The sequence below is a fragment of the Pezoporus occidentalis genome, unplaced genomic scaffold (genome assembly GCF_034315485.1).
Source record: "Pezoporus occidentalis ecotype Australia unplaced genomic scaffold, CSIRO_AGI_Poc_V1 ctg170, whole genome shotgun sequence".
NCBI classification, from domain to species: Eukaryota; Metazoa; Chordata; class Aves; order Psittaciformes; family Psittacidae; genus Pezoporus; species Pezoporus occidentalis.
This window is the reverse complement of record NW_026913532.1, coordinates 382,356-526,534: the sequence shown is the minus strand read 5'-3', so window position 1 is coordinate 526,534 and position 144,179 is coordinate 382,356. Positions and strand designations below refer to the sequence as shown.

The following is a 144,179-nucleotide window of genomic DNA, read 5'->3' as shown; positions in this document are numbered from 1 at the left end:
TTTTTGTCAATAGTTAGCATTTAAGTGCACACCTTTTTAAATTTATTTAGCATTTCTGTTAAAAACACTGCTTAAATGTTGAAATAATATCTGGAATGATGGGAATATTTTTGTACTTAATGTGGCATTCTCATGCAATAACTTTTTAACCCTTCTTGCAACAAACACCCAGTTATATATGTGTATTGCCATGTCTTGCAGGGCTTGTTTTACACATATTTAACAGTACAGCAGGAGGAGAGAATGTATTGCATGAGAGTAAAGATAAATCTTGTGTCACATTGTTCTGCACAAAACAAAATTAATGGTGGGACGGTAGATACAGCTGTAATAAACAGAGTTTGTGCACCAGTCACAGTTCACTGTGTTCACTGTTAGCTTATGTAACTATTTAATGCACAGATGAAATGAAACTAATGGGAATAAAATGGTTTAATCTTTTTAGAATGCAGCTACTGAATGTTCAGTGAAGGCTATATCCTAGAATCCTACCTCAGTCGCAGCAGAGGAAAACATCAGAGTTTACTACAGAGCTGACTACATTGTAAATACTTGACTGATGTTTTACAGGAGACCTCAGTATTGTAGATCAATTTCTTGCATGTTACCTAGTGATAACTACGCAGCGTCCCAAACTTCTGAAATGAGCTAAAGGGTTTTTCTACACCTTATCTGAGCTATAATCTGTTCCATATTTTAGACAAAAGTAACTGTAACTGCCTTGTAACTGTAAGTGCATCTTGTGCATATTTTAATCCACATGCAATATTTATCACTCACAAAGAGGGTGGTATGGTATTCGGGCAGAAGAGTAGTAATCAAAGTCCATACACATAAAACAACTTGGCAGGACCCTACAACTGCTTTCACTGAAACTGGTGACAAAACTCCAAGAGAGCTCATTAGTACAGGAGCAGTTTTCTAAAAAATCTTACTGTAATACAAACAGAAATACTAATACTAATACTAATACTAACTAATACTAATACTACTACTAATGGAGAAGAGTAAACAATTGGAAAAATACACCGTTTCATGGCCCATGCAGAAGAAATTAATGTTTTTCTGAAGTTTTCATAATAACTTTTTGTTTTTCATTGCAGCTGATAACTATCTCTATGATGTTTTGTGCAAGAGTGATTTTATATTGGCGTTGATGCCAGTTTTAACCCAAGCATACCTTGCCTGAAGTTGGAATCTGCGGCTGTTTTATAACATCTATCATGTTTTTACATGTTTAGCAGCAGTGCTAATGAAGGTATGATACGTAGAGGGTGTGCTATTTTTATGTTTAGCTAAAACATGTATAATGCTTAGGTTTGAAAATGAAGGTGGTAACACTGAGATTAATGAGGTCTGATAAATGGTTGCTAACAGATTAAGTTATAATGTTCAACATACACGTTTTACTCTGAAAACAAAATTGCATTGTGTTGTCTAACTGTTAAAGAAATTTCTTAGCCTGGAAAGAATATGCTGAAAAAAGAGCCGATAATGTATAGTTATTATCTCTTAAATTACTTTAGATTTGGGCAGCAGTTTATTTATCAGTACAGTGGCTAACAATCTTCTAGTCATGAATCATGGCAGAGTATTTGAGATACCTCTGTGGACAAAACTGTAAATCTTTACTTGTTGTGGCACAATTTACAAAATATTTTTGCTTACTGTGTATTAGGAAATTACTTAAATAATGCACCAAATGCCCATTTAGCATGTGGCTTGATTCATCGCTTATACAATAGGAAGACATAAACACCTGAAGTGTGGATTTAACATTTTAGTGGCTCTCTAAAATCTGTATTTATATCCTACTAATGATACAGGTCTGAACCACAGAGTAAAGGATGCCAGGTAGTGACTGCAAAATCCTCTGTATGGCAGACCTTAGATAAGGTAAGTAAGGTCAACCTTTTTGTCACTACTTCATAACCTGTCTGTGAACACTGCCAGGGATGAAGCAGCCACAACTTCTCTGAGCAGCCTGTGCCAGCACCTCACCACCCTCACAGGGAAGAACTTCTGCCTAAGAGCTCATCTCAGTCTCCCCTCTGTCACATTAAAGCCATTCCCCTTTGTCCTGTCCCTACAGGCACATGTCAAAAGCCCCTCTCCAGGTTTCTTGTAGCCCCTTTAGGCACTGGAAGCTGCTCTAATGTCTCCTGGAGCCTTCTCTTCTCAAGGCTGAACAAACCCAGCTCTCTCAGCCTCTCTCCAGAGCAGAGCATCTCTGTGAGCTCCTCTGGACTTGCTCCAACAGCTCTGTATCCCTCTTCTGAAGCTCTTGGGAGCTTCAAAGCTGAACACGGGGCTGCAGAGGGAAGTCTTGCAGGAGCACACTATTAAGGTGTAGCTCTTGGCAAGTAAGTTTTTTTACCATTTAGAACATTTCAGTAGGTGACATCTGTCAAAAGATTTTATTCTGGATCCTGGCTTTGCTACTGGTGGCTTAGGGTTACACGGTGGGAGTACTTGGTTCCTCTGATCAGCAATTAGGGGACAAATGTTGATTCAAGTGCAGAGCAATTTCAGGGTCTTTCTGCACCTCAGTTGCTCAGATACATGGTATGACTGAGAAATGCTGGATTGGTCTTGAGACAGTTTCTCTCTGCTAAAAAAATAGCATTGCAGTCTACACATGATCAGAAGGGTAACGTGCTAGTCAGAGGTCTGATGCGGATGACCTCTGCAGTTGACTTCAGGGGGTGCAGAATTGCTCTTTGCAGGAGGAAAATATGATGCAGTATGAACAAGGACTGTATTGCCAAGAGTGTGAATCTCCTGTGGTAGAACCAGTCCATGCTATTCAACACAAGGTAGCACAGCAGGATCTGTTCTTCAGCTAAGGTGGAATGAACATGGTTCTCCCCTGGAGCAGTCTGGAAAATGTTATTTCAGAGTAGTGCACAATGACTGTTTTCACATAGCTCTGTGTGCTAATGTAGCTTCCACAAACTGTAGCAGGAGCTACACTGCAATACAGAGATAAATGGCTTGATGCTTGAGAATCACTCTCAGTCTTTTTTGCCTGTACATTTTTTGAAGGATACTGTGGTGCTGTCAGAGTATATTAAATGTATCCCAAAATTGAAAGTGTTGTGACTGATGATGAAAAAGATTAAATTTCTCATCTACGAGCTGAGTTTGGTAATACAAGGATAGGGAACTCAGCTAGGAAGCAAGTTTAATATTTTGTTTGTGTTATAAAAATGCACTGACAGTTTACAGTGTCCAGAGACTGCTCACAAAAGTCCCGTGAGAACTAACCTGTTCTCCACAGCCTGGCAAGCAGTCATCATTGGTCTTCATCACCATTCACCACCACCCTGCCCAACCTTAACATTATTTACTTTCCTGTGGTAGTAAAAAAGTGTATCCTGTCTGTTTTGTATACCAGCAGTTAGATGTAGCAAAGATGTAAGAAGTATTTCTCCAAAGTATAAGTACACACATCAGCGTAGGAAAGGAATTTTTTTTTTCATAAACAGAATTAAACTGATTGATCTGATTAGTACTAGGAAGTGTGTTAATTATATGATTATGCAGCTATTACATAGTGGCATGCCTGTATTTGTAACTATTCTGTGCCGCCACTATAATTTCTGTAGAGTATTTTGTGTGTCCTTCATGTTTTCTCTTTTGGGAGGGAAAATGGTTACTGTTACTCTGTTAAGTCTACATACCAGTATTTTTAGCTGGGGAGGATAAATGGCTCATCAGACTGGCATAGCTTCACACAAGTATTCTAAAAATGTATGTGTTGCAATCTGGGAGGGAATAATACAAGCATGGATGGCTGTAGCCAGTGTCAAAGCAGCAGAACACTTGGTTGTACAATCTAAGTTGTATTCCCTCTGAAAAAAATTAGCTGAGCAGGGTGTAATAGTTCTGGAAGTTGAAGAGGAAGAAGTGAAACCAAAGCAGAGCTAGTGCTGCTGTATTTTTAAAACAGGGTGTGTGAGAGATTTGAAAAAAGATACTTTTTTTTTTTTTTTTTCCCCTGGAGAAAGAAGAAAAAAGTTAAATGAATTCCTGTAAGATTTTTTGAAAAGGCAGGAGTTAGAACTTCTGCTCCTTTTCATTGAAAGAAATGTCTTATTGATATGTTGGAAGGTTTTTTCTTGCGATGAAGCATTCCTGAGGCACTCTGGATCACCTCCCCTGATCCCCCAAAATTTTTTTGTGGGTTTATGCAAGAGCCATGGCAGTACCAGAAAAGTGGTTCCTGATTTTAGGCCCTGCTACTAAAGCCTTCATGCGTTTGTGGGTTACAGGAGTCATGAGGGGATAATCAGTGAGTGCTTCAGAGGTTGGGTATGACAGAACAGCTTCCAAAATGGCAGCAGGATTGCTCCCTCCCAGCTCAGGTCATAGCAACACCCTTCTGGTCTCATCACAAAGCTCTGGTGCTTGAACAGCAAATAAAGTCACAGGATGGTTCTCTCTTGTATTACCCAGCATCTTCATCTTCATTTCGATATAGAGGGTTTCAAGCCAGCCCTTTCCGGTGATTACAAAACTCCTCATCTCCCATCCCTGGTCTTTGCCTGTGTGCATCCCTTTGAGCCTCTGCTCTCTAAACTCTGCTGGTGTATTCTGTCCCTTCTATATCTATTCCCAGTCCAGGCCTAATGCACTCACTTCATGTGAACTGGTAATCCTGAGTATTAGACCACCTATTTCATCAATATTTATGTTACTAAAAGTTTATCGTAAGTGGTATGGTATGGATAGTAACTTCCTGTGACTGACATGCACATTTCCTGCTGACACAAGTGTGTTCAATTGGTAATAACTCCTCCAGTCTTCTGGCTGAAGTTTTCCAGGCCAATTGTCCACATCCAACTTAGGCATGTAAACAAACATGCTTATATTTTGGAGTTAGGTGGTCGTATAGTGTTTTTCACAGGTACTTGCCCCATGTCAGTGTCCAGGGTAATCTGCTTGTACATGAACCATCACTTGGAAGAATGTTTTCTGTAGGACTTCTAACTCATTTGGCCTCGAAAGCAGGAGGTATTTGGCTGTTATTAAGTCAGGATACTGCTAACATAGAAAGGATCCTGTAATGGTTAAAACCATTGAATGCTACTCTGGTAAATCCCATGACAAGACTCTGGCTCTGTCATGGGATTCATATGTGACATGAAGCAAGTCATTAAACCAAATTTATCATAGGTGGCCACTGTCTGTGCCCTCCTCTTTCTAGCTTTCCTTCCTGGAGACTCTTCAAACTTAATTTGTGAAAACTGTGATTGTTCAGGGTTGCAAACAAAATGAGGGCGGACTGTCTTTGGCATATATAAGTTTTCTGAAACAAAAAATAAATAAAAAAAAAGTCCTAGCCAGGATATTGACAGATATCTCCATTTTTCCTCTATGCACCACAGTTCTCTTCTATAAAATGGTGTACAGTCATAGAAAGTACTGCCCATCTCACACAGAACAGGGAAGATTCCTCTGATGAAGTGGAATGTTTAAAAGACACCCCAAAAGCATTTATTAACTCAGTCTTCCAAACAGGGCTTAAATTCAGTACAGTAAATAAAACCTGCAACAACTAGAGAATGAGGAAAAGCATAAAAAATGTATAGCTGCTCATTAAAAGAACATAATCTATGCTCTGCTCTGAAAAGGTGGACAGGTACTATACAATTCAGTCACTAATTACTATACCAGAACACTGATCTGGAAGGCAGACAAAGTAAAGCTTAATTCTGTATTTTGTGACTTTTGAGTACTTAACTTTGCAAGTCTAATAATATTTTAACATATTCTTCTGTGTGCAGTATGTACAAATGCTGATAGTATTGCTAATACAGCGTTGCTCTTCAGAGGGCCACTTTAGTAGTGGGAGAGTATCTTAAAGTTCTGGATGAATCCCCATTTTATGAAACCAAAGAAATAATAAACATAAAAGTACCCAAAGAAATAAGCCTGTATATATATTTTAATCCCTCAGCAGGCTTCATAAAATACTAAAGGGCACTTCTTAATGAGGCAAACACAACCAAAATTGAAGCAAAGATTCCAGAGAAAAGTTCAGCCAAAAAAACCCCACAACCCAACAACCCAAAAACCCAAACCAAAAAGAATTTTCAGCTTGTCTTCAAAATAACGCAATTCAGTATCTTATTTTATACATTTTACAAAAATAGCATAAAAAAACTTATTTGGAAGGGTGTAACATTTTAGGGGAAGTTGTTTTATTACACAGAATCTAAAAAGGGCAAAGGGAAAAAATGCTTAAAACTGTGTTTATATCAGAAAGCAAATTTTTACTTTGCTACTCTAGCTATTGCAACCTGTTAACACAAGATCAGGATAGATATGAACACAGAGATAATGCAAAGGTGGTAAGGCTGTTTTTCGTTCATATAGTGGGTTTTGGAAAGAGAGATGTCGTGATTTCATGTTTGATTTAAAACTGTAGCTTTTAACAAGGAATTATGTTTTAATTGAATAATAACTGTACAGTAACACTGAGCTCTGTGGCAAAAGTCTTAAGGTTTCTAAATACACTGGTAGCTGTTGAGGAGTATAATACATACCTAGTGCTCTGAGTGCTGACATACAAGCTGTCAGCAAACATTTTAGGTAACCAAAATAACCCAGGCTGGAAAGGACCTCAGGAGGTTTTCAGTCCTACCTTCTGCCCAAAGCAGGGTGAGTTATGAGATCAGACCCAGTTACTCAGCACTTTGATCAGTTGGGTCTTGAAAGCCTCAAAGGCTGGAGATGGGAGACAACCTTGACTGTACTCATGATGTTTTCTCCCCATATCTAAGCCAGAACTTCTCTCATATCAGCCTGCATTGTTATAAAGCATATTTTAATTGGATTGCAGATGTTATACCTGACTCCTCATCAACAGCATTTTAAATAAATAGATAATTTCAGCTGTTGCTGAAAGTGGTTGATATTAAAAGTTATTTTAGTATGGAATAGTAACTTTGTATGATTAGAACGCTCCAAATTCCAACCAAAATTGTAACATTGAAGTAGAAGATTCACTGGGTGATAAAATATGTTTGTTAGCATCATAAATGTAAGTGATGCATAATGCAGGTATTCCCCAATAAGAGTACCACTCAGCAAAATGAATCTAAATACAAAACTAGACAAGCTCCAATTTTACAGACTTGTCCTGCACACACCTTCAAGAAATATTATATACTGCTGTGATCAAAAGGATCATCTGCAGTTTCCATATGATACCATCATTTTATGACTGGCATTTAGTGTTATAGCTCATGGATACAAACTCTGAAGAAAATTAACAATATCCCATCTAATGACCCTGTCTTCATTACCTTCTCTGCCTCAGCATGTCTACTCAGTGAGAGGTTTTCTTTCAAACAAGCTTTTCTCTTTACCATTCAAAAGGTTTGTGATGTTATTAGTTGACACTGACAGAAGGCATACCTGGAACTGAAGTGCTGAGTAAATAAATCAAGAAAAAAGGGCACAGGACTACTCGGAAGGTGGCGTCCCATCATAGTTCCAAACTATTCTTAATCATCCATCCCATTAGGCAGCGGGTCAGGGATATAGTAAAGAACACATAGGACGGAAAGTTTCCCTTTATGAACTACATGCTTTTTGCAACATGCATTTATCTGAGTAAAATCTGAGTCAGAACATTCCAGTGTTTCAGGCTACTTCTTTATAAAGCTGCAGGGCAAATGATGTCTAAAATGTGTAGTAAGTTTTGATCACCTACAACCAGCTGCTATACATCCTATAGACTTAAAAAGACTACATACAAACATTATAGGACAAAAGGATCTATACTTACAGGACAGATACATGTTTCAAAAGTAAGACCAAGTGCCAACAGAGTCATGACGTTTATGCTAAGCATTGCACTGTAACCACATGCACTGGAATGAATTATTGAGCTTCTTAAATGGTCATGCTGACGTTTTTACTTATGAGTTCTTACCTGTAGAGGTATGGTCTCATAATTACTGTAATTACAAGGCTTATGAGTCTCATCACTCAAATCACCTTGCTCCCTCAAGACATTCTCAAAATTGCTATCTGTCTGATTCTCACACAGTAAAAAAGGTAATTTTGGAGTAAAGTTTCTACCCTGAAAAAAACCCAGCCAAACAGTCAGTGGAAAGAAATATGCAGCGATGTCATTCAATCCCCTATAGACACCCTAAAATTATGACGTGTCATCTCCACCATCCAGAGGTGACACAATGACCCCTGGGCTTCAGTCAGACACACCACGGCATGTACAGTTAGCTTCTGATGATGACCACAGGTAGTGTAGATCGCACAAATTATGTAGCGAAAACTGCTGACTAGTGTTTGTGAGTGAATGTCAGATGAGGTGGTGATGAAGAAATATTTATCTGTAGTGCCACTCTTGATGTTTCTAATAGCATCAGCTACAATTCTGAGAGCTGCACAAAGGCATGCACTGGCAAGTATACTCAACATTAAGGCTGTTGAATATTTACTGAGTTTGTTTTTTGCCTTTAAAACTAGCATCGTGGCGTGGTTTGGGTTGGAAAAGACATACAGTCCAGCCCCTTGCCATGGGCAAGGACATCTTCCACTAGACCATGTTGCTCCAAGCCCCATCCAACATGGCCTTGAGCACTGCCAGGGATGGGGCAGCCACAGCTTCTCTGGGCAACCTGTGCCAGGGCCTCACCATCCTCACAGAGAAGAACTTGTCCCTAAGATCTCATTTCAATCTCCCCTCTGTCAGGTTAAAGCCATTCCCCTTGTCCTGTCCCTGCAGGCCTTTGTCACTACCTCACTTTTGTCACTACTTCATAACCTGTCTGTGAACACTGCCAGGGATGGGGCAGCCATAACTTCTCTGAGCAGCCTGTGCCAGGGCCTCACCACCCTCACAGGGAAGAGCTGCCTGACAGCTCATCTCAGTCTCCCCTTTGTCAGGTTAAAACCATTCCCCTTGGCCTGTCCCTACAGGCCCTTGTCCAAAGCCCCTCTCCAGGTTTCTTGTAGCCCCTTTAGGCACTGAAAGCTGCTCTAAGGTCTCCCCTTAAGGAGCCTCCTCTTCTCCAGGCTGAACCAGCCCAGCTCTCTCAGCCTGTCTCCAGAGCAGAGCTGTTTCAGCCCTCACAGCATTTCAGTGGCCTCCTCTGGACTCCTTCCAACAGCTCCACATCCCTCTTGTGTTGCTGTCCCAGAGCTGGATGCAGGACTGCAGGGTCATCTCCCCAGAGTGGAGTAGAGGGAGAGAATCCCCTCCCTTGACCTGCTGTTTATGCTCTGGGGATGCAGCCCAGCACACAGGGGGGTTCTGGTCTTCGAGCACACACTGAAGCTGGGTCATGGGGAGCTTCTTGTCAACAAACACCCCCAAGTCTTTCTCCTCATGCCTGCTGCATCCAGTCTGACCCAGCCTGTGTTTGTGCTGGGGATAAGGGCCAAGAAGACCTTGCACTTGGCCTTGTTGAACTTCGTGAGGTTCACATGGTCCCACCTTTCCAGCCTCCACAAGTCCCTCTGGATCCCATCCCTTCCCTCCAGTATGTCAAACACACCACACAGCTTGGTGTCAGTAAATTTGCTAAGGGCACATCAATCCCACTGTCCATGTAACTGAAGATAATAGTATTGATCCCAGTAGAGACCCTAGAGGGACACCACTCATTACTGGTTTCCACTTGGACCCGAGCCATTGACTGTAACTCTGGACACAGCCATCCAGACAGTTCCATGTCCATTGAACAGTCCATTCTTCAAGCCCATCTCTCTCAGCAGAGAAGTCTGAGTCTAGTTAAGCATCCCATAGAGCTAAGTAGTTCCCCTGGCTATCAAGGCAGAAATTATTTAGAATGCAAAAGAAATCTATCCTACAGGGAATGGCTGTGTGCTTAATTTTGAAAGTTCAGAACTGCCTTATGGCTAAATACATGCATGTGTGAAATCTGACATTTGTGGCAATGGGACTGCTTAGCCCCAAAATACATAAAAGAAAAACAGGAAGAAATGTAAAAGAGTAACATTTAGAAATGTGTCCTCTTTCACAGACCCAAAGAACTATAAAAAAGCATCTTTTGAAAGAATACTGGGTAAATTTTGAATCTAAATTCAGTTATTAAAGATATCTTAATTCTGCTTTAAGGGCCTAATTACCGCCTCATTGAAATTAATGGAAGGGCATCCAATGAAGACAGAGCATGCTATAAACAGAAATCCCAACTTAGAGGGCTGCTACTGCAATGTTCATGTGTAATTCAAACAACCGGATAAATTAAAGAAAGTTCAATGAATTAAGTGTAGGGTAATAAAACTTTCACTTTCCTAGTGTTACATCTCATGTATGTCTAACTGTACATCATGAACGGTACAGGCACAGCTAAATCTGATTTGTGGCAACCCAAGATTTATAAATGTCATCCCTTTAGCCTTTTCTGGATTAAGTTCTAGATACCCCATTTCATGAAGTACTAAATATCCTCTGAAAAAAGAACATTCGTTACAGAAATAACATTGGCTTCTCAGGAGAAGTTAGGTGCCATGGGGACAACTGTGAGTTAGTTTGGACCTTTCATCTCTTGAAAATCCATATATGGTACTTTAAAAAGTCTCACAATATTAATAAACTGATGTTGTCTCCAGTAGATCTTTATCTGACAGTGTAACCAATAATAATAAAACAGGAGGGACCTAAATTGGGTCATACCTTGTCAATGTTTTATCCAATGGGACTGTGAACACAGTTAAAGGATTGTGCCCTTAAAACACTATTTTACAACTTCCTATTTCCAATCATACTGTGACATCTGTTTCACATACTGAAAAGAAAAATAAAAATAAATCATGAAGGAAATGAAGACTTTTTTTTTTTTTTTTCTAGGAAAACCCTCCCTAAGCTCAATTAAGTGTTCTGCTTTCTACTTATTTAATACCATGTCTCAAAATCCTTCACTTCCAGTGGTCTCATTATCTCATCATCCTACCTTCAATTCCCTTTTACTCTAAACAATAATGTACATTTTCATAATAATTATACTTTGATTTTCTATACACCCATGTTTTCACTTGTGTGTCTGAAAAGGCCTGAAGTACCATTGAGTTAATCTTCAAAACACCTATTACATTATGATCCTCATTCCGCAGGTAGATGGAAATAACAGCAAGAAGCAAGTAACCCGACAAAGGTAAAAAGGAGTGGTGGTGGCAGAGATGGATGCAGATGTGAGCTGGAAATCGATGACACCACCCTCATAATTAACCACCAGTAATCCTCCAGTTGATAAGAAAAGGACACAGCAGCTGTTTCTCAACTTCTGGATGCCTGCAAAGAGTTGTCTTCTCCCAAGGTGATAACCACAGCTTTTAAATGAGACAACACTTGTAAGTGCTAATTTACACTTGAAAATGTACATGAAATTGTTCTTTACATAAACAAAATACATCCATCCTTAAAGCCATGCCATTTGACTGTGAGAGAGTGAGGGGACAGGAAAAGTTACAGACTGTTGGTATAGAAGGGATTAAACAGAAAGTGACATGGGTTTGTGTACGCCTTTGGGATGGAAGGCAAAAGGAACAGGGCTGGGAAAACACAGCACTCCTCTTGTGCTGGGTGGGTCTCATTTGAATTGGTGCTTGGGGGCATGTTCCAGTATTGTTATGTAGGAAACTTCTACCTCTGAATTACAAATCACATAATAAGATGTATATATTGTACATCAGGGATCCACAATTTAAATTTACATCTTATTTTGCCTTTGCTTCTTGAATTTGGCTGGTTTAGTGAAAATTTCTACAAAAAGAAATCTCTTAAAAATGATTTAGTTTGAATCGTATTCAGTTAACTCTCCATTACTTGTGGACAATATGTGCCAGATGTGGCCCATTTTGGTATAGAGCTATATGTAATCTAAATGCTTATAAGCTGTATTTTAGCGATATATCAGCAATAAACCAACTATGAATTCATGCCAGCTCTGTGCAGATCCAGCCACAATGTCTCAGCATTGTCCTGCAGCTACAAGGACCATGGGGGTGAGTTGCTTTTCTGACTCTGCATGGACCTGTCTGGCTGGTGCTGAAATGGAGCAGTAAAACTGGTAGGAGGGGACCTGATTCTTCCACTTTTCCACTGTGCTGCTCTGTGCTCAGGGAGGACGTACCAGCTCTGGAATGTGCACTTGGCCTGCAGCATCTTGGAGGACTGTACATAGATACCTGAGAAGCTCAGTTCATCTCCCATTCTGGGCCTGCGCTGGCTATGCTGGATCTCAGTTATTTCCAAGCTGTGTGCCTCAGTAGCTGTTTTATCCAGGTTTGTCTACTGCCAGGTGTTGCAGCCCCACCATTACTCCACATTATGGAGAGTAGTTGCCAGACTAAATTAGTTCTGACATGCCTTCATCAACATCAGCAGAGTTACGCTAGATGCAAATTTGGACCATGGAAATGTGGGCCCTCTCCAGAAGGAAACAGGAGACCTGGTTACCTGGGACACAGAGAAGGCCAAGGCATTCAATGACTTTTTTAAATTGGTCTTTGCCAGCAGGAGCTCCAGCCACACTGCCCAAGTCACAGAAGGCAAAGGCAGTGACTTGGAGAATGCAGAACCGCTGCTGTAGAAGATCAGGTTCAAGATCATCTGAGGAATCTGAAGGTGCACAAGTCCATGAGACCTGACGAGATGCATATCTGGGTCCTGAGGGAACTGGGGGATGACCTGGCAGTGAGTGCTTGAGCTTAGAACCCTGCCATGTGCTGGGCTGCATCCCCAGGGCGTGAGCAGCAGGCCGAAGGAGGGGATTCTCCCACTCTGCTGCACTCTGGGGAGACCTCCCTGCAGTCCTGTGTCCAGCTCTGAGGCAATAAAACAAGAGGGACATGGAGCTGTTAAAGAGATTCCAGAGGAGGCCACGGAGATGCTGCTAGGGCTGGAGCAGCTCTGCTCTGGAGACAGGCTGAGAGAGCTGGGCTGCTTCAGCCTGGGGAAGAGAAGGCTCCTCAAGGGGAGACCTTAGAGCAGCTGCCAGTGCCTGAAGGGGCTACAAGAAAGCTGGAGAGGGGTTTTGGACAAGGGCCTGTAGGGACAGGACAAGAGGGAATGGCTTTAACCTTACAGAGGGGAGACTGAGATGAGGCCTTACGCAGAAGTTCTTCCCTGTGAAGATGGTGAGGCCTTGGCACAGGTTGACCAGAGAAGTTGTGGCTGCCCCATCCCTGACAGTGCGCAAGGACAATTTAGATAGGGCTTGGAGCAATGTGGTCTAGTGGAAGGTGTTCCTGCCCGTGGCAGGGGACTGGAACTGTATGGGCTTTAAGGTCTCTTCCAACCCAAATCATTCTGTGATTGTATGATTTCACTGTTATGTTAAGAAGCTCCATCAGTGTCAGTGCTGCATACAGATTAGGGGAATTGACACTGATGAGCTGATGAAGCTAAAGCATGCTAGGTCATAGTCATATTAAATAAACCATTCCAGTTTCATTAACAGTCTGCTCTTCATCTTCTTGTCTTCCTGAGTTTGACTCTTGTATTATTTACCTTGCACAAATGCTGCATGACTGAAGTAGAATGGCTGAAGCTCAGGACTGGCAGTGGTCTGGGAAACCTCTACACCTAGCCTGTGTGAAATATTCCAGTGCAGTGTAACTGTGTTGTAGGTAAATGTCCATGAATGAAGTGGAGCTACAGCCTCTTATGCCAGGGTAAATTTAGTCAACTGGGTCAGTGCGTTTTGGAATCACAGAGAAGTAAAAGATGACAAGTGAGTAGTAGGAGGGAAAGGAGTAATGACACTGCAAAATAGCTTATTTTGAAATTCTGCTTACAGTGGTTTGGAGGACTGGACCCCTTCAAATCCTTTTTTGCACTCACCTCTGTAGTGGCAATTATCAGTGGGTAAAGGGTCAGGAGAGTATTCCTCCTGTTCAAAGGATCATCTTACTTGATACAAGCAATGATTTTATACAGCCATGCTGCAAGTTTAACTCCATCTGAATAAATGTATGTTTTTTTTTCTGGGGGAAAAGAATTACAATTGGATAATATATCAGTAACTTAGCAGCTGATTTTAATTTTGAAGATCTGGGTAATTTCTGGACTATATCAAAAAAAGCCTGTGGCCTGGACCAAATAAGGATGAACAAAAACTGAGTGTCATATATTAACTTATGCTAGTTAACAGAATTTTGGGCAGTCTAGTATAAGGACAATATTTTAGCATGTGCTAACCTGTCAATTTTAAATGGCAGGTCCTTCTTTAGTGTAAAGAAAAATATTACATTACTAGTTCACTGTCAATTGAATGGTCAGTTCCTCACTGCTCACTTCATTTTACCAGGACAGCTTCTGATTTTCTTCCAGTCTGGCAGGTGACATGTATAATGTTCAGGCAACAAGTATGTTCTTTGCTAGTCCAAATTGATAAGGAAACAAACTAGGCAGATTTACTCCTGAAGTCTCTATTATTTGATGCAATGTTCTTCCACTGGGCTTCTACAAATTTCATTTGCATACCCTCATGAAAACAGCTGACATGCTGTTCTTGTCTTGCATTCTGAAGCACTCAGTACATTCTTAATGTTGGTAGTAAGTCTGGAAAACAAGACTCATGACAACAGAAGATGAAGTGTTAGGAATCAACCTTATTCTCAATTTGCAGTACATGCTGTATGATGAAATGTAATTTTAGGAAGGATTGTAACTGTCTCACCATGCTGAGGCTCTTTACTTGCTAGATTTCTCACAAATGGGATAAAGAGGTATACTAAAAATGTTAAGTTAGAGGACGTGATCTTATGTTGATGAAGACAATAAACTAGGGGGCTTTTTTCCAGTGCTTTACATCAAGCTGGACAAATACTCTTTCTCACATTTCTGTGGCAGGAACTTCCAAGTATGAATAGGTGGCTATGCCATTTGGAATGATGAACAAGTAAACAGTCCAGCATTCAGGAAATGAGAGCAAATGTTAGATGCTGTGTTTGAGAAACAACACTGAGTGAGGAACAGAAGAGGTGGATTTGGCAGCTATGAAAGGGAACTGGCAACAGAAAGTGAAAACTGAAGTGACAGCCTGGTTGGTGAGGCCCAGGGCCTACAAAGCTGACTAGCCCACCTCTGGAAACAGCAGCTGGAGAGGCCATTTCAGGACCAGAAGTTAGCCTTGCCTTTTCTTTGGTCCGCTCCTTGGCAGACACAATTGTATTAGGAACACTAGAGAGCAATAGAATGCAAAAATGCCTTTAGTTTGTGAGGAGAGGCCTGAAGGAGAACTGTGCAGTGACCAAGTATATCAGCAGCTGCTCTCACCAAGTGCCAAATACATGGTTGTTCATGCAAGGGCTGTGTAAGTGCAAATGCCTCCTGCTTCCGCTCCTTGCTGTGAACAGCTCCACAGGGTCTGGGAATCCTGTGAACTGGATGTTTCAGCCTTGGCCTGGGAAGAGGCCAATACACTTGAACCTCTGCGTGAACCCCTGTAACACATGTGAGAAGAAGCATTGAGAAGGGCAGACAAGGGGTATACCAGATGGCAAAACCAATTCTCCCTCTATCTGGTTGCAATTTTATTTGTTGCTTTCTCTGTTGCATATTAAGGTGGAGTTCTGTGCTTTAGGTTGATTTGTTTCTGACCCAGTTAGCTTACATTTTAAAAAGTGGCTTTGAACTGGTAGCAGAAAGATCATCACCAGGCTATGCACCAGCAGCTGAAAGATATTTAATAACGTTTCTTCAGAGTAAACTTGTAAATTTCTTACAGAAGTATCTCAAATTTGCACTTCCTGACACCACAAATAAGTTTAATTTCACTATTGTAGGCCCATGTCCACAGCCAAATGAATCTTTTTTAGGGTACAGTAGTCCACAGCCATACCTACTGCTTTTACCTAGCTGGCATCAGAAGTTATTTTCACAGCACCAGCCAGTCATATGCACACTCCAGTTCCAATAAACCACTGCTAGCTGGGGAACATTTTTCTCCTGGGACCTGTGCAGTTAGAAAAGGATTCCATGGTCTTTAATAAGAGAAACTGATTGTTGCTAAAATATAACAGGGAGCTGTATTATTCTGTGGGTAACAAGATTATTGGGAAGGACCTAATTTTGCCTATGAGCTAAAGCACTCATGTTCATTACTTCAGTGTCACAGGTTTTGCCATATTTACTTTACTGGTGTTCAAAACACTGTCCTTATCCATCAAGCCTTTACTGAGATAGAGCACATCACTCTTCTGGCTTGTGTAAGTCTTTAAGCACAACCCTGGGGCATCTTCTCTCCCTTAGTATCTCTAGACATGTCCAGGAGCTATCGCAGCTACAAAAGCATTGGTCTCTGAAAACCATTTATTTCCCACTGCAGGAAAAACAAGGGTTTACAAAGCAAAATGAAATTCAATAAACAATCTAATTCCTGGAAAGACACCCATGATGATCAGATTGTTACCTGATCCCCAAAGACATCAAAAACCAAAAAAGTGGAAGAAATATTATGACCCCCAGAAATCAAATGTATAGCACACATACATCTCTAGTGTGCAGGACATTGTGTGCATACAATGATGTAGCATGAATAACACATACTAAGTCAAATGGGCTGGGATCCAAAATGTACTGAACTATATACATAAAGACTTTTTAACAGGCATACCTCTGCTCTGCTCTGGGGAAACCCCCCCTGCAGTCCTTCGTCTAGCTCTGGAGTCCCCAGTACAGGAAAGACATGGGCCTGTTGGAGAGAGTCCAGAGAGCTGCTGTTATCTTTTATATTAATGACTTGAGTATTTCATATAGTAGCCTGTCTCAAATTGATTTCAGTTTTTCTAATAGGAAATAAAACCAAAACAAACCAAAACCCCAAGACATCAGTAACCCCAACCATCAGTAACAGCAGCAGAAAGAGAACACAAAACAATGAAAAAAATCTGAAAGAAGTATTAAACTTTTAGATAAAAGAAGTAAAAAGAAGTAGGAAAAACTGCCAAAACCAGAATGTGGCAACAATTGCTGCATTGTGCTGTTACTTTTTTTCCAGTGCTGGTTGGTAGCCGCCGGAGTGGAATAAAAATACTCATGAAAAATGTATGCTGTTTGTATACCTCTCAGTTTGTTTCCTTTTGAACTTTCTCTCAGCGCAATCAAAGGGCCCAAGAGCAAGTATGTGCAAGACACAGACCATGCGTCTACAAAACTGAGCTCTGTTCACTAGCCTAACAATTTCCACACCTTGTACAACTTACTTAATTCCTATTTTTCTGCCAGCAAAAGGAAAATATCACTACTAGTCTACTTTGTAAGAGCACTGTGGTATTGTGCTCTTGCATGATTACTGGGAAGTGATTATTGGAAAATAAGCTCTCAATCTACCAAGCTCTTAACAGGAATTTCAACTACAAAGTCTCCCAAAAGAACAAAGCAAAATAATAGAGAGTAGCTTACTTTTAATTCTTATTATTCATTATTGGTGCAGAATCTCCATAAGCACTGTTTATCTAATGACAGACAATGAAGATATTTAAATTCAGCAGTCACACATGGTGTATGACTGCTAATATTAACTGGAATGAGGTCCAGCATTTTGGTTTTGCAGACGTTGCCTGTATATGTAGTTCTTCCTACACTGTAGATAGGGAGCATTTCCTCCTGTGACCATACTAGTACATCAAATTAAGAAATTATTTGTTGCAGCACAAATGATATGCTGGGTTTAAATGTGCTGTCCAATAGCCTCATGAGATATCTTCACAAGCATTTTGCTTTGGTGATACCATTATTTCTCACTTGGGTTACCTGGCAATATTCTTTTATTATAAAACTTCGCAACCCAGGTCCTGCCAGGCACTGGTAATAACAGATTGTGATCTCTTTCGCCTTAGCAACATTGCTCAGCATTGGAAAGTACAGGTAATCAAAAACCAAAAAGTAGAAGAAATAGCATTAGAATTACTGTGGATCTGAACCATACTAAAGAGGATTTGTGAAACTGAATGTACATGATGTTAAGCCTATCAGAGCTGTAATGTTCCCTGTTTTCTTTGGGGAGTTGAACTGCTTGACTCATCAATGGACTCTGGGACCAAATTACAGGATGAAGAGATGAAAAAGACCTTTTAGAGATCAACCAGTTCACAGCCTGGCTGATGAAGGATTGCTGTCTAAGCTCTTAGTCTAGTTCTAAAAATCTCAGCCAACAAAGTTCCTACAACAACCGCAGTTTACTCGTAAAAATTATCAATATGTGATAATTCATTAATCATAGAATCACAGACTGGTTTGGGTTGGAAGGGACCTTAAAGCTCACCCAGCTCCAACCCTCTGCCACAGGCAGGGACACCTTCCACTAGACCAGGTTGCTCCAAGCCCTGTCCAACCTGGCCTTGAGCACTGCCAGGGATGGGCAGCCACAGCTTCTCTGGGCAACCTGTGCCAGGGCCTCAGCACCCTCACAGGGAAGAACTTCTTCCTAAGACCTTCATCACAATCTCTCCTCTGTCAGGTTAAAGCCGTTCCCCTTGTTCTGTCCTGTCCTGGGTTCAGCAGTAGCAGTCATGTTTCTCCTTTGTGGTAGCTGGTGCAGTGCTGTGTTTTGACTTCCAGCCTGGGAACAGTGTTGGTGATACTGATGTTTTCGGTTGTTGCTAAGTAATGTTTACCCTGACCAAGGACTTTGTGAGGCTCATGCTCTGCCAGGGAGGAGGGGAAGCCGTGAGAAAGCAGAGACGGGGCGCCTGACCCGGGCTAGCCAGGGAGGTATTCCATACCACAGCATGTCATGCTAAGGGTGGGGGGTAACTGGGAGTTACCCGGAAGGACACGGCCTTCCGGGTGGGACTCGTTTCTTGGCCGGTGGTATCGTATTCTCTTCCCTTGTTATTTTCTCTTATCACTGTTGGTACTAGCGGTGGTGATTTGTGTTGTACATTGGTTGCTGGACTGTCCTTGTCTCAACCCGTAGGAGTTGCACCCTTTCGATCCTCCTCCCAGTTCCTCCAGGAGCAGGGAAGAGGAGAGCCCGGGGGGGGGGGGGGTGTGGGGTGGTGGGGCCCTTGACTGATCTCAGTCTGGCACCACTCACTGGGAGTGAGTGAGCAAGCTGTCTGGCTAGGGTTTAAACCACGACATGTCCCTACAAGCCCTTGTCAGAAGCCCCTCTCCAGCTTTCTTCGTGCTTGTGATTGCCCTGACACGTGCAGGACATTGCACTTGGCCTTTGTTGCTGATGTTCAGATGCTCCCTTGCTGACCTGTGATCAGTCTACAGGCTCTGGGCACCTACTGGCACCAGAACCAAACTGGTCTGATGACTTATTATGCATTTGCTTGAAGTATATAAAATCTCAGTAGCGACTCAAGGAACAGGACTATTAAAACCTTTGTATGCAGAGATGAGATGGAAACCTGAGGCACTGATTCAGAGTACAGGCAAAAGAAGGAAGAGAAAGGAGAGAAACCCGTGTTGGGAGTTCTTGTCAAGTAATTTTAGAACTACAGCAAATGCATTTCCTTTGATAAACTGGCACTCACTGCAACTTCCTGAAACACCCTGGCAACAATACTGGAGATGACCAAGCTGATACCAGATGCTGTAAGAATATTCCATGAATCTGATCTGCTCTGCAGACAGACAAAAAGGGAAACAGACAAAAAAACCTGAAACAGCCCAAATTTGTCAATAGCAGAGCCAGGATTAGAACCCATCTATAATAAGTAGAGTATACTGTCTATATAGAGAGATGGAATTTCTGTTAGCAGTAACATATGGATACTAACAGTTTTTCAAAGCTAAGTGCTTCAGACCTTAACTTTCATAACACAAGTCAGTTAGGCTCACCAGCAAGTACTGGAAGGAGATACTCAGGTAAACTGTTCATTATTTTTAACAACACATAATTACTAAATTACAATTTAAGGCCCATAAATAATATTTGTGATGCTCCGATGGTATGGCTAAAGCCTATACTCTTTAAAAAAGACCACTAGTGTTGAAATCCGAGTTGCTGCATGTTCTTGATTTTTATAGCAACTGCATGCTCACAATTTTAAATAAAGTAAATGAATCAGAGTAGACAGATCTGAATATATGGAAACTATGGCTTAGCTTCCTAAAAGATGCCAGTCATGGTGACTCCTTTGCTAACTTCAGCGCAAAATTAGGGCCCTATCATGCACTTTTAAAATGAGCCATGCCCTAAACTTGATGATTCTTCCCTAAGAAAATCCAGAGAGACAGTAACAAAGCTAAAATTAGAAATCAGGAGCTGTAGCTTCCAAGGCAATACACACTGCTTGACATTTTTTCAATACCACAGGCATTTTCTGCTAGCAAAAAAATGGTTTAAGGAATAGAATCCCACAATGTAAAAACCTTCCTTTAAAACTCAGGGTTGGATGACAACAGAGTGTTTACTTACCAAATTTCATAAGCCCAAACATTTAAAAGAATCAGTGAATAACAATATAAATAATTAATTCTGATGATTAAATAATGACTACAGCATCACAACTTGTGGTTGTAATAGCATAACCCAAGCTGTGTAGCTGCTTTCAAAAATAATATATGTAGTCAAAATAGCAATCTGTGGAAGTACTATGATCCATTCAAAGCACATCATACAATCATTCTCCAGAATAATTTCACAAAACAAAACTTTGCTGACCTATACCTAATGCTGAATATTACAGACTTGGATAGAACTTTTCGCTGCTCACAAACAGTTGTGAAAATTATCTTTAAATATGACTCACAGTGCATATTTGAAGAACTCTAACTAACAGCCACAATCCAGTAAATGGAATTTTAAGTACAAAGAAAAATGGTTTACCTCAGGAATATTCCAACAAAATGCCTTGGGCCTTGTGAGCTCTCCACACCCAGCAAATTACAATCAAATTGGGAGCTCCATGGTTGCAGAGTGTCACATTACCACCAACAGCAAAACACCGCTTGCCTGTGGAGGTTCTCCATTGCAGTATGGTCTCCAAAGCTCACGGGGTAGCTCATTTACTCTAAATGCAAATCACAAAACTCTTTAAAATGGCAGTTTCCTGCTAAATAGGTAAACCCCACATTTTAAAGCAACATTTTAAAGCACTGGAACAGGCTGCCCAGAGAAGTTACCATCCCTGGGGGTAATTAAAAAACCATGTAGATATGGTCCTTAGTGACATGGTTTAGTGGTGGACTTGGGAATGTTACGTTAACAGTTGGATTTGAGGATCTTAAGGGCTTTTTCCAAGTATTCTCTGATTTTGGGTTCCATTCATCCATCCAGATATATTACTATATACTATATACTGTAAACCACAGTTTGGATATTTGGATTTCTGCACATACTACAGTTTGGATGACTTAGTCATGCCAGACAAGACCTTACCACTAAAAGATGCATGGCTTAATAGACTTGTAAATTTTAAAAATAAGTATTTTAACATTTGTGTAGCAAAACAGCTTCTGTGCACTTGGCAAATTTTCACACCTAAAAGCAATTATACTGTCAACACAGCTGGGTAACAAAGTAAAACAACACCCATCAGGCATCTTGTGGAAGTAGCTCAGGATTAGTATTTTGGTGAGACCGTTAATTTTTTCTTGTTTTCACCCAGACAGCTGCCTAACCACAGAATCAGAATCCCAGACAGGTTTGGTTTAGAAGGAACCTTAAAGCTCATCCAGTTCCAACCCCCTGCCATGGGCAGGGACACCTTCCACTAGACCAGGTTGCTCCAAGCCCCGTCCAGCCTGGCCTTGAGCACTGCCAGGGATGGGGCAGCCACAGCTTCTCTGGGCAACCCATGCCAGGGCCTCAGCACCCTCAGACAGAAAAACTTCTTCCTTGTATCCAATCTAAATCTTCCATTTAAGTTTGAAGCCATTCCCCCTTGTCCTATCACTAGGGTCCCAGATGAAGAGTCCCTTGCTTCATCATGGATAACCACACTGGATACTCCTTCACTCATCCACCATGTTACATTCCAAGACAGTGCAGAAATGAGCTGGCCACTTCAATTCTGCGTTTCCCCCTCCTCACTAGGGGGAACTAGTAACATTTTGTATTTATCTTGTAAGGAGAGAACGGCGGTGAAGCCAGCGAAACCGATTAGGCACACGCAGATGCGTCATTGCTGAGCTCTTGGAGCGAGGCAGCGAGTCTGAATTAACCCGGGGCTAGTACGGTTGACGGTGGCGGAGGGAGCGGACAATGGAACTGGGCAAGAGTTCCGGTGCCCCGGCAGCTAGCCGGGAGCGCTCCCGAGCCATCACCTCACACGGGCAGCGCCCACGAACACCCACGGAGACTAAACCCCACCCCCCTTGTACCTCGCGGCCGAGACCAGCACCTTCAGCCGCGCATGCGCTACCGCGCCCTCCCTCCCGCCGGCCGCGGTCCGCCGCACGGCGCGCGTGCGCGGAGGGCAGGCTGGGAGCGTGGCGCTGGCGGGAGGCGGAGGTACGGTACGGTACGTGGAGGGCGGTATGGCGGAGCAGCTATCCCCCACTCCCCGCTTCCTCGCCTCAGTTCGCCTCACCTCAGGCGGGACGGTCTGCCCATGGCTCCCCCCGGGGCCCGCCGCCTGCCTGTCCCTCCAGTAGCCCCTCCACCACCACCCGGCGGAGGGCCTGAGGGGCTCCACATGGCGGGGCGGGCAGGGAGGAGAGGGGCCGGCCTGGCCGGGGCTTGCCTTGTCCCTGCTGCCTGGGGGGCCCTGAACAGGCGCGGCTGGCTAACTCGGCTTTGCTCGTCGCTGTTAAGTCTTTTCGGGTTATTGTAGGGAAGAAAAGTGTGCTGCGCGAGTGCCAGCAGCCTGGTGTCACTTCACAGCTGTTAATGTTCCAAAGCATATACCACTTGTCCAAGACAGCGGATTGAGCTAAATGATCTTAAGATCCTTTCCAACCTTTTCACCATTCCGTGATTCTGTGATCTCTGCTTAAAACGTGTGTGAGAGCTGTACTTCCCTTTACATTGGACGCAGTTGTGCGGTCCATCATCTGAACTGGGAAATTTGAGAACTGCAGAAGCCTTTACCCTGCCTGTTTTCCACATTTCCTCTTTCTTGGCATCCGGGTGTCACAGGGTAAGGGGGGCTTGAGTTAGCTACCATTGAAAATGAGGTGTTTTCAAGTGCGAGACTAATCATTAGGTCATGAGTGGACAGGGTGACACTGTGATTGTGGGCCAGATCCTGAAAAATATGAACATAACATGAGGTGCTGTGTCCTCTGTGTTTTTTTTTTTTTTTTGTTAAGAAAAACCATGTAATAGTTAACTGAGTATTTGAGTTTGGTGCTGCAGTGATGCCTGATGTCTGTAAACTGGCTGTGTTTATGAGAAATCCTCTTTGAAAGAGGGTAAAAAAAGTAAAATTGGAAAGATCCTCTGGAAGCTTTTATGTTACCTTTAAGACCCTGGAGGGAAGCATAAGAGGGAAAGGGAAGGTGCTCATTCGAAGCATGTTGGGACCCCCTGAAGCACATTGTTGGGCCATTGAGAGCTGTGATGCTGACATGAGCAGGAGCAATTGCTTCTTCGGGGCTCTGATGGCCATTGTGGAGGTTCTGGATCTGCAAACACTTTGTTAAGGTGTTGTGGAGCCATTCAGTTCCCCAAGAAAAAGGTGGTAAGCCTATGGAAGTAGTCCTCTTCCATGCAGTACAGTCACTGGCTGTGCAATGCTGCTAAGGAAATGTATGTCAAAACATCCAGCTTTGGTCTCTCCAGTACAAGAAAGACAGTGCCATACTGGAGCAAATCCAGTGAGGGGCCACAAAGATGATTAGGAATGGCTGACATACAAGGCAGGGCTGAGGAATTGGGACTTACCAGCCTGGAGATGAGAAATGTCAGTTTGAAATACTGATGGGAGAGAATAAGGAAGAGGGAGCCAGGCTTTTTGTGCTCTATGTTGTGAATGCACAAGAGGCGTTGATCACCAACAGATACATAGTTTTTTTCATTTAAACAGCAAACTGTTTACTGCTGTGGTAATTAAACACTGGAACAGATTTTCTGGAGAGGTTGTGGCATCTCCAGCCTTTGAGATCATCAAAACCCAACTGGAAATGGTCCTGAGCAACCTACTCTAGTTGATTCTTCTGTGAACAGGGGGATTGGACTAGATTATCTCCAGAGGTCCATACCAACTTCAGCCATTTTGTGTGTCTGATTTTCTAATGTATTTGAAGAAATTTGTCTTCATTTTAAAGAACCTGTTTTTTCTCCTCCTGCCCTTCCCAATGCTTTGTTGTTTTTAATTGCTAGAAACGAGTGAAAGTTTTTAGTGTTCACTTTATGTGCCAGTACTAACATCTAGTTTGCTCTGCAGATGTCCTGTAGGACATCAGGTGAAGAGGACTTCCTTTTGGAAGAAGAGAGATTCAAGCAGTACTGTGAAGAATTTATTAAACATTCACAGCGGATAGGAGATGGTTGGGAGTGGAGAACTAGCAAGGTAAAATAATCATGTTAATTTTTAGATACCCTTTCTGTCATTTTTGAAGTGTTGACAACCGCCACAAGCTGGAACATCCTTTTTGAGGGCAGTTTATTTCAACATATGAAATAAATGGTATTTTGCACAGCTTGTCCAAGAACAAAATAGTGTATAGATGGTTTACATGAGGATATAGGCCTGTTATCTGTGTTGAATAGGGTTCGTGAATCCAAAAACTACTGCACTTTGTGGTGTAACTTTGAAGGGTTACCCAAGATGATTTCTGTTTTGGTCTGAAAATGTCTTTTAAAGTATTAGGCAGTCTTTGTTTTCAGAATTCCCAGTGTTAGAAAAACAGTCACAGCTTTCAAGAAGACTTTCAAGTGGCTGTCTATGCTTAAAGTGAATTAAAAAAAAAAAGAAGCTGTTCCTTCTAATCTTAACTGCCTAGCTTCGTGTTCCAGCCACTGGTATCTGTACCTTTGTCTTCTAAGCCGGCACCCTTTTTTCATCAGAATTCTCTTTGGTTTGGTACTTTAGTTTTAGATCCTTTAGAACCTTGTAATTGTAAAAGCAAACCATGTTGAGCTCCCTGACTATTTGACATGTTTTCCAGTAGTTTAACCATTCTTGTGGATCTCCTCTGAATCCTGTCCAATATATAAAATTCCTTTTTCAGCTGTGGGCAGAACTAGACAATGGATGTTGTATCATTGTGAAATTCAAACCTTCCTACTCTGGGCAAGAGGTTGTGGTCATGTATCCAAGGATCACTTTAACCCTGTAAACTGAAATAGCACATAGTTTTTACTCTAAATGTGTGACTTAATGTTTTGCATTAAAATACGTGTTAGTTGCATACAGCAAGCGGAAAAACCTGTATAAGTGATCAATCCTCCTTATTTGCTGGTTCCCCATAATTTTCAAACCTCACCAATAATAATTACATACTGTTTCTAGGTCATTAATCAAAATTTTGAATAACGGGGACAAGTCCCACAGGACCCCATTAGAATCACATATGATGGTTCCCCATTTTTTTAAGTTACATTTGATATCTGTGAAATTAATCATATTTTCATCCTTTAGTGGGAGTCAGATTAGCATGGGATTATTTTAATGTTTTAATTTCCACTTGTGGAATTAGCAGTTTTCTTACAGAAGTCTGAGCATGTATTGTTTGTGTTTATCAAGCAAACATGTCTTTACTGTGATAAAACCTATTTTTCTTACAAAATAATTACATGTACTGTATGTTTTTCTTTATTTACTGCATTCTACATAATGTCTTCTGTTCTTTTGGTTGGGATGACTTCAGTACGTGAATATGTGTACAGTTACTCAAATTAGCCAGTATATAAAGATACATTGATACATGCTGGCTTTATCCAAGCTTCTCTGAAGCTTCCACAATGCTCAAAAACCTAAAGATCAGCAGTTCTTATGTAATGATTTAAAAATACCTAACAATAGTCGTGTCATGTTAATGTCCTGCTTACCCACCACTGAAATGAAAACTTCTTAATAGTTATGGTTTATGGGTACATAATTTGTATTTGTTCTCTAAATAAGAGCAGAAATATTTTGAGTAGTTGCAGTTTCTACTTTGATTGCTTCTGTTATTTTCCATCTAATAATGAATCCACATTGTTCTAGGATGTCTCTTTGCCCCACTTTTTTTGATGTGTGGGCAATACAGGTTTTCCTATGTTTTGCTTTTCTGACTGTATCTGTATGATACTTTGGGGTACTCATTATTATCTGTGTATTTCTTCTCTTTGCTGTAGAAAATATACTGCTCTAGATTTTGTGTTTTACATTAATGGATTTAGTGGTTTTGCATGCTTCCATGAATTTTGAGGAGAAAAATCATGCTTCTACCATTTTGAAGTGCAGTAAGTCCTGCAGTAAATACATGCCATCACTTCTGTGGCAATTGTACATTAGCATTTGTAAATCACAAATTAACAGAATTTCAGCAAGAAGCAGGATTCTGGCCTTAGGTACACTCTGTTTAGAAGTTTTTAAAAGAGTGCAAATACTAGCTAAGTGTTATAGTGAACCCTTTTTTACAATGAGCCATTTGAAACTTTAGATTTCAGTCCAAGGCTGTATTTGTGAGGATTTATTCAACAAAGAAGAATGCTCTAAGCCTCTATTGGGAATTTAATACATGGGTCAAAGTTTGAGCTTTCTGTGAAATAAGAGGCTTTGCTGAAAATAGCAGAATGAGATAGAATTTTGTTCTTACCTATGAAAAAAATTTTAAGAGATTTTGTTTTTTTCTTTTTTTTTAATGGGTCAAGTTGGTGACTCTGATTTCAGTGTGATAAAAACCTGGCCATTGAGACCATCCATTTATGTAGTACGTAGTCTGGGAAGGAAGCTTGGCTTGTCGTTAACAAGATGTCCCATTGTTTTTTTGCCCTTTTTTTTTTTTTTTTTTTTTTACCCAATGTATGCATTGTGGGTAGTTCAGGGCACTCTTAGTTTTGCTGATGTAATGCACTTGGGTCCTATTCCTCATTCGGTACTCATGTGAATAGACCCATTGATAGCAATAAGACCACACAAGTAAACCAGGCTTGTAGAACTGTGTTCTTGTGTTCCTGAGTTTTCTGTAGAGATTAAATTTGCATGATGAAATACTCATTGTTTTTGTGGATCTGGCTCTTGTGACATAAGCTCACATGGCCCAAGCAGAACCATGTATTTATAGCTGTAAGTGAAATGTTCTAAACTATGTTATTTTTATAATCTGTTTCTTTCTCCCAGAAGAAAGCTGTAAAAAAGCCAAGAGCACCTCTACTGTAGGACTTGATGAAGCTAAACTGGAGTGCTGTTATTAGGGGTGGATGGTTAAATCTTGGCTGTGAAAGCTGCCCCCTGTTAGCTTTCTGCTTTATGTTTCTTATTCTCACTCTTCTCTCCCAGCAGCACTTACTCCAGTATGATGCTGTTGATGTCCTGAGTGAAGAATCTTTCTCTACCTTCTCCCATGGCAGCTCTGGCAGCCTGGAAATTGGGAAACAACACAAGGCACGATAAATTCCCAGCTACAGACAGTCATAAGCAGTCAACAAGAGCATCACAAGCAGAGATAAAGATGCCATTATCCCACTCAGTGCTTGTCAGGCTCCACCTTGAATACTGTACTCAGTCTGGGTCCCTGACTTACTCACTTAGGTTAATCTAGATAATCATATCAGGGGCTGTATCAGTTCACTTTTGCTTATGATACTCAAAGGATAGCTGGAGTAGAAATGAGCTTCCTTTCCTCACTAATGAGATCAAAGTCCTTGCTAAAGTATTGATATATTTATAGGGGCAGAAGGGTGCAAAACAGGTATCACACCAGGGGGTGCGAAAGGAAGGTTGCTTCTCTTCCCTGCCACCTCTCCTCTAGCCTCTGACATGCGGCTATCAAATACAGAGACGGCTAAATCCAATTGTTCATAGGTATTTTTTCACGGCAGTCAAATGCTACAGAATGCACAGGCTGTGGCGCTTGGCTCCTTCCTGCTGACAGGAAGAACTGGTTCAGAGAGGTGAATGCTTCAGTGAAGCAGCCCTTCTCTGGCAAACCTCACTGTGCCTTGGGGCATTTTACCTCAGTGGGTGGCCGTAGTAGTTTCTTTGCTGCTCTTAGGGGGATGAATACCTGTGCACGTAGCTGTAATCCTGCTGACACTCCCCATGAAGCTCAACAAGGAGAGACTTCAGAGAGTGTTGAGGTTGAGGGAAGTGGCTGCTGCACTGGCGAGTTAGTGTTAATTTTTCTGTCACTGTTGCGCTCTGCATACTCAGTTCTCCATTGCACAGGCTGCAGTTTAGTTCTGCACCCATGACATCCAGCAAAGTGAGGCTTAGTGACGAAATAGGCCAAGCAGTTGGAAAAATTGTAAGCCAGGGCTGAAGTATACAAACGGTGTATATGTGTGTGCATATGAAATATACAAACATAGTATAATTCATGCTTAAAAACTCATGGGCAAAAATAGGTGTAGAGAGCATTATAATTTTTAATGTGTGAAACTTGGTGAGAACAAAGTGAACAAGTAGCCCATAGTGGATTTTGGAGGTACATGTATTCTACAGTATCCTTAAAAAGAGAGAACTGATGTGTTGGAATAAAACTGGTGTTGATTTAAAGGTCAGAATACATAAGATAAAACTGTGTCAGCAATGACAGATTAACCAAAGAGTTAAATTATAGTGTGAAATTTGCAGCCCTGTCAACAATTTAATGCTACATTAATGAACTTTGTAGAGACTGTTCTGAATAGAATCCTTTTTCATCAGATGTTGTGCATATGCTTTCTGTGTTTCTTTAAAATAAAATGTAATGAAACAGCTAATAAAACCCCTATTTATTTGTTTCCTTTGAGAAACAAGTTTTTAACATGCAGCTACTGTTGTGTTCTGTATACGCTTTCTCCCTTTCAGAGTGTTTTTCCAGTGATCTGTTACTAAAGTTTTTCTCTCCTCTTGCTTCTAATTAAAAAAAAAATACATGTTTTTATATGTGTGTAGACAGCCAGGTTAGCAAGGGGAGAAAGCTCCTAAAACCGTCTCCTGCCACTCTGAAATTGCAAAAGGGCTTTTTACAGGAGTAGACCCTGTGGCCTGGGAAGCAGAATGGTAAGAAAGAAACTGGGATAAGGTACAGCCTTGTCTCTTTTCTCTTACATTTGACCCTCAGAGGTGATAAAGAGAAGGGAGCAAGTAGTGACACTGCACACATGTTCTGAAGTGTTGCTGGATTGTTTTTTTTGTTTGGGTTTTGTTTTTTTTTAGGACTTTAAGAATGTTAGAGGGGGAACAGAGCAAAAAGAAACCAATCTAGCAAGAACGGGGAAGTTTATAAAGGCAAGTATGCATTGCTAGAAATAGGTCAAAATCATAAATATCTGCTCATCTCTTCATGAACTTGGTGCAGTGACTTCCTGTTTGGTGCATATCCTGATTCCCAGGTAGCAGTTGTCCTATTCAGTTAATAGCTGTATAAAATTTTATTTTTACTGTTCAGGTCTTTGACTTCCTTTAATGCCAACAGCTAGTATAAACTACTTGGGAGAAGATGCTGAAAAGCAACGCAGTCATTGGTGACTATAAAAAGACCTGGGAGTTTACACCTAAATATCATGCTCTCTTTATTTTCTAGAACAGTGATAGCATTTAGAATTTTGGTTACAGATTTTTTTTTTCTTGTTTTCTGAACCCAGGATCTTGGTGATGGTTATCTTAGTAAAACACACTTCCAAATAAGAAATAGAAGCATCCCACCAGATCTCAAGGAGAAATGCAGTGCTAACATTGAACAAGCATTATTTACACATGCTGAAGTAAGTACACGTTCTGGACTTTTGTGTTTGTAAAATAAATGATGAACAAGATTTTTAAAAGATACTATACTGTTAATTAAGTCCTGCCAGAAAGGTTTCAGATTGACCAGTGGCTTTAATTGTTTTCCCTGTAGTTGTTCTCATTCAAGTGTACAGCTCTATTAGCGATGAGGACTGGGATGAAATGGGAAGATTCCAGCATCTTTTATGTATATGTTTTCCTCATGGAAGGGTATCTCTTTGCGCTTTGGTTCACCAACATTAAGGAAACTTTTGTGTGTGTGGAAAAAAGATTAAGCATTAAAATCTAGTTATCTTAGAGATAAATATTAATTAAAAAATAAAGAAAATTTTAGGTTAATACTCATTTAAGTGAAACTTACTGAATAAGTTGCGTGTAAATATTTTACAATCAGTGCATATTTTTCTATTGTGGAACTAACATAAAATGTGGAGCAATGTTTTGAAACTGGTGATGGGAAATAAAATAGATCTGGTGTTCTTGAAGGAGAATAAACTTCTTTCTTGCAGAAAATGAAAATGATTCATTAAACCCAGGGTGAACTGATCTGAATAATTACTTGATTGTTTGATTCTGCATTAGACCTGCAGATTACTGACTAATCAAGATATAAACAGTAGATATTCACTGTCTTGTTATGTCGTTACCATAAATATGAAGAGAAATCTTGGGTTATAATTGACTGAAAACAATGCATTCTGTATACTATAAACTATTGAATAGATGGAGATGGTGTATTTTCCAGGTACCTTTTTCAGTAGCAGTTCCTTTTCTTTTTTCCTCAGCCTACTGTTTTTTCTTTTTTTTTTTATTTTTTTATTTTTTTATTTTATTTCACACTGTCTCTGGTACAGGGTCTGAAATGAGTGTTATTTTGGCCTGGTTTCTGAAGGAAACGACACTTAAAACAACCATGCTGTTTGATAGTCTGTGGAGTAGTAATTTCTACTGAGTCTTTAGTTCACTGACAGCTTTCAGCTGTATTTTGAAGAGGGGTAGGTATCAAAAAGTGTTTGGTTCTTAAAAATTTTGTGAAAGCAGATATTTGGCTAGAGGAAAAGTACTTTTACTGGCAGGTAGAAGCCTGGTCTTCATATTCTGTTTGTCTACTCAGTGCAAGTGACTAGTGCAAGCACGGGGCTGGACTAAAACAGCACCTTGGTCTCGCAGAGTGCCATGAGGAGCAGCAAGGATTCTCTTGACACAAGGAAGCTGTAAACAAGATGTGGTTCTTTTATCAGCAAGACAACTTGTTCAATCAACTGAAAAAAAAACAAAACGTTTTACAACCCCTTAGCTTTGATATGAATTGGAAGCTGTATAATCTTTAGAACCATAACCTTGCATTTGTTTGATAAATACCAGTTATAAGCATACTATGTAAGTCACAGCTGAAGCATTTTAAGTTTTCTTTCAATTTGCATTCTAGTATTTGTTCAAATGAAGGTTAACAGTGCTTCAGAAGTTGTTACTTGTCACTATGACATTGTATACTTCAGTCCTGGCTAGTAAGAACAGATGAAGAGTGAAGCAAGGTCTTGGAAAAAATATTGTAGATTATGAGACATGGGGGTATGTGTAAGAGAAAAATCGAGTTTCTTCTCCAAAATACTCACTGCCTAATGCAGATTATGTTGCATTTTCTTTCTTCATTGAACTGAAGGCTAACCAGGCTGTTACAGTTATTTAATCTAGAAAATGGTAGAAGGATACCAGTACATTGGAAAATGAAATTTGCTACAGATACATAAAGTGAAACTATGCATTTCACCCTAAGGAGAAAGATGGAAACAGTGACTCTGTAGGGGATTAATTTGCTCAAGCACAGCAGTGGCTGTATAAGATGCATATTCTTGCCACAGATGTTCCATGTGAGAGTCCTGTTGCACTGTTTTAACAGTCTGGTGTTACGGAGTTACTGCAGTGTCTTTCAATAAATTTCTGAAATATATTCTGTTGAATAGAGTTCAGCAAAAGTTGTGGTCTTGGTAGTAACTGGAAAGGTTTCCTCTGGCTACATACTTTCAATATTTGCCATTTTTTTTCCTTAGAAAATTTGTAAATGTTATATATTTGAATTCTGACAGAGCTCTAGGTAAGAGTTTTAATTTATTTGGAAAAAAAGTCATCTGATAGTTGCGTATTCAATTTTCGGTTTCAGAATTACTGTTTATGATCTAGTTTTTTCTATATTGTATCTCTGCTGCTTGTGTCTTACTGAGGTACTTTCATCTGCCAGTAGTCAGATCTTCAAGGCATGGTGGGAGATATCATATATAGTTTTATGTGAGATAATTAAACTAGGAACAGTAAGGAAATTAAAGTCAAATCAATATCCAGTGTTAGGAACAACCCGTGTTGTCAAAAAGACGAGGGAAAAAATGTACTGTAGCATATGACAGGCCATATGAGGCCACAAGATTTTCCTCTCCTCTTGCTGGGAAATCAGTTGAGAGATTACAAATAGAATGTTAATTTTGGGAGGCAAGGTGAAAATTAGGATGCAGATTAGAAATCAGATTTTTGAAGCTGTGTGGAAATATGGGAAAGTTATCTCGACTGAGTACTTAACTCCTGTTTAAGTGACCAAAGACACATCAGAGGAAAGGTGATGTTGAGTAAATCAGTGAGTATATTGTGTTGTAGCAAAGAGTACAAGAGTACAGTTAGAATATTGAAACTGCAGAGAAGCGAAAGTACCTGTTCTATTTGTATTTCATCTGTAAAGGAATGGTAAAGTCTGTGATACAGTACAGAAAATATACAGAATAACTGAAGCAACTTTATTAAAACAACAAAATCAGTTACCAGTCAACACAGGATCAAAAATGTGCTAATTATATGGCATCTCCAGAGAAAATGATAAAATTATTTGAGCAGTTTATTTCAGCTCATTGGCCATATGGATAGTTAATGTTTCCAGTTTTCTGTCTCATTGTCTGGTATCTAAATATTTGGAGCCTTCCTGGTGAAGGAGTGATGAATAACTGTGTATTCTGGTGTTTTCTAGAGCAGTCTGTAGTATGTGGTATGCTTGGTGCCATTTATACAAGTTGTGTTTTCCTCTGAGAACCAAGAATAAATTTTTGTGTGGGTTTCTTTCTGCTTATTTTAGATATCTGCAATACAGAGCGTGTCACTTAGATCTTTGTTTCAGCCTGAGGAGGTAAAAAATGCATTTTTGGGTACAAATCAGTCAACCTATTTTAGGTGTCTTCTCTAGGAGAAGATGAGCTAAAAAGTGTCTGTTTTGCTTCCATGATGATCAAGGGAAGCTAGATGGTTAACCTGGATGTAGATGTCTGCCTTTTGTCATGTGGATCTCATACAACAAAATCTCATATGACAGAATACAGGGCTGAGCTCCTTAAAAGTAGTAGCAATTTTTTCTGGTGACTTCACTGAAGCTGAGATTTCACTTCAACATTGAAGCTCAACCTTAGTTGAGGCCTGTATTTTGTAAAGTAGCAATTGAAAAAAAAAGAATTTAAGGATAAACCATTAGAACAATTGGCATTGATTTAAGTTTTGACTGAAATCCCTACATTGTCACTGGCATGCCCATGCAGTGGAATGCCTTGGTCATACAGGAGATCAGAATGTGTACTCAATGCATGCAATGGATCTGCATGTGCGAGTGTGGCAGAGTACCACCCTTCTTTGGGGTGGTGGTAGTGTGAATTGTTGTATTCCAGTTCCTGTTGGAACAGCTTACTTGCACAGAGGTTCCTGTATTGCATGTATTGTGAGAACTAGAGGTCAGTTGATAGACAGTAGGTTGCTGTGTTGGAGGCAGTCTTCTCTATAGAACCAAGAGGAATACAGCAGAAGCTAAGAACAGGTTTGGCAGTCACTGTGCTGTGCTGCAGCAAGTTGTCATGTTACCTAGAATGAAGCAGGTTTTCAGTTTTCTGGAACTTGAAGGCTTACGCCATGCACGTAATAGTGAATTGATGTTTTCTGCAGCTCATTGGCAAGCCTGCTGAATTCAGACTGTCTCCTTGTTATCCTTGGATATCTGCTAGTTTCCAGACACACTCTTGCTAATTCCTGAGCTGTCCTAGGCAGTAGACGAATTACTTTATGAACTCATATGGATTTATGTCCACATAAATTCACTGACACTATGAAGCAAGGTATCTGAAGACAGGGTATGCTTAAATTCTAGTAACTACTTAGAGCAGTTTTAGAAAATTTCTCTTTATACTTGGCAGTAATTGAGTTGTCAAGTGTGGGGACCCTTTGTTTCGTTTGCCATCATCTTTCATTTGCCATCTTACTAGAAAGAGATTGAGAATGTTCTGATTTCTGTGAATCTGGTTTAATAAAGGTATTTGTTTTAATGTCTGGCTTCATAAACAGAAACTACTAATGACATTATGACTAACCATAAACAAACTTTAGACCAGGTTTGTGGAGGACACCCTTCTAACCAGTGAGATCAGATTCAGTCCCTAGGATATCATTCTATGATTCTGTATGAGTTGAAGGATACATAAATGTTTTAGAGCATCTTCCAACAGAAGAAAAACAGCATGAGATGAAAAGCATGTAGCTAATACAAACACATGGTGCTATTTGAAAATTAGTAGGTTGCAGTTTTGTTCTAGTTAAATTTTTATTGAATTAGTTGTCTTTCTGTGTTTTCCTGACTTTATGCCAGATGAGTGTCATCTATACTTCTCTACAGACAGCGTAAATCTTGTGTAACCACCATACTGTGTTCTGGCTAATTTAACAACAATCTTCAGTGTATATTCTTTCTTGATTCAAGTCAAATATGTTTTGCCAAGAGATCTGTCAGGATCTGTATCGATGAACATGGAATTACATCTTTTGTGTAACTTAGTTCATACGTGGAAGCATGTTTCAAATATTTCTTTACTGACATTCTTATATTACCCAAACTTATAGCAGAGATTCATGTAAGTTGTTCATCACAAGCTTGTCAGTGTGACTAGATGCAAAAATGATCAGTTTGATGAGTTTAACCTGGGCTTGGTTTTGAGGGATGCCTGTGGCACTGGTATCTTGACTGTCTGAGACAGTAGCTTCTGCTTCCATTGAAACTGGAAGCATACCCCTATGTATTTGTAGACTTTTTTCCTGTTTCAGTCATCCCTTTTTCCAGTCTAAGTATATCATAGTGACTGGAGTGGTTTTTCCTCCCTATGACTGAAACTATTCAAATGCTACAAAGTCATATTTCATTTACTTTATTTTGAACCCAGGTAGGCAAATGCAGTGAAATTATGCCTTTCATTCTAGATTTCAGTATTTACCATTATCCAACTCCAGCTTTTGTTAAGTGCTGTGTAGACACATGTCCAGCAAGGACAGAAGTTACATACATTACTATCTGAATTGTTGATAAAGTGAAGGATATGATAAAAATTTAAAATGAAGATAGTCTTCCTGCCTCAAAGAATTTATATTCTAAAATAGCAGAACAGAAAAATCTGGATTCACTTTATGCATTCTTTTGTTTGTTGCTCAAATAGCTCAAGGGAGGCAATAAGTTGGAGTAGTAATTATCTGTGTGTGGTTTGTCTCAGCTCCTCTGGGTATTGCAGAAGTGAGTCAGCATGGAACCATTTCTGAAGCTAGAGCCTTTGCGACTTTATAAAGGAATGGGCAGGCTGGGAATGTTGAAGGTCTGTTAATACCCAAAAGTAGCCTTTGGAAAATGACCACTGAACTTCACAAACATGTTGAGTAAGTTACATGGTTACTTTTACGTGGACTCCACCTTTGCTGACAAAGGTTCCTTGGTGTTAGCGAAGATCTGCCTGATGGAGGACGTGGGAATGAGTCTGACATCTTTCTTAAACTTCATAATGCCGTGTGATTTGCTGTTCAGCTGTGCAGTTCAGTGTATAACAACTAAAAAAGTTACAGTTCTTAATAATTATTAATGTTTTTTCTATAAACAAGTCCAGTATTTTTAGAATTAATAACAACTCCTTTTTTTTTTTGTGCAGAAGTAAAGAAGATGAACTCAGTGTAAACATTTGCATAACCACAGTATTTGTTGAATGGTTAAAACATGTGAAGTGAAAACCCAGCGAACAGTACTTAAGGAGAAAAATGTAAATACATTTAATAGAATCCAGCACTCACTGCAGGAAGTAATGAAAGGACCTTAGTAAAAAGGGAGAAAATCAATTATGACATACTCAGGTGAAACATCAGTTTTTAATGAACTGTCTGAGCTTAGGAGCAGCACAGTTGCTCAGAAACAGGTGAATTTGCCCTTCGTCTTTTTGATAGTTTCCCTGTTGCTTTGAGAAGGGAAGTAAATCATACTGCATCTGTATTCAACCCAGAATATGTTCCCTTGAAAAACCAATGTGGAAAGCTTGGATATGAAGGAAGTACTCTCATTTCAGTTTGTCTCGGATCTACTCAGACCTTTTTCATCACACTTGGCTTCCTATTCCAATTCCATTGTCTCCTGGGAGTAAGCTCTTCCTTTGGTGCTGCTACCCAAAATGTTGCTAGTCAGCCTTAGCTGGGCCACAGAACATGTTTGTGCCCTGTAGAAACCACTTACTCTGAGGAGATCTAGAGTGCGTTGCAAAACACAGTGAAGATGCTTGTGATTTTGCTTAAAAATATATTAATCTGAAAATGGAATTAGCCTTTATTAAACCACAAGAAAATATTCTGGTTTGGATTTTATTAACTGTTTCCTGCATGAAAAGGCTTGGCAATAGGACATTGTTTAGAAATATCAAGGCTGGAAGAAACCTTGGTGTAGACATTACACCCCTTACTTGAGCGGGAGAAACCTCAATAAAGGAAGAGTGCTGTGGTGACAGAAGTAATTTGAATCCCAGATATGTCCTGCTTCTGGGCCACTTCACTGATGGGATGTCTCAAGTTCTGTGGAAGAGGTTAAATGCTTCTGTTCCTGTAAAGTTCTGGAGACAAGGGAGGTTTCTGTCTCCCACGCACAGACCTTTGTAGATAATTTTCTGTGTGTCACTTTGGTATCCTGGCAAATCTTGTTAACAGTTAGTTACATTTAGTTTTCAGTGGCTTTGATGACATGATGTTGGCTTGACTATCATTGTGGGTGGTGGGACGCTGATCTGAATTCTCTTTTGCATTCTTTAATTGCTGTTCTGTTTTACCCAATAGGGTATGCTTTGTATTCACAAAAATTAGAAATTGCATCAAAGCAAATACATAAACTAATTATGAAGCTTTTGGAATAACTGAAGAACCATACTGTATGGCCTCCAAAAGTGATTTCTTTTTAGTTTAGATGTTAGCATAGAGTGATTCCAACTTTTTATCTTCTCTCTTAGTGTTCAGAGTTGTCGCTTAACATTAGCAAATGAATACTACATGAAACACAGAAAAAGATGCTCTAATTCAGATTTGGTAACTGAATGTGACAGTTTAGTCAGAGTTACCGTGGTGTAATCCCAGCAGAATGCCTGCCTTCTGCAGTAAATAAACCTTCGTTTCCCATGGAGCACACTTGCTGTAGTAAGTAAAGATGGTTTTCTGAGAATCTGAACTTTGAGAGACTATGAAGTATTTTAAACTTTTTAATTACTCAAGTCAGAATTTAATTAAATACTTTTTAAGTGTGATTTAATTTTATAAATGTACAGTCTGGTTTTTTTTTTTGTGTGTGTGTGTGTCTGTGTATGTACCTTTTGGTAAATTAAAGCATTATTATGAGAGTGTAAAAAGTAGCTTTTAAAAATGGTGCCAGAGTGGACCTCAGCAGTTGTCTTTGCCCTGTGAATTATGCTAATTCATCTTAAAGCTGTGTATGATTACATGTACAAAGACGTGACAGAGGCATGTATACCACATATTCAGATACTTACCTACCTGGGCCGTGTGTTTTACCTCTCAGTTTGCTAGAGCACTGTCTTCTTGTACAAGGCTCAGTGACTTTTTCATCAAATGTTTTCATTTCCACAAGGTTAATGTGCCTTGATGCCTGGGCAAAACATCCAGAAATCCCAACTTCTGCAGTTTTATTATGGGAAGGGCTTGTGAGAAATTAAAATGTATTTTTTTTCTGTTTTCAATTTAAAAATATTACTGTAATAGTCTAAATAAGAACTGTCGTAAAAATAGACATTTTTGTTTGTTTTATTGCTATTTAAAACAAAAAAATATTCACGATACAGTGGTTTGCTGCTACTATGTATTGTTTATCACCTCTCCCTTTTCTGCCAAAAGTTGAAATTTAGCTACCATGAGCAAAAGAGATAATCATAGACTTTAGAATCCCAGACTGGTTTGGGTTGGAAGGGACCTTAAAGCTCATCTAGCTCCAGCCCCCTGCCACAGGCAGGGACGCGTTCCACTAGACCAGGTTGCTCCAAGCCCTGTCCAGCCTGGCCTTGAGCATTGCCAGGGATGGGGCAGCCACAGCTTCTCTGGGCAGCCTGTGCCAGGGCCTCACCACCCTCATAGGAAAGAAGTTCTGCCTAGGAGCTCATCTCAATCTCCCCTCTGTCAGGTTAAAGCAGTCCTCTAGTCCTGTCCCTACAGGCCTTTGTAATGAAGTCGTATGTATATCAGCAATGCTTGCGGTGGCACAAATGGCCACACCGTGGCATTCTATTATATTATTTAACATATTAAAACTAATTTGTGTGTTGTAAAGTCATACTGTTGTGGCATTTCCTAAACTGGGCTGTACTTGTTGATAACAAGAATGAAAGGTTTGGGGGGAGAATATCGGTAGTATACAACGATTCTTTTTCACATATGAGTAAGTAGATCCCAAATAATCCCAGTTAAGCTTCCAAAACTAGATTGTTTGGGACAGTTGTATACTGCAGTGTTTTTATTCAGTGCAGCTCAGAAATGGGGACAGGCATGTGGGAATACTCACTAGGATGCATATAAGACCCACATGCGTTACTCTGAATTTTACTCTCTTTGAGTTTGTGTGGTCTCTAAACTGTGCATTTTTGTACTAAGACTTCACTTCAGGATTTGGTAGAACACATGATAGGTATTCGTGGTAGTTGTTTGGAGTTGGTTAATCTCTGAGATGTGCAAAAGGATTATGCCTCAAGCTTGTCCATTGAAACTGATGGTGATGTTAAATATAGTAGAAGTCTAATGTTAAAATTCTTGCATTGCTAAAAACAGTTGTTCATGTATGTTTTTAATAACCTGGCCTTAAGAAGGTAAAGGGAAAGGATTTTTTAGCAATAGAAATACATTTGACATTAATTGATACAGAATTGTATTTTAGTTTGGCCAGTGCAGGGTATGGAAATGTAAGAGCCAACCAAATCATGAATAGTGTTTTGGAAACCTGAGTTTTAAAGTATGCTTCTCTTTCATGCGCATACATATGTGGTAAGCTAGTGATGGTGGCAAATAGGGCTGAATGGAGTGAAGAAGAGTGATCTTTGTTTCCAGTGCTCTGGGTGGCATTCCTGCACCAGAACCTTGGGTTTGGATCAGTTTGCTTCCACCCAGAGTAGCCAGAGCATCCCGAGGGACATTGTAATACTTCAGCCTTTGGCTGCTCCAGGGGCAATCTGGCGATTCACTACCCTAACTCCAGACAGAGCATTGTCTTTCTGTCAAGACTGTATTTTTTCAAATGTTTATGACATCAGCTCACAAAAAAGCAACATGACACCATAGTGTTTATCAATACTCTTTTACCACAAAGGAAACAAAATCCCAATCCAGTCAATTGTTAGCATTTTCCTTTTTATGGTGGATCTCAAAATACTTCATGTTGCCAGCCTTGCATATATGCCTTCCTTTGTTTCTTTTAAATTAAGCTGTACTGGTGCAGTATTACGCTCTAATGTTCTAGGGACAGTGATTATCCCTATTGGAGCAATACTTTTATTCTGGCTAAGGGCCTGTATTTTGTAGCAGTTACGTGATTCAGTGTGTTTCACCTGCAACACACAGGTTATGTTGGCTTGGAGAGAATATTACAGATTTAGGGCCCTACAGTGAGCTTCCTGAGAGCTAGGCAAAATGGCCAAACTTCCTTATGTTGCTGCTTTGTAGAAAATTCGTTGTTACTGTCCTTTTAGCTGTGAGGTCTAACCAGTAGTTTTGTTTCCTCTGCAGCACCGTCTTGCCATCACTGTCTCTGAACTGTTCACCTGGGTCAGTCTTAAGATACATGAAGCAATCCTTTTCTCGCCTTTGTTATGGAGAAGAGTTATTATTTCCTACACTGGAAAAAGATTCCATCTCATACTTCTTTTCTACATGCTGAATCTTTCTATACTCCAGATCTTACTTCTTAGCTTTATTAATGAATAAGCAGCCATTGTTGGTTTTATGTTAATATTGTAAAGATAGTGATTTAGCTTTCTTTTTGAGGTCAGAATGTGGTGTTCCTTGAGGACATTATAGAGTTATACTGTGTTTTTGAAGTCTAGTCCTTCTTAGATAGAACTAAATAACACTGAAATTGATTGAGATTTAGGAACTTATGCTGTGGAAAATATGTTCTAGATTTATGAGTTGTTTTGTTGCCAATAGTAACTGATTTTTCCTCATGCAGACAAATGCACAGTGAGGAGACACTGCTTTCTTCCCTTTTATAAGTCAAATCTTAGTGTATGCCCTTTAAAAACACAGTGAAAGAAATAAGATTTTTTTTTTTTTTTGTACTGTACTGGTATGGACATGATACTACAAAGGCAGAGAGTTAAATATGGTGGTTATGAACACCCCAATTTAAAAATTATTATTCCTGTGGTTTACAGCTGAAAGGAATTTGGTTATGTGAATTTGTATGGGATACAGGTGTTTTCCTGAATGAACAAGATAATACATCTTTAATACATAGCAGGTATTTTTTCACTTGAAATCAGCTTGTTAATGTTGTGTAATCTTTCTGCCCTGGTTTGCCAGGGACTAGATCAGACATTGCTTATGCATGCTTATTGACAACTTCAATGAGACACTGTCAATTCTACTGTATACAAGATACTGAAAGAGTCAGGGCAAAGGGATGATTTGGGGCAGGAAGATACACTGCTTAGCATAAATGGTTATCTGTAACCAGGAGTATTTTGCTCAGTGGGTGGGTAACTTTTTTGTTATAAACTGTGGTGGTAGCAGTGAAAATAAGTAATTTCAGTTGACCCAAACATCTTTTACCATTTTCCTCTGAATTGTGGAGAAGGACATAATGTCATATGGTAAGTAAGATCTAAGTTCGCTTTCTGAAAAAGGCAACAGTAAGGTGTAAAAACTCCTCGGGATCATGAGGTGAGCATTTCTCTGGGATAAGTAATAAACTAAGATGCAGAAAGGCAGGCCATTCTAGTACAGAACAGAGAAAGCTGTGGCTTGTGAGAGGTGAAAGACTTGTGCTGTAGGTAGTAGGTCACACTTCATAACATAAGCTTTGAGTCCGCCTAATGATTTTTATAACATGATCATTAGTATTTATTTCCATTTGTATTTTCTATTTTTCTCTGTTTGATAGCTTGCCAATAGAATTTCTTCCCAAACAGTTGAACCTAGCTTGCAGACTGACAGGGCACAAAAAGCCACCTTCAGAGAACAGCACATTAAAAACCTTAGAAATCACCAGAAAGTGTTAACGGCTCTGTTGGCTGTTACACAATGCGATGCAGGAATTGCAATAATGTTCTTCTTCCATCTGGTGCCTGCAAACTTGATGTTTTCACAGGCATTCATTGCTGTGGCAAACTGTTCACTTATTCATTCATGTGTAGTTGCCTGTTATTCTTTGGAAAAAGAGTTGGGTTGAAATCGGATCAGTTCTTTGTTACAGAAGTGCTCAGTGTCAAACATATTACAAGAATATGTCAGTCCAAATGCAAATAACATGAAATTTCAAAGCATCTTTGCATGTTCTATATATTTGGAATGTACAGTGAAGGTGTAGTCCCAGGAGTGAGGATCTTGACTGACAATACTCAAAGGAAAATCATGCAGTATCAGTGCCAAAATGTCAGTCTTAGACTGAAATTTCAATTTCCGTTTTAAATTTCCTGGCTTATGTTAGCTAACATCCCAGCCTTAAATTCCCTTCTTTTCTTACAATCTCTGCAGTTTTCTTTGTTACATCTGGACTGGGTGATTTTCAGGACTGTGAGATAACCTGCTAACTGCAAGGGTGTCACTGTGAGAGTGAAGGTGAACTAAATGATGGTTTCATGAACTAAAGGAAGGAGCTGGCGCTTCTCACTCTCTGTAGCAAAAGGAGACAACTTTATTTTGGAATGTGCTGCATGATTTCCTTATATTGGTTGCTGGGTGGGGCAGTATTGGGGTTGCCAGTTTTGTCACTTCACTGCAAAACAAGGACCACCTTAGGTCCTCATGAGGAATGCTGGAGGAAGCGTGGGACTCAGCTTGCTAGCGCAGTTAGTATTTACAGCGTCATAGGGAAACCTTCAGAATTCTCTTAGCAGGAAAGTTAGTGAAGGCAGAGACAGGACACTTACTTGTTGTTGCCAGACCCGGAGATAAAGGAGTTGATAGGTAATTTATGAGGACAAACTGGTTAAAAATGTCCAACTCTTGGTCCTCCCAAGACATCTGAAATAACCACATCCATGATGAAGATGCTTGCAAGAGCTGGAACAGCTCTGCTCTGGAGACAGGCTGAGAGCTGGGCTTGTTCAGCCTGGAGAAGAGAAGGCTCCGGGAGACTTAAGAGCAGCTGACTGTGCCTGAAGGGGCTGGGAAAAAACATGGAGAGTGGGAAAAAACATGGAGAGGGGCTTTTGACAAGGGTCTTAGAGACAGGACAAGGGGGAATGCCTTTAACCTGCAGAGGGGGATTGAGATGAGCTCTCAGGCAAAAGTTCTTTCCTGTGAGGGTGCTGAGGCCCTGGCACAGGTTGCCCAGAGAAGCTGTGGCTGCCCCATCCCTGGCAGTGTTAAAGGCCAGGTTGGATGGAGCTTGGAGCAGCCTGGTCTAGTGGAAATTGTCCCTGCCTATGGCAGGGGGTTGGAACTCTTTTCTGTGATATGTCAGGAGTCTTTGATGGTGTTTTCATAGCAAGACAGGCTTGGAGGTTTATCCATTGCCTATAATTTGGGCTGTTCTTCCAGAATATAAATTAATCTCTCCAGTCCTGCAGTAGTGAGCAGGTAATGAACTTACTAGTAGTTTTCCTGAAAATATAGGTTTTATAGGCCTTGAACACTGCCAGGGATGGGGCAGCGATAACTCAAATGACTAATTTGTACCCAAGGATGAAGAAGAGGAAGAGAGGGTTTGGAAGCTGTAGTGAGATCCTAAGGTGTATTTAACCTGTGTCTACATTAGTACTGTAGTTCAGAGGAGTAGTGTAGTTTTGGAGCAGAGCCTCCAGCTGACCTCACTTACTATGAGTTGTTGATTCGGTGTACATAAACTAGATAACTTTTGGAGGAAACTTGACTAGATCTGTTCCAGCTATCTACTGCGTGAGCATCAACTTGTAATGGAGGGATAAAGGTCCAGATCAATGACTGATTTTTATAGCTTTGAACTACGTGGAGTTATCTTTCAGTTCAATGAATAACAGTCATTGAATAACATAACTAAGTACAGTCTTCAGTAAAATCTTGGAGCTGCATACAGTGTAGGTCTGGGGGTCTCTGAACCAACTATTGATGCCCTTGATAGCTTCCTGTAGTTTTGCATTACTTGTGGATGCAGGGGTAGTCCTAAGTACCTTAGTGCGCCAGCACTTTTGCCTAGGAAGTGTTCTTCCTAAAATAAAGACTTAAGTTCCTCAGTAATCAGTGGAGAGCAGTATGTATAAAGATGTTGTCTGTTTGAGTTTAGGCAGCAGTTAATCAGTCGTGGTCTGCTTTGGAAGATCTTCAAAGCCAGTTATTTCTTTGGCAGCTAAGTTGGGACTTAAGACCTGAATCTGAGTTAAGTGTCTAGTTTAAGCAAACTCAGTTCTCTCTTCCAGCTTCATTAGTTCTTCAGCTTGTGGGTTTTTTATTTTCCCTCCTGTATGTATTGTTCAGTTAAATCCATGCTTTTGGGATGTTAGCAGATAATGCTGATCATGTTAGAAGCAAGGTGTGTCAGAAGAATTAGTTAAACATGACTAAAGATCATCCCATTTTTGGCATCTGGGCAATATGATTTTGAGCAGTTGATAGAAGCTAAGTGTAGGTTTTAGAACTGACCTGATACTTAGCAGTGTTGAGTACTTTTGCAGTCTTTAGTGGAAGCTTCTGAGTACATGATGCTTTGGAAAATCAGACCACATAGGCAGTTAGATAGAAACCTGCTAATCTAAATGGAAGTTTGTGATTTGAGGGTTTTATCCCAAGATTTAGAAGCTAAGGCAACTGAAGAGTTACATGGGTTTGCAAGAATGAACACAAACAAGAAAAAGCTACCTATCTGAAATACTAAATCCCAGGTAGGATGTATTTGTCTCCTTTATAGGATCCTTGTGCTTCAGCAGTGTCACAGCCTGTGTTTTAATGTATGTTTAGTGTATGTTTAACTAATCCACTGATTAAGATGTAGAAATGCAGTTAAGGAGCAGCTGAAGTGAGTATACAATCAAAATTTTGATCTCATGGTCTGGTCTTAGCTAGAATTCTTCAGCTTTCAAAAATAAACATTACAATTGCAGCCATTTAAACACAAGTGTAAATGGTAGAAACTCTCATGAGTTTCTAATTTTAAAAATGTTTTTATTTGCTGTCTGTTGTTAGATGGTTATTTTCACATTCCTCAGTTGTTTTTTTTTTCCCCACATTTCGAAAGAATAGAAACATACTTGCCATTTAACATCAAAGACATAGTTTCTGTGTAAACCATAACTGCACAAATTTGAATTCTAAGAAAAACGTTAAGCATTGGAAAGATGAGAATGCAAAAGGTCTGCTATACAAGAGTTAGCAAGGTATAATGCTCTCCTTTGGGTTGTATTAGGAAAGCTGTTTTGATTTGATTTTCTGTGATATATATTTCTGTCTCTTCCCTTGCCTTTATTCAGAAATTCTTCCAAGGCAGAGCAAGGTAGAGGTTTTTAGAGATAATTAAGTTCATTAAGCTTTAAAAAGTTAAATAGCTGAGTGGAGGACAGAGGCTATAAAAGTTTTCTGCCTGAGGGAAAACTTGAAACATGTGCTGGTAACTTACCATGTGCCAGAGAGTCCACATGAGAAAGACCTTGTAAATGTCCTAGCTGAAGAAAAGCCTTTCCTTGAACCCGAAACCTGGTTGACCACAAGTTGCAAACCTGCAGGAAATAAATATTGATCAGGCAAAACATTTCAAAATAATTCAAGGTAATTTGCAGTGTACAATATTTAACAAGCAACTTGATGAGCAATTTCAAAATGTTTTGTCATGTGGATTTGATGCAATATGGAAAAAAAACCATGAGTTGATTAAAGAGCTATACTCACATAAATAAAAGATTGTTTTTTGCCATTCATTCCCCCCCCCCCCCCCCCCCCCCCCCCCCGGCTTCCTGAAGTAAATGTTTCGGGAACGCAGAGGGTACATTTGACTCAAGTGTTTTGATGGACAGCCTTGTAGCCTTGTCAGAAGATGCTGGGTGTATGGATATTAAAACGTTACATTATTTGGTGATGTCTAGCATACCTTTAGTTGCTCCTGTCCTTGTTAATGGAAGATTTGAACGTCTATGAATAGTTGAGCTGTGCTGAACCTTCTGTTTTTAACCTTACATTATATAGATACCCGGGACTTGCTAAATCTGTCCTAAATTAGTGGACATAAAAAAATCCTATGCAAAGCTGCTCTTGTGTCCGTTTATGGTGCTGAAGTAAATCTATAATCTATACAGCACCCAGTGATTCCACCAAGCTTTATTACCCAGTTCTTCATATATGCGTAATTCTCAACACTTCCACGGAGAGCATTGGACTTAGGATGTTGGCGCTGTGTAGTGCGAGGCATCTCTCATACTTAGATGTTGCCATCTTTGAAAGCAACATTCAGTGGAAATACTGTTTTTTAATTCAGTATGGGGAGTGCTTTCTTTCCCTATCTTTCTGCATTTTTGAAGATTTTATTTTTTTGTTTTCTTGGTCGATTTAATAATTTTACAACTGTAGTATTGCATGGGCAGTGATTGATGTAGCGGATTTCAGAACAAGGACACATTAAAATTCTGCTCAGCTTTCATTGAAGTTAATATAAGGACTCAGTGTACTGTGGACTGTATCTGATTCTGCTTTACAGGTAACAGTCTTAGTAGCCAGACACGCAAAGCTCCTTAATATCCAAATTCTTCAATCAAAGTGAATCATACCTTACAGATAAAGTTATTTCTAAACCCTGTTTTCAAATACTGGAGCTAGTCTAAACTTCTTTTATGCAGAACTTCTTGAGCACCAGGAGTTATCTGGCCATCAGTAATCTAGACAAGGTATTTTTTGGCACTGCTAATCAGATTTGTTGTATTAGACTTTATGTACTACTCCATGTAGTTCTCCAGGTTTTTCACCTTTTCTACTAACAGTACTTTTTCTGTGTGAAAAGAGCATTCTGCTGCCGCTGCATAGTCTCATTACAGAATTTTGTTTTAAAAGTATCTTGAAAAATACCTCTAAAAGTAGCTAGATTTTAATGTCATTTTTTAAAAGTACTTCTTTTTGAAAATTGTGATACTGCTTTGCTGGAAATATTGGTAAAAAGGAAGAAATAAAAAAATAAGATGAGAGAGGTTGTCACTGATGGCTTTTAGTTAGTACGTCTCATTGTCTTCACTTGAAATCCCTGTTGTAGTCTGATACACTTATTTTTCTGGAAGGTGTCCTCACAGTGTTTTATTTAGCTGGTATATTCATATTTTGTCCATTTATATTTTAAACTACATCTGAGAATTCTCTTCCATCTCTTGGTTTTCAAAGGCAGCCCTTAATCGTAGATGTCTTAACTATGCATAAACATCGGTTTTGTAAGATAAGCTGTCCTGGCAGCTGACTATGTTGTAGGTGTTCCAGAGAATGGTGTTCCTTTTTTCAGTCAGGTCTAGAAATCTTGCTGTGATGAGTTGTTCTCATATATGTGTGACATCCTTCATAAAGGACAGCACTCTTCAAAGATGTAAATAATGCGTAATTAAAAAGCGTAATCTGTTTTGTGATTGAAGAACATTTAATGAGTAATATAACAAGGTGCTTAAGCAAATCAAATTAAAATCAAGGGCCTAGAAAATTTTAAAATAATAATAATTAAGAATTAAACATGTAAAACTTTGAACTGAACTTACTAATAATATGTAGACATACGGGGAGCAAATGGATGAATAAAAACACATGTTAAGAGTAGGAGAGGTGTGAGCTGATGCAGTACTTTGATGAGGAAAGGGATGAGCCTGTTCTAGTCAGAGATCAATTTAGAGCATTTTCAGAATGCCAGAAGTTAGATTACAAATAGTTGCATTTTCAGGTCAAGGAAGCAGAATGGTGGGGTTTTCCTCCTTTTCATTTTTTTTTTTTTTTCCTCCCTCCCTCCCTCCTTTTCATCTTTTGATCTGCTCTTAGATTTTCCCCTACCAGTATTAAAGAACAGGTATTTAAATACTTTATCTCTGACTGTAGAGTAGATACAGTTGCGTTCAGCTGGTTCTTAATAATTTAGTAAAATGCTAAAAAACTCGAAACACTGAGTAAATGTTATGAGGTGATGGAATTAGCCAGTAGCAGATGCCACTTAAGAGTAGGGAGAACCCTTGCAAATGGATTCTCCCCCTGTACTCACGCAGTTTCCAAATATGCGTTGTACGTTGCAGATAATAAATAGAAAACAATTTTCAGATGTCTCATGGCTAGAACAAGGGCATAAGTTAGGTCAAAAGCTGTTTTTCAAAGACACTCTATTTATTCTCTTCTCGATGAAGTTGTGTGTACTTCCGCAGGCAGAGTAGCTATTATTCATGCATTGTTTTGTTAGACATAATTATCCCGAGCAGAGTAGCATACTCATATAGCTGTGTTCTTTCTGATACCTGACCCATCTCTCTGTAAGTTGTGAACATGCCTTGCTGAAACAGATGATTCATTCTGATAATGTCAGGAAACCAAACAGTATAATAAAATGACTGCAAACACTGAATAGTTTCCATCTGTCCATACTTTATATATTTAGTATTATTAACACAGTAGTGTGTTATTCCCTGAATCTTATTGTAAAAAAACCAAGAATACATGTAATCATTTCCTTATTTTCCACCTTTCTTTTTTTTCTCCACTTTTTTATTTTTATATTTTCATTTTTTTTGAGTGTTTTCAGTAATGATAGGGAAACAGCAAATCATATCCATAGTATCTGGAAGGATACAGAAAGGTTTCTCAACACGTCTCCAAAAGTAGGTTAGGAAAAGAACTTCTTATGGAACTAAAAATTAGTTCTGGAGTATTTACAATTTTTTAGATTAAAGAACATTTGAAACGAGTTTTTATCATGTTAGTAATAGCATTTGAAGGTAAATTTACAAGATTATTTTTCCCCGGTAGTCTATTGCAAGTGGTTTGTTGATAACTATGACATTATTAAACTTAATTATTATTCTGGTATTATTTCTCAAAGTGGTAAGAGTCTTCTGTATGTAACAGCTGATGGGATTTTTCAGTAGTTGGGTTTCTCATCGAACAACACCTGAAACTCTTTCAGATTTGGTTTTAGCATGTAGTAAGAATTACAGAATAGTGGTCCTTAGAAAAGAGGCTTGAATGGATGTATTGTGAATTGATTCTGTTTAAAATAAATAGATGGACAGCTTAAGCATTCAAGTTTCATAATTTCAGAAGGACAAATTTTAATTCCTTAATGATATTTAATGATTTTGGCTGAAGTATGCCTTGACTTCCTTTCAGTCTAAAGTGCAGAATAGTCTGAAACGTATCCATTGTAGCAAGACCATTGGGAATATAAAGTGACCTTAAAGGATGAGGCAAAGCTATAACTTAGACTTTCATAGGTAAGAATTCCCCAAAAGAGAACTTGGTTTATATCTTGAAAACAAGTCTGAAAAGGTGCTAAGACAAATGTCAGAAAGTTCTTCAACCCTGCAAATGAGAAGATTAAAGGAAGAGAAGCAAGCCCAGGGAAAAGATTGCAGACAAATTATATTTTACTCTTTCCAGGTAGCAAGAGTTCCAGGAAATGTATTCCCATTTTCAATAAAGATGATGTCAGAGAAGGCAGGATGGCTAATGAGAATGGGGGTATATGTAGATGCAAATTACTTCACTCAACAGGGAAGCAAAATTAAAGAGATCGTCTGGTAGAAGGCAAGTGATAACTTCTGTCCTAGAATTCCTGTCAGCTATCAGTCTTGTTGCATGATAGTGTTGAAATGCACAACAACAACAACAAAGTTATTTCTTTTTAAAAAGGCAAAAAACTATAGGTTTATTAGCCTAACATTAGAGTTACTCAAGGTTTTTGAACACATTCTTAAGAAATAAGTAAAGGTTGAAAATAGAATCATGGAATCATAGGATAGTTATGGTTGGAAAGGACCTTAAGATCATACAGTTCCAACTCCCCTGCCATGAGCAGGGGCACCTCACACTAGACCATGTCACCCAAGGCTCTGTCCAACCTGGACCTGAACACCACCAGGGACAGAGCATTCACAGCTTCTTTGGGCAACCCATTCCAGTGCCTCACCAGCCTTACAGGAAAGAACTTCTTCCTTATATCCAGTCTAAACTTCCCCTGTTTAAGGTTGAACCCATTACCCCTTGTCAGGCCACTACAGTCCCTAATGAAGAGTCACTCCAGAGCATCCTCATAAGCCCACTTCAGAAACTGGAAGGCTGTTATGAGGTCTCCACGCAGCCTTCTCTTCTCCGGACTGTACAGCCCCAACTTTCTCAGCCTGTTTTCATACGGGAGGTGCTCCAGTCCCCTGATCATCCTCATGGCCCTCCTCTGGACTTGTTCCAACAGTTCCATGCCCTTTTTATGTTGAGTACACCAGAACTGCACACAATACTCCAAGTGAGGTCTCATGAGAGCAGAGTAGAGGGGCAGGATCACCTCCTTTGACCTGCTGGTCATGCTCCTTTTGATGCAACCCAGGATACAGTTGGCTTTCTGGGCTGTGAGCACACACTGAAGCCAGCTCGTGTGTTACGTTTCTCATCACCCAACACCCCCGAGTCCTTCTCCGCAGGGCTGCTCTGAATCTCTTCTCTGCCCAACCTGTAGCTGTGCCTGGGATTGCTCCAACCCAGGTGTAGGACCTTGTACTTGGCATGGTTAAACTTCATGAGGTTGGCATCAGCCCACCTCACAAGCGTGTCAAGGTCCCTCTGGATGGCATTCCTTCCCTCCACGGTATCAACCGAACCACACAGCTTGGTGTCATTGGCAAACTTGTTGGGGGCACACTCAATCCCACTGTCCATGTCTGCGACGAAGATGTTAAATAAGACCGGTCTCAACACTGATCCCTGAGGGACACCACTCGTTACTGGTCCCCAGCTGGATGTTGAGCCATTGACCACAACTCTGCATGTGGCCATCCAGCCAGTGGATGGAAAATAGGATGGAATGCAAGATGGGGTGACAGAAGATAGTGGTTGTATTGAACCATTACCTGTTGTTTTGCAAAATAATCTGATCTGTTGGAGAAAGAAAATTCAGTGCTTCTGATCCATTTGGAGTATATTAAAACTTTTTATATTAGCAGCACAGAGGAAAAGAAAGCTGATTGATATCACAAAAATTCACATTTGAACAAAAGTCTTGTATTTTAACTACTAATTATAGTACAGGAGGTACGAAAGGGTTAATTAAACTTGTTGATGGCAAAATATCTGGAAGTGTTGCAAATACAGCAAAAGGCTAGAAACTCCTGTGGAGAGAGCCAGAGGACCTTGAGGACTGACATGTCAAAACGGGGATGAACTTCAGTGGTGCAAAGTGTAATGTCATGTACTTGGGGAGTAAAGTAAGAATTCTGTTTCATGATCTTGTGGCTCATTAGTTAGAAATGACTGAGGAGAAGAAATAAATGGGTGTCTGTAGCTCGTTGTAGGACTACTGTGAACTGCTGAAAGGCATGAATGAATTAAAGACAGTTTAGGTTCTGTCTGGGTGTTGCTGTCATCTGAAAATGGTATTATACAACAAGGATGTTGAGGACTCATCTGTTATGCAGCATGTTTAATTTCAGTTACTCCCACTCAAAAAAAGGGAATTAAAAAAAATGGTAGAATTGTTGCTATGATTGTGCAAATCAGGTAGGGAAAAGTTATGAGAAAAGACCAGAAGAATTCATCTTGTTTAGCCCAGGAAAACAAATCAGAGAGATCCTTTACCTTCACAGCAGAGGAAACAGAGGGAAGGGAATACAGGAAGTTCATCAAGAATTAGGCTAACAATTCACAGTGCTAGCTTTTTTTTTTATCGTTTTGAGTACTGCTTCATCACTGAGATTCCTGTATACCGTTGGGAATGCCTGTCTTAAGGTAAGCATTCAAAAGAAAATGAGGAAATAATTTGGTTTAGTTAGAGCAAGTCAGCTGAGAATTCATGGATGAGGTTGCATGGATGGTCACCCTGCATATGTGTGAGAAAGAGGGCTGATTGTGTTTCCTGGAGTTAGACTGTGAAGAGGAACATGTAGAGAAGGTCTGGGATAATCAGACTGTTGTTGGTATTGACTGAGATTGTGCCTTGGTAAGACTTGATTAGTGATGCTACGCATTGCAGTTTTTTTCTACAGAGGCTGAAGAGGGAATTTTCACAGAATCCCAGACTGGTTTGGACTGGAAGGGACCTTAAAGCTCATCCAGATCCAACTCCCTGCCACAGGCAGTGACACCTTCCACTAGACCAGGCTGCTCCAAGCCCTGTCCAGCCTGGCCTTGAGCACTGCCAGGGATGGGGCAGCCACAGCTTCTCTGGGCAGCCTGTGCCAGGGCCTCAGCACCCTCACAGGGAAGAACTTCTGCCAGGTGTCTAACCTAAATCTTCACTTCTGTTACGTTTTTTAAACCCAACTGCTCATCTGCCTTTATCTCCATGTTAGGACTAATGGTCCTAGTTTGGATTTGTGTAGACACTAATCTCTTGGCTCATCCATACTGGTGTTCTCCCTCTAATGTGTCATGCAGCCTCAGGAGGATCCCCCAGGAAACAGATCTGTATTTCATGTAAGGGTTGTATATGTTCCATAGAGATTTGTTGAAGCCTGTCCTTTGGTCAAGTGTGCCTGTTAAAGCACATCCGTGCAGTCACAAGTGGGGAAGAGGGTAGACCATCTGTATAGTCAGTGTCATTGTAGAGGTTTGTACTGCCAAAAAAAAAAAAAAAAGCCAACCCTGATTATAGAATTAGTTTTATATGAGAAAATCTAATATTAATGTGCTCTTTTTAGGTTAATTTTCTCTGAGTGACTCAGACAGTTCCAGTTGTGGTTGGCAATCAGTAGCAATAATATGAGCACTGTCATGTTTCTTCATCAAAATGACAAACCTCAGAACAGACAATATAATTGTTTGCTTTTCTGCGCAGATAGAGACTTGATTGCTCTGCCTTTTTCCAAAGAATGAGTTCATGGGGACTGAAGAAATTAACCTGTAAAGTACCAGTGACAAAGACTTCTGTAATAATAGGGAAGTGTAAGTCTAAAACAAAATGGGCATTTAAAAAGTCACCCTAAATGTATGCAGCACCCTAAAAATAGGGACAGATATTTTATAAATACCCTTTAGAAATGTGACTCAGAGTGGAGCTTTTACATGACATCTCAGAGTCCTTTTAATGTGAAACTAGAACTGTGTTAGGTACACATGTAAATCACCTTTATGAAGATAAACAAGGATTTTAGAGTTCATCAAAGTAATACAGCTGATAAAACTGCTATATCCCAACAGTGTTTAACCTTAAAGCCAAACTAAAATATCTAGCCTTTTTTTTTTTCATTTTTCATCTTCCTGGCGTATGATTTTTCCTGTTTTCTTAAATCTTGCCTACGTAACACAGAATTAAATATCACTGTTTTCTTTCTATTTTTAATTAACAAAGTTACATATTTCTGTTTAGCATCTAATTTTTTTGTGTGTGTTCCGAAGGGTATGCATCTTTTGGCTCAGTTATATGTGTGTTGCTTAATATCTATGATATCAACAATTCCTTTAATACCCCTGTGATTGAGATAAGCCAGAAAAAGTGTTATTTTGAGAGCATCTGGTATCAAAGGTGAAGGCTACATAAATCCTTTTGAAAGTTAGGTTGTTTCTCACTATGAAATTCCAAGACCTTTAGCAAGAGGAGTAGGGTGAGGAGTCTTAATGCTTTCAAGATGGAGCTAGCATGTCTGAGAGAATCTGTGGTGTGGGATTCGTGGGCTTGATGCTGCGTCCTGTTCTTGTTCATTATCATCTAAATGACATTTTGTCTCTGGTAACAGTTATTTTTCTCCTTCTTAGTAGCTAGTGCAGTGCTACCATGGCACATTTCAAGTATTTTGGTTAATGTGCGGGCAGGAGTTTTATCTCACATTAATGCATTTTAGAAATCCTGGACACCAATAAAGGCCAACAGGTGATCTGCCAGGCTAACATTGATTCGAGTGTTACACATTCATTTGTATGGTTCCCTCCCTCCCCCCCTTTAAATTCCAGATCAAATGGAATTGTGTAAAGCTATCATGTATCAAGAAGGTTGCTCATGGACAACCACCATGAACAAATAAAGCAAATACGCTGTACTTGGTCAGTCTGTTCTAGAAAGCTGATACCTGCTCTATTTTGCAGACACATAATCCTTCATAATTTTAAGGGAGTATGTGTATGTTTAGTTGTTCTTACAAAATTAGTTTTTTTCTTTCTCTTTTTCATCTTTTTTTCCAGAGATTATGGTAAGAATTGTGATTTTCTACTACTGTTTTATGTAAAAAACCTAAGATTATTTACCATAAAGAAAAACTTTATGATTGAAAAGCTAACAGAGGAGAACATGGGAAAAGAATTTTTAATAAGAATATGTTAAACTGTGTTGTAAGCATGCTTTCAGCACCTACTCCTGTAATTAATGGATTTGTGAAATAGTTAATCATCTCAGTGTCTAAGTTATATTTCTAAGGTAAAGATACAAACACATCTCGCATCTGCAGTTGCTTCTCTGTCATTAAGTTTTGTGCATGGGTTTAGACTGGAAGTTACTAGTGTGATAATACTAGTTTTAGAGGCACAGTTATATGGGTTTCCTTGGTTATATGCAGCAATAGTCTTGCATGAGCTGAAGAAATTCACAAATCTTGGTGTTACCAGGTTCAGGTATTATTGCATTGTGTTCTTTGAGGTTGCTGAAAACTGTTTATTTTTGCTGATGTAGGGCACCCAGGTTTTGAATAAGGTTTTCTAATAGTTCACAGGACATCTTGGCACTATTTTTGTTCTTAGGTATTTAGTAAAGAGAGCTATCACTCTTCTTCAAGTTATTTTTTAGATTGTTTCAAAGCACAGCTTTTATAGTAGTTAAAGCTGTGAAGGTGCCAGGATGTATAAGGTCATCTGAGACATGATTATGTTAGTATTGTCCTGTGTTGAAAAGTGGTACTGGCCTTTGATAAGCCATTAAGCATGGTTTGTACTAATTTCAATTTTAAAATAAACCAGTTACGAAAAGAACTTTCTAAGCGCGTTGATACTTCACCACTGAATGATTACAGCTTGATAATATTTGATCTGTATTTCAAAATGTTCAGTTTTGAAAACAAAAATATCTTCAATATGTCTTGCCTGTTGTACTGCCATTCCTTGTTTTAAAGGTTCCTCATGTTCATAAACGATTTACCTACTGAAGCTTCAGAACTGGTTTTGAAGTTATTTTGCCAAAATAGTGAGTTGCAAGGTAGCTAATTATTATTTTGAGTGTTTGGAAACACACAGCATTTTGGCATTAGGAGTCAGAATAATTAAATTATGCTCTCAGTTCTCTTGTGAACTTAGCATGTAAGCTTGATCACTTCACCTTTCTCAGTTTTCAGAGAGTAGCTTGTGTTTGTAGGGGGTAGGAGTTAACAAAGTAAAATAACTTTGTAAAAGAGTAATGTTGATACAGAATATGCAGTGAATGTTGTAATGTTACTTTGTATTGAAAAAAAATCCTTAGAATATTCAGTAAAACTGCTAAGGTGAGAACTTTGGATTAGTCCATCATTGCGTTGTAGTGGCTACTTTCCTTTCCGCTATTCCTATTGTAAGCAAGGAATAGATATGTTTAGGACTTTGCCTTTCCCTGTTGTATCTTGGTCCTCCTGGTCTTATTACTAAAAATTTTGCTCGTTATTTTTGTTAAAGCTGTAACTGTTGAATAATCAAAGATGGTGCAACTTTAAAAGAATGAATAAATACTGTTTTGGAGGGTAAAAATCTCAGGACAGAGCTGTTTGGAATTCATGTTACAGATGATCAACGTATAATTTAAAGCTATAACAAACTGTATTTCACAGTAGGACTGTATATAACCAGTATTAGTGAAGTGGTTTAACATTTGTCTTCCACGCGACATGTTAAAACATGTAGAATTAAGAAAGGGGTAAATTTGATCCCATTTTCCTTGTTTTTATTGTCATCCAATTTTAATTTTACAGTTTTCCCTGGGCAGTGGAGAGGGGGAAACTTTACGTTGCCCAGATGAAAGACAGTGTATGATGTGAGGAATTCCTACTGCATGTTCTGTAGTAATGAGAGTGTGTTTATCATTATGGATTCCCCTGCTGCAGGTTGTTTATTCAGCTTCAGTAGCAACTATGTTTTCTGTTTGAGTACTAACATGCTGTACTGTAAGCAGTTACACATTTCTCTGGTGACTCATATCTCTGAGCAGTTGGAGGACAATTCAAAATGAAGAAGTGGCATTAGGGGAGGACTAGAGGGCTAACTTAACCCCCTCTATCCTCAAATTAAGTTTGAAATACAGCTTCCTGTTGCAGGTCTGCATCTCTAGTGGGAGTGGGAGGAAAATACTATCTTTTTCTTACTCTATATGTTCTGAGTGCTGGGAAACATGGCATGCGTTCGTGTGAATGTTGAAACTTGAGGGGAAGACAGGACCATTGTTTCTAATTCCATTAAAATGCAGATATTTTTAAAAGCTTTTTTAGGAAAACGTAATAAGCTACTTGCAAGTGTCTTAGTAATACAGCAAGTCTGCACTAAGGATGTTGTACCAGCAGCATATACTGGCAAAATGCTGGTGGTATGAGCACAGTTCATAGAATCCCAGACTGGCTTGTGTTGGAGGGGACCTTAAAGCTCATCCAGTCCAACCCCCTGCCATGGGCAGGGACACCTTCCACTAGACCAGATTGCTCCAAGCCCCATCCAGCCTGGCCTTGAACACTGCCAAGGATGAGGCAGCCACAGCTTCTCTGGGCAACCTGTGCCAGGGCCTCACCACCCTCACAGGGAAGAACTTCTGCCTAAGAGCTCATCTCAGTCTCCCCTCTGTCGGCTTGAAGCCATTCCCCCTTGTCCTGTCCTTACAGGCCTTTGCCAAAAAGCCCCTCTCCAGCTTTCTTGTTGCTCTTTAGGCACTGGAAGACTGTTCAAGACCCACTGTTAGTGATTTCTACCATATGTAGAACCATCCCTTGCCCCAAATGAGACAAACTTGGCTGATGAAACCACAGATTTGCCTGTATGATTGCACCTCCTGCACCATCTTAGGGGCTGCTGCTGTCTCACTTCTTCACATTAGATGTTTAGGTGATACGTTAAGCAGATTTGTAGAAGTGGTAGATGCTTTAACTCTGGACCTTGGGGACTGGGCTGTTTTGAAGTTAGACCTTCAGATTTTATATTAATTCTGATTTGTGTATTGTCAGTTGTTTTCAGAGGCAAAGAACAAAACTGATGCAACCATAGTCTTCTATGTGGTGAGCTGCAATAAACTGATTTTGGTTTTACATTCTGTAATGTAAATGCACACTTTGGCTTTTTTTGTCTTTTTTTTTTTTTCAGTATGTGTGGTATGTTCATGTAGTAAAAACCTTACAAAAGGATTTGAAACGTCCCTGGTATCAGTATGAAATAAATGGATTTTCTTTGACTAGTGATTTTAATTTTTTCATAGTTATAATTGCAGTCAGGTTTATAAACATACTGTTCTCTTTCCTTTGGTGTTCTGTGGGTTCTGTGGCAGGGGTTATAGGTGTTAGAGAATTTTTAAATGGAAAATTAATTTTCTGCAAACTGATATTTTCTTCAGGAATTAATTTTTCTAATTAGACAAATGAAAACAAAGTAGCTTACCTGGGATCAGTTTAATCCTGTTGAAAGTGTGACAGTGTGTTGAAGTTTTCTGAATTTTTTTTTATCAGCAGTTCAACATCATGCTCTGTTGCCCAGCAGAGCTGTATTTTTTCAATCTTCTGCTACTAACGCTCTGTGGGGGAAAATGGCATTATACTTCCGCTGGTGTAGTGGTTCCCTTGCCTATACGGCCATTAGGGTAGTGAAGTGCCTTTGAGTGCCTCAAGATAGAGATAGGCTGCCTAGAATCTGTGTTTTGTGGGTGAGAATCAGACGTGCATTAGGTTATGCACACTGCTAGGATTATCAAACCAAATGTGCAGCTGATGCCAAGTGAATTGGTTCAGCAGATTTGTTTGGCACCCTTTAGAAATACTGATACTGTCTTTTTAATATTTACCATCTCTATTCAGAAAGCTTTTGTCCTCTGAAAAATGTTGTATTTAACTTTTATGTTGATTACAGAAAAAGACAAGTGTTAAAATACTAGAATTTATTGTGGAATGGAAATTGCAGGTTTTGGTCAGGTGTCAGCATTCTGAGTTCTCTTTTCTCTGTGTAAAATATAGTTGAGCTAATGAGGTCTGTGTAGTGTAGGGGGAATCCCTAGTTGCAATAGGAGAAAGAGGGGCATTTGTCTTCTGATTTGTTGATACTGTCAGTACTTTTGTGTCAGAGAGGGACAGTAAAGCTGAGATCAGCTTGTGGGTAATCTTGATGTGGCAACACTTGTGTTATAAAGTCTATTTCCTGTAACAGTTTCTATCTCCTGCTCTCTTGACTGTGCTTCCCAGCTTCCTATCATCAGCAAAATTTGTCAACAACTCTTGCTCTTGTGCTTGGATTATTAAGGAATATTTTAACTAAGATTGCTTTACAGGCCAGTTTTAGAGGTATTTGGTAAGTTGACTAACCCCAGGTCAATACTTTGCATTTTGGCATATCCCATTATGATCTCCCCTTTTAACAGTTTCTCGTATATTGTTTTTTAACATAATCCTCATCTTCTCCAGTTTAAACAATAATTTCCCATTTGGCACACTACCGAGTGTTTTACTGAATCCAGCCAGACTGCATTTCCTGCATTTCCTTGTCCACTAATTGAGTTATCTAATCAGAGGAAGATACTAGGTTAGTTTTGCATGCTCTTTCTTTGGTAAACCAGTGTTGTGTTTTACCCCAGTTTCTATATAGCTCTGTATGTTTAATTATTCTTTCCTTCAGCAATGGTTCTAACTGCTGTATGCACTGAGGTCAGATAATGGTTACCCAAGTAGCTTCCCCCCCCCCCCCCCCCCCCTTCTTAAATGCAGATAATTAATTTGTTATTTTTCATTCAGATATTATCACTCCAGCATGATTCAGTTATAAAAAAACTTTGCTGCTGAATGTGTATCCTCATGTTTTCATTCTTTTAGGCTGGAGGTTGTTCCAGTCCCCCCCACCTTGGCTCTTATCCCAGTGACCGAGACACATCTTGGTCATCTATCACAGGATGAATGTACCCTCATCCTCATTAACCGCTATATCGTACTCCCCTCTTCTGAATGCACAAACTGGGCACAGGGACAAAATCTGAATTAGGCTTGGGGCTGTTGCTTTGTTATTTTTAATTTAAACCTCAGCCTTACTACATTTTTGCACTGCTTCTTTCCTTGTTTTTCTTCTACTGGTGTGTGTGAGCCTTTTGCCATTTGTAAGTGTAAATCCAGCTTGAATTTTGGCATTTCTTGCTTTCTGCTTTTAACTTAGACTTCCAAGATGTAGCTTTTATTGCTTGCCATTTCTCTTTGCTATTCTCTGTAGAGTTTTTTTATGCATACTCCTGGTATCCTTTCTGAAGTGATTATTCACTCAGTTAAGTCTGCAGTTTTATGCTACAGTGAGTTTTCTTCAGGGTGTGGTTTTTTTTTTTTTCTGTGGGTTGTTTTTTTTTTTTTTTAAATTTCAGGACTTTTTGTGTCTCTGATTGAAATAAATCAAGACTTTCTCAGATTCCAGTCACTCACCTATTTAATTTGGCTGCTTTAACTCGTTATCTCCCTTAATTTCTCAAATATTTTTTTTAAAAAAGCATAAGATTTAGAAAGCCTTGTCATAAACAGTTTCTCTGAACAGGTACTCAGTACAGAAGGATCCGTAAAATGCTTGTTCTGGAATCATCTGCATAGTGCAGGCCAAAGCACGTTTCTAAGTTCATAATGCAGAGTGAAGATCTATTGTAAAATAACCAACAGCCACTTCTTTAACTTGTAAAATTCCTAGCTGATCCTAGAAAGCAGAGCACACTGGCATTAAAATTTCAGTGTTCCCTGCCAGTCTGATGATAGAGAGGTTCCCACCTGATTTGCAGTCTTGCAGTTGGTTGTTTTTGAGAGCTTGAGCAAGACACAGCAGTCAGATAAGCTTAGTATCACATATGCACCTATCATTCTATATTTGTTTGTAACTGAAGTATTTGAGTCACATTAATTTTACATAAGCAACCATAATTATCTTGAAACTTTGTTAATCCACATAAAAATATTTTTTTGTTAATTCAGTGACTTTTCAGTGGAGAAGCATCGCTTCTAAGAAAAAGTGAGTCTTGCCAGTACTAGAAACATCATCTCTTGCAGTTCCTGGCAGTACTTTTCTCTCTAAATAGTATTTGAGACATTTCTATCCAAATGAAATCCTATTGGTCCTACACATATGACCCTATTTTTGTAATTCCTCCTCCAGATGATATTTGACCCAAGCTGAGGCATTTTCATCTGCATTACTTGTGTTTTCCTGCAGCATTCACAATTGGAATGTAGGCACTGAAAGCATTTTCTTTCAAAGGGAGAAACTACTGTGATACCTTCCTCCAAGTCTTGCACCCCATTTACACCACAAGTCTCTGGTTCTTCCCATGGTACCAGAGTTCTTGGGTCAGTATGCTGATGCTGTAAGTGCTTCCCTTTGACATCTCCCCATCTCTTGTATAACTCAAGATACAGCCCTTTCACTAGCAGTGAGCACCTGTGTAAAGGATCATATTTCCTCTGTGCAAATGATGTTTCCAGCACTGTTAATTTTTAAAATATTATTTTACTTTTACTTTTTCTTTAGTTATGGTTTTATTCTCTGTTTGGATAACAAAGAAGTTTTTCACAACACTTCTGTATTAAGACACTTACTAACCACTAGACCTGACTATAAACATGAGAGAGCCATGCTTAAATGGTGTCTTCTTGTGGAGAGTATTGTATGAATGTCTCCCAGTGATGAACCATTCCCAAACCTTCTGAACTTAATTGTTGTGTGCTGATTGACACTATGAGTTTATGCTTCCACCTTACTTCTGTTGAACAGGCAAATCCCAAAGAATCACAAAATTTCCACTGCAAGTTCCATGCAACTTTTATTACTTCGAGCATTTTCCTCTGCCTGGTGCAGTTGTCTAAAATGTCTGTAGAAATGCAGATTTGTGGTTTGTCTCAGTATGAGAGACATGCAGTGTAGTTTGGAGTCATAGAATCAACTAGGTTGGAAAGACCATAAGGTCTGTCCATTGCCCCAGCACTGCCAAGGCCACCACTAAACTGTGTTACGAAGAGCCTCATCTACGTGGTTTGTGAACACTCCCAGAGGTGATGATCCACCACTGCCCTGGGCAGCCTGTTCCAGTGCCTGACCATCCTTTTGGGGAAGAAATTGTTCCTAATATTCAGTCTAAAGCTCCCATGGTGCAACTTGAGGCCATTTCCTCTTGTTCTGTCGCTTGTTCCTTGAGAGAAGAGATCAGCCACCTTCTGTTTCCATCCTCCTTTGAGGTAGTTGTAGAGAATAGTAAGGTCCCCCTGAGCCTTCTCTTCTCCAGACTAATCACCCCCAGTTCCCTCAGCTGTTCTTCATCACACTTGTGCTCCAGGCCCTTCACCAGCTCCATTGCCCTTCTCTGGACCCGCTCCAGCACCTCAATGTCTCTCTTGTAGTGAGGGACCCAGATGTTTCTTACGCTTCATCTGGGGCTTGAAAGTCACATACTGCATGACAAGAATACAAAGTGTGGCACTGCTGATGCCTCTGTCCTGTATGCCAAACAAGGTGAAGAGTCCTGTGGGAAAGAATCTGCTATTAAAAAAAGGTATTTAATCTATTTGTGTTTATCCTGTGCATAGGTATGCAAATGTTTGTGGAAACATATCCATTGGGGCAAAAAGCCAACATTTGCCTTTTTTCTGCAAAATGAATGCAGCCCTGTAGAGCTCAGTATATGAAAGATCCTGATACTTGGAAACTGATTCCTACAGCTATGACTTCGTGATCTGCTCGTGTATTACTTCCAGACTCAGAAAAGTCAAAAATGCCGGGGTTCTCTTTTACCTGAAACATTAGGGAATAGGGATTTCAGCCATAGCATATGGACAGCAGGCCTTTATTCCAAAATTACTCCTTTAGGGATTTCAGTTGAGTTGTAGAAACCTATAAGCAGAAGTTAAGAAAAAATCTATTAAATTGTGTCTTTGATTTTGGTGCAGCATTACCAATCATAGCCCCAACTTATGATATGAATAAAGTTATCGTATAGGATGTTAAAAATGTATTCAATGTATTTTCAGTTGCCTTTTCTTCCCTTGCTTCCTTTGTTTTGTGCATGACTGAAGTTTAATATTTAGGAAAGCATGGTCTTAGTTGATGCGATACTGATTCATTTATATAATCAGAAATAATTTGAAGTAGTAAATATCTTGCCATTTCTGTGAGACCCTGTTTGTTGTACATGCAGCAGCACGCAGTACAATAAAAGGTTCTTTCAGCAATTGTCTAGGAAAGTACATTCCAAGAGATCTGCACATGATTAGAATTACTGAGTGCCCCCCAGCTTCCTGTTTTGGAATTAAATGTCTTTGGGACACTTGGAATATATCAGTTTTGAAAAGCAAAAGCAATTTAACCAATTAAATTCTTCATCGTCTTAGCTCTGATTTCAGTTAGCTGTAGGTAGGGATGAATATGTGAAATAGTCCATGGGATACATTAATCAAATTGAAGGACTAAAATAACTCCAGTAGCCACAGAAGTAGCTTTTGAGTGAAATGAGAGCAGATAAAACACAACAGTCAAAGCATTCTGGCGCTTTCCTTGCACATGTATACATATATACATATATATATATATATATATATAATACGAGTATTTTTGAATCCCAGACTGGTTTGGGTTAAAGGGGGCCTTAAGCTTATCTAGTTCCAACCCCTACCATGGGCAGGGACACCTTCCACTAGACCAGGTTGCTCCAAGCCCCGTCCAACCTGGACTTGAACACCACCAGGAATGAGGCAGCCACAGCTTCTCTGGGCAGCCTGTGCCAGGGCCTCAGCACCCTCACAGGGAAGAACTTCTGCCTAAGAGCTCATCTCAGTCTCCCCTCTGCCAGGTTAAAGCCATTCCCCCTTGTCGTGTCCCCATGGGCCCTTGTCCAAAGCCCCTCTCCAGCTTTCTTGTAGCCCCTTTAGGCACTGGCAGCTGCTCTAAGGTCTCCCCTTAAGGATCCTTCTCTTCTCCAGGCTGAACCATCCCAGCTCTCTCAGCCTGTCTCCAGAGCAGAGCTGCTCCAGCCCTCACAGCATCTCCACGGCCTCCTCTGGACTTGCTACAGCAGCTCCACATCTCTCTTGTGGTGTTGTCCCAGAGCTGGACACAGGACTGCACATGGAGTACTAGCTCTTGCTTTACTTGTTGTGTCATGTGTTTCCAATCCAGTGTGATGCTGAGGAAATCACTTTTTGATACAGTCCAGGAAGATGGGGCTGTGGAGCTCTCATGCTTTGTACCCTCTGAATACAAAAATCACCTGCAGAGGATAGTATATCATGCTGTTGTTCACTATGTAACATTTGGTGACTTGCACAAAGTGGTACAGGAGTGATGTGTCCTCTAGTGCTTTGTGGCTCCACATCTGAAGGAAGGAGAAATGTCCCTTTGAGCTTACCCATGCAGGAGAATCTGCAAAAATACGTGAACACAGCATTGAGTGAGAAGAGGCTAAGGTACCAGCTGTCCTTCTCAAATTTTGTGCTGCTCCCAAAAAAGAAAAGCTTGAACATTTTGGAGGAACAATTTGCTAATAGCTTGAAGTATTTTATGTAGGTTATTTATGAAGTTTGAAGGAAAATTTAGGTATGCTTGTTGAATAGTCGTGCACAGAACACTCTTCAGGTCCCTCCATTTCATACTGAGCAATTCAAGTGCAAGAAGAATTTCTTAAAAGGAGATACACTAATGTCTTTAAAAGCTCACCCATTATATGGATTTTGCATGTGTAAAATCTTTATGGTAACACTGTTCATGAGCTTGCCCAGGTGTACCTATGTACAATGTGTGCCATTTCTTGATTTTTGTAAGCCAGTGGTGTTGTCTGGTTATTGTATTAAAATAGTGTTGTTAACCATTACAGGTTTTTTCCACCACGTACTGCATGGGGAACATTTGGGTATTCCTAACTCTGCGCTGGGCTTTCTTGTCAAGTAAAGCAAGAGTTTGTATGAAGATGGAGACTGTTAGAAGATTCATTCCAAACAGAAACATTATGAATAATTCATACAAATTTTCTACTTGTCTTTAAAGAATTGTAAAGCAAATTTCAACTTCTTAGTTTTCAAGTATGGCTGGCTTCAAAGTGCAGTTGCATTGAATTGTACAAAACTCTTGGTGGTGTATTACTGTAGCCAAGATCCTTTTCTACTTTGTATTTTCTTTATTTCTCCACAGATGTCTCCTAGCTGTATAGTTCAGCCATAGGAACATAATATAGATACGTTTATTGTTAGCTAAAGCTGACACGGGCAATTTTTAATTGCAAGATTTATGTATTGTGTTTTGTCTTCTCATTTGTTTTTTGTGAATTTTAGCTGCATTTTGTCAAACTACAATTATTTTTTTGTAAAGCTCACTAGCAGTTGAATTTGGTTTGAGGTCTATTGTATACCACATTCCTGGAAATCCATATTACTGTGTTGTACAGCTTGGCAGGTTTCATTTGACATCACAGTACCTTCTTTTTGGCTACTGTGCACATCCTCAATATACACTGGGGCTGGTTGTGATTGATGACATTGGTAACAGTATGTTTATTAATATTTAGAATAAACTTAGAGTATTGTGTTTGAAAATGAACTGAAGGGTTTTCTACCTCCCAGATCTGAATTAGGAATTGCATTTTCTAAGCAACAGTAATTAGAGAGTAGAAAGTAAGTACATCTGTGTTATATCATGTATTAATTAAATAAACAGTTTTTCAGGACAAGCAGAAGGTGAGCTAACTTGACTTGGTAGGGTCTGACCCTGTTACATTGAAAACCATATTTATTATATTTAGGTGTTTCTAAACAGAAAAACACCACCGGTATCCTAATATGCTACAAGTTGTAATTTAAATAGGATTTTTTTTTTTTTTGAGAATTTATAAGAAAATAATTATTTGAGTGATAGTTATAATTTTTAGATTAAGATTTTGAATTTTAAATAGATCATTGTAGATCTATTACCTTCCTGTTAATACGAGAATAATATATATGCTTTAGCCTTAACCTGTAGTTAATATCTCTGAATTTCTCATACTCAGATAAACTAGTTGTAAGTACCGAGTCTTCTTTCTCTTTTCTATTTCTGTTTTCTACTTTCTCACTTCCCCTTTCCTCTTTCTTCTTTCTCCTTGTCCTCCTTTTCTCCTTCTCCTGTTCTTCCTTCTCCTCCTTCTTCTCCTACAGGCATCTCAGGTAAAGTTTATCATTTGAACAGATACTAACTTAACTGGATCGTCTTTCCTTTTTTGAGTGGGCAGCATGCAATTCTTACTGCAGTAAGTCACTGTCCCAGTGACACTGTCTTTCTCTTATGGTGTCCTGTGTGGGCATTGGTGCAGACAAACCTCCCTGAGGTGCTTCCCTGGCCTGCTTGCCCTTCAGCCGCTTTTAATTGTAACCTTTAAGTTGAAATTCTGTGGTTTTTCACATTTTGTGACAACTTGAGCATTTCTGTCTGTAACTTTTTCACTTGAATTACTGCTAAACACTGTCAGTCTTGGCACCATTTTCGTACATCAGAAATGTTTCACATCAGAGAAATTAATGAGTATGTGAGTTTGTCTCCTGTAAAGTAAGGTTTGTATGCATTTGCTTTCAGCCTCCCTGTTGAATTAAGCATTGCCAAAACTGGGTTGCTGCTGAGATTATCAAAGCAGAAATAATAATTGTTGTTCTAAAAGAAATGACTGACCTAAAATACAGCTGAACTGCTGCTGTTGTCTTCTAGTGTGGCAGGTTTTTTTTTTACTTATTGCCTATTATAAATCATAGATCCCAATCCTGGAAGCACTTCAGTTCAAAAAAGCAATAATCCTGTGAAATAGTACTAAACTTATTCCAATTTATACAAATGCAAGGTCATGGCAAAAACAATGGGGAAATCCTGCAGTCTGCTTTATGTTCGCTTGTGTGTGCATTTTTGTTATTGCACTCTAATAACTGCAGACTAACTCTGACAACGTGTGGTATACCTACCTGATCTGTTTTTGATGAGCCTTGAAAATTCTGCACACCTCTGCATGTGTGTACCTTGTTCTCGTACAGTAGCACTGTTGAGGTCTCATGTCCTGAACACATGTTTGGCATGTGTTTCTTGTGAAGGCATGTGAATGAAATTCCAAAACTTCCTGTTAAACATATTTTTTAGTTGTTGTTGTAATCCTAGAGTAGGAAAAGTCATAGATCGAAATCACTAGAATTTATATCCTTGAAAGGATGTGGATGCATTTGGCAGCACTGCCCAAAATTTGGTCTGATAGAACCCCTTCTCACATGCCCCCTTTACCAGGGATATGCCTGGGAGCAATGATCCTAGGCTGTGGATGAACTTCCACAGCCTGTCTCGCCCTCAGGACTGGATCTAGCAAGGCTTCTGTGGACACAGATGCCAAAATATGCCCTGCAAAAGATGGCTGGAGAAGATGAGAAGCTGTGGCTGCCCAATCCCTGACGGTGCTCAAGGCCAGGGTGGACGGGGCTTGGAGCAACCTGGTCTAGTGAAAGGCATTCCTGCCTGTGACAGGGAATTGGAACTGAATGAGCTTTAATGTCCCCTCCAACCCAAACCAGTTTGTGATTCTGTGATTCTAAATGAGTAATTCCAAGAAACAATATTGACAAAGGATATTGGTTGGAAGTAGAGCAAATAAATCAATCTCTGCAGCTCACATCTGAGATTGCTTTGTTTTTCTGTGAAATGTGTGTCCTTAGCTTTGGGTGGACCCTTCTTCTAAGAATTTCAGATGGCTTAGCTTAGTCTGTCTTCCTTCAGCATGTGGGCTGTTTCCCTCTCACTCCTTCATCTCCTGGTTTTGCAGGGTCTTAGCTGTAGTTTGTCCCAGAAGAGGTTTCCTACGTACTGTGTGAATCACATCTGTTCAGTCAGTCTCACCTCTGAGCCTGGCAGGATCATGGAGCAGATTCTCCTGGAAACCATGCTGGGGCACATGAAAAACAACGAGGTGGCTGGTGGCAGCCAGCATGGCTTCACTGAGGGCAAATCCTGCCTCAACAATTTGGTGGCCTTCTGTGATGGGGCTACGGAACTGATGGACGGGGTAGAGCAGTTGATGTCATCTACCTGGACTTGTCCAAAGTTTGACACTGTCCCACACGACATCCTTGTCTCCAAATTGGAGAAACATCAATTTGATGGATGGACCACTCGGTGGATAAAGAACTGGCTAGTTGGCCGCACACGAAGAGTTGTGGTCAATGGCTCAGTGTTCGGCTGGAGACCAGTAACGAGTGGTGTCCCTCAGGGATCGGTGTTGGGACCGGTCTTGTTCAACATCTTTGTCGCTGACATGGACAGTGGGATTGAGTGTGCGCTCAGCAAGTTTGCCGATGACACCAAGCTGTGTGGTTCGGTTGATACACTGGAGGGAAGGAATGCCATCCAGAGGGACCTTGACACGCTTGTGAGGTGGGCAAATGCCGGTCTCATGGAGTTCAGCAAAGCAAAGTGGAAGGTCCTACACCTGGGTCAGGGCAATCCCAGGCAGAGGAGCCCTGAGGAGAAGGACTTGGGGTTCTTAGTCAGTCAGAAGATGAACATGAGCTGGCTTCAGCGTGTGCTCGCAGCCCAGAAAGCCAAGCGTATCCTGGGCTGCATCAAAATGAGCATGACCAGCAGGTCAAAGGAGGTGATCCTGCCTCTCTACTCTGCTCTTGTGAGACCCCACTTGGAGTATTGTGTGCAGTTCTGGTGTCTTCAGTGTAAGGATATGGAGCTGTTGGAGCAAGTCCAGTGGAGGCCATGAAGATAATCAGGGGACTGGAGCACCTCCTGCATGAAGACATGAGGTGGGGTTGCTGGCCAGACAACCCCCTGTTCTTCTCAGTGGTTACCTCTGACTGTCTCAACTCCACACTGTGTTTTCAACATGGAATGGAAAGAGAGGATCAAATACAGAGAGTCAAGGTCTGTGTAAAGGTAGGGACTTGAGACTCTGCACAGAAGGGATGAAAACCACCAGCATAATGACCTGCAGAGACTAGACCCATGGGGTCTGCCGGCAAAAAAGTGGGACATGGTCCAAATAGATATTGAGAACACCCGGGAGGAAGAAGAAAGCACACAGATACAATCTTACCATGCTGCCACACCCGCCACATTAAGTTCTAATTCCATCTGATGAATGCTATCCTACCATTCAGTTTCATGTTCAGATCTCCCTGTTTGCCAAAGGAAAAGTGTTGGATGGGGAGGCGAACTGCTCCCTGAAAGCTCTTGTGTTTCACAGGGTAGCTTACAGACATCTGAAGAAAGAGAAACACTACTCTGGGGAAACAGCGATATGTTTATTTTCAATGTTGGAGGCAGAAATGAAATTAAGTGTAAATGTATTCCAAAGCAGTGAAATCATATTTGCTTACTAATCTGGATTCCACCTCCTTTCTTCCCCCTCCCACCGAAACTAACAGTACCAGTCACTGTGCCTGTGTCGCCTCTTCCTCCCTTTCCTGCTTGCAGCCCAGTCCTGCTGTGCTCCTGCAGGAGAATTTCCCAGGAGACTGGCCTGCACCAGAAGTAAATAGAGGTCAGGACAAGAAAAGAGAGGAGGAACATGGGAATTGGAAGAAAGGCAACAGTGACTTGAGATCCAGGAGAAATGTGCCTGCTGTTCTTAAAACCACCTCTCTTAGCTTTTACCCCCAAAAAGGGCATTAGGGCATGCTTCTGCATTTCAAAGGGAATTTAGGCTGAACAAGGAAGGCTGGCCTCCCTCCAGAGGTGACCTGCCTTAACCCATGCCTTCCTGCTGCTCTTCAGTCTCTGGAGAACAGCTCTCTCTAAGGAGTATCAAAGCATACTATTAACTCTCTCCTGCTGTCAAATTAACTTGTTGCAAGGGGTTTTAAACTGGACTTCTTCATCAGGAGGAATAAAAATATGTGTTATTTTGCTTTCAGAACGATGTGCAGCATCATTTCTTGTGTATTGATTTAAATAATGTTAGCATTTTAAAAGGAGCAAATTGACTTAATTTGTTTAGGGGCTCCTTAAAGTTTGAGAACAATTTTATATGAGTTAAAATTAGTGATAATTCATTTATGATGGAACTGGTACAATTTATATAATTGCTGCTTATCTTTTTTTCTAATACATATATTGCTTTTAAACATCTGCTCAGTAGTCCATTATGGTAGCACGAAAATGATTTTATGTGAGAGCAATGGGGGAGCAGATGCTTCATGATGACAACTTCCGTGTTAGCTTAGGAAACAGCCAGTGGGTCCTGGTTTTAACTTGAGGCATGGCAAGCATGCAAGCAGATTTGCAAAGCAAAAACACAAAATTGAGAAATCAAATTACTTCATAGCATCTTTAATGATTGCAGTTTCGGCAATCCCCCCTCCCCTCCCCCCCCATTTATTTATTTTTTTTTCTTAATGCAGGTATGTTTGCTTTGTCTTTGACAGATCTAAGCAAAATGATGGATTTGTTTTGTGGTGTGTGTACATGCATGAGTGTTTTGTGGCAGTTACAGAGTCTTTCAAACTTAAATTGATTCCATGCTTGATGCAGTAATTAAAATTCAACATTAGCTCAAAAAGAGATAGGACAACAGTTAAAGAATGAAAAATGAATGTCTTCTTTTGGGCTGATACAAAACTTTCTGGGGCTCCATAGCTTTATTCAGCCATGCGTAGTTTTTCAGATGTTCCAAAAACCACCTAAAATGACTGCACTCATTTTGTTCATCTCATCAGCAAAGTTCATCTCTTCAGCTAGGGAGATACCATCAGAACTTTTAAGCTCCAAAATGTACTTTCCCTGCATAGATACTGTATGCTGTGCTTACAGAGACTAAAGTACAGGATTACACATCAGTGCTCTATCTTTTTTATGTAAGAAATCTTGAAACTGCTGTTTATGGAAGGAAAGGGGATTAGACGTAGCCCTAATAAGATTCAGCTATCTGCCTTTGTATGCAAATCACAAATACAGTGTGCTGATTTTCACTAGAAACAGCAGAAAAAGATTTGAGTATCTGAAACATATTTTGAGTAAGTGTGAAAACTTAGTACACGACTGAAGGCCATGTTGTTACAGAGCAGAAGTGTCAGTTTCAGGGTTTTTTTGAACTTTGTATTCAGCCGAATACTTGCTTTCAGAAACTGCTTAAACCATCAGTCAAAAAAAAAAAAAAAAATCCAGGATAATACAGAATAAATGTGTCCAAATGTATTCTGCTCTCCAAAAGAATAAAGCAGTAAAACTGCTGCCTTCTCTTCTGTGCTGCTTCTCCTGCCATCAGACTGTGTGCATCTACTGGGAAGGCCACTTTGGGATAAGATCAGCTTTCTCTGGAAATAATAGGATGTTTGGAAAAGTACCTGTGTCTGGTAATGGCAGGAATTCTTATGACTTTTCCATGGCTATCTGAAGGAACAGTGAAAGTAGAAAGTCTTCCCTTTGTTTTCTTTTACGTAATCCAGCAAATGATACTTACCAGCTGAAATCTGTGCTAACTCAGTAAGTTGAATTTTAATGATGAAGCTGTTCCTAGCTATGTTTATGACTTTCTGAGATAATAAGCCGGGTTTTAGTAAAGTGTGTTTTCCCTCATGGTATACAAGCTTGAGTATTTCATTTTTGAACGAGTATTAACTTACTTATTTTCCTAAGTATTTGGAGGTAATAAAGACTATGGCTTCTTTATCAGTCTAAAATAGTCACAAATTAGATACCAGTATTTGTGTAAGGGTATGCAGTCATTTTACCATTATATGTAGAAGCGTATATAGGAGGGGAAAGTACATACAGTTTTTTTCTAGAACAATACTATTTAATACATGAATGGGCAATCTTGCCATTTCCATGCGAAGTATTTTTCTAGAACAACGTAAACTAGTGACTAAGAAGTAGGCAAGGCCATAATATCTGATGAAACATTAATGTCTGTAAAGCAGTATGATTTTCATTCCAGGAGGCTCATCTGAAGGGCCTTTTTAAAGTTTAATGTAGGTTCAGTTCTGAATAAGAACTCTTTCTCATCCCCACCCCTACAAACTTGAAAACCAGTATTTGTCTTTTGTTCCCACAGGCTGCTGCTGTTCTTTCTGTTAGTATTCTCACTAAGAAAGCTCAGCCTACTATAGAGAAGAAACTTCTTGTTTTAATCTGTATTTCGCATCTGATCTGTAGGTAGGACATGTGTGAGGAGGAAAGAACTTGCCTTCATCGTCTGTTACACGTTTACATGGGAACTGGACATACAATACCTAACCTGTGAAGGCAGATACTGTTATCATCATTGTCCTTTATGTCCTTAGGATCCCTTCACATACAGTTGTTAAAACTAGGTTAACACAGAGCATTTTCTTTAAGATTCCTTTTCAGTGCCTCAGATATCTGTTTCCCGGTAAGATAAAATCAACCATTCCTGCCGCCATCCAAAATTTCCCAGAAACCTTCTGTTCTGTGCCCATTTATGATTTCCCATTCAATGTCCAAAAATTTACAGTACTTGGGTCTGTAGCTTCCCAAAGTCTGGCCTTTCCATTTGTGATCTTCTCTCCATGTGCTGCCTCCACAGCATCTGGTTGTCCAATACACTCAATCTGGGGGAAATCCCTTCTATGTGGGATATCAGAAAAAAATGGAAGTATCTTGTGTATCAATACTGTTATAGTTCATCAGGTTTTATATCTCTTCATAGATCAATTTATTGCTGAGTTAAGGATGTGAGATAAAAATGCAAAATAGCTTTAAATTTCGTGTGTGTTAAACTCGCAGTGTTCAAAGGAGGTTCTTCTCTGTTCAGTCATTTTTACTTTGCTTGGACAGGGACAGTAAGCCAGCATTCACCGTTGCTTGGCAATAGTCAAATTATGAAATGCACACCCAACCTGTGGGGTGTTACGGTTGCTTAGTTCATGTATGTAAATTTAGGGGTTTGAAAACCAAACAAGTCCACACCCATGGTATCTTCTTGGAAAGTTCGTTCTAACATTTAATCTTAATGTTACTATTAATTTAATGCTTCCATTTTCAGAGAGGTTGGGTATCTACAATTTTTAAAAAGTCAAACCAACTGTGTGCTTACCGCTGTTTGACTATAGATTTGAAATGTTAGGAAATCTCTGCTGCAGCAGGTATATTTCAATGCAGTAGGTTCAGTCTCTTCTGTTTTATTTCAAGTTTACAGTAAGTTTTACTTGCTTTACACCTGAAATCTACATTAACAGAAAAAGAAGTCTCAGTGTTAGAAGTACTATTAGCAAAAACAGCTGCTGGCAGAAAGTCTTTAGAGAAGGTAGAACAGAATTTTTGGTGGATACATCTGATTTGTCTTTTGGCAAGAAAAATCATATTATTTAAAGATACATTTTTGAAGTGATTTCTACTAAAGGTACTGAGGAGAGCTGCAGCTGTAGTCACCTTGTTGTACCAGTTATTGTGCCATAAACATTTTAGAGAGCTTTTGTCTTTTGCTTAGAAAGGCAGCCTGAACTTAGAAAGACTTGAGTTCTGCAGATGCTTACACACAGTTCATGTTTAGTGGAATTAAGTCTGTAAGATGTCTTTGTAGGGTTTGGACTTTGATTTTTTTTTTCCTGGGAATCCGTATGAGTACTGCTGTGAAAGGGGTGACGGCCATTATTTCCGTTCTGTTATTTACTGAATTTATTACAATAGTAGCAATTACTTTTCTCTTTATACACAGATGCAAAAGTTGATTTATTACTGTATTTGTGTTTGTTGTTTTAGGAGTCCTTGGATGATTCTCAAGTAGCTGGAGTTTGTGCAACAGAAGAAGTGGTTCGCTATGAATATCATGTCTTGTACTCCAGCAGCTACCAAGTACCTGTGCTCTATTTTAGGGCATGCTTTTTAGGTAAGACCAATCTTCTGTTAGACGAAGTAAAGAATAAAAATAATTTGGATGAAATATTTGTTAAATACACAGATTTTGTATTAAATTGAGGTACATAGTAATGATCATACGTAATAAGAAAGTAAGAGATGAGGCTGTTCAGTAGATTTTGTGGTAATCCTGACACAGCTTCAGGACCTTGGAGTAGATGATACCATCTCAGCCTGAAGGAGGCTGATCTTTGGCTCCTGGCATCTTGCCTGTGGTTGACTAAAACTGCAGGTCTTTTTTCTTGTTCTTTTCTTCAACTGAATACAAAAACTTAAAGGTGCATGTTTGAATTTGGCTATAAAATAAGGGGACATAATGACAGTGCTTCTGCAGAACTGTCTCTGTTTATTTTGGATCCTGAATTTGAGCCACAGGGCTGGGGTCTAAATGTACCTTTAAAAGTATACGCTGTTTTCCATTTAAATTTGCTTTATAATAATACCAATAAGGTGTTGCCTTCTTCTACATGTTAAAACTGGCTCCTGAAACACTGATACTCTTTCCTCCCTAATGCACACAACTTGTAACCCATTACTTAATTGCTATAGCCACTGTGATTTTACCCACCATCCTGTCAGGAAGGAAAGAGGAGCACACAGCCTCCTGCCAAGGCCACTGTTAGAGTCACTTACTTAATCAGCAAACAGAGAGTAATCACACTGCAGCATTGGCTGTGCTCTCTTCCCCTCTGCCCAAATACTGTGTATCTAGAGTGGAGAGATTGAAATCTTCCAACTCATTCAGTCTCCTTCATGTGTTGTGGTCGGCTGGGGAAGGGTGGCCAGGAAAAGGACCTGGGGGTGCTGATTGACAGGTGAACGTGAGCCAGTTTGTGCCCAGGCAGGCAAGAAACCAACAGCCTTTTGTCCTGTATCAGCAATATTGTGGCCAGCAGGACTAGGGCAGTGATTGCGCCCCTGTACTGGGCACTGAAGGTGCCCAGAGGCGAGGCTGCATCTTGAATCCTGTGTTCAGTTCTGAGCCCCTCACTACAAGAGAGACATTGAGGTGCTGGAGCGGGTCCAGAAAAGGGCAATGGAGCAGGTCCAGAAAAGGGCAATGGAGCTGGTGAAGGGCCTGGAGCAGAAGTCTGATGAGGAATGGCTGAGGCAACTGGGGGGGTTTAGTCTGGAGAAGAGAAGCCTCGGGGGGGGGGGGGGGGGGGGCTTACTGCTTTCTACAACTACCTGAAAGGAGAATGGAGCCAAGAAGTGGCCGATCTCTTCTTTCAAGGAAGAAGTGACAGGGCAAGAGCAAATGGCCTCAACCTGCACCAGGGGAGGTTTAGATGTATATTAGGAACAGTTTCTTCACTGTGTGAACTGGTGGTCAGGCTTTGGAACAGGCTGCCCTGGGAAGTGGTAGAATCACTGTCCCTGGAGGAATTTAAGTGTGTGAATGTGGTGCTTAGGGTCAGGGTAGACTTGGCAGTGTTAGGTTAACAGTAGGACTAGATGATCTTAAGGGTCTTTTCCAACCTAGTTAATTCTATGATCAGCATCTTTTGTGTTGTGAATAATCTTCTAATCTTTATTTAGATAAAAATGTCTGAATGTTGACAGTGATATCTTTTCCTTTTTAATTAAAAAGTTAGCTTAAGCTGCTTTGAATGTGTTTGGAAAATTTAATCACTCTCTGCTTTATATTGTTTAATGGTTTCTAATTTTGCAGTGTTAGCTTTTTAAAAGGCACTTCAGATTTAAAATTGAAGAACAAATTCTCATAGACTCCCTGGTGGAAAGGTTTCAGTCTGAGGTGCAGTTTCAGGAATGGATAATTTGGGGTAAATTTTCAAACTGGGACATGGAGAACTGGGGACATTGCTCTGCCTTTACCACCAACAGAACTCATTTGCACACATCCTACTGCAAATCTATTTCTAGAATTATTACAGGCATTTACAAACGTGCAGTGTTTTGCCTTTAAACTTACTCTGCTGACAGGAAAATGAAGAAACTTTTGCTGTAAGAGACAGATTAACATATCTGTGGTCCTGAGAAATGTCATCTTCTTAGTTTTTAGCTGAATTAATAGTTCTCTGTCTCTAAAGGACATAGAGGAAGTAGGACACTATTTCTGTTGTACTGTACTTTCATATAATTAGTATTCGCCATAAGCAGTTAATCACCAGAGAAGAACTCACAGAGACAAAACAAGTTGTTTAGCTTGTCAGCATCAGAGAATTCGAGGTGTTGAAACATGACTCCTTATAGCTGGAAGTGCATATTATAAAGCTAGTGGATGATCTAGTGCACAATCGTAGTATTATGTGCCAACAGCTCCCCTTGCAGTACAAACCCCGTAATTGTTCCTACAAGTACCATTATGTTTTAAAACACTTCTTGAGAACCTTCACAATGAAAAACAAGGACTTTTTTTTAGGCGACTCCTAAAGTCACCTGGATTCTCCTTAGCATATAACATTCTCTTTTAACATTTAAGAGTCTCTGACTCTGCAAGATAGAAGGACCCAGAATGCTGGCAATAGTTGCATTTCCTGTAATGTTTTCAGCTAGTATTCTCTGATTTTAATTATTAATAGCTTACTGTTGAAAATTAAAAATTTTTTGTCCCTGCAAGTTATTTGCTTGCATGTGTCACACTGTGTGAAGGTCCAGACATGGGGTTTTGAGGAACGTGCAAATGACAGTCAGTCACAATCACATGGGGTGTTTGAGCAAAGTATCTTTTGTCTTGTCCTGAACCTGTTATGAGGAAAACTCTAGGTAATGCCCTAAATTATTTTTTTTCATTTGAAGTAATTAGTAGTCTTCATGTGATAGGCTTCTCACCTTGTTACCCAGAAGGTAGTAATACTCACTTCTCTAAACTAATCAGAGGAGACTCTTCTGAGACCTACATCAATTTCCCAATCTAAATTCCTAGCATTATTTGTAGATTAAGTAATAGAATTGGTTCCTCATAAGTCTCTCATGAGCTGTTCTTGGTTTCCCTTGAATTCTGTCCATACTGATCCTCATGTTAATTAGAACTTGTTGCAGAAGGTGAAGGTGAGCTATCCTCCTTCCAGTGTTTCCACAGCCCTGCCCTGTCTTGCCTTCCCCAGGAGCAAGGCACAGAGTTTGAATTAAAGACTCTGCTTCCTCTCTGGCAGAATGTTAAGTGGCCATTACACCTCTAGGCCTGCCTAGAAAATCATAATTCTTCTGTTCAACCTAAGTAGTTTTGCTTGTTTTACAATATTCATTTCCTCACTTTGTGTGTTATAATAGCAGCTGGTGCCAGCCTGTACAAATCTGTGCTCTTCCAAAGAGTCTCTTTAACTTCTAGAACAATTAAACCATGACTTTCTCCCATCATATGTGAGTTCAGTTTTCATTGACTTGCAGTCCCTCCCAGGAAAAAGGCTTCTGATAGAGTTGCTGAGAGATTTTCCTGTTGTCTTTAGTGTAGTTACCATCTGCAGGAGCTTGTGTCAGTGAGGACACCCAGTTTTCACTCCTCTCTGCTAGCGGTTGTGCTCCAACATTGTAAATCAGTTCTTCCTGCAGAAGGGTAGAAGTTCCATTCTATGCTTACCTTCCTGCTGTCTAAATTTGATGGTTCAGAGGGACCTTGACAGGCTTGTGAGGTGGCCAGTGCAAACCTCATGAAGTTCAACAAAGCTAAGTGCAAGGTCCTACATAGGGGTTGGGGCAATCTGAGGCACAGCTGCAGGCTGGGCAGAGAAGAGATTCAGAGCAGCCCTGCGGAGAAGGACTTGGGGGTGTTGGGTGATGAGAAACTGAACATGAGCTGGCTTCAGTGCGCACTCATCCCAGAAAGCCAACCGTATCCTGGACTGTATCAAAAGGATACAACTGGAACAGGCTGCCCAGGGAGGTTGTGGAGTCTCCTTCCCTGGAGACATTCAAAACCCGCCTGGGCACATTCCTGTGTAACCTTATCTAGGTGTTCCTGCTCCGGCAGGGGGATTGGACTAGATGATCTTTCGAGGTCCCTTCCAATCTCTAGCATACTGTGATACTGTGTGAAAAGGAGCATGACCAGCAGGTCGAAGGAGGTGATCCTGCCCCTCTACTCTGCTCTTGTGAGACCTCACTTGGAGTATTGTGTGCAGTTCTGGTGTCCTCAACATAAAGAGGACATGGAACTGCTGGAACAACTCCAGAGGAGGGCCACAAGGATGATCAGGGGACTGGAGCACCTCCTGTATGAAGATAGGCTGAGAAAGATGGGGCTGTTCAGCCTGGAGAAGAGAAGGCTGCATGGAGACCTCATAGCAGCCTTCCAGTGTCTGAAGCGGTCTTATGAGGATGCTGGGGAGGGACTTTCCATCAGGGACTGTGGTGACAGGACAAGGGGTAACGGGTTCAAACTTAAACAGGGGAAGTTCAGGTTAGATACAAGGAAGAAGTTTTTTCCTGTAAGGATGGTGAGGCCCTGGAATAGGTTGCCCAAAGAAGTTGTGAATGCTCCATCCCTGGCGGTGTTCAGGTCCAGGTTGGACAGAACCTTGGGTGACATGGTCTAGTGTGAGGTGTCCCTGCTCATGGCAGGGGGGTTGGAACTGTATGATCTTAAGGTCCTTTCCAACCCAGACCATTCTAGGATTCTGTGATTTTCTGGAATTCTTCTTTAGACCTCTATTTTTGGTGAAGCAAAGTTTGATATGTGAGATAGTTTAAAGTAAGGGTTTGAATTTTTAATTGCAACTGAACGCTTTTGAGAGATATCAAAACTTCTTTAGATTTACAGAGAAGATCTTGTTTGTGCAAGGACAAATACTTCAGCTGAAAATAATGATTAAGTATTATGACTGTCTGAAAAGGTGTTTGGGAACATTACAGGATACAAGAAGGTATGTTTATGCTGCATATATGTACACAGGTAGGAAACATTTTTCACTACCTGATGATTCTTCCCATGTGGCATGTAGTCATGAAATCAGACTTACTGAAGCCCCACTCTGTCAGGAGCCCAAGGCAATGGTCCTCAATACTTCAGAGCATCAGAGACCTAGCTATTACTTCTCCAAAATCAGTCTTATGCATGCCACACTGTTCAGAAATGGGAGCCCTTCTTTTTTCCTCTGGCTTCTGAGATTACCAAATAGCTTGTTGAAGAAAAGCATGAACCCCTGCTGATATCTGATGTCAGCAATTAGCCCTCTTAGAGACAGATGGTATAGCAAATTAGCCTTTCCCTTCAATGCTGGCATGAGCCAGATGGGCTGGGCTAGGTCCAGTAAGCTTTCTTTAATCAGCGGAGTACTTTTGCCTTTTCTTAGTCTTTAAGATGTCAAGGAACTTTGGTCTTTTCCTGAGCTGTCATTGTGTGAAGCCAGACATTCAAAAAGTCTCTTCCGCCAGTGGTGAGGTAGCAGCAATACAGACATCGTTCAGGAATCACCCTGCATTTCTCAAACGTTTTTTCTTATTTTTTCCTACAAAGGCAGAAGAGTAATCATGAATGCTGAGCACTGAAAAGAAAGAGCAGAACTAATGGGAGTCAATAAGGACTGCAGCCTAACTCCTCTAGAAAACAGAGAAGTAATGGGATTCTCATGCTGACCTGCTCAAAATACATCTAGCTCTCTGACATGCAGATAGATCTCTGCCAACAAAAAAACATGCTAATCAGTAGTTATAGAGAGAGGAAGCTTGTAAAGGTAATGTAACTTCCTCCAGCCCTGAAGGGGTGACATTCTGTACTCATAACCATGTTGGGCCTTCACTGATGCTCTTTCCAGAGTATGAATTTACTCCCTGAACTCGGAAGCATGCAACCACTGTATCCTTTCTCACAAAGATAGCTCTTCCTAAGGCCGTGTCCCATATGAACTTTTATTGTGGCCTTGGACAGAAATAAAATGGAATAATTTGTATACTCAGATATTCTCCTAAGGTGTAAGGGTATTTTTTTCTTTTGTGGCAATGTTTTCTTAAGAGTGTTTCTTTGGAAGGCGTGCCAGAATGAAGCCTCAAAATGATTTGTGCACTGTTTCACCAGAAGTGTCAAATAACCTTTAAATGGAAATCCAGGAAATTATTAAAAGCCCGCAGTAAACATCAAGAAAACAGAATACATCAACTTGGGAAGCCTGAAAATTTTCTCTGAAAATGGATATGAAATTTGTATGCTTAAGAAATTTCTGCTCTTTGCAGAAATTAAGGTGCTAAGTCAGCTGGGATCTGCAACTCATATGTAGTCTTAATGCTGCACCTTGCTGCTGTGTGGGGGCACTCAACCATCTGCTTTGTAACTGTTTCTTACTTGGGTGACCTAAGTGAGTTAACCCCAAGTGGACCATCAAGGAGCTTTTCTCAGAATAAGGTTGTCATAGTCTGGACAGTTTGAATAATAAAAATTTGAGTGTGTGGTAGAAAGGCTGTAGTTACTCTTTCCTGACTGTTAAGACGGATGAACTGGTTGATGGAGCCCATAATTATGGCAGAGACAAACCCCATAGTTTGGAGTGCTTGACTCCTATCCTTTATCTCCTTTCTCTTAATAAAAATCTTAGTTGGCTACTGCCCATGTTCTTTTGGTCTTTCTTGCTAGGTACATGTCAGGTTCATTCTGTCTGAGCCTGGGGTTAGTACTGATGAGCTGGTGATGTGTTACATGCCAGATTTGTGGCATTATCGGCAAGAGCTCTGGACAAAAGTACAGTAAATCTGGCATGACTCACAAGCAGCTGTTGCTTTGTGATACACATTTTCTTTCACCCTCTGTCATTATTTAATGGGCTGAATGATAGAAAATGTACATGTAACCACAAGCTTTCACTTTGGTTTGCATACCTGCTGCCAGCTAGACTTGGGATGAGACTTGGGACAAGCTGCAGGCACCTCAGCATCTGTGTTGTCGTGGGTGGATGATGAATAAATGTATTGCTGGGTGAATCTCAAGCCTTTGCCTTCCTTTCCTGCCACTTCTCTTGGCTTGATGCTGATGCTGCCTTCTTTTTCTGGCTGAACTTTTTGAGTTCAGCTCCATCACGGGAAAGAATAAAACAAGAAACAGAAAGGCTGCTTGGCTCAGCAGGTACCACAGTGGCCTCTTGTTGCTAGCAGCAACACTTACAGACTGCTGTGCCACCCCAGCTGGATATTTGAGGTCTCAGTGGGCTGCTAAACATGTGAATACTGGCAGCCTTGGAAAAAGGGGTCTCAGAGTGTCCAAAGAATACAGATTCATGTTTTATGCAAACCTGGGAACTTGTGAATAAAATGAGTTCACTTATATTACCCTAAACAGATGACCGAATTCACACAGAAGTTCTGAAATATGAAACACAGACCTAGATGCTACCTGAAATGAGTTTTATTGTCCACACTTACCTTCTGACACAGAAACAGCAACAAACCCAAAATAGACTGCAAAAAGTAAAAACTATTCTTCTTCCTCCCCAGATGCTTTCTAACAGATAGTCCTTCTGTTAGTCATTTTAAGATCTTACCACACTTGGGGTTTTTCTTTGACTTTTCTTTTTCTTGTTCCTTGTTTTCTTCTTCTTTCTTTTTTTCTTCTTTTTCTCTCCTTTTTTATTTATTTATTTATTTATTTATCTATTTATTTATTTATTTATTTATTTATTATGAGAAAACATCAGACTTTTAGGTCTTCATCCTGCAAAAGAGGATGGGGAAACTACCCATCCACTGCGTCTCCTTTTGCAGGGGTCTTGAGTTCCTAGCTCTGTAGCTGAACTTCTCATCCATTTTAAGTATTGATAACTTACTCTTTTCCTGCTGCATTTGGCCTTCCATCATCTAGAAAAGTCAGCTAGTCAGTTAAATAAGAGTTTACAGGAATACACTTCTTGGGAGCATGTGTGAAAGCTTATTCAGTTTAAAAAACACACTCCATTCAAAACTCATTTAAAGCTTAGTGAATTGTATTAAAATAGTGCAGAGGATTAAAAACTTAGGGAAATTTAAATCCAAGCGTATTTCAATATGTAAGTGCATTATCAGAATGCCCAGGTCAATTTTTTATACCTATGTGAAACACTGCAATTGCTATGTAGTTACTGTCTGTGATCTCACTTCAATGTGAAGTGAAACTTCTGGATTGGATGTATTTGTATTTTTTTGCTGAAATTAAAATAATTTATACTGAAATAGGACTGAAGATAAACTGCTTCTCATACATGAAGTAATAAAGACAAAACTCAATTTTAACTATGATTAATGCGTGATTGTTTCTGTAAATGAGATTAATGGTAAGGGTCAGAGTAAAATCCATTCCATATGTACAGTCTGAATTTGCTTGTTTTAAAAATTCACAAAGAAGGGTGTACAGAACAAAATACAGAATGACATATCAAATCTTGCATTAGAATGTATGTTGTTGTAGATGTTACATTTGGGCTTTCTCTGGATTCTTTTTGCAGGGTGAATAGAAAACAGAGAATTATAAGTATGCACAGCATCTTGCTATTACCTGCACACAGATGATCTGAGCATAAATACATCTTTCTAAACTTAACTTGCATTCTTGTAATAAATTTCTTAGAAATGTAGACTATCTCCAGCATAGTTCTGGTGTCTGCCACCATAAGACATAGGGCATGACAGCTTAAGTAGTCTCATGTTCATGAGGATGGCATAGTACAGCAAGTTTATAAGCTGTTACCCCATCAGATACATTAATTGCCACATGCTTCTGCTGTATGGTGCAGAATTTTGTAAATTCAGAGTTTGGTGCTTTTTTTATAAAGATGTGCAGAAAATAAGATAAAGCAGAGGCTGTAGGCAGCTGGTTTTAAGTTATATCTAAACATGGCATTCAAATGTTAATTGGGTGAATAAATCTTCATTTTAGAGACATGAAAATGTTAGTAGAATAAAATTATTTATGACAGAATAATGGTTTCTGACACCTAATAAATACTAGGATGGAGCCACTTACTGAAAGTATATAAAAATATTCTGTTGCTCTTTGCCAAAAACAAAAATTCAGGAAAAAATTGACATGCTTATTTTCCAAGAGGTTGACACTAATATCTTTGGCATAATTCTAATATCACAGATAAAAACCTGATGCAACAATGCTATATAAATGCTGCTCAAGAAAAAAATATGGGCATGTGGGTTACCAAATTGTGGTAAACTTTGTTAGCAGAATTTTGCAGATTTTTTCCACTCTTTCAGTGTGAATTGCACGTATTTACAGTGGAATAGCTGTTCATGATATTATTTTGTGGTTTTGAATTTATCTTACCCAAGCATTATTTTACAAAATCAGTTTGACTTCACACCTTACAAACAGAATTGTTGCTCTCAGGTGACAGAGAGGAAGGCTGCAGAGGGAATCAGGGTAGTTTTATATGCACCCTCAGTCAGCATTGAAACAATGTGGTTTCGGAGTTATGGGTCCAGGAGGGACTGTTTTGCTGTTATTTTTCCATCTATTTCATGGTAATCTGTATTTTCAGATTTTGCTATTCTGCATTAAAGATACAGCATGATTAAAAGCTTTGACTTTGGGTGGTGGTTTCTCCCCCTCCACAGACGGAAGACCTTTAACTCTGGGTGAAATATGGAGAAGTGTTCATGCATGTTACCAGGATCGTCTGCAGGAGGGGCCCTGGGACACTATTACACAGCAGGTGAGAAACCATTGGTCCTTTACAAAACTGATGAATGCAATATGTGCCTGAATCCTCAGTAGTCTTATTCCCTTCCTGGACACAAGTGGAATACATAAAAGCCTGAGGTTGTGCTGAGCTACAGCTACCAACAATAGTTTTAGCCCTGAATTTGAAAGATGTGTAAGTGTTCACCATATAAGACTTAATGTATCTCACTTAAAATACTTTTCCAAAGCCAGGCCTGAAAACATCAGGCCATGTCTGAATAATCATGGATTTGGGTAAATACAAAAGTAGACTTACTTGTGTAAGTAATATATACTAGTGTAACATTTCACAGATTGTCTGTGAGTCAAATGGGTAAAAAACACTGTAGTTTTCAATTTTAAATAGACTTGCAGTCCTTAGGATTGAAGGAGAGAAAAAATTGTTCTCTCAACCAAATGGTAAGTTATTGCCAACTAAAGTCCTTAAGAATCAGTAGCTAATGGATGCTGTGTTTTACAAAAGGAAGCAGAAATGTGATATCACTGACTTCTTTTAGAGCTATTCAACTCACTTTTATTTAAAGTGGTTTTAAAGTCACCACAGCATTTCAGCAGCTCTTTCCAGACTTGTGATGATGGCTGTCTTGGAAATGGCCACACTTGCCTCAAGGAAGAGTCAGAAATGTTTCAGAGCCGAGTTGTTTCCTGTGGTTTCTTCTTCCAGCTCCAGGCCTCCAGTGCAAGTTTGGACAAAGAATAGAGACCTTCCAGGTGTGAATTGTTTATCATCAAAGATACTAATGTGTCCTTTTTTCCTTCCCTTTCCTTCCTTGACTTTTTGGGTTTAGCTGTTCCAGGTATACAGGTCTCTTACCGCACAGCTGGCACAACAGGGATGTAGCCTCAACTGAGTTCTGCAGGTGTTTCCTTAATTCAGCTAATACAATTTAATTACAGGACGCCTGTTTGTCAATGGTACTCAGTCATAGGAACACAAGCAGAATTCATGTTTTTGCCACCATGGACTATTACTTACATTATAATAGCTCCCTGAGAACCTAACAAGCATTGATTTTCTGATGTTTGCTATGCATATCTGAATTCCAGGTGCAAGTTTTCAGATTCTTGCTACACGCATTTTTACATAAAACATCAATTACCTGACTTGTCTAATGCAGAATGAAGATGAGAGAGGTTTTAACAAAATAATGTAAAATGGTAGCAGATAACTGATCTGCACAAGAAAGTTCAGATTTTTCAGTAAAGTTTTATGATTTATATCTGAAGTTTCAGGTATGTTTCTGCATAGAGAGTATCCTGAGTTCAGCTGTAGCAATCATTTTTCTCCTTCTCAGTAGCTAGTGCAGTGCTGTATTTTCGACTTTAGCCTGAGAACAACACTGGTAACCCCTATGTTTTTGGCTGTTCCTAGGTAATGTTTACACTAATCAAGGACTTTTTCAGTCTCATGCTCTGCCAGCGAGGAGGGGCATGGGAAGCTGGGAGGAAGCAGAGACAGGACACCTGATGCAAACTAGTAAAAGGAGTATTCCATACCACAGCATGTCATGCCCAGTATAGAAACTATGAGATCGCTGCTCAGGTCGGGCTGGGTATCGGTTGGCAGGTGGTGAGCGGTTGTATTCTCTTCCCTTGTTATTTCCCTTATCATTATTATTACTGGTGGCACCAGTAGTGATTTGTGTTATACCTCGGTTACTGGACTGTTCTTATCTCAACCTGTGGGAGTTACATTCTTACAGTTCTTCTCCCTATCCCTCTGGGAACTGGGGGGAAGAAGGTGGGGGAGGGAGTGAGCTGCTGTGTGGTTCTGAGTTACCAGCTGGGCTTTCAACCATGATGGAGAGGCAGAGAATTCAGGTAATTTTGCCTTCACTGCATCTGCATTCTTCCATTCCTAGTTGACAGAGATCAGTATCCCTGTGGTCAGATGCTAGGAATCCTTTAGGGCTGACATCTCTGGTATTTCCCAGCTGAGCTGTTCTGGCTTGTGGATAGTTTATATTGGAACTGTATGATCTTAAGGTCCTTTCCAACCCAGTTCATTCTATGATTCTATGATTATTTTTGCCTCTGAAGGAATAATAATGTAAAACTGTCCTGCATCTAATAACTAGATATGTGTGTGAGACACATACACACAAAGGCCTGCAAAAACAGATTTTATGGGTGGTAAAATGTGTGGAATGCTGAACCTGTGACACTGCTCCAGAGGTGGTTCAGCCAATGTGAGACCAGTGGCAAAACACACGCTAAGATGTAAGAAAAAGCGTTTTGGAGAACTTAGCAAAGGTTATAGCAGCAAAGAAACTGTTGAATATAACATCAGTGTGAGTTTACATTAAATAAGGGGATTACAGAATAAGTTAAACTATTCATCACAGAGCACAATACTGGAACTGCTGGCAGGTAGCAGAAGCCAGAGAAGTTAAGATCCTCCAGCAGTGCCACTACGTAAATTGGAATTACTTTACTTCTTTTTCTACACTATTTCATGTCCTCCGTCTTCCTGAATACCATGTACCTGTGCCTTAAGGTGGTTGAATTCCACTTGTCAGTGAGCTTATTGTGCTTTACATCAGTATTGAACTTTGTCCAGAGGCCCCAGCTGTATTCCTGGATTGGAAATATACTTTCCCACATGTCTGCAAGAGAAAGCCTCTGGGAAATCGGCTTTAAGAGGTCTACAGTTTTAATTTTAGATGAAAGCAAAACGGCACCAGGGAGGGTACGTTTGCCTGTGGTTATTGAGCCAAATGATAAGAAGACAAAGGAATGTGTGGTTGATAGAAGCATACATTTCTGGAGCTGAATCAGAGCTGAGGAAAGCACTAGTACATGCAGCAGTGTCAACACTATCACATACTCATTGCCAGCAACCACTGGTGCAACAAACACATCCCTCTGTACGCTGAGAGATGCATGTGCCAGTCCAAATACAAATAGCAGTAAACCCCAGAGTATTCTCAAAGAATTATGAAAGATAATGTAAACATACTGTAAGCACTAGCTGGCAAGCCGCAGATCAAAGCAAGAGTTAGGTCTAGGAGAAAAAGAGCATTCAATTCAGGGTTCTGACTTGAAATACAGCCTTCTCTTTCCTTCCTGCTTTTGTGCTGACCCATTTTGTTATGTGGGTTAGGCTTTGCCTGCAGGGACACAGATCGTATAATACAAGTCACTGGGCAAACTCACCAAATCAGGCTTGAAGTCTCAGTACAGATGAACAGCAGAGAGAAAAGGTTTAGGGTTTTGCTTCAAACAGTTACAGATTGAAAATTCTACAAACAATCCATCCGTGGGAAGAAAATCCAAGTTTTCCGTTGGCCGTGCATGTTACTTACCTTTTAACTAGGGCCAATTTTGCACTTTGATTCAATATTTGGCAGGTTAGGAAAAGAAAGTCATACTGCCTTCTTTTCTCACAGGTCCAGGATTCACACTAATAATTTGGGACTTATATCCAATGTATTTAAGGAAATACTGGTGTCATGCCTGTGCACATTTTTGATACAACTGTATTTTGGCTTATAGTCTCTTTGGTAAAATGTATGAGATCAGGAACTGAGACATTGCCTAAACTCCAAACAGTTTAATTTTTTTGCCATTATATTGCCAAAAAAACAAATTTAGGTAAAATTTGAACTTTCTGTAGTTATTCTTGATTATTGTGGAAAGCCACACTCAGTTTCAGAAAAAGAATCTTCAGATATTTGTGCTGACTAGATTATTCTTACTGCAAAAAAGCAAAAATCAACTAGTTACCTTCTCATAAATAAATTAACATGATAAGGTTGCATAGTATTTTATAATGATAATTGATAAATGGTGATGATTTAATTGCACTTCCTCTAGTAATAATCTTAAAAGGCTCAAATGAAGTTCCTATGATTGGCTTTCTTCGGAGTTAAATCTCCCTAGAGTCTTCAGTCATCCGTTTCCTACATCCGGTGGCAACTTGCTTTAGCTGTTTTAAATACTACAAATCAATTATAACACACAGCTGTTTAACAAAACTTCTAAATGTTGCTACAGGTCTCTGTAAGTATTTCCTAATGGCTTATAATGACATCAGTTTAGCACACCTGGTAAGGTCTGTGTGAGCTGGAAGTAGTTTAAATCTGAAATGACAGCAAAATTAAGGATTATTTATGGATTATATTGCATTTCAGAACCATTGCCTACTGTTATTTTAACTTCTTTTTATGAAGAGTCAGAAGTGGAATTGCAGACGTTGCTGAATAGTTTACTTGTAACTTGGTGGGTGCGTTTGAGGATACCCTGTGTATTAGTTGCATTTCTCTACAATCTACATGAAAGAAAGTCTCTTCATCTTTTTGAATCAATGGATTCAAGAAATGTACTCTTTCCAAGAAGCTCCCTTCCAAGTCTTTATAGCTTGTCCTGAACTGTAAGCAGGGCTTTACTCAGTTGTCCCTTACTTGGATTTTCCTGTTCAGCTTGATACATGATGGATGGAATCCCAGCCCTGCATCCTCCATATTACCCTGCTGTGTAACCTTCTGGGCTCCTCAGCCTCCCAGCCCTGGTGTTTTCCTGCCTGCATTGCTTTTTAAAAGTACTTACTAAGCCAGTTATCTATCAGTCATAAGAGCACATAAAAGATCTAGATGTTTGGAAGAGTGCTAGGTGGGAGAAGCTGAAAATAGATGAATATAAAGATAACTCTAAGGCTCTTGAGAACATTTCAGTTAATAGTGTAAAACAAAACCAAGACACATTCTCCAAAAACTCAGGCAGAAGTCTCCAGCTAAAAGAAAGTTACAGTAGAGGGAAAGAAAAGTCTTGGCAAAAGAATAATCATGTCATCGTGGTAATGGATGACATCAAGAGGCATGTATTTCTCTCCAGTGTGCTTTGATACTTGACAGAGATGTCCAGTAGAGCTTTAGATAAATACATAATGGCATTGTGTAAACCAACTCAAATATGAAAGTCCTTCTTTGTAGTAACGGAGCGGCAGATCCACCACACTAATATCCAGGTATGATATTCTAGAGGCACAGCTAAGCTGGCAGCAGTCTGAAAGTGCCATGGTCAAATGCTGAATGCTGAGGCATTTTGAAAGGAAAAAACCAGCAGAATAGGGAAAAGGTTCAAAAATGAAGAACAGAGAGTAAAGAATACAAATGAAACAAAGGGAAAGAAATCTTTCTGATGATAAATGTGTACATATTTTGCCACATGGTAGTGCATGATTTCACAACCAGGAATTTATAAAACAAAGGCCAGCTAAAACATAGTTAATATGTAAAGGTTACATTTTACCTTTTATCATTTTGGAAATCTCTCCCAGGGTAGATGAAAAGATGTGAAGCAGCCGAAGGCGACTTCATAGTTGAAGCTGGAACTTCTGTCGTCAGACTATGTGGTATTAGGTAGGTCCTTGCTGTAGAAGTTAGAAATACAGTGGCCATAAGTACTTGAGAATTATCACATTTTTTCATATAATTTTTAATAACCCACTTTTCAAACTTATGGCCTGGTAATCATGAAGGTTTAAGAGCATAATAACTTTACCAGATAATATATATGCACTTCCATATAAGCTGTATGCATTATTGCATACAGCAGTAAAGCTGCTTTGAAGGTTTTAATGTCTAATGGCCAAACTTTAATAGTTAAAGTATTTAAAAATACAAATTAAAAAAATAAACAGAGATGGTCAGCTGTCCTAGTAATCCATGTTGATGTTTTTTCTACCTATAAAATGACTGATTATCTGGGAAAAGTTGCTGAGATAAGAGTTATTGAAGCCCTCTTTTTTTGTGTGTGGAATGAGCATAGGGTACCTGCACTGACAGTGCATGAGTTTTCATCCTGGTATGGCTAGGTGCTCCAAGCCTATTTTGAAGTACCTGCATCAAGGACAGTAGTATAGCCTCCACATTCGGTTGAGCCATTATTTTCTGCAGAGAGTGTGAAGTGGTACTGGATTAGTGATGTGTACAGTCACCTATTAGAAGGTAAAGACACCTATTTATTTCCCAAATTTGTTTAAAAATAGTATAATATTTACCAGATTGGGTAAAAAAAGGGGGGGGGGGGAAGACACTAGTAATTTTTCATCCTTTCTTTGCCGTGATGGGTCTACAAAGTGGAATGACTTCCAACAGGAGGAAATGAAGCATTCCTGCCTTAGAATACTGTGTAGGTCAGTGGTGAACTAGTCTTCTTGGAAGTCAGGACATCTACTCTAAAGCAGAAAAGAAATTTCAGTCTAGGTCTCTTGTGTCTCAGGTAAGTTCTCTGTGTGCTTGTAGAGTAAAGGGGAGGTGTAACTGCATTCCTGTTTGTCTTTACACTGGCTTTAACCTGGCAGAGGAGAGATTAAGATGAGATGTTAGGAAGTTCTTCCCTGTGAGGGTGGTGAGGCCCTGGCACAGGTTGCCCAGAGAAGCTGTGGCTGCCTCATCCTTGGCAGTGTTCAAGCCCAGGCTGGATGGAGCTTGGAGCAATCTGGTCTAGTGGAAGGTGTCCCTGCCCATGGCAGGAGGTGGGAACTGGGTGAACTTTAAGGTCCCTTCCAGCCCAAGCCAGCTTTGATTCTGTGATTCTTTCCAGTATGTGTGTGCAAGGCCTGCTTCAGCAGGCATGCTGCATGAATGCCTGCAGGCTGCCTGCATTGCTGTTGTAGACACACTCTTGGAGTTCTGTCAGGGCATAGGCTGTAAATGGATCACCCTTTCAAAACGTTTATGCATGTGCCCAGTGACAGGAAAGTGTGTGTGTGTGGTGTTTTTTTTGTTTTTTGTTGTAAGCAGCGAGGAGAAGCAAGACACGCCAACCCAATATGGGTGATAAGCAAACTTCTACTTTATTTGTGGCGCACTTCGCTTAAATCCGCATGGTGTTTAGCCACGCCTACTAGTCAGAACAGTTTTGGTTAGTTCTACACAGCTTCCTTCACATTCTCCTCCCACATCCGGTATCCGGTTACCTGTGAGGCCTACACTTTGCTTTGCTCACACAAAGCCTCTAAGGATCCATGGCCTTGCTCTTAGAGCCATTCTGCAACAATTCCCCCCTATTTCTTTTGTGCGAGCAAAACATTGTGGGTCATTCTGTTCACTTGTTTTCATCACACAACTGTAAGCAAGTCTAACAACTACAATGATTGAAATAACAATGATACATAAGCACAGTCCTTCAAATAGTAGTGTTTTAAGTCAACCTGTAATGCCCCATGAGGACAACCATTTAGTTATCCCTAGGTCATTGCAATTGCTGGGTAAGCTGAGCCAGGGTTTTCAGCTGTGCATGTATCGAATTAGAATGACCAGAAAGATTCATACAACACATTCCATCAAACTCTTCACATCCATGTCCCTGTTCCAACAACAAAAGGTTCTGCAGTGTTGCATGTCTTACAGAGTCAACATCAAACAACAAATCAGAAATTGCCTTTGGTGTAGCATTTGTCTGCTTAGCAACTCAGGAACTCAGTCTGTTTAGTTGAGCCAGGGCCCCGGCTGAAGCACTTGCAGTGATTTGGCATATTATGATTGGATACGTGCCTTGAAGACCCTTAGTGACTAACATATAATTGGTTAAACACAGGTGTGAGAACTCAACCTTGAAAGCTTGCCAACAGTCCACAGTTCTCATTAACTTGGTGAATTCCAGCCTCTTATCTTGCTTGCTTAAGCTTCTTCGGGCCTCTCATGGCCTTGCTGTATCTTTCAGGATTATTCAAAGTTTATGTACCACTTATGCATTCTCCTGTGAGAACACTGTCTCCACATCTCCCCCCTTTTGTTTTATCCAGTAACAAGTCGCTACTACAGCAAGGCACACACACATTTACATTAGCAGAGTAACTATTACAGGGTGCAGCAGCATGTTGAAGATGCTGATGGCAGTGAGGGACTAGCCAAAGAAATTTCTTACCAGTGGAATTCTCCCACCCTCTTAATTTGTTCCATTACCTGCTTTATAACACTACCATAGTATTAAAATCTTTCTAGCTTTTGCCTTAGCATTTTTCTAGCAGCTACTGCAAATTTCCATACTCTAACATCTCTTTTACAAGTGACAAATCTATACAATACAAGGTGTAGTTTCTTATTAGCAACTAGCTAGTAAATACAGGTGGTTTTATGCACAAAATCACAACCTCTAATAATAGCTACTTTACAAGCACACATATTCAGGATGTTACTTTTCAGTTGCCCCCAAGTGATGTTTTGCAGTTATTTGTTCTTTCTCTTCCTCTATCTCATTCTGCTTGAGGTATTCACGGTCAGCTCCTGTAGCTGAGGCATCAGGTTTATCCATTCGTCTGTCCAGCTCATGGCAGGGCTTCACAAACTTTGCAGGCAGTTGCCATGGACCTGTAGGCAGGAGGACACAAGTATACCCCCTCCCCCACGTTATCAGTTCTTGAGAAGTAGACAGGTTAGACATGTTAAATGCAGCATCATTACTCTCCCTCTAGCCCCCCCCCTTCCTTTTTTTTTTTTTTTTTTTTTTAATCCCTGCAAAAGCCGTCCTGCTAGGCAGCAACTATAGCGGCCTGCCTGCTTCAGCAGCAACCATAAATACCCGCCAGCAACCACACCTTTATGTTAACCCTTTCATGCCCGAAATGTTAAACAGCTACCTGTTGAAAGCTTTTACATGAACCCAACAACAAGAAAAATACACAGAACACCGTCTGCCCTCAGCACACACACACACACACATGTATGGGATCCCACAAGCACACGCCGCACAACTACAATATTTGAAGCACAAAATCCAGACAATCATTACTCCCACTACAGTTCCACGTACAGAACGTGGCACAAAGGACCCTGTGGAGACTAACAGCAAACCAGCTCCGAGAAGCATCATTGCAGTGCGAGGTGGCAGGCTTAACCTTAGCGGGCGTCCCGGCAGAGGCTCTGCCTCCCCCACATCGTATGAGGCTTGGGCTTTTATACTGACCAAAATGCACACTCCTTCCGACACAGGTGGCCAGCCTGTGCTGGAAGAAGTGGCCAGCAGTATCTACAGAGGTCTCCAGGGGTTGATAGAAACCTGGACATACTTATATTTACCAACTTCTAGTGCATGAGTATCACAGAGAAACTGTATGGGCTCCCCCTGTCAATTGCAAGAAAAAATCATAACATATACAGCTTGAGTATAAGAGGATTTTAACGCATACGTGGTCACCGTTTGCCAGGCCTCCTTAACTATTTTGAGATCAAGAGCTTCCCACTCTTTAGCCCCCTGCTGTGTAGTAAACACAGGATATGCAAAGATGCCCATTGCAGAAAATTCACCAGTAATGATCGCATCTTTGGTTACCCATTGTTACAACTGAGCGTCTCCAGGGCCAGTAAGTCTGAGCAGACCGACCCGGGAGACGAAGAGTCAGGGTCTGGAAGCAGAGGATATAAATCTGGCTCGGATTCAGGGGATTCGGGGGCTGATCCTGGGCTGAACTCAGGGTCTCTGTTGCTCGCAGCTGTCTTTCTTATCAGATGTATCTCGTTCGGTATGTAGCCATCTGCAGATCTGGCTCCTCCATAACTGAGTTAAAAATTTCCACTCTAGGGCGTAGGGGGTTGGAGAGGCTCGCAGTTCCTTTAAATCTCCCGCTAGCGCATGATCTCTATTTTCTACTGTGTGCTTCACAGTGGCGCCGCAATCGATCCGGCGCCGAGGCACCACCCTCTTCCTTTCAGCTTCCTCGACATTCATCATGCGTATCCCTTCTAATGTACTTTCTCTGTCCTTTTCAAAGTCCCTACTTTCGGAACTGGGGTGGTGGGGGAGCAGGGGTTACAGCTCCTCTGCGGCACCTTCTGATGGAGGGGGAGAAAAGGAAGGGGGGGGGGAAACCCTGTGCTCCCGCGAGCTGGGGGAAACGAATTGTAATCTTCGCCCGGTTTCAACCGACCAGGGACGTCTGTTCCTAGTTTCTCCGTTGCTACCGCGGCAGTTTTCTTTTCCGCCTTGTATCTTTTTATACAGTTCATTACTTCTCTCCGTGGTTTACCGAGTTTCTTTGCTGTTTTATCATCATTAAGCACTGAGTCAAATAGTTCATCACCAAACTTTCACCACTCACTCTCCTCAAAAACTGTATTAGGATCTACAAAAAAACCCTTAGCCTTCCCTACAGCCACTAGACCTGCTCGCTGCTTTAGAGTCTCAGGCTCAGTTCCCCACTTTTATAAAAAGCACTGTAAAAAGTTCAGGGCTCAGTTCCCTGCTTTTATAAAAAGCACTGTAATAAGTCCAGGGCTACCTCTCGGTCCATTTTCATGGCTGGCCTTTTCCAGATCGTCTTCTTCTGAGTTGTCCTGTAACCTCAGTCTCCGGATCGGCCTCCTGACGCAGCAGTGTCTGGTTCGCCCCAGCGACGGACCCCTTTCGCTTAGTCCAAGCACCCGGGTCCGTCACGCCACCACAGCAGCATTGCCCACGCTCCCCGGCCGCTGCCGCCGGCGCTGCTCACTCGCCATTCCGGGTCCCTGATACTCAGGGTCCTGTAATCCGGGTCCCCGCTAACCGGGGCCCTGTATTCCGGGTCCCCGGTAGCCGGGGCCCTGTAGTTCATGGTCCCTGTTCAGGCGCCATTTGTAAGCAGCGAGGAGAAGCAAGACACGCCAACCTAATATGGGTGATAAGCAAACTTCTACTTCATTTGTGGCGCACTTCGCTTATATCCGCGTGGTGTTTAGCCACGCCTACGAGTCAGAACAGTTTTGGTTAGTTCTACACAGCTTCCTTCACATTCTCCTCCCACATCCGGTGTCTGGTTACCTGTGAGGCCTACACCTTGCTTTGCTCGCACAAAGCCTCTAAGGATCCATGGCCTTGCTCTTAGAGCCATTCTGCAACATTTTGTTTTGCCTTTTTTTCCCTTTTTTCCCATGGGGAGAGGCAACACTCGTGAGAAACTTGCATTTCTAAGGCTGCAGTGAAGCTGAGTAATAATTTTATGAATTTTAGATACAAGCCCTTGAACAGGCATGCTCAAGTCTGGTTTGGATTCTTCCCCTTGTGCAAGTCCATGTCCTAGTTATTTGTTGCCTGTATGGAAGCAAACTATCAAGAGAATTTTAAAAGCTGATGAATGAACCTGATCACAGCACTGAGTATCGCCGGAAGTTCTGTTTCTAACAGTGTGATGTTGTCTTAAAGCCTGACCTTCCCCTGAGAAAACAAAGTCATAAACACAATCAAGAGTATGTGCTAAGGCTTAATCAATGCTTAGTGATGATGGAATGTGAAATCAAACATCCAAGGATAGAAATCGAATTTCATTGTTACAGGAGGCTCAGCAGTTGAAAAACTGCCCAATAAAACAAGAGTGAAAGCTTGGTGACTTGAAGGTCCTGCAGAAATAGTCTAAAGAAACCAACCTGTGAGACAGGACTCTGGAGGATTGTGGAAGTTATAGAACACATATGCCATTACATCCTTCCCCGTCCTGCCCTTTTTAGCAAAAACTGTTCAGTTCACTTCTGTTACCAAAATGTGATTTAGAGGTGTATGTGCAGGGCCCTCCCCCCAGCCATGGGAGGGGACACATTTCATGTGTAATACCTTGGTTGTCGATTTGACAACAATAAATAGCATTTCAGTTGTTTATGTTCAAACAGACATTCAGAGCATTTAGATACTGACTGTAAATAGAGCAGTTTGTAAGGACAGTGCAAAGGATTATATTAACTGAGGATGTAATCCACAGGATTGTAGTAGCTCAGATCTTCTGCCAGTCAGGAATTCTGCTTCCATCAGGGTGCAAAAACACTCTGGGTTTCCTAAGAATCAAAAGTTTCCTGTGGTTGCATTGATTGTGTTATTCTGCCACTCTGTCTTTTCATAAAACTTCTTCAGGAGTGTCTCCTTCATGGCACTGCAGAAAAGATAAACCTAATGGTGTAATTTATCATAGAATGGTTTGGGTTGGAGGGGACCTTAAAGATAATTTCTGCAAATACACTTTCCTTCAAAGTTTATTTCTCCTTTGGTGTGTTCCTGCTGTTTTGTAACCTTGAACAAATTTTTAAGTATGGAAGATCTTTGTTGTCTGTGGTGCTCTATTAAAAGGTCCTCCACAGTGCTTCAGGCCTTAGCTGAAAGGCTCACCTTGAAATAAAAAGGTGTGGACTGTTGATAGCCGTGCTAGTCAAGTGAGGATTAAAAGTGATTCTGCAGGTTTCTTTCTGGATTGTATATGCATCTTCAGGTCCAGACTGCTCAACCCTTTTTTTGAATCCTCATCTGCAGTGAATAGAGCTGTTCTCGTTTACTAATAGCACTACTACTACTACAAGATGGGATAAGTTCTCTGTTCCACAAAGTACCAATCTTAAGTTTCAGAATAGTGAGTGATAAGGAATTCTGTGTCTGGTTTGGGATTTTTTTTTCTCCTCAGCATTTATTTCTCAATTTCACGTGAATGAAGCGGTTTTCTTGTATTGTTTGAAACTTAGCAGGTAGGTGTAATATCATCTCTGTTGTATGTCCATTCTGTCATACAAGAAGTAGTCAACCAAACCTGAACTACCCAAATAACAGCACAGAACTGCATTATTTCTACATTAATCCAGAGAGCGCTCTTTTTAAACATCTAGTTAAGAATCTGGAAGACATATTCTTTGTAGTGCTTCAATAATCCTGTCCATTACATCACTGAATTTATAGCAGTGTTAACAGAAAAATCAATAAACATTATTTCTAAAATGTCAGGGATGTTAATGGTGTGATTTAAAAAAGGGGAAAGATTCAAAACTCTGAACAGAGCACACTGGTGTAGTATTGTAGATGCACATCTTGCTGAAACTGTGATAGGGAGGATTTAAGTCATTATGGCTCAGTCATCTTGAAAAATGTGTATGTAGCTATTCTTAGACATACAAATCTTTCTTGCCATATTGTGGGATTTTGCTAAGTGGGAGAGGCTGTATACAGTGTATCTCAACAGAAGGTTGCTAAGATTGCTCTTAAATCATTTTGAGTCATATCAACAGTTGCTATGGAACCCCTGCTAACATTTTTTGAAAATTATTAGTAAAACTTCCTGAGGAAAGGGATTCTTACCAATAGAGATTGGAAAGCTGCTTCACAGGGAAAAAATGTAAGAGTAGGAAAGCTGGGTGGATATTTATTTCCAGCTAACCTTTTTTTGTGATATATTGAACTTCAGTGATTTGAACCAAGTGGTAGTATTGTACAAGCTAGCAAGTAGTTTTTATTTTAAAACTAAGCATTAATTAATTTATAGCTTCCCTACAGTTTTATCATGTTTTTACCAGTAAGACTTCATGGATATGAACCTAGTTCAACTAATATCATAGGAGGAAAAGACCAAATAGAGGACTAATACTAAACGATGTAAAGGAAATACAAAGGCTTAAGGGATAATTTACATGTAGAGATAAGAAGCAGTAGGAGGATCCTTGCCAATTTCTGGAGCACAACTGAGGATAGACTTTCAGGTCCTGGTACGATTGTTACTAGAGCTGATCAGTTACTCTGAAATGAAGATTCAGTAATACAGAACACACAGATATGTAATTAATTGAATGAATTACGGAGTAATAGTATTGATTTTCTCGATTCTTTTCTACTTCTGTGGAAAAAATGTTTCAGTGCTATACATTGCATTTGCAGATAATTTATGTAGAAGTGATTTTCCTTCCACAGCTTTCCATGCAGAGATTTTGTGGCAGAAGTTGTAATGGCATGCTTTCTTTTTGGTCTGGCAGCTCTCCTTGTAGGCAGAGGTGGGTTGCTCTTCTGTCTTCCCACTGCCGTGGCCTCTTAACAGTTCACTACTGGCATAAAGCTGTTGCTGAGCATTACACCTTACTGAACGTTATTGTGAAAAAGTCTAAAATACGAAACAACATTGGTTGCAAATATGGAATAATTGGATGTCAAATATGACACATTCAGCTCCATTTGAAAGGCAGCTGGTATGGTCACAAGGCACTGAAAACCTTACAATAACTTCCCTGTTTGTTTTCTGCAGCAGAGGTCAAGCCCTTTGGCAGATTTTTTTTTCCTTTTATTAATCTTTTAAGTGTTCTTCAAGTGCCTTATAAATGGAACTTAGGCATACATGTTAACAGAAAGCAGTTTATACCTAAGCACCTGTGCTCTGTGGAGGCAGATGGTATCAGCAGTTCAAAAGCTGATTCAGACAGATTCATGAGACCACTTGTCCATGAATGGATGCAAAATTACCAGGCAGAAATGTGTCCTCCATCATCCTTAATATAGAAGACATGCTGGAGCAGTACAAGGAGATTGAGACACAGAAAGAGGCCAGACTTGTATTCTCCTGAAAGAACCTTCTATTGGAGATGGGTATGAAGCTGTATACAGTCTCAAAGACTCACAAAACCAGTTGAAAGTCACCCAGAGTCCCATTTTGGCTCCTCTTTTTGTATATTGTATTTCTGATGGTATAGCAGCCTGATTCAAGAACAAGGGGAGAGACCACCCAAAATCCCCCTGCAGAGCAGGCGCTATGTCTCCTGCAGAAATGGTGACTTCAAGCTTTGTCCTGGGTTCAGCAGTAGCAGTCATGTTTTTCCTTTGTGGTAGCTGGTACAGTGCTGTGTTTTGACTTCCAGCCTGAGAACAGTGTTGGTGAAGTCGATATTGTCAGTTGTTACTAAGTGATGTTTACCCTGACCAAGGACTTTGTGAGGCTTATGCTCTGCCAGGGAGGAGGGGAAGCCGGGAGGAAGCAGAGACGGGACGCCTGACCCGGGCTAGCCAGGGAGGTATTCCATACCACAGCAATTCATGCCCAGGGTGGGGGGCGACTGGGAGTTACCCGGAAGGACACAGGCTTCCGGGTGGAACTCGTTCTCTTGGCCGGTGGTATCGTATTCTCTTCCCTTGTTATTTTCCCTTATCATTGTTGTAGTTGATAGTAGCGGTGGTGATTTGTGTTGTACATTGGTTGCTGGACTGTTCTTGTCTCAACCCGTGGGAGTCGCACTTTTTTTTTCGATCCTCCTCCCCATTCCTCCGGGAGTGGGGGAGAACCCCGGTGGCGGGGGGGGGGGGACACGGACCTTGATTGTTGTCAGCTCGGTACCACTCACTGGGAGTGAGTGAACAAGTTACCTGACTGGGTTTAAACCACAACAGTTCTTTTTGGCGCCCAACGTGGGGCACGAGGGGTTGAGATAAGAACAGATCTGACTGGATTGATAGTCACTCGTCACAATGCTGATTTATTGGCTCTCAAGGTTGTTCCTCTTGATCTCACAGTTTCAGTATATAGTATCTTACTTCCATCCGGTATTTGCTGTATTAGTGTTTTTCAAGTGTGGGGCTTGGGCTAAGGTTTTTGTCCCATTGTACTTTATGGTAATGACTTGTAATGCAATAGAATCATTGATCATGAAACTGATCTGGCTTATGTTCCCAGTGTGGTCACCACCTTTATACTTTGGGAGGTATATGATGGAGGTGCTTAGCAATTACACATCTTTTTTCTCCTTCTCAGGTGCTCAACCTGTGAAGGAGACATTCTTTTACCCTCCCAGTCGTCCCCCCAGACCATTTACATTTGAGAGTTTTGAATTTTTTGAATGGCATTTTAATGCTGTTGAGACTTGTTTGCTGATGGTGATGGGAATCACCATGCTAACACGCATACAGAGTGTGTTTTACCCACTACTGATTTCAGGAGTTAAGCAGAGTCAGGTTTGGGTCTTGTCTGGGGTCAAACGACGATGTAGGAGGACCGAGAGATTTTCCCTGAGGCTGGACAGCCATGAGTGGCAGGGTGTGTGGGATAGTATGGGCAAGTATCTAGGTCAGTGGGCCCCTCCAGTACTTTGGAATTTCACTACCGAACAACTACAAAATCCAGAAGAATTAGTAAAACACTTAAATGAGGTGTGTGGTCATTCTGGCCATACCAGAGATGGACAAATCATGGCAACGTGCTGGGGCTTGGCCTATGCTTATAGGGCCTTGTTCAACACTATCCAGCACCTTCAAAAGGAAAAGAATGTCGGCGGATCTGAGGGCAAAGCAACAGTCGCTACTCAAACTTTGGCTGCAATGAACAGCGCAGCTACCCCAGCGGCAAGTACAGCAGCTGCTCAAACTTCAACTGCAACAGACAGCGCGGTTACCCCAGCTCCAAGCACAGCAGCTACACCACCCCCAGAAACAAGTACAGTCGCTACTCAAACTTTGGCTGCAATGAACTGCGCAGCTACCCCAGCGGCAAGTACAGCAGCTGTTCAAACTTCAACTGCAACAGACAGCGCGGTTACCCCAGCTCCAAGCACAGCAGCTACACCACTCCCAGTGATAATCACTGCAGCCAAACCAGAGGACCACTTTGTACCAATATCGGTTGCCCCTGTACGCAAGAGAACAAGTAGAAAGGAGGCAAAAAGGGTGAAGCGAGATGAAGAACCAATGAATTCACCGCCCGGTCCAGAATCTGATCAGGAGTCATCATCACATGACGAAGAAGAAGAAGAAGAGGTAACTTCTCGACCTCGGACCTCAACCGAGCTGTGGAATATGCGAAAAGATTTTACCTGTCAACCAGGGGAGCACATCATCACCTGGTTACTCTGATGCTGGGACAATGGGGCCGATGGTCACGAACTAGAAGGTACAGAAGCCAAGCAGCTGGGATCACTTGCTAGAGAAGGGGGAATTGACAAAGCAATTGCAAGAGAGAAAAAGTCCCTCAGCCTTTGGAGGCGGCTCTTGGCAGCTGTGAAAGAAAGGTTTCCGTACAAGGACGATGTTACGAGTCGTTCGGCCAAGTGGAATACTATAGACAAAGGCATCCAGTCTCTGAGGGAATCGGCCATCGTAGAGATGCTCTATCACATCAAGCCGAATAACGGGGATACACCTATAGATCCAGATGAAGTTGAATGTACACGACCCATGTGGCGAAAACTTACACGGAATGCACCGTCATCATATGCCCATTCATTGGCAACAGTAACCTGGAATGACATAGTACCACTAACAGTGGATGAAATGGTTCATAAACTCCGAGAGTTCAAAGACAATCTCACCCCTTCCATCATCTCAGCTGTGAAAAAACTGTCCCAGGACCTCGAACAATTGAGGGACGATCTATCTGATTTATCCAGCTCCTCACGTGTACCAACACACGTCTCAGCTATTAACAAAAGGCGTCCTGTTGTTCAAGAGAGGAGATACAGGAAGTATACGCCACGGGGTACCCTATGGTTTTACCTGCTGGATCACGGAGAAGACATGACAAAGTGGGATGGAAAACCTACTTCAGCTTTGGAGGAACGGGTGAGTGAACTGAAGAGGGGAGCAAGGGCCAAGACTGATCGTCCCATGAGAGCTACAGCTTCAGTCTCTGGTGAGCAGTTTCCCAGATGGAATGGAAGAGCTGATTTTACTCCAGCTCCTGTGATAACAAAGAATAATCCCTTTCACCACAACTTAAGTGTCCAACACTGTGACGACCATTATAGGGGCCCTGCCTCCAGCCAGGTGGAGGTAGGGGACAATCGGATTTACTGGACTGTGTGGATCAGATGGCCTGGCACATCAGTACCTCAGAAGTATAAGGCTCTAGTAGATACCGGTGCACAGTGTACCCTGATGCCATCAAGCTGTCAAGGGGTGGAATCCATCTATATTTCTGGAGTAACAGGAGGATCTCAAGAGTTGACTGTGCTGGAGGCTGAAATCAGCCTGACTGGGAGGGAGTGGCAAAAGCACCCTATTGTGACTGGTCCAGAGGCTCCATGCATCCTCGGCATAGACTACCTCAAGAGAGGGTACTTCAAAGACCCAAAAGGGTACCAATGGGCTTTTGGTATTGCTGCTTTGGAGACTGAGGAAATTGAGCAGCTGTCCACCTTGCCTGGTCTCTCAGAAGATCCCTCTGCTGTGGGGTTGCTGAAAGTTGAAGAACAGCAAGTGCCAATTGCGACCACAACAGTGCACCGGCGGCAATATCGCACCAACCGAGACTCCCTGATTCCCATCCATCAGCTGATCCGTAGACTGGAGAGTCAGGGGGTGATCAGCAGGACCCGCTCACCCTTTAATAGCCCCATATGGCCACTGCGAAAGTCTAATGGAGAATGGAGACTAACTGTAGACTATCGTGGCCTGAATGAAGTCACACCACCATTGAGTGCTGCCGTACCGGACATGCTAGAACTTCAGTATGAACTAGAGTCAAAGGCAGCCAAGTGGTATGCCACGATTGATATTGCCAATGCATTTTTCTCAATTCCTTTGGCAGCAGAGTGCAGGCCACAGTTTGCTTTTACTTGGAGGGGTGTCCAGTTCACTTGGAACCGACTGCCCCAGGGGTGGAAACACAGCCCTACCATTTGCCACGGACTGATCCAGACTGCGCTGGAACAGGGGCAAGCTCCAGAACACTTGCAATACATTGATGACATTATTGTGTGGGGTGATACAGCGGAAGAAGTGTTTGAGAAAGGGAGGAAAATAATCCAAATCCTGCTGAAAGACGGTTTTGCCATAAAACGGAGTAAGGTCAAGGGACCTGCACAGGAGATTCAGTTTTTGGGAATAAAATGGCAAGATGGACGTAGGCAGATCCCCACAGATGTGATCAACAAGGTAACAGCAATGTCTCCACCAACTAATAAGAAAGAAACGCAAGCTTTCTTGGGTGCAGTGGGGTTCTGGAGAATGCACATCCCGAATTACAGTTCGATTGTAAGCCCTCTCTATCATGTGACCCGGAAGAAGAATGATTTTAAATGGGGCCCTGAGCAGCAACAAGCCTTTGAGCAAATTAAACGCGAGATAGTTCATGCAGTAGCCCTTGGACCAGTCCGGACCGGACCAGATGTAAAAAATGTACTGTAAACTGCAGCTGGGGAGAACGGTCCTACCTGGAGCCTCTGGCAGAAAGCTCCAGGGGAGACTCGAGGTCGACCCCTCGGCTTTTGGAGTCGGGGATATAAAGGATCTGAGGCCAGCTATACCCCAACTGAGAAAGAGATACTGGCAGCCTATGAAGGGGTTCGAGCTGCTTCGGAAGTGATTGGCACTGAAGCACAGCTCCTCCTGGCACCCCGGTTGCCTGTGCTGGGCTGGATGTTCAAAGGCAGGGTCTCCTCTACACATCATGCAACTGATGCTACATGGAGTAAATGGGCTGCACTAATTACACAACGAACTCGAATAGGAAATCTCAGTCGTCCAGGCATTCTAGAAGTCATCATGGACTGGCCAGAGGGCAAAGATTTTGGAATGTCACCAAAGGAGGAGGTGGTGCGCGCTGAAGAGGCCCCACCATATAATAAACTGTCAGAAAGTGAAAAGCAGTATGCCTTGTTTACTGATGGCTCTTGCCGTATTGTGGGAAAGCATCGGAGATGGAAGGCAGCTGTATGGAGTCCTGGACGACAAGTTGCAGAAACTGCTGGAGGAGAGGGTGAATCGAGTCAGTTTGCTGAGGTGAAAGCCATCCAGCTGGCCCTGGACATTGCTGAACGAGAAAAGTGGCCAGTACTTTATCTCTATACTGACTCATGGATGGTGGCAAATGCCCTGTGGGGGTGGTTGAAGCAATGGAAGCAGAGCAACTGGCAACGCAGAGGTAAACCCATCTGGGCTGCTGCACTGTGGAAAGATGTTGCTGCCAGGGTGCAGAACCTGGTGGTGAAGGTACGTCATGTAGATGCCCATGTACCCAAGAGTCGGGCCACTGAGGAACACCAGAACAACCAACAAGTGGATAAAGCGGCTAAGATTGAAGTGGCTCAGATGGACTTAGATTGGCAACATAAAGGTGAATTATTTTTGGCCCGGTGGGCCCATGACACTTCAGGCTATCAAGGCAGAGATGCAACATACAGATGGGCCCGTGACCGAGGGGTGGACTTAACAATGGACACTATTGGCCAGGTTATTCATGAGTGTGAAACATGTGCTGCAATTAAACAAGCCAAGCGGTTAAAGCCTCTTTGGTATGGAGGACGATGGTTGAAGTATAAATATGGGGAGGCCTGGCAGATTGACTATATCACACTGCCACCAACCCGCCAAGGCAAGCGCCATGTGCTTACCATGGTGGAAGCAACCACCGGGTGGCTGGAAACACATGCTGTGCCCCATGCCACTGCCCGGAACACTATCCTGGGCCTTGAGAAACAGATTTTGTGGCGACACGGCACCCCAGAGAGAATTGAGTCAGACAATGGGACTCATTTCCGGAATAACCTTATAGATATTTGGGCCAAAGAGCATGGCATTGAGTGGGTATATCACATCCCCTACCATGCACCAGCCTCTGGGAAAATCGAACGGTACAATGGGCTGTTAAAAACTACACTGAGAGCAATGGGTGGGGGAACTTTCAAGCATTGGGATACACACTTACCAAAGGCCACCTGGTTGGTCAACACCAGAGGATCTGCCAACAGGGCTGGCCCAGCCCAGTCAGAACTTTTACATATTGTAGAGGGGGACAAAGTTCCCGTGGTGCATATGAAGAATTTGCTGGGGAAGACAGTCTGGGTAATTCCTGCTTCAGGTAAAGGCAAACCCACTCGTGGGATTGCTTTTGCTCAGGGACCTGGATATACTTGGTGGGTAATGCGGGAAGATGGGGAAGTCCGATGTATACCTCAAGGGGATTTGATTTTAGGGGAAAACAGCCAGTGAACTCAATTGTATGCTGTTGCCTGCTGTGTAATGCTTTTATAGCCCATCAACTAGATGTCTCCAGGTCACCAGCGACTGGCCCTGACTTCCCTCCAGCCATCATCCCAACAGAGAATGAACTTTGAACATCATGGACCGAATGGACTCGGCAGTATTATAGGGATTGGTCCATGCACTCTGAAAATGATTTTTTCCTCTTGGTCTGTATGTATATGGATGTATATATATGGGAGAGCGATGGTGTATTGAAAATATGGGATCTGAGCACGACGTGAATGGTATGGAATAAAGGGTGGATAATGTCCTGGGTTTAGCAGTAGCAGTCATGTTTTTCCTTTGTGGTAGCTGGTGCTGTGCTGTGTTTTGACTTCCAGCCTGAGAACAGTGTTGGTGAATTCGATATTGTCAGTTGTTACTAAGTGATGTTTACCCTGACCAAGGACTTTGTGAGGCTCATGCTCTGCCAGGGAGGAGGGGAAGCCGGGAGGAAGCAGAGACGGGACGCCTGACCCGGGCTAGCCAAAGAGGTATTCCATACCACAGCACGTCATGGCCGGGGTGGGGGGTGACTGGGAGTTACCCGGAAGGACACAGGCTTCCGGGTGGAACTCGTTTTCTTGGCCCGTGGTATCGTATTCTCTTCCCTTGTTATTTTCCCTTATCATTGTTGTAGTTGATAGTAGCGGTGGTGATTTGTGTTGTACACTGGTTGCTGGACTGTTCTTGTCTCAACCCGTGGGAGTCGCACTTTTTTTTTTCGATCCTCCTCCCCGTTCCTCTGGGAGTGGGGGAGAACCCCGGTGAGGGGGGGGGGACGGACGACACGGACCTCGATTGTTGTCAGCTCGGTACCACTCACTGGGAGTGAGTGAACAAGTTACCTGACTGGGTTTAAACCACAACAAGCTTCCATAAGCTATAGCTCTTCTGTGCTCTCAGAAGAGAGCTTGTCATTTCAGTCCTGTGTTGGCCGAGACACTGAAGTGATCCAAGTCTTTTCTAAACTCCAAATACTGGTTTTGTCAAAACATTTACTTGCAGTCCTGAGGCAGGCACTTCAGCCTTGCAGGAGATGGTTTCAGTGTCCTTTTGGAGTTTTCTTTTGCCATGCCAGCATCTGCTGCTCTGGTGGTTGCTAATCCCTATTCTAACCTTTGACTCTACCATGCTGTTTGTAGACATGCGTAAGTGTCTTGGGCAAAGTTGTGACAGAACTGACTTTTAGGTGGTACCAAGTTTATAGCCTTATATTGAGACTTTCAAGTTGTAGGAGACTTACCATGAATACTGACAGGCCTTACAGTGTCTGTTCTAGAACACTGGGAATTCAGTTTCAGTAGTGATTCAGAGTGCTTGGTCCAGCAAATGTTTCAAGTGGTAGCTAATGTAAGATGGTTTGACTGGAGGAGGAGAGGACAGACATCTGCCACTGAAGGGAGAGATTAAAAACAAAGAAAGCCTTCTCTTGTCCTGAACTAAAAATGAGGGTTGAGTCACAGTTCTGTGGACATGTCATTGCCTCTTTATATTTGATACGATAAGTTTTCTACTGCTCTGCTGCAGGAGAAATTTGCTTTCCATTCATTACCTAGTGGTAATTATTGTCTGACTTCTGTTACAGTTATCATTTATAATACCTTCTTTATAAACTGTAAAGAGGAGCTAGGAATAGATGCCATCCATCGCATTTGCTGGTTACAGTGTTTCAAACTCAAAAGTGTTATGAAATCTCTCTTCTCAATATCTTTCTGTCCAGGAATTCCTGAGATTATAAAATGAACGCTTTCAGGGCACATTTATGAAATGCTGGTATGGATTTTTTTTTTTTCTTATCTTACAATTTCTTTAATCAGGGTAGGAAATCTGTCTGCAAAATCTTTTGCATGCTTCCACAGCTTGTTGGATCGTTCAGTTTTGCACCTTAGATGAATCTCTTAAGAACAGATTTTAAATATTAATTAATTAAGACTATATGCTACATAACTAAAGTGGTGACAACTGAATTAGTCTTATTTTGGCAAGTACGGGAGGAGAATCATCTGTTTGTTTTCTTAAGAAAATGTCTGAGATGCCATTTCTTGACAATATAACTATGGGCCTGCCAATTTTTAACTGTAAAGATTTATTAAAGAATCCTAAAAGGAAGTTACATGCTTCCAAGACGTTTAAGCTGGAAAAATACAGTCTTGTGTGCATCTCCTAGTGCTTTGATTCTTCTTGTTCTCAAAATTAATAATTCAAATGTTATTCTATATACATCTAAATAGATAAATAAATAGGTAAATAAATATATACATTTATAAATATATATCAGCAGTGTTGGCTGTTCTTGATTAATGCTGTGCTTGTCCTGCATTGTCTTTTAGATATGCCTCTCATGGATGTTGGTTTAGCTATTCAATATCTTTTCAGAAACTGAAAAAATTATAAACTGTAGAAAAGGATCACCACCCCTTTAAAACTGTAAATATTCTGGAACTGGGCAGATTTTGGGGAAGAAATATGGAATATTTGGTCATCTAGTTATTATATTTTGTATTCTGTAGTATCAAGTATTACAACAATAAGTTCTGCAGAAAAAGCACATATGCACATCAGGTATTATGGCAGTTTTCTCAGTTGTTATCATTCTCCTTGTTATAGAAATCACTGTATGAAGAAAATATGTAGTTTTTGAATACACTTAAAACAGGAAGACGTAAACTGAAGTAAAACTTCTGATTTAAACCCATTTCCAACTGCCACCTTTGCCACCCTTGAAAACACTTTACTTCTGGCAAACTGGCTTTGTCTGTGATTTTCTAGCTTGCAGGGAGCAATATCCAAGAGAAAGCAAGCTGTCTTCAGAGATTGTAGATAGAGGTATTGTTTCTGTTTTGGATGCACCCGGATAGTTCTGATAGCTTTAAAAATGGAAAATCAACATTGATGTTTCAGTAGTGTCAAACTATAGATGTATTCAGCTGTCACATTCAGCAGAAGCTGCAGCTGCCAATATAAGCAGCAGTAAGTTAGCAATATAGCACTGATGTGCGTGCTGGGAGCATAGGAGCCAGAGCTCCATCCGAAGGAGAGGGTGGTTTTATTCAGAGCTGTAGTCGTTCAGGCTGTGATCAGCCAGGCTTGATAACATGAGCAGGGGCATAAGACATCCTTTACACAAAGAGCAGTTTGTACCATGAAGTCTTTGTTTCTTCAGAACCTGCATTTCCACCTTTGTGGCCACCTGGGATTGAAACAACAGGTATGAAGTGGTAGGTGTGGTTGATCTGAAAGATTAATTCTGGCTGTGTTAAGTGTCCTCGTATGTTTGTACTTGTAGGATCTGCCGAAGCAACTCCATTTTCCTCAGAAAAACTTGTTTGATTAATTGCCTCTTCAGCTTGTACTTTGTACTTGATGGAAGAAGGATAGGATCCAGCTTAGTTGGCTGTGTGGGGTTAGTATTAGTAAAAGGGTTGATAAAAACTTGTCACTAAAGTTAGTTGGTATGTATTTTGAAATACACCAGGAACAGATATATTAAGTCATAAGGGCGATGCAACTGTTCATTTGCAAAGAAGAACTTGAGCATAAATCAAAATCCCTCTTCAGCCTTCTCCAAAAAGAGGTTCGGTAATGACTGAAATTTGCTTTTTTGTTCTAGTTTGCACTTCTTTGTCTCATCGGGGCCCCTTCAAGTTTTCTCTTGCTCAGTACTATTGCAGATTTATTTTGATTGTCTAAGAAAATGCAGAACAGTGGTAGCTGCACTTTTGTAGCCATTCTTCAGTACACATTACAGACAGAAGTAGGTTGTTTCATCTTCAACAGGCTTATCAGTGGGAGTGCTTCTCTGGGTTTTATGGCAAAGTTGTGGAAACTTTCCTCAATTATATCAGTAAGGATGACTTGGGTTCTTCCTGTAAATTGAAATCAAGGTGACTATGTTATCTGTCCCAGATAATAAATTTTATCCCAAGCCCTCTAGATAAATGGCCTTTTTTGAGGGTTTTTTTTAGGCTTTTTTGGAGTTGATGGCTACTTCAGCAAGCACATCTTTTCAACAGCCATTTTTGCCCTCTGAAAATTTTTAAGATTAGAATTTCTCTCTATACAGTACTATCACTAAAACATTTTTATGAAATGGCTGCATTAATAGAAGTGTTGCAACCTGTGTCAGTAGGACGGAGCAGCCCCTTACAATTAGTATCCTAACAACAGTTTTGTTAGTATGGTCTGTGCTTCCTCTCAGGATGATAAAAGTTCCCTGTGTGATTACATTTTCTTCACATTGCATCTGCAGTGTAGTGATTCCATATTAATAGAGTTTCTGTTATAGTAATTCCTTTATTAGAGGAAAATCTGTGAGGAGAAGGGGATAGGGAGAAGTTTGGAACATATTTCTTGTGACGCCTCTCACTCTCCTGTTGCCTTTGCAAGAATCATTGCTGGTCCTTGTAAAGACAACATGCATGTACTTGTCCAGATTCAGTGCACAGGCTTAAAGTCTCTCAGCCCTCATTCATAAAAATGTTAAGCACTTGAACCTGAGCATGTGTAATTTAAGCATACAGTAATCCCTTTGAACTCTAGTTCTACTCTGTATAGGTAAGTTCCACGTGTGCACAGTTAACTGTTCTGGTTGTGGGACACACAGTCAATCTGAAGAGCAAAGTTGTATTATTTTCTTTCTGAATAAGCAGAGTTAAGTTTTGTTAACAAGTAAGTTACTAAGGTGAAGTGTGAATTCAAGGACATAAAAAAGCATAATCTTGAGTGAAGGGTTTTTACTTAAAAGCAGTCATTTGTTTCAGTGGTGTGTAATGTGGTCAGTAATGGGTGAAAAAGGAAAAACATGCAACTTCTTTATTCACTGCATCACTATTTCTGTTTCTTTAAATGGAAGAGATTATGGAGGACATGTTTTATGTATTCTGCCTTCTTTTTCTGACCTGATAACTGGGATTGTGAACGCTTCTGGGAAAATAACTGAAAAGAATCGGTCCTGGCTGTGCTGTAAAGTTTGGTGGTAGTTACCTGCGTGAAAGTTTTGACCCCCTTCCATGAATTTATTTTTGCAAAGCAACATGATGTAAACTGGATCAGGGAAGAGGCAATTTCAGGCACAAATCCCTTTGCACTATCATAAATGGAGAGACCATAAATGTTATGATGGTGCTCAAAGGCAGTTTAATGTAGCACTGGAGAAAATAGAAGCCATGACTACTGGAAGACCTTCAGTTATGACAGAGAAAATGAATGGTGCTGTTACAAGAAAGATACTGACAACAAAATACCTGCTGGCTGGGGAAGAGATGAGCAGAGCACAGTACAGAAACCTACAGGCAATTACCCATTACCTGAAGTAATGCTTATTTTTAGTTTAAATCTGACAGGGATAGTATTTCCTATATTCACTGCTGACAAAATTATATAATCAAATCTGGTGGAAGTTTTAGACTTAATTATACCTGTACTTAGGAACTACCCAGTCTTTGCCAGTGTCATGTCTTTAATATTTCTCTGTGCTACAAGCACTGCATAGGAGAAAGGATGAAGTTAGGTTTTACATCTTAACTCTTGATGGCTCTGTGAAGTACCAGTTCCATTAGTAAATGAGGACAGAGCAGGTTGATGAAGCCTTCTCATCCCTGATGCGAAGAGTCTGCCACACCTCACGAAAAAAGCTGCTCAGTTGATTTGTGTCTCAGTCCTCAAGGAGCCTTACCACTCAGATTTTGCTGTTGCTGTGGGCTGAGGAACACTATCTAACCTAAACTTCAGCAAAAGAGGCTTAAGCTCACCAGTTTATCTTCACACCGCAGCTGCTCAGCATATGTGCACGATGGTTATAATTGAGCAGCTAACGAATAGGAAGCTGTTGTGCTGTCAGCACTCAGTCACATTCAATCTTGTGTAGCATTCCTGAAACAGAGCTACATTAATTTCCAAACTACCCAATGAAACATTTCACATCTTTGATCCATCCATCCCTTGCATAGTTTTGTATGGGAAGAGTTGAGGTAGCGGCTACAGAGGTGGGTACAGAGCATCCTTACAAATCTTTCTTGAAGTCACCTAGTAAGGAAGTCTTCCTGCAGAAAATAGCTGAAGCTGCATTTTGAGCTTTCCAATTCAGTGAAGCTAGTTGCTGCCTGGAAGGATTTTATTTCACACAAAAGTTGCTTAAGAGGAATATGCAGATGGATAATGGACTACAGTGTATGGTGCAGAATGGGCAGTGTTATGAATTAGCCTCATAGATAGATACATGATCATACATAGATACAAGAAAATAGTGCTGTTGATTTCAAACTGTGTGTCAGTGTGTTACTGTCCAGAAGAGTTGTAGGAAACCTTAAAATGGCTTCATGCTGTACAATGCCAGTGAGTAATTGTGAGAATTGACTTGAAACTCTCATATATAGGTCTCTAAAATGCATTACTACATAACTGACTGGAAAACAAGATTAATTTCTAAACTAAAAGGGGGAAGACTCTTTTATACTATTTAAAATTTTGTTTGTTTGGGGTTTTTTTGGTTTTGTTTTTTTGCGTGCAGTCCAGTGTGATTTTACATTTTTTATGTAACTGGCTCATGGATCAGGCTAGCTGAAGGCTAATAACTGCTGCCCTAGTGTTATGTATAGGATGCATTCACTGTGTGTGGAACATCACAGGTAGTAGATAAGCTCATGAAGCAGATTCAACACAAGCTTTCATTTCTACAGTTTTGGTAGTGTTTGAAAAGGACTTGGGACATCAGAGACACGTAGCCCTGCCTCAGGGTGTGCCATAAACAGCAGAAGTTTGAGTTCCCTGGTTTCCCTGACTTCAGAGCTGGCCTACAGGGACTTCTCCCTGTAGTGATAAGATAAACCATCATCTTCGGTTGTGGACTCATCTGCAGTGACTACCAGCAAGGGCACTAATGAATGGCACTTTGATGGTGTGAAATCTATCAGTTGCATATAGTGCTGTTGTACTGTAATGAGTTCTAGCTACTGCTAGCCTGGGCCAAGCCTGGACTGGTGACCTGGCAAAGAAAAGTCTCTGTAGCCCATTACCAATTCTGAAATAATTCAGGGCTTTGATAACTCTTGCATTCTTACTGGCAGCTCTCTGTTACTTTGTTCTCAGAGCTGCTGTGTCAGTGATTTCACCTTGAGTATACATTAAAGCCTCATGGGGATGCTGTTACATACAGGATTTGGAATTTAGGATTTGACTGAATCAGATCTGATGTTCTCAGTGTTTTCCCTGATGCTCAGGAGCTATTCTTTCCTGTCTCAGCCTTTTCCCTTTTTTAGAGGCTCCCGCTTAATGGGTCTTGGCTCAGGATTTCTTTTAATGTCTTGTGTTTTCTGTTTTTCCTATTAGTGTGTGATATATTCCTATCTTTCAGGTTTTGAATAAACAGCATGGCATTCTTTCAGTTTCATGCCTTTCATTTAGGGTAAGAGAAGTATATGCAGCAAGATGATTGAAAAATTCCAGCTTTGGACACAGCTCTTTTGCATGACATTTTTGTGGACTTTGAGTGCTGAAGGGATCTGTGCAATAATGAACTTCAGTTTCCTGGATTAGAGGTAAACAAATAAGTGACAGTGTTCAGTTTTCAAAAATGATCTGCAAATGGAAGCCAAAGCAGCTTCTCCTGAATGTGTAGACATGCCGCTTTAGTGCACATGCCATTCTCAGAGCCCAGCCAAGGAGCAGCACGAGTTTAATTAAACCCCTGGGTCATTTGTTGCTGTTCAAAATTCTGTGGGTTATAGTGAGATTTACACCACCCTGGCACAGCTGTTACTTCAGGATGTATATGAACGACCCCTTGGTAATTTGAAGACCAAAGAGACAAGCTAGGAAGAGGGTTTGACTAACCAGGACCAACTGTCCTCATAGGTTTCATATCAACGTAGAAGGTGATGGCTGTGTCCTGTAACAGAAGCCTTTCCCTATTAGATCTGGAGGGATTCCACCCATGCAATGGGTTCTGTCCATTCAAGAAGAATGGAGAAGGGATTGCAGTGAATTCAGAGTGTGAATAGATTTCATCTCTATCACATGCTCTCAAGCCACAGATTGATGCTGAAGATGGTGGGACCAAGGATTTTTACTCTTTTGGAAAACTAAGTACCAACGCACTCTGCTTTTTCATATGAACATTTAATGGTTAAAGTTTGGAGGTTTCTTCAGTGTCACGCTGTCATGTTGTAACAAGAGGAAGAACATGACCTATCAGTGTATGCTGGCAGCCCAGAAACCACCCATGTCCTGGCCTGCATCATCAGCAAGATAAGCAGCAGGTCAAGGTAGGGGATTCTCCCCCTCTGCTGCACTCTGGGAAGAACCCCCCTGCAGTCCTGCATCCAGCTCTGGGGAAACAACACAAGAGGGATGTGGAGCTGTTGGAGCAAGTCCAGAGGAGGCCGTGGAGATGCTGTGAGGGCTGGAGCAGCTCTGCTCTGGAGACAGGCTGGGAGAGCTGGGCTGGTTCAGCCTGGGGAAGAGAAGGATCCTTAAGGGGAGACCTCAGAGCAGCTCCCAGTGCCTAAAGGGGCTACAGGAAAGCCGGAGAGGGGCTTTGGACAAAGGCCTGTAGGGACAGGACAAGGGGAATGGCTTTAACCTGACAGAGGGGAGACTGAGATGAGCTCTTGGGCAGAAGTTCTTCCCTGTGAGGTTGCCCAGAGAAGCTGTGGCTGCCCCATCTCTGGCAGTAATCCTGTGATTAAAAGAAGATGTTGCATGCAGAGTTAATAAGCTGTTTTAAAAGATCAAGTCTGGCATCCATTTATCACTCACTGATGGTTTGCTGAAGAAGGAAGTGCAGGACAGAATCAAATACCTGGTAACAGGGTAACTGGCAATGACTTCAGGCTGAACATTCAGCTTTGGAATTCTCTTTATCCCTTGTTGTTAGTGCTAAATCACTTAAAGACCAGATTCTCTTCCCTCTTTTTCGGAGTGTATGCTACATCTTTAGGCTCTTTCTTTATGTAAGGGAGGGAGTTGGCTGAAATTGCTGCCCAATCTACCTCAATCTACAATTTTTATTTTTTTCTTTTTGGTAATAGTTTTGTAAACGTTATCTGTCTTTTTTTGCTGTCTTTAGGAATACCATTGGTACATTTTATATATATTTTTAGAATTATTGAGAGACCTAATATAAGTAATCAGATAAAGGGGTTTTAATTCAAACTACCACTTTTTTTGTCAATGGAAAACATCATCAGTTCACTTCTACCAACAGCGGATGATAGCAGTCTTGAACAGCATTATCTGCTTGCACTGCAGTGTCAAACAAAGCTTTCTGCGTATTGCTTTTTTTTTGTGTTCTGAAGCTTCTGGAAGTGTTTTGAAGTTCTCTTAGACATAAGATGATTGATCCTCATGAGTGCATTTTCAATATAACAATCAGTTGTCATTCAACTGTAAGAGACCCTGTTTAATATTTAATATTATCGAACATGTTTTTTTGCTGAACATGACAGGAGAGGATTTGGATTTGTTTCTAGCTGTGTTGGAGCATCAATTTAGTGTTTCTTCTTTACTGTTGAGAAACAAAGCCACGGAAGAAGCACATCTAAGGAAAACGGTCTTTTTTTCCAGGATAAAACACCCATTCACATTAATCCTTACAGTCAGTCTCTGCTGTGGCTTTGGTGAGTAGCACGACACAGTGGAGGAGGTTCACACAGCTGAATGGAACTGTGCAGAGGTGGTGATCCTGTGGTTTATTCCATCATTGTCCATGCCTGCTTCTCCCCACCCCACTGCCTTGCATTGTGTGCTTCTCAGCTCCAGCTTAGAAGCTGGCTGTTAACAGGCTGTTCTGGCATTTCATATTTGACATCTTGTCTGGAATCCCTTTCTAGCCATTCCCTGCTGTACTGTTTTGCCTCCTCCGGCACATGAGGATCCTAGAATCACAGACTGATTGGGGTTGGAAGGGACGTTAAAGTTCATCCCCTGCTACAGGCAGGGACACCTTCCACTAGACCAGGTTGCTCCAAGCCCCATCCAGCTTGGCCTTGAACACTGCCAGGGATGGGGCATCTTTGTTTATTTTGATGTAGAAATACTTAGCAGTTTGCTCAGCAGCATTAAAGGAAACTCAGTTCCCTAGGGCATGGTACGTAAGACAGTCAGGCTGATCTTGTGGTATCACCCACATAAGAGCTGATGAGATCACTGTTAGGGCTCTGCATTGACTGCAAGTTCATTTAAGTCGGAACATGTATTCTGTTCAAGTGCTGGCTGGAGATGAAAGTGAAGACTTTACAGAGGATTGGGTTCAGTTTTCAGCAGTATTGCATGTTGTGTGAAGAACAGGCAGAGTCTTACCGTGTCATAGGGAGTGTGTTGACTTAACTGTCACTACATGATTTTTCGTGTTTTCCTCAGGACAGTTTTGACTGGGCTGCTTGAAGAACAACTGGTTTAAGACTTTTTTTTTTTTTTTTCTTTTTTTGTAGAGTATCCTAAAGTGGGGATGTGCCACTTCGTGCCAGTCAAAGCCACCTCAAAGGCTCTCCCTTCTTCCTTCTTGCTCTGCCTCTAAGGCTCCAAATTAGACAATGTTTACTTCCCAGCTCCAGTATAAGATACAAGGATAAGAGGTCAAGGTTGTTAAAGAGCTTTCCATGGAGTGGATTTGTTTTATTGTCGTGGTTTAAGCCCAGCCAGTAACTCAGCACCACACAGCTGCTCACTCACTCCCCTGTTCTTCCTTTCCCAGTTCCGGGAGGGATGGGTGAGAGAATCAAAAGAATGTAACTCCCACGGGTTGAGATAAGAGCAGTCCAGTAACTAAGGTACAATACAAAACTGAAGCCCAACCTGAGCAGTGATCTAGCCCTTCCGGTTAACTCCCCCCACTTTATATACTGGGCATGAAGTCCTGAAATACCCGTTTGGCTAATTTGGGTCAGGTGTCCTGTCTCTGCTTCCTCCTGGCTTCCTGTGCCCCTCTTCCCTGGCAGAGCATGAGATTTAAAAGTTCTTCATCGGAATAAACATTACTTAGCAACAACTAAAAACATCGGTATTACCAGCGTTGTTCTCAGGCTAAAGAAATCAAAAACACAGCACTGCACCCGCTACTAGGAAGGAGAAAAATGACTGCTACAGCTGAACCTAGGAGATTTATATATTAATTATGCTTGATCAGATACTTGTTTATTCAGTATCTTTGCCTATTTATATTCAGGTAATAGCGGTAACAGTAACTTTTTTACTTTTTAGCTAAAATGGTCGTGTACCTTGGCTGGTGATCTTACTTCCTTTCCAAGATAGGAGAATGGGGTTTCAATCTGTCATGACTCAGTAAGAGAGCAATGTGGGTTAGATTCTGAAATGAGAAAAGTTACATCAAGGATTAATTGGACCCTGCTTTGCCCCTTAGGAGCACCCCTTACTTGGGCAGCCATTCTTTGTTCTACACCCTTGCCGGACTAATGAGTTCATCTCTTCCATACTGATCAGTTCACGGACATACAACAGGTGGGAAACACTTCTGTGCTTTGCAAGGCTTTATGCAGTGCAGGTAAAGTCAATTAGCTGGCAAGTCAAAATGGTCAAAACAACTTCCTTGGTCCATACAGAGTAAGATTCTATATTGTCACCTAAGGGCTGACAGTTAAAAAACTTTTGCTATAGATGACATGAAGGAATAACCTCATATCAAGTTATTGTGATAATGTTTATGGTGCTTTCTTGTTTGTTTTTTTTTTTCCCTAGACACACAAATTACATTATATTGTGGCTCAGTACTGTAGGCCCAGTTGTGGGTCTAAACCTGCCCCTGAGTTATGCAGCACTAGCACCTGAGCAGAATACAAATGCTGATTCGGTTGAAAGGTAAGAGAAAATCAAATCACCCTTTTTTTCTCTCATCCTCCTATGAAATTAAAAACATCAGACAAATAACTGGCAAAACCATTATGTTCTCCTTTGGAGCTCTTGGTTCAGGTCATTTAGGACTCACCTTATGATATTTTGCTTACATGCCCATGCACTGAAAGAGATGTGCTTGGCACACTGCTGATGCCCTTCATAACTGTCAGAAAGTCCTCGATGTCCTGAGTTCTTTCTCAGGTGTGTAAAAGCATTTTACAGGGGTCTCTCCAGCACATAGCACGTTTAGCATAATTCTGTACAATGATTTTAATTTGATTTATTTTTTTTATTTTCCTCCTGTTTGATGTCATCACTTCAGACCTCTGAGCTGATGACAAATGGTGGTTAGCTATAGCAAAGCTACTGCAGACTGTCCTAGGGCTGAAATCAAACAAAGGAGTCCTTCCTGAATGGTAAGCAGTGCAGAGTGGACGGATGACTGTCATGGCTCTTTTTTTCTGATGAGAACTTGCCTGGTTACAGTGGAAGACCTAAAAGCTGCTTGCAGTTGTGACAACTTTCAATCGCCAACAAGACCTGAACCCCTTGCAATTGCTTTGACCTCTTGCAATCATTTTATTATCATTAATGAAGACATTTCATTATCTCCTTCCTCTGTTTTTCTGTGGTTATGGCCTTGGTAAGACTGCACACAAACGTGCAAGCAAGCAAGAGCTGAAATGCTGAGTTTGGATCTACTAAATTTACCTGCTAAAAATCACATCTCTAGAAAATCTGCACCATCTGTGAGGATATGTACAGTAAAATACTTTAAGGATGTGGTTTATGATTTTGGTGGTCCATGTATGGACTGAGTCTGCTTCACCTAGGGACCACCTTCTCCACCACAACATGATGCATGGGTCACTGTCATGTTCCACACTACACACAGAGTATCCTAATCCCAGGACTGAATAATAGTTTTGTTTTGCTTTGTTGTTTTTTTTTTTTTGTTAGCATATTTTTTGTGTATTTTGTGTACATCGTGCTTCAGGGAACAAACAGCATCAGGATTGTAGACAAACAGAGTACATACAGTCTACATCTGATTAAACAGGTACAGTTCTAGAGTTCAAGGTGGCTGATACTGTTGCATGAGAACATCTTGACTTTTCCATGCTTCACTGCCTCCAAAGGAAGCTTGCCATGCTCTGTGGGAGTTGCTGTTGTAGTTAATTAGTATTTCTCATTGTATTGGTAGTTGTTCACAGGTTTAGTCCCTGTCGTGCAGTCTTTATGCAACCCTCCCCTGACAGCTGTTTACTTTTTGGGTAAGTAGGAATTGTATGGTAGTGCAATCAGTGAAAAAAAAAGATTAGAAGTAACTTCCACACAAGTCCTCTTGGATTCTTTCCCAATCCCATTTTATTTGTAGTATAAAACAGGCCACAAGTCCTGAGCAGTGGAGATGGAATTACACATTTTACTTTGTGTGTTCAGCAATATATCACTTGCATACAGAGTTCAACTGTGACAGAGCCACATCAGAGCTGGAAATGTGAAAGTCATTGGGTTTTGAATTCTGGGTTTTCATATATTTTGATTGGATGCATATTTTAAACTTACGTCATATGTTATTGGTGGATTGAAATACAGTGCAGTCCTTAAAATTCCATTGGTGCAGAATTGTTTTGCCAGCCATTCGGAATTAATAATGAAAGTGCATAATTTATCTCATTCTGGATCATAGCAACCTGCAAAGCTATTTTTCCGTGTAAGATTTATAAAATGAGGCCTTCCGTTCATGTACAATGCCAGCAGCCACACTGCTTTTTTTAACACACTTGGTAACATATGCTTGATAATTCCATCCATAGCCCATTTTCAACTTTAAGGAGACCTACACAGGAGTAAAAACAAAAAAAATGCCAGATAACAGCAGTTTTAAGAGCTGTTAAGTGTTCATCCTTGCAATGTGATCTTCATTTGTGATACAGTGTAACAAAGTAAAAGCAATCATCAGCCCTTCTCAGCTGCCCAGTATTGCAAATTATGTCTGTCAGCTCTTCCTGCTCTACCCAGCATATTGGCACACTCACACTGCGCTGGCTAGCACTGGGGACCTTTATTCCTGGTATAACTTAGAACTGGTAGCTTTATTTTAAGCAAGTTCTGAATTAGGTCCTCCTGACCTTAGGATCAGGTAAGTGGAAAGGATTGATGGAGCTGTTCCGTGTGAACTGTCACCACTGAATGCTGCCTCAGCGTATCCGAGGACCAGTTAAGCTTATTTTCCCAAAGCATCACAGATGTTACTGGATACTGCACTGAGGGTTGAATGTACAGAGCAAATTGCAGCTTAATATTCTCTTGTTGGTTTGTTGTGTGTTTTTTTTTTTTTTTTTTTTTTGGTGGTGGTGGGTTTGTTTGTTTGTTTTTCCCAAGAATTAGAAGAAAGTGGGATTTGTATGTAGGTATAAATAAATATTTTTCTTTTACATGGAGGAAGTCTCAGCACCCAGTACTTTCCACCTTAATTTATCATTTGTAAACAGAATCAAGAATTATTTCAACTGGGCATTGCACGCTGTACCACACTTAGGATTTCCTCTGTCAGAAACACCTCTAGGCACTTGTCCAGTGGATGGCTGCACACAGAGAGATACTGCTTTGTCACACTCTTAACTCCTCATCAGCCTCTGCCAGCAATCTGGATATCTTACAGCCATACATTCACTGGGCTGCACACTCAAGTTGTTCCCAGTTTCTGAAGTTGTCTCGGTTTTGCTTCCTTCCTGCTGATAATGCCCTTCCAAATTCCTCTTTGGTGCCTTGACCTTGTTCCCACAGTTACAGAGACACAATGGTGTCAGATAATGGGGATCATGAAATGGATAAGCAAACAGTTCCCCTGCCCTGCTACAAGTCTTAACCATTTAACACCATAAACAATGAAGTAACAGAGCAGTATCATCAGGAGGACCAGTGTTCCCCTGAAATTTGTCTAGAAATACCACTGGCCAAAAATTCAGCTCAGTTAGTACAAATACACTACACTTAGATTGAGAAACGAATGCAGGATAACATAAATATTTGTAATCAAGGGAGATATAGTCCTGTTTAGATATCTACTTTCTAATGGCTTAAGTGGGAGGTAGGCATCTAATTTCCCTTAATGCCTTAATGACGTATAGGATATTTTGTACAGAATGTTTATGTACGAAAATCCTATTTTATTTCAAAATCAAGTTAATTGCAGCACCATGTTGTAATTATATATTGCAAATCTACTGAAGATTCTTAGATCTGAACTTAGGTTTTTGGCTACATACATTATCTGAAATCTTGCAGTTTACCGAAAAGAAAATTTCCAGTTCCAAACAGTTTTGTAAATCTGTTTAGTCATTCATCCTTGCTAATCTGGAAATACTTATTGAGGACCATTGCTTCTGGGGACTTCTGCTTCTGAGAGCTTACACATGCCTGCCCTTGGGTACAAGAATCAGCAAGAGGAATGGATTTTATATGTTCACCTAAGCCAAAAATATGCTTTGCTTTGCAATATACTGCTACCTACATAATCCCTCATTTCTGCCAGCATGATCAGGTTAGAGTTTAACCCCCATCTGGTCTGCCAGAAGTTTTGCAGTTATTTGGTTTTGGTTACTGAAACAAATGTTCCTTTGGTCACATTGCATGCTTGTTTTCATAACAGTAAATGTTGAGCTAGTTGGTTAGAGCTGAATATAGTGAAGTAAACAGTGTAAGTTACATTAATTTCAGCAAAACTTTTTCAGTAGCTTTTTTTTGCCATTTGCCTTAATGAATTTGTTTGGACATTTATATCGCATAGTGTTTCACCTCCAGCACAAAGGAAAACTGATTGCTCTTTCCTCTGAACGAAAACTGATTGCTCTTCCCTCTGAACTGTGAGGTTAGTTATTTCCTCCAAAACACTCTCTTCTAGAGAACAGTATACGTATGAATATCTGTGTGTATTTTTGGTAACATGGGCTTTTAAAAGGGTTTCAAAGTGTTTAGAATGTTTAACAGTAAGTTCTTATGATTTAGAATTAAAAAAAAAAAAAATACATACCTGAACTTCAGAGCTGCAAAACAAGCTGTGTAGTGACTCCTCAGGACAAATTATGAAGGTGTCACATGTGTTACCTTTATGTTGGAGACTTCACTGGTCTTAAAACACACTGCACCACAAGGAAGCTTTTGCTTCACCGCTTGAGACCTTGCTGTAACTGTCACCTGGTGAAGATGAATTTCAGCTTAAGATGAGAGAGAAGTTTACTGCCGTGCATGAAAAGAGACTGGATTTGCAGAGCCTTGCATTGAACACCACCTTTTTCCTCAAGCCTGTTAGAAAACAGTGTGTTTTCCTATAGTTTTCCTTTCAGTAGTGTTGTTATTGCAGCATGCTGGAAGAGATAGCCCTGTCTAAAAAGACTGGGTTGTGTTCTTCTCTGCACTGCTGGGTTCAGCACATTAGCCTCATCAGCAGATGGAGGGAGATACTGTTCAGGTGCTTTCTTTCCCCACCTTTGTTGCTGCCGAGGATTAGGCTATAGATAGAGAAGGATCCCCTTAAGCAGATTTCACCAGTAGTCGTCTCCATCACCAGAAGCAATCCCTGATGTTGGGTCTGTCTCTTGGAATACATCACTTTCAAATGCAGAGGCTGGTCTTGATTTTTGCTTCTGAGCAAGCAACACGATGCCACTCCACCTTTAGGGGCAGGCAAGAGACCACAGCTGGAGAGAGCACAGGCTGAGCATTGGCTGGAGAAGATTTTGTCAGATAGTGAAAATGAACTCACCCTTCTTTCCTTTGCACCCGATTCAAATCAAAATCCTGAACTGAATTTTGGTGGATTCCAGCCAGGCCTCACTCTGCCAAGCACTGATTTCTTTCAAGGCTTTGTAAAGTTCATTCTTCTGCATCCACCAGTCACGTATTGTTGGCTTCATATGATTAGCCAGGTGCTTTAATATTTACTCTTATATGTTTGGTAATGAAGCAGAAACATGGACTACTGTATCTGGAGAGGGACTTTAGGGACAGGACAAGGGGGAATGGCTTTAACCTGACAGAGGGGAGACTGAGATGAGCTCTTAGGCAGAAGTTCTTCCCTGTGAGGGTGCTGAGGCCCTGGCACAGGTTGCCCAGAGAAGCTGTGGCTGCCCCATCCCTGGCAGTGCTCAAGGCCAGGTTGGACACAGGGGCTTGGATCAAGCTGCTCCAGTGGAAGGTGTCGCTGCCCATGGCAGGGGTTGGAACTGGATGAGCTGTAAGGTTCCTTCCAACCCAAACCAATCTGTGATTCTGTGATCCTATGATCTAATGCATGAGTTCACTGTTTTGTGGATTCCCCTCCATTAAAGAGGATTTGGGTTGTACCACACATAGTTCCAATGCTTCTTTATTAGGCTTAAAACCCCTCTAACAGTGACTTGGCGATGAGGTTTGTCTTGGCTCATCTTCCTTTATTTCCTCCTACCATGTCCAGATAACACCAACTATTCTTGGGCACTGACAGAATCTAGGACATGTTTGCTGGAACAATTCTGGTGCCCAGTTGTTGACTGGATGTGCTAAATGTGCTGCTAAAAAAGAATGGTAATAAAATGCAACTCAAAAGGTGCAACCAGCTTCAATAACTTGGGGCTTAACTTGTCCTGCTCCCAGTTCTGTGTGTTTTCTTACTCCTGTGCCTTCACTTTGATAGTCTCACTTCTGCTACATTGCAAGCAGTTAAAAACAAAACAAAAAAACCCAAAACCACAAACAAAACCCCTCCCCCAAAACAAAAAGCCCCAAGCCCCTGATTCAACCAAGTTAGACATGCTTGATGGAGCAGTAAGCACCTGTGTACTTCCATGTTTTTGATCTAACAGTATTTCAGGTGAATTTACTCCATAAAGCTCTTATCCTTATATGTCCTTCTGTTTAGGTTCACAAAGGCAGCAAGGCAGTAGGTGCCCCATTTTCTTAACAGAAACTCATTGAATCAGTTAAAAGCTGAATTTCCCTTTCCGAATATTTCCTTTGTTAAAAGTCCATGCGAGCCACTTTTCGCTTTCATGTTTCAGCTTTTCTTCTCGTTGTACTGATAGCAACATCTAGTGGCAAGATTTCCTCATTACAATGCCCTAGTTTTTTATCTGGTTCAGCTCCATTTACCTCCCTGTAAGTCTTCCATCTCATAGAATCACAGATTCATTTGGTTTGGAAGGGACCTTAAAGCTCATCCAGTCCCAACCCCCTGCCACGGGCAGGGACACCTTCCAATAGACCAGGTTGCTCCAAGCAAAATCAAATCTTTACTACCAGGCTGACTTTGGAATTTGAAAAGAATTGAACCGCAAGTACTTTGATACTTCTTTAAAAAAAAAAAAAAATTACTGACAGCGCTACTAATATATTTCACTACACAAGAAAAGCAAATTAAAATAACAATACCAAACAGACTCAGTTTGCTGAAATAACAAAACCGAATCTGCTAGTTTTCTTAGCTGAAGGAAGCATCTCCTGTAGAAAGCAAGCTGGAATCCTAGCACCAGCAGTTGTGTAGGACAACATTTGCATATGTGAGACCATTTCTAGATTAAACTGGCTGACTGGGAACTTTCTCCTCTTCTAGGAACTGGTGTCAGATCTGCAAGCTGTGAGTCACAGTTCAGTGCTTGGATTTGCTCTTCCAGTAGCTTCTAGTCTTAGAATCACAGAATCACAGCCTAGTTTGGGTTTTAAAGCTCATCCAGTTCAATCCCCTGCCATGGGCAGGGACACCTTTCCACTAGACCAGGTTGCTCCAAGCCCCTTCCAGCCTGGCCTTGAGCACTGCCAGGGATGGGGCAGCCACAGCTTCTGTGGGCGACCTGTGCCAGGGCCTCACCCCCCTCACACGGAAGAACTTCTGCCTAAGAGCTCATCTCAGTCTCCCCTCTGTCAGGTTAAAGCCATTCCCCTTGTCCTGTCCCTACAGGCCCTTGTCCAAAGCCCCTCTCCAGGTTTCTTGTGGCCCCTTTAGGCACTGGCAGCTGCTCTAAGGTCTCCCCTTAAGGATCCTTCTCTTCTCCAGGCTGAACCAGCCCAGCTCTCTCAGCCTGTCTCCAGAGCAGAGCTGCTCCAGCCCTCGCAGCATCTCCGTGGCCTCCTCTGGACTCACTCCAACAGCTCCACGTCCCTCTTGTGTTGTTGCCCCAGAGCTGGACACAGGACTGCAGGGGCAGGGGTCTCAAGAGTAAACTGTAATCTCTCTCTTGCTATAATCAAGAATCTCCCACCAGAAATAGTCATGTTCTTGCTGTTTTGCATGTGATTATCTGATTTATCTTGCACACTTACCTGCCATTGGTTTGATACTTATTATTAGTGAATAACAGCTGTACCGGTGGCAGCCAATGCTTTCAAACCTGGCTGTCCGCTTAACACTTTTCCTGCTCCTAAGTGAAGGCTGGATTTCAAGAGATTTCATTGTAGCATATGCATGTATCTCTACTGTGTGCTGCCTCTGGTTATTGCATTATCTATTCCAAGTTTCACAGAAGCATTAGGCAGAGCCACAGCGGACATGGCAATGACATACCTGGGATTTCTGGGCATACCATAAACATGGTTGAAGTGATTGTGCATAAACAGTAGGTTTGATTCAGTGAAGGTGTTAAGAAATACTGCGCAGATGCAGAAGATCCTTCAAAACCCATCCACGTAACATTTTTGGGTGAAGAGAATATATCCAGAACACACATATGGTTGCATGAGAGAAAAAAATTACCAGCAGTTAACCCTGCACTTACCAAGAAAACAGAAGGGGTATGAAACAAAAAGCATAGTAAAAATAGAAATGACAGGGGGTACCCCTAGCTGATGGCATGATCTCCCCAACCTCTTCACTTATCGTTTCATGTGCTAGTTGGTTGTTACACTGTGTCCAACAACAGTTGAGGAGTTAAGGCCATGAAAATCTTGAAGGGTATTCAGGTACTTAATTCTGGAAGCAAGTTTTCTAGAGTTACCCCATCACTGCATTGACATGGGTAAGGGAAATCAAAGTTCAACATTGCTACTGTGCCTGAACAAGGATTTGAATCCAAATCTTGCACATTAGTAAATGACTAAGTTACAAAATACCCCAGTAGTAGTGATTCTCAGTCTTCTTTTACACCATTTTCATACAAATTAAGAAATACTAATTGAAACAGAGCCTTTTGGATCAACACACAGATGAATTGATTATAATGGAATTGTTTACACCCTAACTTCAGCCAAATAAATATTTTGAGGTTTTCTTGCATAAGCCAGCTCTAACATGAAGCAAAGCAACACTGCTATAAGCTTTGTCCAAATATACTTTAAAGGGAACAAATTCAAGGTAAAATATGTAAGTGCAAGTGGTGTTAACAGAGTGGGAGATCTGGCAATGATTTAAAGGCTGACAGAGGGACATGTTGGCTTCTTGGCTGATGTTCTTCTCTGTAATGCTGTATCAGTTCTGACAACATTTTAAACGCATGTTGAAAAAGTGGACAGTACAGAGAAAATGATAGAAGATACAAATTTATAAAACACAACTTGATTATGGTACAGACATCTTCAAAAAGTTAAATCCACCTATTCAGAAATATTTTTAATCTAGCATAGAAAGCCAAAAAACCATACTCAAAAACATGTTCAAGTCAGTACATAGCCATTAAATGGTAACAGCTAGAACACACTAAGTCTTCAAATCAGGCAGGCTTGCTGAAGTCCAACTTGTAGGACTTTGAATTGCAAGTAACATGAAGGCACCTGGGTCAAGTTTTGTGGACCAAGCAGGACACATCAGATAAATGGTTTAATAATCCCTTCAGGACCTAAACCCCATCAATTGTGTGTCAGGTGCCATTGCTTATCTTCACACCAGAAACCAGAACTGCTGTTGTTTCAGTAAACACAATTTTCAGCATTTGCAGCTATTTTAGATACAAGGAAGGCTGACTTCTAGACTGCACATTAAAATCCACCCAGTTTCTCCTCCCAGCTTCCCCGAGGGAGTATTTTGATTCCTGATAAATAGTCCCAAAGAAACATTAGGGCTTTTGACAGACCTAGCAGTGAGAAATTTCATTTTAGTTTCCATGGGAAGAGTCTTGAGACTGAAGGTAAAATTCCAGCTACCTTAGACAGCAGTCTGTGTCTTCTAAAGATGGGGAGTCTGTAATTCAGGTCTGGACTGTATTTATTACAGTTAACACAGACATCGCACAAGCAGTATCTGTACTAAGCCACTGGACAGATGCTAATGATACACTGATCTTTAATGATGCATAGATTGTTATGGCTGTTAGAACACTTTCATTTGTGGTGCACATAGCACATGCCATGCTTGGACCCAACCTTCAAAATTTCTATAGCTCTGCACACTGGCAGCATTAACAGTTCAGATTTTTTTTTTTTCATGGGGCCCCTCTTCACAACAACTTTAGGGAAGAAGGGTTTATGTTTTCAGAACAGGTTTAGGGCAGAGACTTCAGAGGGATTCATACAATGGTTTGTGTTGTGGAAGGGACCTTAAAGCTCATCCAGTTCCAACCCCTGCCATGGGCAGGGACACCTTCCACTAGACCAGGTTGCTCCAAGCCCTGTCCAGCCTGGCCTTGAGCACTGCCAGGGATGGGGCAGCCACAGCTTCTCTGGGCAACCTGTGCCAGGGCCTCGCCATCCTCACAGGGAAGAATTTCTGCCTAAGAGCTCATCTCAATCTCCCCTCTGTCAGGTTAAAGCCATTGCCCCTTGTCCTGTCCCTACAGGCCCTTGTCCAAAGCCCCTCTCCACATTTCTTTTAGGCATCTTGTCATCAAGACAGTTTTGACTCCAGTTACTAAGCTGAAGAAGCCTTCATGAAGGCACTGGTATTCAGGGACAGTCCACAAGCCACTACACCACCTCTTCATTCTAAGAAGTAACTCTCTTTGTAGAAGAAGCTCCCCTGCACGCAGCATTGGCTCCACACAACACAAAGCTAAATTTGGAAACACAAGGCTCACCTGCTGGTTGAAAAGATTCACTCAGCAGCAAAGCATTCCTTACATAAGGAAAAGCCAGCCAGCAACAAAAAAGACAGTACATGCTAATGCTTGAGGTATGCCCTTGCAGATAAACATTAAAAAATACTGTAACTCTTAAATAAGCTACAAGTTTGTCCAATCAAAAGCTTTATTGACCTTCTTGGCAAATTAACTGCAATTTATGATCTTGGTCTCTCCTTCTTGCCCTTGTACAAGGCCAAGAGAGAAACATTGGCTACTTTGACAACCTTGAAGCGAACTCCAGGAATGTCACCAACAGCGTGACCCTTCCGGCCGAAACCAGCAACCAGAACTTCATCGTTCTCCTGCAATCAAAAACGCATAGTTACAAAGCCATGAACATCAAACCAGTGCCTCCTTCTAAAATTGGTAACATTGAACTTGAGTGACTTTCTAAGAAAAGGGTGGAAATACTTAAGGCTGTCAACAGATTTACATAAATTAAGGACGATTATCCCCTTCGGTGTTTTGGAAACACAAGCCAAGACAACTTCTCTGGTGTTTTCATCTGTCTCTGCAGTTACAGCTTTTAAGATGGACAAGATGTAGCATGGCACTACCCACCCACTATATCTTGTCAATTACGCGTTTTTACTGTGTGTTCACTGTGACATGCGCCTTCTTATAGAAGACTTCTGGAAAATAACTCACCTCAATGAAGTTCAGGCACCCATCATTAGGAACAAAAGCAGTTATCTTTTTGCCGTTCTTGATCAGCTGGACTCTAACACACTTCCTGATGGCAGAGTTGGGCTGTTTAGCTTCTACACCACTAAAATGGAAGCACATGGAAATATATTAACAAAGCATCCATATGACAAACCAGCAAACATTCATTACAGAAGCTACTGCATTAATCTGTACTAAATGCAAGTTGCATATGTACTTAAAAAAATATTTAGATTTGTAAGTATGTATTAAATACATTTATATACTCTATAAACCCCAATTCCTAAGCTAAGTAAAAATTTAAAATTAATCACCTACAGACACACGCTAATTCAGTAATTAAAAATCTGGAGGGGAAAATAGAAAAAGACAAGCATCTTTGAGCCCTGGCAATGTCGCAGTGAAGCTTGTAAATTCTGAAAAAAAAAGCCAGAAGACAAGTGGATGGGATCTTTGAGATCAGGCACACACACAAAGTTCCCCCCCTCCCCCCCAATCCTAAACTGAGGCAAAATAAGGGGTTGGAACTGGATGAGCTTTATGCTCCTTTCCAACCCAAACTAGTGGGTGATTCTACAGTAAAAAATAAACACAGCCACGTGGAACAAATAAACCACGTTACAATCTAGGGCACAAGCTAATAGAAACGTGTCACCACACAGGTAACGTTAAAGTTTAGCGGCCGTTCTCGAAGATCCTCCCCAAAAGGCCTCGCTATCCGGGCACATCGGGAGATGCTGCGTCGCTCTACTTACACTTTCTCCAGGACAATGCCCTTGGCGTGGGAGGCGCCGCCGAAGGGGTTGGCCTTCAGCGCCGTGCCCAAGTGCGCCTTCTTGTACTGCTTGTCGTGCCACTTCTGGTCGCGGCGGTGGCTGCGGAGCTTCCGGGCGGTGCGGAGACCTCGGCACTTCCCTGCAGAACAACAACGGATAGGGCTGAGTAGCGCGCACCTCGCTTAACCCTAGCCAGGGCCGGCCACCCAGCGCTGCCTATGTGGGGACAGCCCTCCACTAGGCCCTGCCGCGCTGTGCAGAGTAATGGCGGCGGCGGCGCGGCGGCACGGCCGCGCGTTACAGGGCGCGGGGCCCGGAGCCAGCAGCAGCTCGAGAGGCAGGGAGGCAGAGCGCTGCGAGGCCCTCCGCGGTGCCGCCACCGCGGACCCCTCTCCCGACCGGTCCCATCCCTGCCTGGCCTGAGCCGGGGCGGCTGCCTCACTTACCCATCCTTCCCCCTTGGCTGCCGAGCGCGAAAGAGACTTCGGCTCCCACGCGGCGCTGACTAGTGCGGCCGCGAGGCCCCAACGCGGGCTGCCCGTGCTGCGCCTGACAAAAATTCCCGCAGGCACCGGGAGGGGCGACCCGGCCCGAACCAGCATTACCACGGAGCGATGGCGTGCTCGCTTTCGGGCGGCGGCTGCGGGTGAGGCTCGTCCCGGTCTTGCCGCGGCTGCTCTGGGCGTTACCGACCTTGCTGTGGAGCGGGGCCGGAGCGAAGCAGCGCCGCAGCGCCCTGAGGAACCGCGAGGTCCGGAGGATGCTGAGCTTGCGGTTGGCTTCACCAAACAGTTGCCTAACCAACCCCGTGGCGTCCTGTGATGGAGTTACTGTGTCAGTGGACAAAGTAAGGACGATAGATTCCTGTCTGGACTGGTGCAAAGCCTTTGACAGAGCCCCTACCCAGCATACTTCTGTCTGATTGAATAGATACGGATTTGGTGGATGGACTGTTCGGTGGATGAGGAATTGGCTGGATGGTCGCATCCAGAGGGTAGTGGTCAGTGTCTGGATGGACCAGTGATAAGTGAAGACCTTCAGGTGTTGTTACTGAGACTAACACTGTTTAATATCTTCACCAGTGACACAGATAGTAGGATTGAGTGCATCATCAGCATGTTTGCAGGTGACACGCAAGACCAAGTGGGTCCATTTGCAGTGAAAGAGACCTAGATTAGTGACATGACCAGGAACCAGCCCTCCAGAGGGCTATAGGCTGGTGCATGGGAACAGGTTGTTTCATTTCGTTACATCAGTGCTTCCAAAATTAAACATTTTGGTTTGCCAAGCAGATAAATCCACCCAAATCCCACAATTTCTTTTAAAACTCCCGGTATAATCTGATCTCTGGCACTCCCTGTGGAACCTGATTTCTCTTGTCCTGCAGAGCTGTGAAACAAAAGCTTCAACTTGGAGAGTGAGCTACAGCAACTCACACAGTGTCCCGAGTGGCTGTTGGCCACCACAATCCCCATGCAGCCCTGTCTGCTGGTGTGTGAGGTGCCTTTAGTGTTCCCTTGTGGGACGCTGGCAGCAGGGAGAACAACAAAGAGTAGTTTGCATTCAAAACAGAGAATTAGGGCTTTGTCTGTCTTGTCTGGTACCTCAGAACCTGTGGCTTTCTCTCACTTGAAAGGCAAGTGCTATGTAAAACACAGAACCCCTGGCTGCCACATTCTCCAGGGGAATGAACACACACCAGTGTTGGGACCTCCTCCACAGTGGTAGATCTACTGTGTAATGGAGGCTGCGGGTTTTGTTTGGTTTGTTTTGTTTTGGTGGGGTTTTTTGTCCCTAAAGGCAGACCAGGAATCAGAATCATAGAATCAGTTAGGATGGAAAGGACCTTTAAATCGTTAAGTTCAACCATTTCCCCAGGATTGCCAAAACCACCACTAATCCGTGTCCCTGAGAGCGTCTGCATGGTTTATGAGCACGTACAGGGAAAGAAACTTCATTCTTGGTCCAGTCTCCATCCAGAACATTTGAAGTAGTGCCTGGAGTCTGTATGGAGATTTCTCAGGGTAGGATGGCATCCTTTGGGCTTGTTATGAAGGGTGCAAGGAGTATAAGGGAATCACAGAATCTCAGACTTGTTTGGGTTGAAAGGGATCCTAAAGCTCATCCAGTTCCAACCCCCTGCCACAGGCAGGGACACCTTCCACTAGACCAGGTTGCTCCAAGCCCTTTGCAACCTGGCCTTGAGCACTGCCAGGGAGGGGGTAGCCATAACTTCTCTGAGCAGACTGTGCCAGGGCCTCACCACCCTCACAGAGAAGAACTTCTGCCAAAGAGCTCATCTCAGTCTCTCCTCTGTCAGGTTAAAGCCATTCCCCCTTGTCCTGTCCCTACAGGCCCTTGTCCAAAGCCCCTCTCCAGGTTTCTTGTAGCCCCTTCAGGTGCTGGCAACTGCTCTAAGGTCTCCCCTTAAGGAGCCTTCTCTTCCCCAGGCTGAAGCAGCCCAGCTCTCTCAGCCTGTCTCCAGAGCAGAGCTGCTCCAGCCCTCACAGCATCTCCATGGCCTCCTCTGGACTCACTCCAACAGCTCCACGTCCCTCTTGTGTTGCTGCCCCAGGACTGGATGCAGGACTGAAGGGCGGGTCTCCCCAGAGCACAGCAGAGGGGAGAATCCACCTCCACCCTCCCCCTTGACCTGCTGGAACTTTTGGTTTGGTGCAGCCCAGCACACACATTAAAATGGCAAATATTTACTGTATTCTTATTAGAATGAATTTCCCAGGCCACTTGCCTTGTCTTAGAGGCTGTGCTCCATCTGACATGACTTGTGGATCGGCAAGTACTCTAAAATGAAGGCATGTCTAAATCCATGCATCTCCAGTCATGTGTCACCAGTGGCTGAGGTCTCCTAATGCTCACATCTCCTCTTTAGGGAATTATAAGAGCACTGGTTTGGCTGAAGGAACACCTGTATCAGAGGGGCAGCAAGGAGTCCTGGAGTATATACAAGGAGTATAACAGGTGTTCCATTACAGGGACCTGTCCTGGGTTCAGCAGTAGCAGTCATTTTTCTCCTTCTTAGTAGCTGGTGCTGTGCTGTGTTTTTGACTTTCAGCCGGGGAACAGCACTGATAACACCGATGTTTTTAGTTGTTGCTCAGTAATGTTTAGTCTGACCAAGGACTGTTTGGCCTCATGGTCTGCCAGTGAGGAGGGGCACAAGAAGCTGTGAGGGAGCAGAGACAGGACACCTAACCCAAACTATCCAAGGGGTATTCCATACCACAGCACATCATGCCCAGTGTATAAACTGGGGGGCAGTTACCCGGAAGGCTCAGATTGCTGCTCAGGTCTGGCTGGGTATTGGTCAGCAGGTGGTAAGCAGTTGTATACTTTTCCCTTGTTATTTCCCTTATCATTATCATTATTGGTGGCAGCAGCAGTGGTTTTGCATTATACCTTAGTTACTGGACTGTTCTTATCTCAACCCATGGGAGTTACATTCTTCCAATTCTCTTTCCCATCCCTCTGGGAGCAGGGGAAGGGAGAAGGGAGGAAGTGAGTGAGTGGCTGTGTAGTTCTGAGTTACTGGCTGGGCTTAAACCATGACAGTTCTTTGTGACACAGAACGTGGGGCACGAAGGGTTGAGATAACGACAGATCTGACCAGAGTGTGTCTAGTCGTATTTGTGATAAGCGTTTATTGTTTCAGGTTAATAGTCACTGATTACAATGTTGATTTATTTGCTCTTGGAGTTGTGTTTGGTCTCAGAGTTTCAGCCATTCAGCATGTCGTACCTTACTTACAGCCAGTATTTGCTGTTTTATTTTTTATCAGCTGGGGGGCTCAAGCTAAGGTTATTGTTTTGGTGTACTTCATGGTAATAGCATGTAATACAACAGACTTATTGATCATGAAACCAGGCTGGTATGCATCCTCAGTGTGGTCATCACCTCTATACTGTGGGAGGCATGTAATGGGAGGTTTTAACAGTTACACATCTTTCTTTTTCCTTCCCTCAGGGGGTCAACCTGTGGAGAATTTATTCCCTCACACCCTCTGCTCCCCCACCAGGCTACTTACAGCGGGAGTAGATTCTGGAAGAGTTAAAGATCAGAGTATCCTTTGAATGCTCTTGAAAGCACCCTGCTCCTTTTGCTGGAAACCAGCTTGTTGCTGAATATGATCTCTGTATTTTGCTTGCAGTGCGACCACCCTTAGAAAGCCTGATCTTGTCGGATCTGGAAAGTTAAGCAGGGTCTGACTGAGGTCTTGTCTAGGGTTAAACAACTGTTTAAGAATACTACCAAGAGATCTTCCCTGAGGCTGGACAGTCATGAGGGTGTGTGGGGCAGTATGGGCAAAGACTTAAGCCAGTTTGGAATTTCACTCCTGAACAAATGTGTAATCCGGAAAAATTAGCACACTTAGATGAGGTATGCTGTCATCCTGGCAATACCAGAGAGGGGCAACTCACTGCAATGTGCTGGGGCTTGTCCTACACCTACAGGGCCCTGTTCTGTAAGGAGCAGTAAAAAGATGTCCCTCGATCTGCTGGCAAAGCGTCAGACAACACAGCTACTCAAACCCAAAGCACAGCAGCTACATCAGCCCCAGTGACAAGCACAGCAGCTGGTCAAACCCGACCATAACAGACAACGCAGCTACTCCAGTTCTTAGCACAGCAGCTACACCAGCCCCAGTGACAAGCACAGCAACAACTCAAACCCTGACCACAACAGACAATGCAGCACTCCAACTCCAAGCACAGCAGCTACACCAAACCTGACAACAGGCACTGCAGCCACTCCACCTGGGGGGAGTTAGCTGGAAGGCCCAGATTGCTGCTCAGGTCGAACTGGGTATCAGTGGGCTGGGAGTCAGTCGGCAGGTGGTGAGCGGTTGTATTCTCTTCCCTTGTTATTTCCCTTATCATTATTATTATTGGTGGCAGCAGTAGTGGTTTGTGTCATACCTTAGTTACTGGACTGTTCTCCTCCCCATCCCTCTGGGAGCAAGGGGGTCAGGGGGGAGTGAGCGAGCAGCTGCGTGGTTCTGAGTTACCGTCTGGGTAACTATGACAGGATCCTTCACCAAACCATCCTGCTGGATCGGAGAGCAATGTGACTGACTTGTTCAGGTAAAGACACCAGCAGCATAAGCGGGACCCCTCAGCAGGTCTTCCCACTTTATCTGAATGTGTTATCCACTGCCAGCCACTGCTGGTGTCCATGAAGGACTGACACTGACAGTTTATGGAATAACACTTTTTATTAATATCAAATTAATGTTTTTTTATCAATTTATTAATAATTTTATTTGTCAATATAAATTTATTCTATATATTTTATTATATATTATATATAATTTCTATTATTTATATAATTATTAATTTATTAATAAAAATTAATTTTTATTTTTTAATATAAAATTGTAAGAAAATAAGGTTTGTGATTGCCAGTGATAGGGACTTTCTGCAAAAACAAGCTTGAAGTGATTTACAATAGCATCTGGCATGAGTTATTAGATAGTGCGCATAAGATGAAATTCTTACCCAACAGGCCTCCCTATGGGGGAGAAGACAGGTTCAGACCATCGAGTGATCCCAGAAGTTACGATGGAGTCTTCTCTATCTGCCCTTCTCTCTCATTCACTTTTATACTTTTCTAAGCTCTCAGGTGGAGCTTGGGTGACTCCGGTCATACATTCTTTTATTATTGATTGGTGTAAAAATCTCTCGCTTCTCATTTAAAGATACAGCCAATAAAAAATAAAAAGCGCATGCTCGGCCAGGGATGGTCGTACCTTGGAGGCGGTAACTCTGGGATGGAGGTGTGAGTTAGTATTGTAACGAGATTATAATGAGCAAGGCTCCCCTAAGAGAAGTGATTTAGCCACAGTTGTTGGCTCAGCAATGGACATCTTCTCCTGTACTTCTCATTTGACAGCTGCTATGTGGCTTGTCACCTGCACGGTACCATCAGGTTCCCAGTCCTGCAGGGAGTACAACAGAGCCTGGCCGCGGTGTCTCCACTCCGCTCCACCCTCCATTGCTCCGCTGGGATAGCAGGTTGCGTGGCCCGGGGAACCGTGGTGGAGCAGATTCCATGCAGTCCAGCTGTCCTGAAAGTGGCACCCTTATTTTACCTGAAAAAGGTTTCTCTAATACTGCTACTTCTGTTAGACCCCAGCTTTCTCTAATTCCGCCCCCACAAGAGTGATTTTCCCACACTTGGTTGTCTCTACATTTCCTTATCTCATTTTTCAAGCTGGAATTCTCATTTAAGTATCTGGATTCCTCCTTAAATTGGATAGGATCAGTACTACTAAGGACAAGCTGTTTGGAGATTATTGAGATTAGTGAATACTCTCTGTATCGCTGAAGGAGAAATGAATTAAGATTGTAAATCCCTTTTAATAGTTATGATGCTAAAGCCCCTGTCTTTATCTTATGTCTGGAATGCAACACACAGGAGCTCTAAGTCAATGAAGCAGGGCTTACTGTGTGATCACATCAGCAGAGAGCTGACGTTAGCTGCTGAGCAGGAAAGCCATGGGAGCAGGAAAGGCGTGAGAGTATTTGTGTACATAAATAGGTATATACATATATGAGCACACCTGAATACTGGTGCCTGTGACCCACCTCTCTTGAGAATGACCCATCCCACACAAAACCTGCCATATTCACAGTGGTGTGAATGCACCTCGGTGTCTTGTTCTGGCAGTCCGAACCAGGGCACTGTAATTCTGTGGGCTTTTCACAACTGTGGTCTGCTTAGAGTTATCTGTAGGTATAAAACATTAGAGCTTGAAAGCAGGTCACATGCAAACTGAGTTAGTGCTGAAGAAAGGAATGCTTCCAAATCTTTGACTTCTGTAAAATGAAGGTAATACTGTTACTCTGAAAGCATTACAAGACTTCAAAATGCATGTAATTCTTTGTCTGGTTATATATGGAAGGAGAAATTTCAGAGTGGTTTGGAAGCCTTCACCTTTTGTTAAGGTTAGGTTTGAGTACAGATAAGAAGTGCTCTTCAGTGTGATTTTATAACCTGGAGAGACCATCTGATTTTATTTCTTTTTCCCTTAGCAAGTAGCTCAGAACATGTAAAGTGGAATTCACAAGGAAGCTGGAAGGAGCCGTCAGTAGGTGTCTGCATCAGGACAAATACGAGCACATGAATGATTTCTCTGGTGCGTACCGGTGCAGTGATGGAGTGATGAATCGCTCCCTGGATTGGCTGTATCTGCTGCCCGTCATGCTGCCAGACAGAGCGTGGGTGCTGGACCAGAAGAGCAGATGTGCTGGGTCTGGTGGTTCTGGGTCTCTTCTCCATGGAAAGAAACGCTGCCCTTAGGATCCTCCTGCTTGTTTTGTACATGGGATTTGCGGTGTCTGAGGATGAAATGAATGGCAGGTCAGTAATTGAGTCTGTATCAAACTGTTGGTGGAGTGGAACACATGATTTAAATGTTGTAATTTGTGCTCTGTGTGAGCAGATTTGATCACAGTTTAGGATGTCAGGACATGGTTTTAACTTTATTTTCAGGTTTGAAAACACCTGGGGCTAATACAGAAATTAATTATTTTGAAGCATACAGTACATTGGAAGTGTAACTATAAAATAATTTTATAAAAAATACTATAAATGGTTTGAAAATTAGTGTTTTATGGGCATCTGTCTTAATTTCATTTTAATGACTCTCACACTGACTTGCAGTGGACTGTATAAAAAAGGAGTTATAAATAGAATACAAGGGTGTGAAAACTTTCCAAGAAAGATAGGTGCTAAAATCTTATTCTTGTGTAGAATGAATACTTGAGGCATGAGTTCAGTATTTCACAAAAGTATTTAACTTATAAAATTACTAGAGATTTGGATTTAACATTGTTTATATGCTATTTCATTCTGTAATGATATATAGATAGGAAGGCCAAATTACAGCAGGGGAAAGAGGATTTTCTAGAGCCTAGCATTACAAAAGTGAAAACAGCCTAAACTGTATTAGTTGAATAGTGCCCCAGAGTCTCTAATAACACACAGATTAAATATGCTGATGAAAATCACAGCTGGCAGTAAGATCTGTGCATTTAAGGCAAGATGGATATGTGGTGATTTGCTTAAGCTTGTATTAAGAGATCTGGTAGTCAGTTACTGATAAATACTACAATATGATTTCATTTAAATAGCTTACTTGCTGTTCTCCTCTGCTAGTTTTCAGATTTGTTAGTGTCTTGGTATAATTGCACTTTTTTGCAATCAGATCAGAATCCAAGAGAGTGCAAGCGGTAGAGCATTCATCACCTTTCATCAGAACTTTGTTTATAGTGCCTTTGAAGGTTCGCATGTTATTTTCCAATTAAATGGTTCATAAATCAAGTGAAACTAGTTCAGCAGCCAGTGAGGTAGTCTGCAGCTGGACAATGACAGTATTAAAGTGATAATTCTGTAGTAAGTGAAATACTGCAGTAGAGTACACTCTGCCATCTGATGTAGTGTGTCAGGGCAGCAATATAAAGAGTAAAAGACAGTGTGAATGTGGCATGTGAATGTGACAGTGAATATGGCTTCGTTTAACCTGCTGGCAAGGAAACTCTTTGTGGCCTCTGCACCCAGCATTGATCTAGTGCACTTGATCGCTATTTAGTGCCAGGATTATTCATGCTACTCATCTGAGTGGACTAGAGACTGCTCACGTGCAAGTCTTCCAGGGCTGGAGCCCACATGAACTTTTACAGGCAAACAAGGCAGACTTGTTTGTGTTATGTAGATGGATAATGTCATCTGATAAGAGGGAATTTGCACTTATTTATACTTATAATCTTATTTAATTGGGATTTATGTAGTGATTAGTCATCCAACTGCTTTGTATTAGGGCTAATCCAATTTCATGGTGGGTTCCTAACATTCTTGGAAGGTTAAATTCAACATACAACATACATATCTGAGTGTATTTGGGCTGGTTATTTATGGATTGGTGTCCTGGGTTCAGCTGTAACAGTTATTTTTCTCCTTCCTAGTACCTGGTGCAGTGCTGTCTTTTGGCTTTAGTCTGAGAACAATGCTGATAACACACCTGTGTTTTAGGTTTTTGCTAAGTAATGGTTACCCTGATCAAGGACTTTTCAGTCTCATGCTCTGCCAGGGAGGAGGAGAAGCCAGGGGAAGCAGAGTCAGGACACCTGACCCAGACTAGCCAAAGAGGTATTCCATACCACAGCACATCATGCCCAATATATAAACTGAGGGCAGTCATCCAGAAGGGCTAGATCACTGCTTGGGTCAGGCTGGATATCAGTTGGCAGGTTGTGAGCGGTTGTATTCTCTTCCCTTGTTATTTCCCATATCATTATTATTATTGGTGGCAGCAGTAGTGGTTTGTGTTATACCTTAGTTACTGGACTGTTCTTATCTCAACCTGTGGGAGTTACATTCTTTCCGTTCTCCTCCCCATCCCTCCAGGAACAGGGGGAGGAAGAAGGGGGAAAGTGAGTGAGAAGCTGCATGGTTCTGAGTTACTGGCTGGGCTTAAACCACTACAGATGTGGAGGAGACACACTGCATTGTCACGAGCCTCCCACCTGCACTCGTGGGCTTTGTGGATGCCGGTTATAACCGTTCTGCTCAGGATGTCACCCCACAAGGGCATTCACAATGAGTTATACCTCACATATACATCGTATGCTCTCCTGAAGGCTTGATGTTGCCTATCAGTTAGTATTCCTCAAGGTGATTTAATTGGCATAACCATGGTATTGGCCTTATTCCAGATGGAAAACTAAGTAAAGATTTTTTTTTTTTTTTTTAATAGACAATCAGGAAAACAAACATAACCCTTCCTCTTCCCAGAACAGTATAAAGTCTTCATGGCTTTAAACTTGAAGAAGGGAGACTGAGATGAGCTCTTAGGCAGAAGTTCTTCCCTGTGAGGGTGCTGAGGCACTAGCACAGGTTGCCCAGAGAAGCTGTGGCTGTCCCATCCCTGGCAGTGCTCAAGGCCAGGTTGGACAGGGCTTGGAGCAGCCTGGTTTAGTGGAAGGTGTCCCTGCCCATGGCAGGGGATTGGAACTGGATGAGCTTTAAGGTCCCTTCCAACCCAAACCAGTCTGGGATTCTGTGAAGTCCAGTGGGGAATGAAATGAATTACACGATTTTACACCAGCTTCCTCTCATAGAATCATAGAATAGTTAGGGTTGGAAAGGACCTTAAGATCATCTAGTTCCAAACCCCCTGCCATGGGCAGGGACACCTCACGCTAAATCATGTCACTCAAGGCTCTGTCCAGCCTGGCCTTGAACGCTGCCAGGGATGGAGCACTCACAGCTTCCATGGGCAACCTGTTCCAGTCCCTCACCACCCTAACAGGAAAGAACTTCTTCCTTCTATCTAATGTAAATGTCCCCTGTTTAAGGTTGAACCCGTTACCCCTTGTCCTGTCACTACAGTCTCTAAGAGTTCCTCCCCAGCATCTCTATAGGCCCCCTTCAGATACTGGAAGGCTGCTATGAGGTCTCCACACATCCTTCTCTTCTCCAGGCTGAACAGCCCCAACTTTCTCAGCCTGTCTTCATACGGGAGGTGCTCCAGTCCCCTGATCACCCTCGTGGCCCTCCTCTGCAGTTGTTCAGTTCCATGTCCTTTTTATGTTGAGTACACCAGAACTGCACACAATACTCCAAGTGAGGTCTCACAAGAGCAGAGTAGAGGGGCAGGATCACCTCTTTCGACCTGCTGATCACGCTCCTTTTGATGCAGCTGGTAAAAGACTCCCTTTTGCTGAAGGCGGTGTTAATCCCCTATTTTCAAGGTTATGTTCCCACAGCCCGTGCCAAACAGTACTTTTCTATTTCTGTGTGTTTCACCACAGACCATTGTCTATTATCACTGACGCAATGTGGCCTGCCTGAAACCCACAGCAAGGTTGTCAGCCTCAGCAGAGCCCATTATTTCACCTGCAATCTTGTTTACACTTGAAGTTTAAAAGGGCAGCAGGTTCCAATCAGTGTCTCTCAGGTGAGATTGCCCTTCCGCAGACACTCCCTGTAGCCACAAATAGATCTCCTGTGTCCCTTGCAAACTTCTCAGACCCAGAAGGCACAACAGGTGAAAGTGAAGTGGAATCTGTGCTCCGGCTTCTCACTTTGCTGCCAAACACAGGTCTGATGAGCAGCTTTGCTCCAGACCGTTGGAAGGCTGCTCAGTCCCTTCAGCAGCCAGGGCAATAAAGCAGCGGACAGGCTGCAGAGAAAACATAACGCAGCACAAAAAGACAGCTAGGCTCTACAGCACCACAGCAGTGACTGTGATCTGAGCTGAAAGAACCATAAAAAGATCTTTAAAAGTTCAATGTTGGTAATACTATTTAAAAGCAGTCTGGCAGTTTTATTTACAGAGAGCAAGACCAACCTTCTCCTTAGCTGGAACTGTTAAATCCCAGTTACTTCAAGGAGGCTATGCACTTTTAGAGCGGGTCTCACTTTCTCTCACTGCCCCTTGGGCAGCAAGGTTAGTGATGGGCTGAGATCTCCAATTCACTTGAAGGTCTCACATCAACAGTGAGCAGCCTTCAGAACAGGTAATAGTCCTCATTTGGACAGATAGGTTACAAAAGACACAGCCAAAATGGACCAAACCTTCTCTTAGGCTGCTTAATGATTAGGAACACGGGGTATGTTATTTGACTGAGTCTTATTTTTGTTTTATAGTCATTCTTCATGATAGTTGTGGCTTCAGGCTGGAAAAGGCAATTTTGGAGCATTTTTTCATGATAATAGCTACAAGTATGAGGTGTGTCACAAGGAAATAAAGGTGAATTATTTAGTTATACTAACTTCAGTTACATTTAGGGTGCACCTTCCAAGAAGACCACAGATCTGAACACTTCCATTTTATGTTGCTGAATGATATACAAATCAGTTATTGCTTTCAACAACAGTTCAAGTAATCAAAAGCCATACTACATGACTTCAAGACCTTGAGGGCCAGAGTTTGGTGGTGGGGGAGTTACCTAGAAGGCCCATATCACTACTCGGGTTTGGCTGGGTATTGGTCAGCAGGTGGCAAGCAATGGTATTGTGCAATGCTTGTGTTTATTGTTTCTTTTCCCCATTTAGTTTTATATTCTCCTCCCTTGTTATTTCCCTTATTATTATTGGTGGTAGCAGTAGTGGTTTGTGTCATACCTTAGTTACTGGACTGTTCTCCTCCCCATCCCTCTGGGAGCAAGGGGGTGAGGGGGGAGTGAGCGAGCGGCTGTGTGGTTCTGAGTTACCGGCTGGGCTTAAACCATGGCATTATGCTTCATTATACTTTTAGCGCCTCCCCGTGTACATAATTTAAAGCTTATAGCCCATCACTCCAGTTCAGAAATCACCATACTGCAGTGTGCAGAATAAAACACTGGGATGAGCTTCAGAGCAGTCCTGTGGAGAAGGACTTGGGGGTGTTGGTCGATGAGAAAATGAACATGAGGTGGCTTCAGTGTCCACTCGCAGCCCAGAAAGCCAACTGTATCTTGGGCTGCATCAAAAGGAGCGTGACCAGCAGGTTGAAGGAGGTGATCCTGCCCCTCTGCTCTTGTGAGACCTCACCTGGAGTATTGTGTGCAGTTCTGGTGTCCTCAACATAAAAAGGACATGGAACTGTTGGAACAAGTCCAGAGGAGGGCCACGAGGATGATCAGGGGACTGGAGCACCTCCTGTATGAAGACAGGCTGAGGAAGTTGGGGCTGTTCAGCCTGGAGAGAAGGCTGTGTGGAGACCTCATAGCAGCCTTCCAGTATCTGAAGGGGGCCTATAGCAATGCTGGAGAGGGACTCTTCATTAGAGACTGTAGTAACAGGACAAGGGGTAACAGGTTCAACCTTAAACAGGGGAAGTTTAGATTGGATATAAGGAAGAAGTTCTTTCCTGTTAGGGTGGTGAGGCACTGGAATGGGTTGCCCAGGGAGGTTGTGAGTGCTCCATCCCTGGCAGCATTCAAGGCCAGGCTGGACAGAGCCTTGTGTGACATGGTTTAGTGTGAGGTGTCCCTGCCCACAGCAGGGGTTTGGAACTAGATGATCTTAAGGTCCTTTCCAACCCTCACTATTCTATGATTCTGTATATATTTGCTTTGCACTAATAACTCAATGAATAGACTAGAGCATTTGATTGTTTACATTGTGTTTGGTATCGAGTCTTTGGGGATCCTACAAATCTGGAGCACACGTTCAGCGTGATCAAACTGCAACGGCATGGCAGCAAGCAGTACAGGCTCTGAACCATCCCACATTTCTCCTTTGGTAGTGTTACATTGTTCAGACTCATATTAATCTGCCATTAAGGGTGCCACATTGGAAATTAGGATGGGATAACTCCTGCAGGACATGCTAGTGGGTAACACAGATCCATGTTAGTGGGTTCACTCAGCTGTGCAAGGGCTCCGCAGCAAGGCCAAGGCTTGACTCTTCACTTCAAATACCTTATGGTACACTTTACGCATGATTGCTGAAAGCTGCTTTTATTCCTAGTCTTTATATGCTGGTGTATACCTTTTGAAGTATTTGAGCTTTATGTATGACTTTGCATGTATTTTGCTTCTGTGGTGGGTTGGAAAGGCGGTAAGAAACAAGGAAAGAAGAGGGAGGTGTGCTTCCATGTGAAGCAGCTGTGAGGCAGGTCTGGCCCCACCATTGCTTTTGGCCTAGAAGGCACTGTGTGTAGCACGGTCTACAGAGTCTCTGTGGGATGATCATCAGCTGTGAGTGCTGGTGTGTTCACCTGGTAGGGAATGCTGAGGGCAGACTTGAGAAGTGGACATGTGTCATCAGATCAGTAGGTAGCCCACTGTAGAGGGCTGGAAGTGTTCCTGAACTCAGGGAGTAGAGTGTGGTCCTAAGGGAGAACCTTGTTTCTTGGGACTTTGATCTTATAGGTCTTTGGGTGATTTATATGAATCTGCTGGGCTTGATTCTCTAGTTCAGGAAAGCAGATCATACATGAGTTGCAGACTTAGAAGTTATACCAAAGAATATCAAAGGCTGAAAATTTAATGAGCCTGCAGTTGTCACTTGAGGTGTGCATCCTTTCTGCCCCATCTTGCAGCTTCATGGGATTTGGGATTGCTATGAACCATTCAGGAGCTGTCTTGAGATGGCTGTAAATCTGGGATGAAGGCATACTAGCCCAGTGCATTTGCTCTATCCTGGAAGAATTCAATGTGTTGCTTCTGATCCTCACTGGGAGCTGAGGATGGTGCAGCACTGTCCTTGTGTTCCCCTGCTTGTGGGCTGGAACTGGTTCAGTCTTTCACCCAAAGCTGATGTCCCATGAATAGGACAAGAGGGGTAATGAAGCCTTTAGTCAATATGGTAGGGATTTGGAATGCCTGTCAGGGCTGATCCACCTTAGGGGTTTCTGAAAATGAGGCATTTTTATCCTGGGTGCACTGGCTTTTGGATTAATTTGTCCTATTCTTCTGACATTCACCAGCCAAGGGTCTGAGTTATGTTTTGAATATTTTATTGAACAGGAGCTTTCCCCAGTAAACTTGCTGCATACTTTAAATACAGATGCTGTACAATTAATGTTTTTCTTCTCTCTTCCAGTTCATATGTGTTTTCAGATCAAGATTCTCCGCAAAGAAATGGTAAGGCTTTGAGTGTGCTCAGTGCCTAGATACTGGTTCTGCTAGTGTGGCTGTAAAAGATCTTCATTCCCAGATGTTGCTTCTATTGGCATTAGTGACTTTCCTGACAGATGTTTTGTTAAAGCCTATGCATTTTTAAAAAATACTCTTTAAAGTGTTGCCTGGTTAAAATAATAAGTTACTGACTGACTCTCAGATACAGTGAGAAGAAAGTAGAAGAAAGAAGTTATTATTTTGTTTGTTTGTTTTTTTTTTTAACCAAATGAAAACAGTTAAATGTTTGAAGGATGGAGCAGTGAGAGTGTCCATGAAATAAAGTGTCATCTATGAACTATCAGGTTGGGCTATCAGGTTGGGCTATCAGGTTATTTGTCAGTTTCCTGTCTCTGGCCAGTGCAGGGAAAGAAATTCCCACCCATAATTAACACGCTTTGGCCATGTAGTTCAATACACACCCTTTGTCAATAGTTGGCTGTAAGAAGAAAGAAGAAGCTTTTGTAAAGTGTATTTGGGATGAATAAATACATATATAGGCAGAATCCTGTCATTTCTGGGCACTGAAGTTCTTCCCAGTATGGGTGGCAATATGATCAATGGAAAGAAGAGGAACCCTGTTGTACAAGTAAACTAGAAGATGCATGTGTTGAAGCACCAATCCACATGTTTTCCACAACAGAATCAGGTATTCTGAAATGCACATTTTTGTACAGGTGTAATTATTATTTGCATAGGAACCTGAAAAATTATGCTTTTACAAATGATTGGATTTTTTTTTTTTTTGTATGGTAATAACACATTTTCTTCCGCAGGTCGCCATTATGATGGTGGTGTGAAGCCAAAACTTAATGTAAATCAAATGTCAGTTACACAGGTAATGTTTGAAGGGCTGGATCTGTAAACTTTTTTTCATAGCACATTAGTTTAATTTACATTATTGAATTAAATAATGCATTGTTTACAAGAAATAGCCAACAAAACTGTTCCAGTCATTGTGATATGGCGCTGAATCACAGCCTGGTGTACAAGACATCTGCTTTTTGGAGAAGCCATCTGAGACTTCAGTTGGTGTTGCTGGTGCTGAGTGGCAGTGGGTTTGGGCACAGGATCTTACTGAAGGAACCAAATCCTGTCATACATATTCTGTATAATGCCATTTGGTTGCTGTGGCCAGTATTTTGCTTATATCACTTGGTACTGAAAGAACAGATGAAGCAAAGCTGTAGATTGTTTGAATTTAGTGGGAGTTTTTCCTGAGTCCAGCCAGTAGGTCTTGTCAGAACCGGAGCACAAAAGGCTTCCTGACCAAAAACCCTGTAAGTGATGCAATCTCATGTAAATAATCTACTGATCAAGTCTGTCTCATCTGTACTTCTAAGAAGACAGTTTTATCATTTATACAAATGATAGTCATAGTCAATGTTTCATCATATTTTCTGGCCGTGCATGATCTTACCTTGCTTTCAGCTTGTTGCTGTAAGTACTTCCTAATTTAATCATAAAGCAGTCTTGTGCCACACGTAAAGGGGTCATTCAGGGTCTGAGCGGGGAGACATGATTCCCTAAACTGAACACAAAAAGAAATCTCTCTTGAAATCAAGACAAAGCTTTGGGGCTTAACTACTTGCCTCTTGAAGCCTGGTAAGATGCTGTTTATTATTGAGACTGAGAGTACATCTCTTGTTTGTGCATGATTTGTACTTGCTTAATCATATGACATGCAGACATTTTATATGTTATCAGATTTGGGTAGGACATATATGTAGATGGAAAAAAGCTGGTGTCTGGAAAGCTTATTTTGAAGTATGGAAATGGTTAAATTTTGAAGTCCTTTCTAAGCCCTAACTCACTGTCTCAAAATATGTTGTCTGACAGCCAGATTGGCCTCCTTTGTCTATGAAATGTGGCTTAGAAGAAATAGTATTTCTCTAGTGTCTACGATAACATAGAAACTGCAATCCCCAGGTTTTAATCTTGCAAATGACTGTTTTTTTGAGTGTTGTTTTCTGCAGCAGGCATTTTCCCGATTTTACAGCCATTAGGAGCCAAACTCTGTGCAAATAGGTGTAGACTTGGATATTTTCTTTCATCTGGACAGCTGCCCAGTGTGCTTTCTGCATGCTAGGCTGTGTCCTTGGCCCAAGCTGAGACCTCTTCAATGTGTTGAGATTTTTCAGGTGTTGTAGAGAGTCCTCTGCTGAGGTAAGCACCTTATGATTCTGGCTTTGCTTCAGCTTTTTATATTTGGCAGCTGTAGGTGTGCTGGGTGAGATGAGAACATGATAAGAATGTGTTTTACGCCAGTGATACTACCCTAGTAATAAATGTAACTTCTGCTGGCTCTCTGGCAGTTTTGCTGGAGCTCAAGGTCTGTAGAGTGGCATTCTTGTGGTGGGAAGAGGTTAGCCAGAGATTTCTCTGTTTTCTCAGTTTATTGCTAGTGCAGCTGAGAACTGGCTCCACAGATGCTCTCAAAGTGCTGGCCTCATTTATTTATTATATTGGTAGGATGGAGAGTAACTACTGAAATATGCATCTTCTGATACTGATCTTTTATGTGGTCAATTCAGGTTGTCAGCTACAACTTGAGCAGGAAAGGACAGTGGGAAAAAGCAGCCACCCACAGCTATTACAGCCCTCTCAACGTCACGGTTAATGGCATCCCCTGCATTCTGTTCTGGGCCAAGAGAATCATGATTAAGTTTGAAAACCACACGCAGCTGGATTTGACAGAGAAGACTTTTGGTGTCCATGCAACAGTGGATGTCGGAGAGTCAAACTGCAGTGAAGACAATGCAGTGTAAGGTGGCATTGTACTCTGCCAAGGAAACTAGTACAGATAATAAGTCTAGTAAATACATACTGAAGGTTAACAGACATTGTGTTATATGGCATAGAGCCCCATGGGCAAGCTCCTTCCTACAATGTCCTGACATTGCGGGCAGCAGGGCAGCATGGGTTATATATTCTCAGACCAGTCTTTCATGGGACACACAGACACACATAGTTGCCTTCATCTCTTACAGTCGATTCTTTTCACAAATCAGTTTTGCTATTACTGGCTGGTTTACATAGGTGCTTAGGAGATGGAGTGACGGATCTGATGCTGAATATGGGGTCTTAGGGTCTGGCTGCACATGACTACTTATCTCCTCACAGGATGTATGCCAGCAGTAATGTAAACCATTGGTACAAGACACAGATGTGTATTTAGAAACAGGTGTCCCCATGTATCAGTAGTGCCAAGAGCTGCTGAAGCCAAAGAGTCAATTCACTAGAGGTTTGCATGTGACCTGAAGAGTCTTCAAACCTCTGAACTCTGCAGCGTAGTCTGTTATGATTTTCTTCAGGATGAACAGCATTTAGCAACTTTGCTCATGCTAAACCTGAGGGAGAGCTATGTATTAACCTAACTGGATTCAAAATTCTCCAATCCCATGGCTATAATAGAAAGTCATGTACTTATTTTTATTTCCTTTGTCATGTACCTGACCACTTCTCTCCCTCCACATAGCGTGCTGGCTGGCTTCATGTGTAATACCATGTCATTGGTTGCATTCTGGTAGGTAAGACTCTAAAAATTAGA

General features: G+C 41.4%; 3 protein-coding genes and 1 long non-coding RNA gene across 6 annotated transcripts in view; 3 read left to right on the top strand and 1 right to left on the bottom strand.

Moving 5' to 3' along the window:
* The first annotated feature begins 380 nt into the window (after window positions 1-380).
* Window positions 381-12,234, top strand: LOC134161216 (uncharacterized). Its single transcript, XR_009963883.1, has 3 exons — window positions 381-1,258; window positions 1,827-1,896; window positions 11,116-12,234. It is a non-coding gene; the product is annotated as an uncharacterized LOC134161216 (long non-coding RNA).
* Window positions 12,235-24,334: 12,100 nt separating this feature from the next.
* ATG10 (autophagy related 10) lies at window positions 24,335-116,153 on the top strand. Its single transcript, XM_062613893.1, has 8 exons — window positions 24,335-24,420; window positions 27,340-27,594; window positions 29,624-29,747; window positions 72,265-72,391; window positions 81,904-82,001; window positions 114,045-114,142; window positions 114,380-114,499; window positions 114,858-116,153. The coding sequence occupies exons 2-8, from the start codon at window positions 27,401-27,403 to the stop codon at window positions 114,868-114,870; spliced, it is 774 nt and encodes a 257-aa protein (XP_062469877.1). The 5' UTR covers window positions 24,335-24,420; window positions 27,340-27,400; the 3' UTR covers window positions 114,871-116,153.
* An 8,516-nt stretch (window positions 116,154-124,669) lies between these two features.
* Window positions 124,670-126,577, bottom strand: RPS23 (ribosomal protein S23). The gene is made up of 4 exons (XM_062613865.1): window positions 126,452-126,577; window positions 125,985-126,144; window positions 125,212-125,332; window positions 124,670-124,865 (listed from the first exon to the last, which is right to left on the bottom strand). The coding sequence occupies exons 1-4, from the start codon at window positions 126,453-126,455 to the stop codon at window positions 124,719-124,721; spliced, it is 432 nt and encodes a 143-aa protein (XP_062469849.1). The 5' UTR covers window positions 126,456-126,577; the 3' UTR covers window positions 124,670-124,718.
* Window positions 126,578-126,700: 123 nt separating this feature from the next.
* Window positions 126,701-144,179, top strand: part of LOC134161226 (V-type proton ATPase subunit S1-like protein) — a 20,430-nt gene continuing 2,951 nt past the window's right edge. Inside the window, exons 1-4 of one of the 3 annotated variants that reach the window (XM_062613891.1) lie at window positions 126,701-126,756; window positions 140,556-140,596; window positions 141,406-141,467; window positions 143,164-143,393. In XM_062613891.1, the coding sequence (XP_062469875.1) occupies window positions 141,453-141,467; window positions 143,164-143,393 (245 nt within the window). In that variant the 5' untranslated portion in view covers window positions 126,701-126,756; window positions 140,556-140,596; window positions 141,406-141,452. The other 2 variants (XM_062613892.1, XM_062613890.1) reach the window with 2 other exon arrangements.

Excerpts from the sequence above, each read along its gene's own strand:
- RPS23 (XM_062613865.1), bottom strand. Across the intron at positions 125,333-125,984 it reads GGCATTGTCCTGGAGAAAGT|TGGTGTAGAAGCTAAACAGC; the intron begins GTAAGTAGAGCG and ends CTTCCATTTTAG. Across the intron at positions 124,866-125,211 it reads GGTGCCTGAACTTCATTGAG|GAGAACGATGAAGTTCTGGT; the intron begins GTGAGTTATTTT and ends TTTTGATTGCAG.
- ATG10 (XM_062613893.1), top strand. The coding sequence starts at position 27,401 with ATGGCAGCTCTGGCAGCCTGGAAATTGGGAAACAACACAAGGCACGAT. Across the intron at positions 27,595-29,623 it reads ACTTACTCACTTAGGTTAAT|CCAGGATCTTGGTGATGGTT; the intron begins CTAGATAATCAT and ends TGTTTTCTGAAC. Across the intron at positions 114,143-114,379 it reads AGTTCACGGACATACAACAG|ACACACAAATTACATTATAT; the intron begins GTGGGAAACACT and ends TTTTTTCCCTAG.